The sequence below is a fragment of the Juglans regia genome, chromosome 13 (genome assembly GCF_001411555.2).
Source record: "Juglans regia cultivar Chandler chromosome 13, Walnut 2.0, whole genome shotgun sequence".
Taxonomy (NCBI): domain Eukaryota; kingdom Viridiplantae; phylum Streptophyta; class Magnoliopsida; order Fagales; family Juglandaceae; genus Juglans; species Juglans regia.
Genome location: NC_049913.1, coordinates 4,768,667 through 4,907,861, shown reverse-complemented (window position 1 = coordinate 4,907,861; position 139,195 = coordinate 4,768,667). Strand labels below are relative to the sequence as shown.

The following is a 139,195-nucleotide window of genomic DNA, read 5'->3' as shown; positions in this document are numbered from 1 at the left end:
CTAGCTCCTATGTTGTCCTCTGCAAATTTGTTTTTATGTACACCTGTTCGTCGGTTGCCTTGTCCCACCGCAGAGTTCAGTACTCCAAAGATGTCAAAGCCTGCTGCCGGAGTTTCAGACCATCCTCGAGCTTCGCTTGGGAGTCGAACAATATCATTTCTATTTGAAGATTTTGAGGTTTTCATTAATGGGTAGGCTCGGACTGAATGAGTAAGTGCAGCGTGTGCCTTCATGGCTAGTGCGCCCAAGTCTTGCAGAGAAAGGGGTACATGGGATTTAGAGAGTGGCATCAGGAAATAAAGTTGGCCCAGTTGTAGGTCTTCATTTTTGGGGATGAGTGGCAGCTGGGAGTTGATGTACATGGAATCTGAACAGCAGAGGAAGCAGGTTGGGTTCTGGGAGAGGATGTTTCTGGCCTTGATTGGGTGTCTGAACTCTTGGAGCGTTCCATCCAAGTGAATCAGCTTGGCAGTGGATGCCCAGTTTAGGGCTAACTCACCATCCCTTGCGTATCGGCCAGAAGATGAACAGATACCCAGGTGTAATTTTCTGTACGAGAGAGAGCGAGAGCGAGAGAGAGAGAGAGGGAGAGCGCTTAATTTGGGATGATGTAGGGATGAGCCATGAGCGGGTGAATCTGTGATATATATGGGAAAGGGAGAACAGTATCTGAACGGGATGGGCATGGACTTATGATTGACCGTCTAATATACAGTGTATTATTGAGTATACAATAATAATTACCGGATAATATAAATGAGTAATGATGCATAATATTTTTTATAATATTTTTTACAATACATAATATAAAATGAGGATATTTTTATAAACTAATGTTATTTGTATGGGGTATTTTATAATAATACCTCTCATTTTAAAATATATTTGTGAAATATGTCGTAAATAGTATCATTTTTCAATATAAATTTGTCTATACGATAACTAATGATCTGCTCGCAATGAACCTGTGTGCATGAATTCACATCACTACAACAAAATTGGCCTTTTCCAACGTTTTTAAATTTGTCTCAAAATAAAACGACGCAAATAATACTTTTTTGCAACAAATTCGAAGTTGTTGTTGAATAATAGCATGTATACATGAACATAGCATAAGTGAATAGTGAATTACATTAGTTGAGACTAGGACTATTCATTCGGGCTGGGTTTTTTCCTGGCCCGGTCCGGAACCCGAAAAACTGGGTTTCGGCCCGGATCAAACTCGGGCCGAAACCCGAGTTTGAAAACCCGAACCAACCTGGTCCGGATACCGAGTTTCAAACCCGGTACCCGGATCTTTATTTTTTTTTAATAAAAATCGGAATGCCGTTTTGATACCGGTTATATTCATTCCCCCCCCCCCCGGCGTCTCTCTCGCTCTCTCGTTACGCTGCGAAAACCAAACACAAAAACCCTAAGCCCGTGACCCCGTGAGTCGTGACCCCATAACCGTCCGCCGCTCGTCCTCGTCGCATCTCGGTCGCCGTCGGCCTTTCCCTCTAGGGCATTGTTCACTTGTTTGGGTACTCTCTCTATAACTATAATTCTATGCGTGAGGAATGGATGGGATAATCACTTGGTTGAGTAGATTACTGGACCTCCATTAGATTTCTGGATTTGGTTTTAATTGTTAGGGGAATACCCAACTTGATTTTATTTGTTGGGTTTGCTTGTTCTAACTTGCTTGTAACTATGATTCTGTTGCATTGTTTTGTTGCCTCTGTTTCTTTATAAAATGAGGTACCAGAGATTCAAGAGGGATTGGATTTTAAAAAAATAGATATAAATATCCTTTTCAGTATGTCGTATACCAAATTTATTGAAATTAAGTTTATAAATTCATACAATAACAATAAATATTATAAATGTATTTTCCTACTAAATATTTGATTGATGAGTTCGAAAAAAAGAAAGACAAATTTCAACAAAATTAATCATTGTAGATAACTAAGGATTTGCATAGCTAATATGATCTCTTGTTGTATGGCCTGTATATTGGGTTCCGGCCCGGGTCTAACCCGGACCAACCCGGTTTGGGTTCCGGCCCGGATTCAAGACCCGGGTCTCCGGTCCGGGTACACCCGGGTTTCCGGGTTGAAACCCGGATGAACACCCTTAGTTGCGACAACATTTGTAGTTATTATGGCAATTTTTTCATTGCAAGGGATTGACATCTATACCGTCGGCCATTTTCTTTGTGAAAGATGATTTATTATGGTAATTTTTGAAGAAACGCCGCAAAAAATCTTGCATATATTTTTTTCCCTTGCGGTTTCTCGTACTGCTCATTCTCTCGTTGCTTCCCACTATCATCTTTCTTCCTCTGTTATTTTCCTTTCAATGTTCCCTTCCCAAATCTAAGATGCCTTCTACCAAGAAGGGTCTTGAAGGTTTGTTTCCCGAATCATAAGGTAGGCATAAGAAAATCTCGAGCCCAATCTCATTCCTTCCATTGTCTTCAGTTTGTAAAAAATTCTTAGGATTTATGGGTTATTTTCTCGAAATTGTTCTTGTTATCTTAATTACACTCTATTTGGCACAGTTATCCTTCAAATATTGTGAGAATTCTGACTTAGATGAAGGATCCCACCATTAGCCAACAACTCGATTTGTGGGAGGAGCAAGAAAGCCAAATATGACAGTTAGATCCTGTATTAAAGTCTTTTTTTCCCAAAAATTCAACATTGAATATTTAGATCCTATATATTGCTAATACTCTTAATGCATCCACAAATTGTTTCTTGCATGGAGTTAATCATCAAACTATAACGTCATCAGAGACCTGTTGTGAAATTCTTGTGATGTAATGAGGAAGGGATGGGTTTGTAGAGTTGGGTTTGTAATCAGTAGATCACAAACGGACAAGTCTAACAAAGCAACCTAGTCTGTATTTAGAGAAAAAACAAACAAATTATTAATTCACACAACCCTGGCCCTCCATTTTCACAAATTATTAACACTACTTAGAAAAACTAATATAAATTTAATCATAAAACGTATTTCTATGTGCATAACCAATATATTTTATGAATATGAATAAGATTTTTAAGATTAGGTGATCGTGAAGCTATATGTTCAGGGAAGTACTAGGGATCGAACAAAATGTTACGAGCTTAAATCAATGTTGTTTTTTGTTAATTGTATTAAGAGTACAAATGATCTAATCATACTTTTCGTGACGACCTAATTGATTTGGTCTATTCAAAAATAATAAGAAACCTTAATAAATGGTAATATTAACAACAACGGCAACATTAACTAGTTCAAGGATCTGGGAAAAGCTGTAGGGTTTACTAAAATGGAGATCTTCCCAATGCCTCATTGGTCGATTCATGTCATAGAATTTCTTAAGTAATTAAGAATACTCATGTGTGAGTTCCAATCTGCCAGAATAAAACGAAATGGTTGAGAATAAAATTTAAAGCAATTGCAGAGCAAACAAAAACAAAAGGAAGACCTAGTGTACATTCATTTTGTGTTTTAACTTCTTTATAAGTAATAATATAACTTTCCATTGCTTTGTATGTTTCTTCTTAGTTTAATTTATAACATATTTCTCTTTTTCTTTTATATATTAAATTTATCGTAAGATGTCGATCCATCTAGAATAACAAGACATTACGCAAGATATGTTTACGATAGTATAGGTATAGTGTTGCCCACAGTATATTTAAAAAAGAAAAATGATTTAGCCATTAACAAATTTTACAATAGTAAATTCATAAACTGAGGTGCCTTGATGTGGTACGTTACATTGTATAACTACTTATATTACAAAATATATCTAGGCTATCCAAGTTACTCTACAACAAAACAGGCCTTTTACAGTGATTTCAAAAACGCCCCAAAACAATTCACAAATCATTAAGACTACTCATAAAAACTAATATAATTTGTCATTATTCACCTCTGCACTTTTTTCTTCTTCTGCACAAAATCCCCATCCGATTAATAGTAAGTACCCTTGCAATTACATGGTTGTTTGAACTCGATAATTACTATGTTCCCTCCTCCATAGAACTCCCTGAATCGAATAGTCCTACACTGGACGTGCCATCGCCGACTCTAAACAAGTCAGTCTCCTCATCTTCCCTTCAATTTCCTATCCATCTTCTACCATTTTTAAAACTATAGACGCACTGTTTGAGTATGTTTTCCTCTATTGACAGAGCAAACAGTTCCCAAAACTACATAGTTACGCAGCAAACCTCCTCCCCCTTATTGCAAAACTCTCCATTCCCGATTCAAAAGAAATCCATTGGGGTTTTCCTATCCTAATCCGAATGGCAACTTGCAAGCAGGCAGTCCAGAACAGATCCTCAATCGACCTAATGTTGACTCTCTTTCGTACACACAGGTACCTCTGCATTTCTATTACTAGTCTCCCCTTTCACCTTTGCCGTTGTTTTCCAATAGTAGTTAGGCTTATAATGTACATGTCTATTAGAATCGTGAATCTTTGGCATGTCCTTTATGGGTATATATCCCAAGGGGTATTATTTTGTATACTTTTTCCTGCCAATATGATAGTTTAATGACTGTTGCAACATAATTTGTGTTTAACTTGTAGTTATCCCAAGTTTATATATATGTATATAAACTCTTAAGTAAAAAGTGATAAGAGTATTTTAGCATACATTATTCAATTACCTTCTTTATATTCCAATCATGTATACCTCCAATGATATTATGATAATTATTGGAATGCAGGTGGTTGGAGTTAATGTGACAGATTGTTTTATGAACTGGGCTACAATGCTAGGATATTTTGGTTGGAGGGCTATAAATGTTTTTGTAAGACATTTCACCCACTCCTACCAAAAATGTGTTTGGCTATGCTGCGTAGCAAAATGACATAGTGAAAGGATATGGACCAATTTATTGAGTACCTGGCAAGTCTATATATCGGTTAGTGGATAATCATGAGTAAGAAATCAGTCTCTCCTCTCTTTTTACATGTGAATTACATGAATGCACCAATATATATAGTGTGTTGTAGTTTAAATACATGTGGCCTTTGTGGGGATGGATCTTAATTAGTAGACTAGGCAGTTGCTGAATGCCCAAAAATTATGCATCCAGCATGTAATTATTGTTTGTACATGAATATATACAAGAAAAAAATAGTAGCACAAAAAAATGTAGGCAAATTTATGTTTCCAGTAAATTAGAGGAGTTTGTGCGGCGAAATATAGTACAAAAATGTATACTAAAATATGGTATAGCGGCGAAATGGCCTAGATGCAAGGAAAAATATGCAATCATACTGCAATTGTGTCAGAAAGAATTTCCCTTGGAAAAGGCATAATAGATTGAAAATAATTAGATGCAACAGTACTGCGATATAAGTGATGTGCCTGGCCTCGATATTTCGACAGAAAAAAGATTTTGTTGGGAATGATCATTTGTATTCAGGATAGTGGCGATATATGGACGAAGGGAAAAAGGCACGTCTGCAAACAAGCTCATTTGTATTCATTTCGGTGAGAAAGGCCAGTTTGCGGCGATTTTCAAAAAAAAAAAAAAAAAAAATCTACCAAACTCCAACGCATTGAGAGAGACAGAGCTTGCTTACAAGCGTATGTAGAGGTCCTATATATCGTAGTCATGATATGTGTGTTCAATCACAGTACGTACCATCAGTCAATGGCAAAGCAAAATACAACGTGATTAACGTACGTTTAGAGGGCAAAAATGGTAAATTAAAAGGAAAATTAAACAAATTAATCCGAGAACGAAACGGATGATCAGATGATCTGGAAGGTGGCTGGGTTCCTTTGCGAGGAAACGGCGGCCTCCAGCACTTGCTATTTGCTAAAGAGTAAAGAGGATATATGATCAGAGCAAAAGCATGCGTGATAAACGTAATTACTTTCTTCTTTCACACCTCGGTCTTTTTATTGCAATTATTAATTAATTAATAGATAAGCTGGCTGCCGGGTGATTGCATGCTTAATTTCACGATCCATATTTAACTGATGATCACATCACATGCTATATAATTAATATCGTGTAACACGTACGTAATACCGACAAATTAAAAAGTAATTGACATCTTGATCTTGACTATGATGATCTATTATCTCATGCATCTTCCAACTAGATACTCTTCTTTCTTTTCTTTATTTGATCTGCATACATTGTCACGGCCTACCTTAATTTGAACAGAGAGATACATTCCGGCTTCCCTGTCGTACTCGCCTATATACCTTCCATTAATGAAGTTTCGGGTGCTGGTTCCATGTGAAAAGTTCTCTAAATCATCATATATAGTCGAAATATTTAAAGTTGTTTCCTTTCTCACGGTTATGAAATCACTGTCAGAAAATTATTTATTTGTGATTAATTATTTTTCATTAAAATAAATTTATTTTCATCGTAAATAATCATTATTATCACAAATAATTCGTTATAAATATTCATTTTTCTTATAATATTTTTCATGAATAATTGGGCCGAATTTAATTATATGAAAAAAAGACAAATTATTTATTATATTTTAGCTAGCTATCTAGCTAGGGTGCTGAATACATCCATCCCATGCAGCTTAACAGATTAATTAAACACAAATTATTCTAGTCATAAGATAACCCCAATCCGAAATCCTATATTATAAATAAAGCCAAGGAGAATCTGTAATATACCTCTTTTTTTTTTTTTTTCTTCTTCTTCTTCTTCTTTTCTTCCTTCTGTTTTTTTTTTTTTAAATATAAGAGATGGAGGATTTTGAATCTAGATTTTTCATTTGAAGAATTGGATTGATAAAAATATGCCCTCCTATCTTGAGTGTACTGTACAAGAAAGTAGTTCAGCCCCACGCGCGCAACTTATAATGTCAGTCATTATACGTCACCCTGTGAGCATCACTATATAAATGCCAAATCGAGCATCAATTAAAATATATTAAATAATAATAATAAGTCCGAGCTGCCTGCCATGCCGAAATTCTAGATATCGTCGACCTTTAAATTGTTGTCTCTCCTACTCCTAGTCCTTTTATAGAGGAAAAGGACGACTCGGACGTAATTGGTTTCCACACGATGTGCAATGTTGCTTTCGAGCTTTCTGAGTTCGTGGTCTTTCGGCCCAAATTCATGTTGATCTTTGAAAACAGTGATTATCTCTGGGCTTCTTATAAATTCGGGCTTATATTGGGCCTAAAAGTGGGAAGGGAAGGTAACTCTGGGTCGGGGGATAATACCTATTACCTGCCATTCTTATTGCATGCACGGATGGGACTCACTTGGAATTAGAAGAAAAGCACTGATTTTTTATCAATTTTTTATTACTATTTATTATTATTTAATATTTTATTATTAAATTTTTATTATTTTTTCACTATTATTCACAAAATTCTTAAAAATATCTCACTATCCAAACGCAACTTAAGTATAGTAACTGATCTTGATTTGTTGGTTTACATACTGCATGCCTACCAGCTGATGAGTTATTGATTTTAACTTGATGATTTGATTAATTCTGGCCTGTGTAATTGTCCAAAATGTTTACGTTATACGTACATGAAAACATGCACAGCCCCTGAATTTCTGATCAAGAAAATATCATATTAATATTCATAAATTAATCAAAACAGAATCACCAGTAGTACGTACTACTCACAAACACATTTTGATAAACTAATTGGATATCACACTGCATGGAGAATTTATTCATTTTAGGCATTTGGACCAGTAGTAGTACTGTCCACTCCTCACGATATATATTCAACATCAACAAACACATGCATGCACCGGACATCACGAAACCCCGACGACCATGCCGATTCAGCCACGCGTATATATATATATATGTGTGTATTCATGCTCGAGACATCATGGACCCTATAACTCCGGCAATCAGAGTCGTCGGGTCCCCTAGCACCGCCGATATAACAAACTGCACCGCCAGCCCAGCCATCTCACAACACTTTTTCACCTTACCTTTGCTCCGATGGTGATGGGTCTGAAGCGTATTCTTTAAGCTAGGAATTCTGGTCTCCAAGTTCCTGCTTTTCCCACGTCCAACATATATATCCGGCCAACTTTCCATGAGCATCTCCCTCACACATGCCACATGCAAATTGTACTTCTTGCATGTAGACCTATAGCTCCAGCTCCGCCCTTTCCGCCCACACTTGTGGCACGATGCGCATACTTTCTTATACAGATAGAGCTTAACTTCCCCATCATCGAGCACCATGGGGAGCTTGGCGCAACATGGGTGGAGATCAAACCCGCAGGTCTTGCAGTGGTACACAAAACCCTTGACGTCCTTTTCGCATGCATTGCAGTAGCGGGGGGTGTTGCCCGGCGGGTGCGAGAGGAACTGGAACGAGCATTTGGTGTAGAAAGGGTGGTAGATAGTAGGGGAAGGCACTGCACAGTGCATGTGGAGGTCGAAGTCGCATATGCAACATTTATAGCGTGAGCCTATGCCCACCTCCTTGCAGCCATCACATTTGAATGGGAATTCTGTGTACTCAAATTTGAGAGTATGTTGGGGGTGACTGAAGTGGGATATTTCATTGTATCTCATTGTCTTTGCAGGGGTCTCTGCAGGTTAGTTGAAAAGCACACTAATTGTGGCCTGCTATATATAAAGGGAGTGCTTGGTTATTGAGCTGAGAGAGGGGTGAAAATTAACTAGAAAAAGTGTTGATAGATGCCCATGCCAACAGGGTTATGTTTTGGCTTGTGGCTGAAGCAATCACGGGGAATTATATACTTTGGGAGCTGATTGTGATGGTGCTGGACTACTGCACGGGCATCTCCACGTCAAGAAGGAAAAGAAAGCATATTGGGTCATGACTCATGTCCCATCGAAGAATAATTTTCACTTTACATGATATGCATGCAATATTATGGTTTCCTAACCTACTAATTATATATAAACGTACGGTTACACCAACTATATATATTATATAAATGCGGCCAAATGCGGCATGAAGTCTTGATGTATGCAGATCAGATGGTTAAGATTCATCCTTAATTTCATATATAACGCCTATTGTTAATTAGATATAAAATAAATAATAAAATATATATTTTTTTATTAATTTAAATTTTTAAAATTAGTAGTGATTTTACATGAGGTATGTCGTAATTAGAGTCAACTTGATAAAGTAAACAGTACTAAACGAATGATTGTTGAAAATGGAACAATATTAAATATATATAATTGATCTTGAGATATAGTCCACAAATATAGTATATATTAATGCTTCGAATGTTTAAGGAATAGTACTATTAATGGGGCCCTAACTAATAATTAACATTTCCTTTACATGCATCCATGCTAGCTCGATCAAGAAGTTAGCTATCTAGCTAGCTAAGGATGATGAAGAATATATATATATATATATATATATATATATAACACAGTAGCCCATGCCATTTGGGTGCAGATCAAGATCAGGAACAAATTCCTGGTCTTGAAATGATCACATTTCAATGGTTTGTGTGATGCAAATGCTTGGCGTAGTTGACAAAGTTATCCGATTTGTATACTATCTACCATATCTATATGTCATGATCCATATATTACACGTATTGGAACTGATTCTTCAATATTATTAATAATATATTTGGTTTTAATATACATGATGAATTGGATAATACTAATTTTTATATTATATTATATTGATATTTTTAAGCCTTTAAAATATTAATATATCTCCAATCACGTATGTTAACTTGCAACAAATCCCATCAGTAGTACGAGTACCGCTTTTCTTTTCTTTCCTTTTTCTTTTTCTTTCATTTTCTTTTTCAAATTTTTGGGTAGGACCCATAATGAGGACCCCACTTGTTTATGACCAAGCCAGCAGCATTTCGTCCACCCAAAGTGACAAAGAAGATACTTATAACCAAAAATAAAGGAGATAAAGCATGAGTCCGTCATATATGGATTATATAAATATATAAATATATATATATATATATCTTTGGGGTTGTAGCTAGCTAGCAATATTTCTTTAATTTGATGATCAACGTACGACTCCTCAGGAATTGTTGAACAAATTTTGACCAGAATTTGAAAATATGGTTATAGTCAGAATTTAATTCGTTTGTAACTAAAATTCATTTCAACTTATTATTATAATTTTTTTAAATCTTAACATAAAATATAATAAATAATTTAATTTTTTTAAATTCTAAAATAATAATAATATGAAAAATTAATATTTTAAGAATATTTTATCATCTCAACTTAACTGAATTCAATTCAGTTCAACATCTAAAATTAATTCACATTAAACTAGTCATTTCAAAGTGAAAATAGTAATATTATATTATATATTTTAATAATATTTTTTAAAAAACTAATATTTTGTAAATACATTTGTATTAATATTAAAATTTAATATTTTCTAAATACATTTGTATTTAATATTTAAAATTGGTTATTAATATTAAAATATATTGTACGATTTTGCAAACATCAAATTACAAACAAAGTTCGGATGAAACAATACTTGAGTTGAGGTGAAACGTACCAGGATGGAAAAACTGGATGAAAGCAGAGAGAGATAGAGAGACGAGCGAGGAAAATAGAGAGATAGTTGGATGTAAAAATCACAAAATATTGATATTTTTTTCTACAGTGACTCTCCAAATATGACTAGAGATCCTAAATTACTATAGTTTAAAATTCTACAAATATACCTTTAGCTAGTCCAATGCAAGAGTTTTAATTAAAAAAAACTAAAATTTAGATTTGACTGATATTTGACTAATTCAATACCAGTACTCTTAATTAGATTGTACGCAAGAATTATGTTAGAGTGTGTTTGGATGTTGAAGTGAATTGAGTTGAGTTGAGATAATAAAATATTATTAGAATATTATTATTTAATATTATTATTATTTTAGGATTTGAAAAAGTTGAATTATTTATTATATTTTATGTTAAAATTTAAAAAAATTATAATGATAAGTTGAGATGAATTTAGAATCTAAACTCATCTTAGAGTACAAAACACTGATTATTTTGCTTTAATTCATTTTTAATTAGACTTTATTTTATATATATATATATGTATGGGCGCGCTTCAGTCAATAGTCCGTACGTAGTACTCAAAATTGAAGGAGGAAGAAGATTGCAGGAATCAAATCATTCTGGGTGACCATATATTAACGTCAGGGTCTTTAATTTTGTTGCCTCTTTTTCTCTTTTGTTTTCTTTTTCGTACAAAGAAACATTCGGAATATTCCATAAGGGCTATTGATTACTGAGGTATTCTCCAAGACGTTGGAAGCAATGTTGTACTTGCAAGTGTGTTAAAGCCAAAAAAAAAAATGAATACGATTCTCATTAGTTGCGCTTCATCCTGACTCAATTCCCTCTTCTCCCTTGAAATTTCTTTTTCTCCCATGTTTGTGTAGTTGTTTAATGTTCTTTGTCTTCAACCAAAGACTCTCAACAACCTAAAGTGTAATTCTAATAAAGTAAGGATAACGATAGATTTACTATTTTTTTACTATTTATTTATTTATTTATTTAATAGTTAAGAAAATAACTATTAGTAAAATTATATATATATTTTTAATTTCTTCTTAATAATTAAGGATATTAAAAAAGTACTTAAAAGAAAATAATAAAAAATAAAAATATCAAATACACTATAGAATAGTAAAATGGTTGTAAGAAACCGGTAGTAAAGTTATGGCTTATTACTTCCTACTACCTATTTATTACTTTTATTTTTTTATTATTTAATGGTTGAAGAAGTGACTATTAGTGAAGTTATATATTTTTTTAATTTTTTTTAATGATTAAATATTTATGTTAAAAAAATACTTTAAAAAAAACAATGAATAGATTTTACTACTTCTTTAAAAGATTTTTCAGAGAAAGAAAAACCAAAAACAATAAGATTAATACAGCTAAAATGGCAATGTCCTGTCTGTCGTAATCACAATCATGAATAGATTATGCATTGTAGAAGTTAATGGGGGAGATTTATGCAAAAGGCAGAACAAGGGGTGAGAATTTAGGAGACATCCGACACTCATGTTGGATAAACACACAAGTAATTATCTCCAACTTTTCATTGATTAACATCAAGTTTCAAGCCCACGAGACATGATGAATCATCACAAACTATTAGTATGACATAATCTCTTTGTCAACAGAGGCTGTGCCACAAAACCAGAGGGCAGAGAGCGATGTGCTATTTTCATGTCTTGAGATAAAGATCTTGAGAAGCAAAGGAAGAGACATGAAATAACGACAACGACAGCATAGGAAAAAAGCAATGAAGTGGAGAATCGATCTGTCAACTTCTAGCCCAATTGCTGCCCCTCATGGCAAAATGGTTGCAGCTGCACAATGACACTCCCCAAAGTCGAGAGTTTGAGTTGGGCTTTTTAATTGTTGTACATTGAAATGTCTTAGGCCCAACTCACCAAGTCTCCTTTTCTTACTTCTCTCACCAGTGCAAAAGGTAAATGCTACATGTCGTTGGTCTCTCTCTCTCAACCGTGTTTTCGATGGCCATTTCAGTACTGAAACGCATTCTCTTCTTAACCCCCAAACACAAATCCCTCTCCTTCGGCTCCTCGTCCTCCCCCTCATTACCCTCCGATCAGTCCAAATCTCTAATAGAAACCGTTGTTTCGATTCTCACCCAGCAGCGCTCGAAGTCCCGGTGGAGCCACCTCTACTCTCTCTACCCCGACGGCTTCCATCCAAATGACTTTTCCCAAATAACGCTCCTCCTCAAGAACAATCCCCACCTTGCCCTCCGCTTCTTCCTCTGGACCCAGCACAAGTCCCTCTGCAACCACAATCTCCTCACCTATTCCACCATCATCCACATCCTTGCCCGGGGCCGCCTCAAATCGCGAGCCCAAGCCCTCATTCGGACCGCCATTCGTCTGTCCGCAGAAGATAACCTGGTACCGAATCCACTGAAGGTGTTTGAGAGCCTTGTTAAGACATATACATCGTGTGGGTCTGCTCCGTTTGTGTTCGATTTGTTGGTTCAAGCTTGTTTGGAGACGAAAAAGATCGACCCGGCCACTGAGATTGTGAGGATGTTAAGGTCTCGTGGGATAAACCCGAAAGTTATTACCTTGAATTTCTTGATTTCGCGGGTCTCGAGGTGTCGAGGAGGAAACGCCGGGTACGAGGTTTATAGGGAGGTTTTTGGGTTAGGGGGCGAAGAAAATGAGGTAAAGGCGAAAAGGACTTTTAGAGTTAGGCCAAATGTTCATACTTTTAATGCGTTAATGGTGGGTTTTTATCAGGATGGTTTGATTGAGATGGTGGAGATGATTTGGAACGAAATGGCGAGATATGACTGTGTTCCAAATGGTTATAGTTATGGCCTTTTGATCGCAGCCTATTGCGACGAAGGGAGGATGGGAAAGGCTGAGGAGTTGTGGGAGGAGATGAAAGTTAAGGAAGTGGAGGCTGATGTTGTCGGTTATAATACTATGATTGGTGGGTTTTGCAAGATTGGAGAGATTGAGAAAGCTGAGGAGATTTTTAAAGAGATGGGATTGAATGGGGTGGATAGTAGCTGTGCAACTTATGAGCATCTTGTCAATGGGTATTGTAGTGTTGGGGATGTCGATTCAGCACTGCTTGTCTATGAGGATATGTGTAGAAAGGGTTTTAGGCCTGAGGCTTCAACGCTTGATGTGATGATTGGAGGACTTTGTGTTAATGGAAGGGTTGATGAGGCTTTGGAGATTCTGAGGGATGGAGTGGAGCATTTTGGTTTGGTGGCAAAGGGGAAGAGTTATGAGACTTTGATAAAGGGGTTGTGCGAGGATGGGAAGATGGAGGAAGCATTCAAGCTTCAGGCGGAGATGGTGGGTAAAGGGTTTCAACCGAATTTGGAGGTATATGGTGCTTTTACTTACGGGTATATTAAATCAGGGAATGAGGGTATGGCAGAAGTGTTGAGGAAGGAAATGTTGGAAATGCAGATGCATGAGAAAGAGATTTGAATCTTCGATGGTGTTAGTTTGTTGAAGCCTGGCCAAATTCCAAAGTGGAACATTCATTGCAATTTCCCTAATTAGGATGGGAAGGTTGTAGCATATTATGCTAGATTTCTTTTTTAAAAAATTACACTCCGAATGGAGTAAATTGAAAAATATAAGTAATTTTAGATACAAGATGAAATTTTTTGTAATTCATGGATAGGAAAGTTGTGAGTGATAGCATATGGGTGAAAAAGTGTAATAATTTATTTTATTTTATTTTTAATAATTAAACCTATTTTTGGGGGCAAAAATCAGATAGTTTTCTCTTGAAAATGTCATCTAATATGGTGACCCTGATACATAAACAAAGTAAATTGAGTGGTGTTTGCATGTGTGGATGTTACGGGTAGGCAAGTGTTGTGATAGACTCAACAGTGTGTGGATGTGGCATTCTGTCGAACATACTGTACAAGCTGTTGATATCTTGTTAGATTCCCTTCGTGGACAACTGTATCTTTTCCAGAGAGCCGTCATGAATTACACAAGTGCTTACTGGATGAAAATTGTTTTTGAGGATAGAATCATAGAATACTTGATTTGGTGACCTCGCTCAGCAATTTACCCCGGGGGTGGGGGGATGAAGAAAGATTTGCAACTCTGTAATTGAAAAACCTTCATCTGTTAAGATTCAAGGCTATTTATGTACACGAGTATGTGTTAAAATAATCACGAGAATATAGGTTCTGGCCATAAAATCACAAGGAGGGGAGTAACCATAGATTGAATAGAGCTGAAGCCAAAGACATAAACCATGACAAGAAAGCCATGGCAGCTGATATCTGATATCTGCTGCATAACTTGGGAGGGCAATATGACCCATTAAAGTGGAGCAGAAGGTCCACAACACTAACTGTTGAGCAAGCTGCAGCCAGTGTGAGAATGGATAACACCTATTATGAAACAGACTGAATTAGTAACAAATAGTTGCCGGTAACTATATTATGTCATTGCAAGTAACTCGAATGCTATGTACCCAATCTCCGAAGACAATGATCAGCAGTATTCCTGGTTGCCGAACGGGGCATTTAACCAGAACAGAGTAGCCATCCACCAGGGCCAGAGTCAAACTCCAAGGTATAACCAAACTCATTATTGTCACCAGGTAGCTGTAACATTTGTATATTCAGAAGATTAAAATCACGGAAGAAACAGCAAGAAATTGGTAGTTAAACTGCCCCAAAATGTGTGAAGTATGCTGCCTATAGATTGATCCGTCCAGGAATGTTCAATAACAGAGTTGCATTCCTGGTGTGCACTGTTTGCCCACGTTCTTGGTCATCATTCGGAGCTGGGAAATATACTGCTATCTGCCTCCCTGTCATTTTATTGTCGGCTAGTTTTGAAAATGCATAACAGATTGTCAAGTGCCTGTAATTTATAAATTACTTTTCTTAGTTTTTAGACCTGCTCTTTGTTTGGACAAAAAAGGTTAAAAGGCTAGGCCATTCAAGATTATTTCACCCATTTGTCTTCTAGATTTATGATAATGGGACTGAAAACATGAAACTAGAAGCAGAGACTGAGAATTGAACTATAGGACGATGTAATCAGGAAAAAAACTGAACAATTTAATCAATTATGTTTGAAGAGCAAGGAAGGAGATGGAAGACATTGAATCTAGAAAACCCAGAGGCAATAATCTCCAACCATAGGATCTAATTCAATGGAAGATTTATCAACAAGGTTGGTTTTCAAATGTAAAAAGGCTATGCCAACAGTGGGTGCTCACAAAAGGATCCAACAGAAGCGAATGAAAGCATAATCCAAGTAAGTCCAATTTAGAGGTCATTAGAATTTTCTTAAAAGTGAGAGGATGCAAGAAGAACCAATCCATATAAAGATCTTCCTGCCTAAGGGTTCCAAACCTCTGGTGGAAAAACCATGTCTTTTCGCAATGGTCGTAGGGTTGATCAAGACCACTATGAATGTTGAACTTACCAGAGCCCTAATTTAAGTAGTAGTAAGACCTGGATATGGACTTGTGCCCAGATAATTGCAAAACATTAAAAATCTCATGTAGAAAGTTGCTTAAAATTTTGGGTAAGATTGATCAATCTTAAAACTAGGATGAGAAAGAAGAAGATGAAGTCTCGTACGCTTTTGGATTATGATTTTATTATCAGTAGTACTCATCTGTTGAAGTTTGAAATTAAAATTCAGCAACGCCATAAATCTAAGGAATATTGTTCATCGTTTTTGAATTGAAATGTGAAACGAAGAAAATAAAAAAAGCATGGGTAGTGCAGAATGAGATGAAAATAGGACAGAAAAACATAACATAAATAAAGAGGCACCTATCAAAGAAGCAAAAGAGAAGAAAATGAAGAAATACCAGAAAGCAGTGTAGCTGTAGAAATCAACACCCAAAGACATGAAAAGAAGAGACGCAGAGGCAAAGAGGGTCTGGCCCAATCTCAAAGAGAAGCTGGCGCTGGTCCCCAGTGAGCCAGGTACCTCATCCATGGCCTATATCTGATTTTGCCTCTTCCCTTGTACAGGCTCATCACCACCCTCTTTCAACTCTCAACCATAGCCGCCCCATGCTTGTCACTCGGTTTCAAAGTGGACTTTGATGATAACCAGTATATGATCAATGATGAATCTGATCCCACAATTCCCAAGATATGCACAACATGCTTGGCCTTTACTCTCTCTTTCTCCTCAGTGTTACTATGAGAATTGCCAAGAAAGCAGAAAGAAAAAATGTGGAAGGTGTGAGAAAACGTCTGCTTTACTGCAGGGCGACAAAAAGACCTTTTCTCTCTTACCGACGCACACTTAATAGCAGTTTTCCAGCAAAGTCTTCCAGTGGGAGTATCGACTCGAATAAAAAGCTTGGTGTCTATGCTGATTGAATAACGATGATGCTTCGATCATGTCAGATTTGACTCTTTCTATGAAAGTGGGTGGCACGTTCCAAGTGCGTAAAGTCTGGTTGTGCGGCTTGGATTCAGGAATGACTTGGCTTTATGAAATTCAGTTTGCAATCTTGGGTACTGTAATTGTGCCATTGTAGATCCTTCAATTATGCTGGGGTGAACGCAGTTTTATTTTTGCACCCATCTATTTACTTATTATCTAATTCCACCTACCTATCAGGCAATCAATCTACTTTTATCCCCATGGACTAACAAAGACATCATCACCTTGGCCTGTGAAATTGTAATAACCGACCAAATAAAAAGGCATACAGAGAGATAAAGGTCGGATCAAGTTGTGTGTATGACATGTATTAGACTGAATGGATTTTCTATAATTGTACACTGATGTTATAATAACAATTAAGATGCTTAAGAAAATATGAAAAATATCATTTTACGTCCTAGATTTCGTCATTACCCATTACACTTAATATATATGACATATTTTAAGAGCCGGTTTGATTACACAAAACTAAATTATATCATTACATCTCATATAATATCTCATATGCTGATATATTTTAAGTATTAGTTATTTAAATAAATGACATATAGGACCACTTAAAATGAATCATGACTATCGATGACAAAAGGAAGAATAAAGAATAGAATATACCTTGATAACAATTTCTTTGAATCAAACTTTGGGAATATTTTACCCGTTCCTTTATTTCTATTAATTTTCTATTTGACGATTGGTATGAAATGGGAGCATCATGGGTATGGTGCCGGCAGGGACCGGCATTATTAATGCCAAACGCTCTTTTTAATGGTTAATACATGAACAAGCATAATCTCAGTCAAATTAATGTATAATTGACCAGAAGAAACAGACAACCATAGGCCAATCCTTTTAAATGGTCCCACGTGTCAACTCTCAAAGACTCCGATAATAGATTTTGGGACCCTCCTCTGAGATTATGAATTCTTCCGTTATTATCTATAGATAATGAATTTTATTTATTCTACAATCATAGCCTTTTATTATTTCACCCAATAAAGAAAAGAAAAATCCACATGGATATACCATGAAAAACAACAATCTACCATGGATATCACAAATGTCACGCGCATTGAACTGTTAAGTGAAATAATTCAAAGAAATGCCCCCACAATTTCTGCTTCTACAGATTTGATGAGAGAAAATAGTTCTGGTGTTATCTCGATTGGATGGAAAATGAAAAGAACAGATCAGAACAAATAGAAGGAAGCTAAATAGCTGGCCCCAGGTGGGGCGGAAGCCTGTTTTAAGCATTGATTAAACAGTACAGTATAGCATACCTTTTGGCAAGTCCAATTTAATATGCTGCGACAACCGAATAATAAGTACATCCGATGAAATATTATCCCTCAAATAACATGAACCGAGTTTTAGCCTTAAATGATAGATAGATAGGCCTAAAGACATGATCTAATGGGAGGACACGCTGGCCTCACAGTATTCCCGGATAAAAAGATAGAAGAAACGAAAACAAGATAGTAGCTCACAAATTGCTTTCCATCCCAAGCCTATTCCTCTCCTTCAAACACACTGCAAACCAGAAAAGGAGCGGAAAAATATTAAATGACCAACTGCTGATAAATTAGACAAAAAATGTGATTTTTTAATAAGTGACAAAAAATGTGATTTACAGGTGATAGAAACAAAATATCAAATGTCGAAGTAGCTTAATTACATATGTTTTTCAAGCTCCATCTTATCGCACAAGCTCTGTAAACTTTTTTTTTTTTTTTTTTTAATGTCGGGAAATCTCTCCAAGGCAAGGCCCTTCAGACCAATCCCTACAGAGTAAATTCCGGTCCCGTTCACCGCACTATCAAAAATTTTTCTACACGAAACTAGTTAAATCACTGACTTTTCATTGGGGAGTGTGGCCCCAAAGGATTGTTTGCACCCATGAGATGTTGAACCTTGGACCTTGAGGGAAGTGATATCCCAAGACCAAGACTTTCACCACTTGGGCCAACCCCTTGGGGTTAGCAAAAGCTCTGAAAACTTAGTTAGCCATGGTTAATTAAGGTCTGGTTTGGATAGTGAGATCAAATGAGATTATCTATGAATAGTAGTGAAATGTTTTGTGAATAATAATGAAATGGTTTAAGTTTATATATTTTATAGAGTTTTGGGAAAAAAAGAAAAAAAATTGAATAAAAATATTATCAAGTTAAATTATTATTAAAATTTAATTTTTTAATATCTTTTTTGTTTTGAAATTTGAAGAAGTTGAATTGTTTTTTGTGATACACCCATATGATAAGGATAAAGATAGATGGTGTGTGAGAAGCTTTTGCTCTTTATAAGGTTCCAATAGTTGAATTGAATTGCTTGGGAAGTTTTTGTGATACCCCCATATAATAGTTGAATTGCTTGGGAATGAGAAGTTCTTGCTCTTTATAAGGTTCCAATGGAGCTCCAATTGTATCATTGATTAGTCTTTTTGGAGTATAAGGGTAGGTTTGAGAGGTGAGATGAGAATTTTGTGTTTTATTTTAGTATTTAAAATATTATGTTTTAGTATTATTATTGTATTGAGATTTGAAAAAGTTGAATTGGAATTTGAAAAAATTGAATTGTTTATTATATTTTGTATGAAGATTTGAAAAATGTATAATGATAAGATGATATGAGAATTTTGTGTCTCATCCCACCCCCCAAACCTGTCCTAAGTCATGTGGTTTGAGTATTTCATTAGGGCGTTACAAATGGTATCAGAGTCTATCCCAACCAGAAATGTGGGGATTTGAGCCGTGTCACCTACGATGGACTGACCCGATGAGAAAGTCGAGAATTTAAGGAGGGGAGATTGTGATGCCCCCCATATGATAAGGATTAGGATAGGTGGTGCATGAGATTCCACATTGCTTAGGAATAAGAAGTTCTTGCTCTTTATAAGGTTTCAATTGGACTCCAATTGCATCACTGACTAGTCTTTTTAGAGTATAGACCATGTGGTTTGGATCTTATTACATTTTTCTGTATTTTGCTTGGAAGTTTGAAAAAGTTGTAATGATTAGGTAATGATTAGATAAAAAAATTGAAGATTTGAAATTGGAAGTGTTTGCGGTGTTTGGATATTGAGATGGGATGGGATGTGATGAGTTAGGAGGACTTTACTATCCAAACCAGGACTAAGTTTCAGTGGACTAATAACCGGCGAGATGGTGTACCTCAGCTAAAGATTGAGACCATCACAACCAAATAACTTCCCACATCTCACCCAAACTATTTAGTTAATGGCCATTCTTCAAGAAAGCCATGACTCCCGTATGTGATCAGCAACTATCAATTGTAAATCAGGCATCAACCGACCACAACTCACCTCTGAACAAGCTTAGGACCACTTATTTGAGATAGGAAATTCAAGAATCAAAATGAGAAACAAAAGCTATATTATAACCTTCATATAGATAGGCGTTCAGATCTTTATATCTCCTTATATTTAAAAGTGTGTATCGTCTGATTAATAGTAAGATAAACAGTAATGAACAATGATAAACAGTATTCTTATTTTATGCTTCCCTTCTTCGTCCATCTCTACATCCTCACAGCAATCCTCTTTACAAAATCACCACAAAATATTACAAAAATTATTACAAGAGAACTGCTACCTAAAAAGTAGTCCGAAAATATGTCTTAAATGTGTATTTCACTTTTTTATTTTTATTTTTTTTTCATGTATTTTTTTAATCATCATAAACATTTTTAAAAAAAAAATAAAAAATTCACAACATCATTAAAAAACAATTCCTTAATCACTAGGTTAAAAAAAAAAAATGTGAGAGAGGGAAAAAGAGAAAGCGAGACAAAAATGAAATTTTTTAGAATTTAAATCTAACCCTTCACCATAACTCTCCAAATTTGATTAAATAGTAAAAATTTAAATACTGATTTAAATTAATTTAAAATAGATAATTAACATATAAATATCATATCATAAATAAATTATCAAATTTAATTTATAAAATACTAATATTTCATCATTAAATAAATGATGAAATTTTGTTAAATATTTAAAAAAAAGTATAACTATATAAATAATTAGAGTTTTAACATAGTTTAAATATGATAATATTCGTAATTAACTAAAGAGAACTGCTATAACTAACGAAAAAGTAATCCGAAAATATGTCCTGAATGTGTATTTCATTTTTTTATTTTTCTATTCTTTTTTTTCATGTATTTTTTTAATCATCATAAACATTTTTAAAAAAATAAAAAATTTACAACATCATTAAAAAAATACTTCATCAATCACTAGATAAAAAAATATTTTGCTTATGATTATGTTTTTTTTTTTTTAACACAAAACATGTTTATATTTTACAAAATAACTTATTTTTCATTCAACCGGGCAAATGTGCTTCGCACATTGCCCAACCGCTAGTATATATATATATATAAGTAATAACAAGATAGGCATTCAGATATGTCAGTTTTTCCCTAGAAGGGTGAACCATGCAGTAGTTTGAAAATCATAAACTTTTTTTTTGATAAGTAAAAAATTATATATATCAAAAGGAGGAACCAAATATACTGAATTTATACAAGAAAACACCTTGCCCAAAATGACCCAAAAAGCCCGTGGAAAAACAACCCAAAATACACCAGACCCTACCCCAACCCCTTGTTTCCCGTAGAACTAAAACTCTACCTGAATACCTAACCCCAACCCCTTGATTCCCCGTCTTCACAATGCCCTCCCATTAGTTTGAAAATCATAAACTTGAGCAATGAGAAGCTTTGGAAGGTTCAAAAGAAGAGATAAGAGAAGAGGCGACTTCAAAGGTAAGTTTAGAAGTAAATAGATTTCATAACAGTACACATTGGATCGAGCTCTTGACTAGTGTATACTTGGGCTATGCCTATCTTTCAACCTTACACATTAATAAGATTTTCTTTTATCTATAAAAAAAAAAAGGGAGAAGTCAATCTTGCTAAATAGACTTGCAAATCATCAACCTGAGAAACACAAACTGCCCTTTCATATGATGTGCAGAATAGCTTCTTTCTTATATGTCAAGGGAAGGCTGTCTAGCAAGCCAAATCCAATATTGACATGGAGACTTTCTAATAAAACTTTTACATTCCTCGTATTCTTTTTGTTAGGCCTCCAGAAAAAAATGCATTTTTAACAAACCAACCACATAATTCATATTCGATTATGTGATGAATCAAGGCATGATCTTCTTTTGTAAACTTGTGTATATTCATACAGCTCAAAACACCGTAGCCCCTATGAAATCAAGCAATCGATTTGCGTTCCTTGCATTAAAAACAAAACAAAAAGCAATGCTATTTTTTTGTTGAAATTGATCAATAACATGTATATACCCCAATAGTCAAACCTTTATTTGCACAAAAATCTTGTAATTACCACACACGTCAGGATTTAGATAGGGAAAAAGAAGGAAGAACAAGGACTCACGTAAAACTGATAAACTTCTTAATTGTAACCAGAGAGAGAATAAACATTTCCCATTATGATCTAAAAGTCATGATATTAGAACAACGACCACGAATTTCCCACCAGAACTAAAAAAGACAAATAAATATAGATAAGATTAAAAAAATCACTAATTACCTAGCGATAAGACAATTGGGAGAGGAAGCGGATCTAGAGCTCGAGCTTGAGTTCCTCTTTCTCACCGGCGAGGTAGTGAAGAATATAGGGGGCGACTCGGATCACGGCAACCCAAGCCCCGAACATCGCCACGTGGCTCCGAAGCTGCTTCAGAGCCGCCGCCTTGTCCGGCTTCCGCATAAACATTCCAGGAAACATGATTTATCTCTGTATTTCTCGCTCGAAAATCAGAAAGTTCACAAAAGCTAAAACCCTAGATATTGTTTCTCCACCTATGATACTGCTCAGACTTTGATTTTTATTTCGGGGGTTTTTAGAGGGTTTGGGGGAAAATGAAAATGAAATTACTCGCCCTTGCGGCTAGGTTAACGTTTACTATACACGTGTGTGGTCCATGGGGTTAACGAAGTTTGCCACAAGACGATACACCGTACAGCATTCTCCAAATGGGCCCTGCGTAATTAGGCCCAACAGGCTCCTCTTTCTCCCCTCTCTCGGCGTACAATTTTGTTCTCTGCTTGAAACTTGAAAGGCCCAATGAAATTTATTAGACCCTGATCACCAACTTCATTTCTTCGCCATTATGCATGTAAACAAGGAGGTAATTTGATTAGGGTATGCTTCTACATGGGGATTCGGTTGTTGTTCATAGTGTAATCGAATGTAAATTGGCTTTGAAAAAGATGGATTTTTCTTATCTTGTCAATATTCAAAGGACCTATGGCACCTTGTGATGTGTGAATTTTGGTCTACTGGATGAGTAAATAATAAGAGTACTGCTACATCCACAAATAAATTATATAAAAGTAATCTTACAAATTGATGTGTGTTCATTCTATCAGTTATATCTATTTTATAATAAAAATAACTTTATAATCTGATGAACAAAATCAAACCACACTAGTTTGTGAAATTATTTTTAAATAATTCATTTGTGACTAGAATATTTTCCAAATAATAATAATTAGTTTTACAATCAAAATATCCCATGTTTATTTTAAATAAATACCTATTCCCAAAATACTTAAATTTTAGAATGGTAATAAGGGTGCTACTACCGCAAGTGCACCTGTAGGAATTCAAGCATGTCGCCCAATGAGGATGAAAGAACATAAAAATTATGCCAGCCTTTTATACATTCAAACAGAATGAAACACACAGTTTCTATTCAAATATCTGAGCCACATATCAATGCAAATGAAATGAGTTTTTTGATCTTCGAGAACAAATGATACAAAGAAGATGGTTCACAAAATATGCTGCCAAGAGTGCGCCTTATATGAAGTCAAGTACAAGTGCCCAGACCGGATAGACCAACAGAAGGATTATCCCCACCGTGTTTGAGATGCCATGGGCTTTTGTGAAAGAATTTCTGAAACCACCCGATGCGCGGATGTGTTCTTGCAGCAAATAACATGCTATTGCAAGACATATCACCACCCCAATCCAGTCGTCCCTTATGGTGTCTGCAATTAAACTTGGAGCCACGACGATCAAAAGAATCAAAGCCCCTGGCAGTTCCAGCCAATCTGCAGTTGCCAAAAAAACATTAGACTGCACTGATTAATTATTCGGTTGCATATCATAGCAATCAGCAGAAGAGTCTTGCAAGCAGTGATTGCAGATTGACCCATTGTAAATGATGTGTGAATGAACTAATGTGCACAACAGGGAAAATTGAAAGTGACCTCTAATTCGTTCTATATTGCAATTTATAAATGAAAAGTTTGCAGGTTAGGTTTTCAGTCTGCAAACCCCAAACAATATCTACATATATTTTACTATTTATTTAGCAAAATTACATGAATGTGATTATGTGATCAATCAACACTGTGACTAAAGCTTATATTATACCTGGGCAACGGCGTGGGAAGAAAAGGCGCAACACAACAGCAATGAAAGCAATCCATTTACCAATCTCTCCCCTGCATCAAGCAGACAAGCACCATACAATTTTGTGGCACATAAGTACCATTAAGTTTGAGGTCAATGAGAAAAAAATACAAAAAGAAGAAGCTACCATAGCACGATTAATCACCTGAAGATGTTGAACAGCAGTGAAGGAAGACTCAAAAAGATGTACGGGATTAGCAGAGATGTAAGGATGTTTGTTTTCCAATTTGTTCGATCCAGAATCAACAAGTAACTGCAGTGATGCTCATGAAATTAATCAATCAGTCCATGCAGAATTCTCAGACCAGAAAAAGTAATGACAAACAAAGTATGTACTATATAACAGCTTTATTACATAAAAACAAAAGCACTCAAAAGAGGGAAAAAAAAAAAACAGAAACAAAAACACGATAGACTAGGAAAGTATAATGGAATATAGCAGGACAAAGGAAGGCTTTGCATGCATTGAATGAGCAAGGCTAGTATACCTATTTGATCGAACTCATTGTTTTCAAAAGCTTTTCATTTCTCAACTACAAGTAATCTTACAGCTTGATTTTCTATCATGGTGATGATATGGCCAAGGTAGAATATAATTTGAAAATCTCAATGGAAAGAATAATCTATATGTTTTTGTAAAATATAGTGATGGCATGTATAGGGTCTGGCCCTGTTAATGATATAGCATCCTCAATATTGTTCTTGGTCCAGACCCAAGATTGTCCTCTCTAATTGTGTAATTCACTGTGATCTCGCAGCATTGGCTTCATTATTTGTCAGTAAACTTGTTGATGGTACAGGCTGATAACAGGATTAAAGCAAGTACATAGAACAGCTATGCAGAAGATGCACCAATATAGATCTTTACATCAAGGGCGCCGCAATTGCAAAGTTAATCATTATCACGCTAAAAGTTCGACAATAAATCCATCGACAAAACTTCTGCACATTTTTTACAGTCATTAACCGGAATTGTGATCTAGTGGAGACTACGTTTGTAACAAATATTCAACCTCAAAGGACAGAAAGTTTATTTTTCTAGCAACATTGAACGCCATGGCAGGCAATAGAACGTGTTAGGCCTCCTATAACGATGACAAACATTAATTGCTCTTGATTAATCAAAAGTGGAATAAAAACAGGGAAAAATGAACATGGTTAATTAAATTCTTGAATCTTGGAACATAGAATGTATGAAACGGTACTGATTCGGCAAAACCTGCAGAAGAACTATAACGAAGAGAAGGTGCCCAATCAGATTTAAGCCCAGAAGAAAAAACAAAACCATTTGAGCTGCTAAAAGGGAAGTAGAGTGAAGAACAGGGAGATTCTTTAGGAATCCAAGTAAGAATCCCCAAATTTAAATCCCGTTAGCTTCAGAATTCAACAGGGGCACACCCTCGTTAAACTATAACAGTAATTTAAAGCCAGCATGTTCGAATTCCATAAAATAAGTTGCAACTCCCAAACATTTAAGCAAGGTAGATTAAATAATTTGTATTATATTTTTAATACTCCCCCTCATATTTGGACCAGAAGGTCTAGACTTCCCTTTAAAGAGTGGATCCAACATGTAGAATATTTAATTAAATGTAATATAGTGTTGAGTGAAGGTTCGAATCCAGAACCTCTTATACCATGTAAAATTACACTTGTTCTGATAAGAATAATTAAATTAAATTATTTGTATTATGTTATTAACTAATATATTAAATGAATGATCCGTTCAATACATCTCATAAATAAGTGACAGTAAACCATAAAATGAACCGTAAACTAATTAAAATCAAGCCAACAATTAAAACAATTGTATACTGAATCAACCATAGATCGAAATGGCACAAGCAGGCGGCGCACTTGCCAAAAAGAATATCTCATATATAATACACATGAAGATCCAAATAAAGCAAGTAGCATGCTTGCTTACAGAACATATTCACGAAGGCAGAGAGAGAGAGAGAGAGAGAGAGAGAGAGAGAGATACATTGCAGAGAAAGAAGCAACCCATTCGAGGAAGGTGGTGCCGAAGCCTAGGCTGCCGAGCTTGATGGCATCGGTAGCGAACTTTTTGGCGGTGTATCCAAGCTGTTTCAGATCAGACCTTATCAGCTCACTCGCGTCTACTCGATCCGTTTTCATTCTTATGAAGCCCTTTTTCCCCATTAATGGATTAAAAACCTTGCCTTCTTTCTGCGTTTGTGTATGCGCGAGCGCGCGATCGCCGGATGTATCGAAGAGGGACGGAGACAGCAGGGCGCGTTTCTTGTTGTAAAGCCCTCTGACCTTTTGAGTATGAACTGCGAGGATCATGCGTCGGTAGCCTCTGCTGATGGGGTGCCATGTTGATCCAATCATTTTTGGGCAGGCGCTTGATTAGTTTTGGACCCATCCTCCACAGTCGGCTGCCACTTGGATCTAATAAATTAATAATTCCGTTAGGTATTTTTCTTTCTTTAATTGGACAGATGTTACAATTACGCATACCTTACGCTCGAATTCAAACTTTATTATTATATCTTAAAACGATAAATATTAAAATAATTTCCATAAAAAATTATATGATTCATTTATGCGTCTCTATCCTAATTTTATTTAAGACATGATTTTTGAGAATTTTAAAAACCAGAAAAAAGTTGAAAAATATATTATATAGTGTAGTGTCGGTGCTTATTTCCGATACTGAATGTTTGGAAATATTTGTTTGATCTCGTTTATGAGATGAGTTGAGAATAAAATTAAAAAATTAAATAAAATATTATTATGATATATTTTTTAATATTATTTTAATTTAAAAATAAGTTAAATTATTTATTTTATTTTATATACAAATTTTAAAAAATTATAATAATAAGGTGAAAATTTTTTAAAAAATTTTAAAAATTTAAGTTTTAATTTTGAAAGCAAACAGTCGTATTTTTATTTTTATTTTTATTTTTTGGATAATTACTCAACTTGGGATATGTTATATGTTAGGAAAAGAATATCAAATCAATGCATGCCACGTGCTTGTGTGGTGCCATTATCATCCGACACCAATATGGTCAACCGACTGTTTCCAATCTAATCAGTGCCAACTAACTTCCAATTATTTATTTATATCTTGTTCTTCATTTATCATCATGGCCCTCTTTTTTAAATCATTAATTCCTATACTGAAGATAGATAGAGGTATGTAATCCCATACCGAGTAAATCAATCCATCAAGAAAGCATGTACTCCATTCAGAAGGGTTAGGGGGAAGACTTCATGAGGGCATTGTATACAAAAGTTTGCTTTTACAGTATTTCACCTCGATTATAAAATACGAATGTTCCGATTATTCTATTAATAATTATTCTCATCTTAAAGGTCAATACAATATAATCGAAATCTTATAATGTTATCCCTCATTGATGTATATAGAGCATAAACTTGTTTTGAATTCTCTAATTTCTTCAAAAGAACAACACTAGAGGCACAACCAGGCCAATTAAGATCAAAACACATCATCGATAAAAAAAAAAAAAAAAAAAAAAAGACGTGTAGATCGATGCACACTAAGGGTGGAGAAAAAAAAAAACTCATGAAAAAATTATCAATTTCATTTAGATAAATGAGATAAATGATATTTGCAGTCATGAATGTGTAAGCATCGTATAATTGTTTTAAAAAAAGTAAATAAATACGGGACCTATATGAAAATAAATTAATTTTTTAATAGTAGACCATATTTTTTTTTTAAAACAACTGCACGGCGTTTGCCCATTTCACGACTGTATGTAGCATTACTTATTTCATTTAGAGAAATGCATATTTCGCCATAAATTGCAAGCTTTTTAATGGTCTAAAAATATGGGTGAAGAATGAAGATAAGTTTTAGTTATTGAACAGAAATTGGAAGTCTTATTCGAGGATATCTATGTACAATTAGCATATATCGTTGCCCTCACCCAATTCTCTGGGTCAAGAGTCTCATTTACGTTAGAGAAATTCTATTTACAGTCTCTTAATATGCAATCACTTTATTAAATGAGAAAAAAATATTATTTTAATAAAAATATTATTATAATTTTAAAAAAAATTAAAGATAAAATTAACTAAATTTATAATTCAATCTCTATTTAGAGACTGTACATATCATTACTGTTAAATTTCCTCCTCTTTTTTTTTTTTTTTCTTTCTGGCTTCTTCCTTTCGTAGTCCGTTTGAAGTGGTAGAGCACGGTCGATATTGCAGAGGGTCAAAACTTGAAGATGGGCTACAATCAATCCCCAGGAGCCTCAATGGATTCAAAAGCCCAATGATAAGGCCCTGCCTCTCAGGAAAAAGGGAGGTCAAGTCATCGGGATGGGCTTGCATAGTTATGTGGCAGACGATATTTTTAGATCGTAATTGGTTTATCAGGTGACTACTATGCATTAATTATTATTTATTTTTATATTTTATATTTACAGTTTTTTTTATAAGATGTGAAAATATTTTTCACAGAATGTGAGATAATAAATAATGACTAATGAAAAAATATTTTCTTTATCAAATAGTTCAATTTTTCTTTTATCACGAGTAACATTATTCATTATCTTTTTTAAGATTTAAAAATTTTTTGAGTCCGATATATAACGCATTATTAAGTTATTATAAGACTCATTATTTTTATAAAAAAGGTAATTATTATAACACATAAGTTATTATCATCTGTAACATTCATAATATTTCACACGTGGATGGAAGATCCTGGCCACCATGTTCATACGCTAAAACGATGGTGACCAGAAAACTTATTTAAAAAAAAAAGGTGGTACCAATATTATTGCCCACCCACTGACCCACCCACCGATTAATTAAGAGTCATTAAGAGTAATTAAGGGTGGTACATTTCTTTCGTTTTGAAATAAAGACTGGCAAGAAAAAATACATAGTACTACTACTCAATTGATTTTGTAGCCATCGTGAAGATCATGTTTTAAATTTTTTACTTATTATAGTTACTTAATATATACTGCGTGATCGTGCGTATAGTTAATTAATATATACTGCATGATCGTGCGTATATTAGTAAAAGAGATTGAAACTAATGTTTGTATTTTCTTCTTCAATGAATATTGTAGAGAATATGTGGTGACAAATATATACAAATGTAAGCCAACCAACCATGATCCCAAAATTAAAGAAGGGAATCTGTCAATATAAACATAAATGGTAGGTGGCTCATGTGATACACATGGTAGGAAAAAATTGCAATATACAGAACCCTTCTTAATCGGATCATTTTTATCTTTAATATGCAAAGACAAAACTTTTGTGACATTTTATCGAGTACTTGGTGCTCAAAAAATCTACAACAAAACTCAACAATGATATTTACAGGCTAGTACCATGCAATTTTAGTACTGCAAAATTGCAATGCCTTGTGTAAGACGCATGGTGATATTTATAGGCCGGAAAATTTGGTTGTAAGTGGATTTGTGCATCAATACGCGCATTAATGTTAAGGCTGTGGATGAATTAATACATATTATTGAAATGTTGATGAATTCAATAATATATATATATATATGGATAATACTATTTAAAAATCTTTACATTATATAATAATATTTATAAAATATAATTTAATTTATAAATTTAAATTTTATCTTTTAAATTAAATTATTTTTCATGAATTATATGTGACGTAAATACTTTCAAATGAAATTATTATTATTATTATTATTATTATTATTAATTTGTGAACCACGCCAATTAAAAGCTAAACTTGACTTTTAAGGAAACGTGAGTAACAGGGTGTACGAACGTGCGGTTTTACTACAGAACCAACCTCGTACAATCACTTTATATAATTTCTAATTTGTCAGAATAGTACTGTACTGCTATAATATAATTTGGACCTTTCTAGAGTCACCGCAGGGGCTCCCGCTGGGAGCTCCCGCTAGTGTATTTGAATTTTTTTTTTTTTACATATATTTTTTTAATATTTTTAAATATTTTAAAAAAATTAAAAAAAAATCCCATCATTATTAAAAAACATTTTTTAATAAAAAAATTAAAATTAAATAAAAATAAAATAAAAAAAAATCCCAGCGGGAGCTCCAAGCGGGAGCTCCCATCGGGAAAATTAGCATTTTCCATATAATTTTATTAACGTACTAATAAAATAATAGTAATTAAAATGGTGATGAATATTATCTTTTTTAAATCAATAAGTATTTTATACTTATACATCAAATTAATAATAATTTTAGAATTAGAAAAATTAATATTTTTTGTTTATTATCCGATTATCGAGATTATTATACTATATCATGATCTATAACTAAATTAATCATAAGGATCAAAGAAGAATATAAAATTTTACTTTTTTTATAACTTGAAGATTTAATGTATCAATTTTAATAATCTAAAATGATCGTCGAACTACTGATCTATTTGCAAGTCAATATTTTGGCATTATAATACATATATAGTAGCTAGTGATGTGAAGGATATTGACATATATAAAAAGTTCAAGAGTATAAAGTATAATATTTACTTTCATTAAAAATAATAAATCAATTTACATGTTTTTTTAATTGACACACCAGATCGATCATAAAAAATATTGACATATATATTGATATACTTAAATAAAAAATATTTGTATTTAATTTGAATTTTTTATTAATATAATAAATCCCTAGCTAGCTTAATTGATAAAAATGGGGGTGGTAGATGCATGCCAGATTTGTAAATAAGATAATGAAAAGAAAAATGATAAACATATAATACTTTACACAATAATATTTTAAAAGGGGGATATTTTTGTAAATATTTTATAAAACTACAAAAATATAATTATTTTATAACAAGTGTTGTAAAAAATATTGTGTAAATTAAGTGTTGTGTGTTTATAACTACTTTTATTAAAAAAGAGCCCCGGCTGCTTCCTATCAGGTGTAGCCCCACCATATCACGTTTCTAAAGCCATGCATTAACAAAAAGTACTTTGGAGACAAGACAGGAGGCCAAGGAATTGAAAACGTTGGTGAAAATAAGGTTTGAAAATTGAAATTAACTTGGAAACAACGTTGTCGAGCAATTGAATGCTCCTTTGCTTTTGATTTAAGTATAAAAACTTCTAAAGAAAAAAAAATAACCAGATATGTAAAAGCATTTATCTCATGCAATGCATGCATGTTTCATTTAAAAAATATGTTATATATAGATATAGCAATATTTTTTAAAAAAATGGAATTATTATGTGATCTGTTGCAATATATATATATATATATATAAATACATTTAAAAAATAGGACATCAACCAAGTCCATGAATGCAAGCTGGCCTCTAGTTTGTTAGCAATGTTTAGCAACTTGATCTATATAAACTTAATTTAATTGCTAATTAATTAATAATCGATGTTGAATTATTGCACTACGTACTTACCCTTCCCTTCAATCTTTTCTAGCTAGCTATTAATATATGTTTTTGTGATAAATATCAATTAATTGATTTGTTTCATTATTACGGGATGTTTGGAAACTTTTTTCATCACATCTCATTTCATCTGATCTCATCTGATCATCTGATCTCATCTCATCTCACCATATCTCATTTATTTTTCAAACATCATTCAAACACAAATATTTTCAAATTAATCATTATAACTTTATCAACTTTTCAAATAAAAAACAAAAAACAATTCAACTTTTCTAAATCTCAAAACAAAAATAATATTAAAATTAATATTCTAACAATATTTTAATTTTATAATATTTTATATTCAACTTTTTTTCTCTTATTTTTTAAAATCCAATAAATACTTATATCAAACTGCTTGCCTTGGTCAACGACGTGAACGTCACCGATGAACCCAGAAGCAACGTTCCGGCCTCGATCGTGAACGTGTCGTAACGAATGAAAAGTTCCACCAGCATTACCCTAGACATTAGCACCACCAGATCCTTCCCCGGGCACTGCTTGTTCTCCGCCGTTGGATCATCAATCTCACGCCCGTTTGACCAGTAAACGTACTTCAATAGCTTCTCTCCATCACCTAAAAACCTTTGGCCCACAAACTCCTCGGGATCATAAAAAATCTTGGGATCTTTTGTGGCGAATGGCTGGTATCCGAAGATCATCTCGCCCTTCTTGATCTCAAAAGAAGCATCGTGGTTGTGGACCACCATATCCTCCTTTGCCTTACCGTATTGGAATGGAACCGGAGGTTCAATCCTCAATGCTTCGTAGACCACTGACTTGGTCAGAGTCATCTTTTCCAAAGCCGATAAAGTGACCCCACCTTCGTCCCTAACAATGGTCCTGATTTCATCAGCCAACTGGCGGTGCAAATTCTCTCCTGCCAATCCGACCCACTTGATCAATGCTGGGAACAAGGTCTTCGATCCACCGTAAGCATTGAAACCAGCCATGAAAACTAGGTTATGGCAAGCTTCATCTTTGCTTATCCCAAAACCCTTTACTGCTTCATCCAAAATCGGCCCAGTCGACTCATAGAAAGCATCGTACAGCTTCTTGTAGCTGGATTTAACGAGAAATGCCGGTAGCGGAATCGTATGCAACAATAAATCTTCGAGGAAGTTAAACCATTTTGGAAACCCTAGTGTGATCAATGGTGCAAGTTGGAAAAACAACCATAAATTAAACAGTTTGGGTCCGTCGTTTGGTCCGAGCTTTGTATCTGAAGGGCTTCGATCACAGAAGAGCCTAAACACGAAGTTGAAAGACATGGCGTCACTAAGAGTGTTGAAGTCCGCCTTGCCGCCAGCTGCTTTGTCGGATACTTGTTCTTCAAGGTTGATGAAAAGCTCGGACAAGCAGTGTCGAAAAAGAGGGATGAATTTATTGTGGCGCGCGGCTAGAAGGGAGAAAAACCAACGCTTGATAACAGGGTGGCCGGGTTCGGAGGGGTCGAGATAAGCACAAACACGGTAGCCGCCAGTGTAGGAGATGGAAGGCATGTAAGTTCCGTCAAGAACGTTCAGCTTTTCAACTTTGGAGGTGTCAAAGAGGACAGGAAAGCTAATGGCATCAAGGAGAGCTATGACTTTAGGGTTGGAAGCAATGAAGGGTCCGGGAGGCATGTTGGTTCGAAACACTGTGGATTTGAGTTTTTGCATTCGGGTTCGGAAGAAGTTGTCCCGGCCTTGGCTGTAAAAGTAGTCATAGCGGTCCCTGATCGCTCCAAGAATGGGAAGGCCATAGTGGCCGGGGATTGGCTTTAACGGGAGTATTTGTGTTGTGGGAGAATCTGCATCAAGCTGATGATCAGAATTAATGGCGGGAGATGTTGAAGAAATGCTTGAAGCCATATTATATATGGTTATGAATTTTTGGGAATGAACTGCGGTCTTGGTGTGGGGGGTAGGGAAAAGATCAGTGCTGGTTCTAATAAAATGGCGACGTTGAATGATGGGAAGACTAGTACGATGCAATTTTAGCACTACTGCAAATTTGCGATGCCTTGTGTAAAGAGACATGGGGATATTTATAGGTAAGGAAAATGCTTGGCCTCCCAAGACATCTTTTCGATTCTTTTTTTGTTTAGTGATTAAAAATTTATTTTTTAATAATGTTATGAATTTTTTTAAAATATTTAAAAGTATAAAAAAATACATTAAAATAAAATAAAATCACCCAATGGCCTTATCCGGAGAATTTTACAATCAACACCCTCGATAGATGTAGCACGATCCTTATAAGTAAACATAACTAGGTTTGCAGGTCTTTAATTAACATATAGAATTATCTAATTCAAATATAGTATTAAAATTCTCTTTCTCATTCTACCAATATGACTTGTCAATGGGACAAACTATTTAGCGCGCGTATATATATATATATATATATTTCAAATATAGTATTAAAATTCTCTTTCTCATTCTACCAATATGACTTGTCAATGGGACAAACTATTTAGCGCGCGTATATATATATATATCTCCCTATTATTTAAAAGAGCTTATAATCGTTACTGTTCATCATGAACAGTAAATATAAATCAACTGATTTTTTTTTTTAATTTTTTTCATATCTTATTACTGTTCATCGACAGTATGATGAATTTTTTTTTTTTTTTTCGTGTGAATGTCAATATGCGACGTAATACCGCAATCGTGCGTAGGAAATGAGAGAGAGAAAGAAAGAAAAAGTGAAAAAAATATTAATTTTTGAGTTTTAAATGATTAATAAAGAAGCTATTTTTTTTTCTTCGCATGTTTTTTTCGCATATCCTATTACTGTTTATTATATCATACACTAAAAATAAACTTTAATTTATAAAATACTAATTTTTTATCATTAAATAAATGATAAAATTTTACTGTACATTTTTAAGAGAAAAAAACTATCTAATTAATTTGAATTTTTAATATAATTTAAATTTCATAATAAATGATGAACATAAATAAATAATAATTTTATTCTTATACATTAGACTATTTTAATATTTGAAATTACACTTTATTTTTTTCTTCAATTTGACAGATGTGGCAAACGTGCTTTTTTTTTATCAATTAGAAAATCTAAAAAGTATAACTATATAAATAATTAAAGTTTTAACATAATTTAAATATGATAATATTCTTAATTAACTAAAGAGAACTGCTACAACTAATAAAAAAGTAACCTGAAAATATGTCATGAATGTGTATTTCATTTTTTTATTTTTTTGTCTTTTTTTTCATGTATTTTTTTAATCATCATAAAAAATTTTAAAAAAATAAAAAATTTACAACATCATTGGGTCAGGAGGGAATTGACAATCTATTTCTTCCCAAACAAAATTATTGAGTTCGAGGAAGAGATTAATAGATTCTTAGGTTTTTAGAAACTTTTATATATTTTTTAAAATATTATTTAAATATAAAATATTTTTTAATTTGTTAATCTAATCATTACAATTTTCTTAAATATAAATTTTTTAAATTTTAAAACAAAAACTACATTAAAAAATTATATTCCAATAATATTTTAACTTTTTTTCTCTCATTTTCTAAAATCAAATAAAACATCTTAATCCAAATAATTTTATATATTACTATTCACAAACCATATCACTACTATTAATACATCAATCTAAATCATATCTAAAGATATGATGTCTACGTGTGTTATTTTTTGAAGGACGAGGCTGCTGCTGGTACATTAAAATTTTTAAGATTTAAATCCAACCCTTCATTTTACCACTTCTCATTTTTTTTTCTTCGGTTGGATTGCTTCGATTTATGCAGTGAAGTACTATCACTATCACAAAAATTCCTCACATCTCTTTTGGCTTGTTAGGTGCAGAAATTGAGTTCATAAAAAATTCTCTATATACTATTTATTTTACTTATGATTACGTTTTTTTTTTTTTACCCAAAACATATTTATATTTTACAAAATAAGTTATTTTTCAACCGGATAAATGTGCCTTGCACATTGCTCAACCGCTAGTAAATATATATATATATGTACTATAAAGGAAAATGATGGTATGAATTTTAAATATGCCCACCAAATATGCACATTTATATATTTTAATATTTTAATATTTTTTTAAACTTTTTCTTAATGATTAAGAATTTTAAAAAAATTCTTAAAATAAAAAGAAAAAAAAATATTTGTATTGGTGTGAGTACACATTGAGTACTGTGCACCCTAGCGTTGACCATATAGAAAATGATCATCGTGAGCATACGTATAACTATTTATATAACTATGTTTTAAGTGATGAGCATTCCTATAAAGTAACTTATAAAAACAACATCAATTTATATAAATACTTTTATTTTAAAATATAATTATGTAAAAGGTTAATGTACCGCGTGTATCATTTCTAAATAGATATATTGAATTTTCTTATCGTTGGTGATTGTTTAACAAGAGTTCTCACGACGTTGTCACGTTGAATTACACATTATTGAAATGTGGATGAATTCAATAGTATAAGAGTAGTACTATTTGAAAGTTTTTATATTATATAGTACTATTATTTATAAAATATAATTTGATTTATAAGATTTAAAATTTAAAATTTATCTTTTGAATTAAATCATGATGCATGAATTATATCCATGTGATGTAAATGTTTTCAAGTAAAATTATTATTATTATTATTATTATAAATCTTTTTGTCTGTGAACCACGACTGGAAAAAGCTAACTTGACTTTTAACGAAACGTGACTAACAGGGTGTGCGAACGTGCGGTTTTACTACAGAACCAACGTAGTACAATTACTTTATACAAGAGAAATAATTTTTACAAGTTTTAAATTGATAAATTTTATCAAAGTCTTTATAAAAAGTGGATCTTACTTTTAAAATATATAAAAAAATTATTATTTATTAATAAGATTTATTTTTTTACAAAAAATTTATATAAGACTTCTCTATTTAAGACTTGTATCTAACATTACTCCTTTATATAATTCTTAATTTGTAAATCGGAATAGTACTGCTATAATATAATAATATTACATCAATCTTCTTATTATAATTATTTATTAATATACTAATAAAATAATAATTATTAAAAGGGTGATGAATATTATCTTTTTAAAATCAATAAATATTTTATACTTATACATCAAATTAATAATAATTTTAGAATTATAAAAATTAATATTTTTTGTTTATTACCCGATTATCGAGATTATTATACGATATCATCTATAGCTAAATTAATCATAAGGATCAAAGAAGAATATAAAATTTTACTTTTTTTTATAACTTGAAGATTTAATGTATGAATTTTAATAATCTAAAATGATCGTCGAACTACTGATCTATTTGAAAGTCAATATTTTGGCATTATAATACAATTCCTTGGCCTCCTATCATGTATATGTAGCCCCATGCATCACGTTTCTCGAACCATGCAGACTGCAGTGACAAAAAGTACTTTGGAGACAAGACGGGAGGCCAAGGAATTGAAAACGTTGGTGAAAATAAGGGTTGAAAATTGAAATTAATTACTTGGAAACGACATTGTCGGGCAATTGAATGTTCCTTTAAAAAATAACCAGATATGTAAAAGCATTTATCCCATGCAATGCATGCATGTCTCATTTAAAAAATATGTTATATATATATATATATATATATATATATATATATAGAGTAAAGTTAGCGTGCCGCTTGCAGCTTACCACTGTAAGTGACTGCTAATGCAAAGTTAATATTTTTTTTATTCATATTTTTTTATTATTTTTAAATATTTTTAAAAAATATTTAAAAGATATCAATACATTAAAAATCACTTTTTTAATTAATAAATAAAAAAATTATTAATTTTGTTTCACAGAGCTATCAAATAGAGCGATAAACTTTGTGCAGCAAAATAAATTTTTCCATATATATATATATATACATTTAAAAAATAGGACATGAACCAAGTCCATGAATGCAAGGCCTCCAGTTTGCTAGTAATGTTTAGCAACTCGATCTAATATAAACTTAATTTAATTGCTAATTAATAATCGATGTTGAATTATTGCAGTACTACGTACCTACCCTTCCCTTCAATCTTTCCTGGCTATGAATGCAAGGCCTCCAGTTTGCTAGAAATATTTTTCATCATATCACATCTCATTTCATTTCATCTTATCTCATCTTACTATATTATCTTATTTATTTTTCAAATATCATTCAAATACAAATACTTTCAGACTAATCATTATAATTTTCTCAACTTTTCAAATAAAAAGTGAAAAGTAATTCAATTTTTTTAAATTTAAAAACAAAAATAATATTTTAACTTTATAATATTTTTTATTCAACTTTTTCTCTCTTATTTTTCAAAATCTAATAAATATTTATATCAAACTGTTTCATTACTATTTACAAATTATTTTATTATTATTTATAAAATTTTTATCTGATCTCATTCTTCGAGCATCCTCAGATTGGAAACTCCAAGTTTCACGGCTTAGTTTTGAACTATGTATGGTTAACGCGGGATGGGCTATGGAAGGGTGTGGAGTCTTCTAAATGAAGCTCAAAACGAAAAATAAGAAAAAAATTAACAATTTTAATTATTAGATCACTAATTAAATACATTATATCGTGTAAAAGTCCATTACTAATTCCTACATTAAGATTTCTATAATTTTTGTCGAGTTTGTATTTTAGAGAGAAATATAATATATATATATATATATCATATAAATATTAATTTAAAAATATTTATTATTGTCCATGTAATTTTCATAACATCATGTCATCATTAAATACTCGGTACGTAAACGTTATATAATGGGCATCTATCTCTGAAATCTATACCTTCAAATTAGAAGTGCGTGAGTCATACTCTAATTTTAGACGCAAACCGTATATTCAAAGGCTCTTTATCCAACAATCTGTGGATCAGTACAAGTTCATAAAAAATATCACGTAAAATCCTCGTTTATTTGAAAAGTTTAATCTAATATAAAGAAGTTGACTTTATCTCAAGTGAGTATAACATGTAAAATATTTAATTAAATAGAATAAAATATAAAGTTAAAATTCAAATTCAAGCTAAAATTTACGCTATGATATTATATGAAATTTTCATATGTATAAAAAAGTTAAACTAAAAACAAAAGAAATTAATTAATTATATTATATTCTTAATAAAATTTAATCATTGATTAATGCTGCTTAGCAATGATCAAAGCAGATGTTCCTCTCTCACCATTTTCTGTCGTAATTATGCAAGCGAAATATATCCGGGCCATAAAAACACAAAGAATAATGATATATCTATAACTATTTTATAATTTATTTTAAATCAATCAATACAATTGTGACACTTCATTTGAAGATAATTTTAATTTTACTTAACTTCCATTCATTTTAAATAGATTAATAATAAATTAGTTGTAGATTAATTGTAAGTTTATAATTTTCCAAACAAACAAAGAAGAAGAAGATATATTCCGTTATCCAACTGTTTTATATTTTCATGGCAAAATCATTTTTAAACTTTATTCCTTTTTTGAAAAGTCATCTTCCACAGTACAACATAACGAAAGAGGATGATCGTAATTTGTACTAAACATTAATGACATGGCGATTGGATAAAGTTTAAACTGTATGAGACTTATATAAAAAAAAATTAACATTTTAATAATAAATTTTATTTTATTTTTAAATAATTATACAGTATTTATATATTCTACAACTATACGTAATATAACTATTTTTAAAAGAAAAATGCTAGAATCATTGGCAAAACTGTTAACGTAAGAGTGCCGTGTAAAACATGTGGTTGTCTCTGACTCTGTACCGTTCCCTCCCTTTTCACGAGCAGCCAGGAGAAGTTGATTTGCCACCTTTTTTATTTTTTATTTTTCGTTGTCTGAATCAAAGTTTTCATATCATTGAAAAGAGAAGCCTCGCCAAACTTCCCTATTTGCCACCTAGAAATGTGTGCAACTCCATGCTTATCATATGCAAGTAAACTTGTGATGCATTTGATGTGGCCATTCAGAAACTTTTCAACAGCATTTGATGTCAGCGATCAGAAAATAGGGTTCCATTCTAGCATCCATATGCCGAAAAGACAATGGAGAAATATTATTTGTAAAAAATGATCTCATCAGCCGTATAAATCCAAATTTAGGAGAAGCAACAACCGCCTTAATGGCCATCAAAAAGCGCAGAGACTGAGCCTGGAAAAAATAATTCTTGAAAGGTCATTTTATATAGGTTTTAAATCCATTTTAAAACTAAATAGACTTTCAAACTAAACTACTACAAATTAATCTAAATAAAGTTTCAAACTAAAACTACTAAAATTATCAAAATTTTCAAATGTTCAAAACAACTACACAAATTTTCAATAACAAAACCTAAGATTATGAAAGAGGGAACACCTGCAGAATTGTAGATGTTGATCATTCAAAGTGACTAAGACTAGTAAGCCCATTTCAGCCGCCATCATCCCCCCCCCCTCGGGGGCGAAACTCAAGCAGCCTCTCTGTTTGGGATTTAGATCCTTATATTCATAATAATAACTAATAACAATTTTAGTTTAATTCTAGCTTTCAAATTTATTGTTTAGATGGAGTCAGCTAAATTAGAACCATGGAATTTTATTTCTCATGTAATACCCAGAAGGCCGAAACCACGCAAAAAATAAAACAAAAGAAAAGAAAATAAAAACAAAAAAGAAGAAATCAAACCCACTTGCAAAAATCAATCAATCACCCAAACATTGGGGTTGACGATTGCATCCACACGGACCATGTCTACTATTAGAAGTTTTAAAAGAAGAAGAAGAAAAGTTAGTAGGAGAAGGAGAAGAATCAGTGACTTTCAAGAATGCTATGTTTTGGGGGACAATACTAAAAAATAAATAGAGAAAGAAGATTAGAATCTCACCTTGGGGGGTTTAACCGTATGGGTTGCTAAACTTCGTCGTCGACTCGACCAAGAACAGCGACCACGCTATCGTTGTCGAGTGCCGTCTGTGTGAGAGAGAGAGAGAGAGAGAGAGAGAGGCTAGGTCTTTTTTCGATGAAGAAGGGAGCGGGTTATCGGGTGATTTTGTGTTTCGCCCGCTAAACACAAATTGCGACCCGCTTCTGATTTTAACTCGACAGTATCGGATTGGCGAGGTCGGGTCAGTCGGGTGGATCGGTTTATGTATTTACCTGCACAGGCCTACCTCTTACATCCAAAAATGGATCATGAGCCTCATCATCAATGACATCAAACACATTTTAAATTCATTCAAGGAATGGACAGTGAGGAAAATTCATCGATCTCAAAATTGATACACGCATAATCTAGCACAATGGACAACGGCGACGCAAGCATTTGGTAACATCTATTTAATCCAAATTCTACCATCTTTGTTGCAATTTCATAGTGGAAAAAATCCACCTTATATATTTGTATAATTTCTTTACTTCTAAACTTTTGAACTCTGTATTTATTAGCTATGGTCTAATATATATAAATATCAACTCGCGAAGAAAAAAAAAAAAAAGAGTAAACTTGTGATGCATAGGGATTTTCAGAAAAGTAATACTACATGCAGTCATGGAGTACATAAGTACTGTGCAGTCGCTTTGAAAAAAGGTAGGGTCTACTATTAATTTTTTTTTTTTTTTTTTCATGTGAGTCTCATATTTATTCAATTTTTTCAAAATGATTGCGTGTCACTTGCGTACTCACGACTGCAACTATCATTTTTCTTTTTAGAAACATCTTGGCCATATTTTCAACTCTCATTACCTATAGTTTCCATTTATTTATTTATTCAGAAAAATAATTATATTCCAATTTTATTAGTAATCTTGCTTACAACGGATAAATAATTTTTACATATAAAAAGCTTTAGCATTTAAAATTGGGTAATGTTTTATTTATAGGGCTAAATAGAAATTGACGCAACAGACTGCCACCGACACGAATCAACCGGTCGTGTCAGGAACCAGCTTGAATCGATGGAGAACCGATCGGCATGCGGTGGTTATTTTCTCAAATCAAAGTTGATCAGTTCGGTCCCGATTTGAACTACTGTCAAACTACCAAACTGGTCGATGGTATATTAGTTTGTCTTAATATATATGAAACGACACCGTTTGGTATTAAATCAACGGCGTCGTTTTAGCCTTAACATATGAAAGAGAAAATAAGTGAAACGATATCGTTTCAATATCATATCGTCTTCAACCTCTCTTCTTCTTCCCCAATCGATTTCTAGTTTCTCTCATCCTCTCTCTCTTTCTCCTCTGCAACTCTCTCAGACCACCATCGCCATTAGCTCAAATCGAGAAATTGACCGTGAACCACCAGAGTCGATACAACTGGTTTTCTCCTCTCCATCGATCGGTTACGGCCAGTTGATCCTCCATATTTCCTCTCATCGGTCGGCATTGGCGTTGGTCTTGCCCAAAAATAGCATTGAAGGCATCGATTTTCACCCCTAGTTATTTATGTAGTTTAGGAGGGTGGAGATTTTACCTTATATATATATACACACACTTAACTAGGGGGAGGAGGGAATAAGAAGAGAAGAAAAAATGTCCAACAAATGAAAAAACGATATCCAAATCTTTAATTCCCAACATAATAAGTTACTGTTTACATGCATGCAAAAGCACCGCCAGATTTCCACAACCCATCGGGGAATAAGGATGGAGATCCAATCTCCGGTCTTTCGGTTAGTACAGCCTAAAAGATGGACATATCTGGGGGCGGTCCATACACAGTATTCCAAGAAAATGGTACGAGCCATTTACCACCTTCATTGCCTAAACAGAACCAAGAGTACAAAGTGAGAAAAATTAGTGCGGTTGCTTGACAACCAAACTCAATTCACATCATATTGCTCGAAGCAACCACATCCAAAAAAATAATTATCCCTAAAGAAAATCTCTCTCTCTCTCTCTCTCTCTCATAAACAAAGTATCTTCCAGAAAATCAATTCTACGTGAAACCAAAATAAATCCTCATAAAAGGAGTGAAAAACAAAGAGAGAATCAACTAGTAAGAAATTTTTTCAGCTTAGAGATGTAAATGTAGACGTCCGCAAAAGAACCCATGGCAAATATTTGGGTAAAGAAGATAGAATTAAACAGCTTAAACTTCCAAAGACTTGCAATTTATTTTTAAAGCTATGCTAAATTGAAAAGTGAATGGTGGAGGTGGCTGAGTGAATGCAAGGATGGATACATGATCCCTAAGCTTCAAAGTGTTTTAAAGTGTGTGCTGGTCTGAACATTCATAAGATGCAAAACATATGCTCCACATTCTCAAAATTGGCAGTTACAGAAAGGCCATGATGATTACACCAAGAAGAAAGCTCCAAATGGGATATCAAATTTTTTACAGTATCCATATGGCTATGATGCAAAGATTAAGGGTATGTTTGGGTACTGAGGTGATCTCAGATGATCTGTAAATAGTAGTGAAAAAGTAGTGATAAAATATTGAATAGTAGTGAAAAGTAGTAAAAAAGTAATAATAAAGTATCGAATAGCCACTACTGGGGAAGCATACCATGGAAATTACTGGGACTCAGCCCAAGAAGTTTGCTTGCAGCCTCAGCCAAATGAAAAGCATCTGGTATGTTGTCTCCTTCTGAGCAGTAACATAATAAGCAGGTGACTTTCAAACCTCTGGCCTGATTAACAAAGCAACACATTTTGTACATCAAACTCACCTTGTTCAGAAAAACTGTTCCTGCTATGCATGCTAACACAATTTAATTTTGATATCATACCATATATGTTATTCAGCAGGAAGGGGAGGGAGACAATCAGAGTGAGAGAGACAGACAGAGACAGAGGATGAGAGATAATAGACCGTAAAATGTGGACTCAAATCAAAAGTGTTCAGAACAGAGATGGGATGTCAGCCATGACAGATCCCCTGATTGGCATTTATATCCGTCTGCTGTGTTACACATATACACATATGCATTGTAAGTGTATTTTCTTGGCATCCTAGATGACAAGCTTATGGAAAGTAGAATATTGAAGTAGTAACCTTTTTTCATCTTGCTTTCTTTACGTTTTGTAGTTCATATAAGCAAGTATGAACTCTACTGGAATATAAACCGGCGGCTGGCTTATTCATTACTTCACACCAATAATGTGTGAGAAAGTACATTCAATATAAACTAACATTATGTTCCCGTCTCACCTTAGGGGGAGCTTCCTAGCAAAAGATGTAATGTACATTTTTTCGTTGTCATAATCATAATAGAACGAACAATACCTTAAAACAAGAAAAGAGTGCAGCGAAGGGCAAGCTTGGGTAGTAATCTTCTTCTTCTAGCTCATCTTCAAAAGGAAAGTTGTCTTCCTGCGTGGCATTTCCTTCAGCTAAAGTGCTGAGATATTTCCAACCCCTCTGGTCAGGGTTGTATTCCTGCAGTCTTTTCCAATTGAGTTGCTCACAGTGATCATCTGTTCCATCAGTATTGGTACTAGACAAGTAGTACATCTGCAAACCACTGATGTGATAAAGGATAAATCAGTCGTGAAAAAAATGCCATAGGCAACAGGAAAGTCATAATAGTAATAATTGCTAGTTTCAAAAAAATGATAATGAGATGATAATTGCAGGCTTGCAGCAAAGCAGAAAGCCTGGACATTCTGCCAAAATATAGTGGTTGCCACAAAGAAAGCAAAGGTGTAGCTGAAAACAATTTTCAGAAAGAAGATAAGAGCTGCATGATGGTTGGGAGAGAGAGTCAGAAATCGAGGCAGTACTCACACTTCATATGAATTCAATACTGTACACAACAGCTCAAGAGATACCGAAATTGCAGGACTTCCTTTTTTTTCAATTACTAAATAGTGAGATATCAGATCACTAGTTTTACTAGTAGAAGCAAGATTCAAATGCTCAAGTCCAAAAGCTCATTCCTAGTACTTGCAACTTCAAAGACTCTAGTGTTTACTTGAACATCCTTTTTTTTTTATAAGAATTTATTTATTTTTATTGGCATCGGGTGTCCAAGAACAAAGTCTCGACTAATCCCGGGGGTGCACAAGCCTTCGGCAAAGAGTTTCCTGCAAGTGCACCTTGGGTAATTCAAGAGGAAGTTCCCTCAGTCTGATGGCCCCTATAAATTGTTTACATCCAAGAAGATTTTAACCTTAGACTTAGAAGGAGTATACTACCAAGACCAAGGCCTTTACCAATTGAGCCAACCCCTAGAGGTAGGGGTGAGCACTGACAAAGTCAAAGTCGGAATCCCCTAAATCCGACTATGACTCCGACTTTGTCTGAGTTCGAATCCGAACTTCGACTTGTATAGTCTCCAATCCGACTTGTCGAATTTGAGATTTTATTGGGATTTTTTGTTTAGCTTCATATTTAGCCCATTTTTTAAAAACTAATTTTTTGTGGGCTTTCAAATTTCAATTTTTCCAAAAATTAAAAACTAAAACTAAATCATTCACTGCTGCTTTACGTCAATTTTACTAAAAACATAACCAAAACTACAAAACTAAATCTTTCACTGTTGATTTACTACAAGTTAAAAAAAATTATCAAAACTAATTATTCACTGCTGATTTACTACAACTTACAAGCCAAAACTAAAATATAAAAAAAATAAATAAATCATTCATTGCTAATTTAATAGAAGCCAAAACTAAAACAAAAGTTACATAACCAAAACTGCTGAAACACAGCCAGCCACCAAATATTGTTACTTGTTCCCAACCACAACCAACAACACAAATTAAAATTAATTACATGTTCTCATTCCAACAACAAACAAAACCAAATATTAGACTTATTTATAGTGTCTAATGACATGTTATTATACTGTAGTAAATTAGTATTATGTGATATTAATTTATTATCCTAGACTTATTAGTTATTTTAATAATAGTGTTTAAGTTATTTATATACTAGACTTATACTAAAGTGCCCAATAACATGTAATATTTATTTAAGAAGAATTTATTAATCTACACAATTAAGCAAAGCCCAAGTACACAGGGAGATGTTACTTGAATATCCTGGAATGCTTAGTTGCCTTGGCATCCAGGTGATTGAATCACAATGGGATGACCAGTACAGAATCCCATAGCTTATACTGATCCATACCTTGACATATCAATATTTTGCCACCTTGCAAAGTCTAAGCTTGAGAGCACAACAACATCCTTCTTTCCACTAGCAGCAGCAAAATCAGCCAAATTTTTTGCGAATTCAACCATCTTCCCCTGTTTGATGATCAATTATACTTCAGCACTGTCCTTTTAAGATAGGTAACTAGACGTACTATACATAACATAGAACCACCAAGAGCACAGCCATGACAAAGTACCAAGCAAAAAGAATAAACCATTTTCTCAAATTTCCAAATATAATTGCACTAGGTACACAAAGATAACAGATCAAGCAGAACGACCAACGAACAAAGCATTAGGTGCTCATTAACTGATCCTAACAGGCGAGCACTACTCCAAGAAAAGTTGACTTGTTTAATTGTCACAAAAGACACATTCTTAACAGGCCTGATATCTAATTATCTAAACATCTCATTGAACTCGTAATATCACCAAAAAAACTTCTACACCGTTACATTAGTAGCCCATTCTGAAACATTGAAAAATATGCAGAGATAAAACATAAATATGAAAAAAAGAAAAAAGAGCAAAAGAGCAAAAGCCGTAACCTTAACAACGGGGGATCTTTGTTGGAGAAGAGTCAACCCATTAGATGATAAATCATAAGCTGAAAACCCATACTGAAAATGTTAACCTATACATTCAATACTTGGCCAATGTTTTTTTAAACCAAAAAGTCCATAACGAGCAAGAGAGCAACAGCACCTTCAAGAGGAAGAGCGAGCTCGCCTTGGGGAACCGGCCCATACGCGTCGTTCCCTACACAGGGAAGAACGTTAGGATCATCCAAGAACCCAATTCTCTCCGCTCTCGTTGATGATACCATAAGATCCACTGCCAGCTGCCCCACATTTCCAATCGACAACGCGGGCTTAACAGAAACAATAAACAAATGAAGCAAATAAGTTAAAAACATCCATACTATTTCCAATCCTCCTTTTGGTTTCTGAGAAAACAAAGCAAAAGGAAAAAAAAAAAAAAAAAACTGAAGTTTCACTAACAGCTTAATTACTTCAACCTAACAAAATCATATCATATATAATAGTTAAAATACGAACCAAGACAATAGTGGAGCACTCCTCGTGAAGATGCTTGCCCTCTTCAACAATAAATTCCATTTTAGAGCGGTAAACAGTGAGTATGGAGATTGGGAATCGCTCTTCACGGATCAGTGCATTTAGGCGAGACAGATCATAAGCTTGGAGAAGAAGATAAGTTTCGGGCCACAATCCAGTTCAACTTTTGGGCCGACATTGGGCCTAAGATTAAAGGCTCGATTGACGGATTGATAAAACTGGACCAGATTGAGAGAATGCACGGTCTGTTGCCCTGGACTCCCATAAAAGCATAGCATAGCAGCGCTATCTATCATCATAATAATTAAAATAACGATTTTTTTTCTTATAAATTATATTTCTTATATATATATAATTATAATTTTACTCATCATCCTCACACTACATATTACACATAATTTTTTTTATTTTAAAAAATTATATTCATCATCCCAACACAACACACCCTATATTTATTTTTTTATTTTTTTTTCTCTTACTAAATGTGTGGTATGGATGATGAGGAAAAGATTTTAATTAGTTTAAGAATAATAAAATAAAAAATAAATAACAAAAACTAAAAATAAATAAAATAAATGTGGTGTATGGTGTGTGGAGATGATGAGTAGCAAACCTCTTTTATTTATTTTTTTTCTCTTATCAAATGTGTGGTGTGTGGATGAAAAGTAGAATAAATCAATTAATTTAGGAAGAATAAAGCCAAAAAAAAATTCAAAAAAAAAGTATAGTGTGTGGTGCATGTGTGGAGATGATCATGAGTAACAAAACTATATATATATATATATATTTCAAATTTGGCAGGTTGGTTTGTTGTGTGGTAGAGGAGATGGAGAGTGAGGTGATTGATGAGAACCAGAGGATGTGCGACCTTGGCCACGACCACGGTAACCACCTCGAGAGTTGGAACCACGATTGGAGCCTCGAGAATGAGTGGAGGAGTTGGAGGTAAAATTGGCCGAGAAGTTTGTTGGGGTGGGAAGGTGACTGGAGTGAGAGAGACGATTTTCATGAGTGAGTAGGAGGCTGTATAGTTCTTCTGAAGAGAGAGGTTCGACACGAGCTGTGACAGAGGTCACAAAGGCATCGTAATCACTGTTTAAGCCAGCGAGAAGGTAAGAGATGAACTTAGGGGGAGAAAGAGGAGAACCAGCAGCACTCATTGTATCGGATAGATGTTTTACTTTGCCAAAATAGTCTGAAACAGAGGAGGAACCTTTGGAAATTGTGGCTAATTGATAACGCAACTGGATGATGCGAGAATGAGATTGAGAGGCAAAAAGTCTTTCAAGGGCGGCCCAAGCATCGCGGGCAGTTTGGTGACCAACGACTTGAGCGATGAGGGAATCGGAGAGGGAGGAGATTAGTGCGCTGAGGATGAGCTGATCTGTTTGAAGCCAGGTGAGATAATCTGGGTTGATGGTGATGTTGTCTGCAAGAAGACGAGGAGGGGGCTGGACAGAGCCGTCCACATAGTGAAAGAGCCTCTGTCCTTTGAGATAAGATATCATTTGAGTGCGCCATAGCAGAAAATTGTCATTGGTAAGTTTCACAGAAACGAGGTGGGAAAGATGAGGAAGAAGGGAGGGAGTGGGTGGGTTAGAGAAAGAGGATTTTGGGGGAGGAGGAGAAGGAGGGGGAGGAGGAGGAGCTTCAGCCATATGAGACGCTAGTCTTCGAATAGCTCTGGTACCATGTTAGAGTTTATATTTCTGAAATGTTCATCACTCTTGTATATCTATAAGGTTTATACAGTGCTCTATTTATAGAGCTGAGGGTGCCGAGTAGTCTGGCAATTTAACAAACATGAGATGTGCATGATCCCTTTTGCTAGCTGTACAGAATCTCAATAACAGAAAATATTCCTATTGTACAAACAGAGTCACACGAGTATTCTAGAAGAAATGTACAACAGAAAATTCATGAAGTAATGTTGCGAGAGGGCTCTTGCAGTTGAGGTTGGTTATCGTGTGCAGTTGAGGTGGATCCGTGAGTCATGGATGAGTTGGAAAATATGTGTTTGCTGTCAAGTAGCAAACCTCTTTTATTTATTTTTTTTCTCTTATCAAATGTGTGGTGTGTGGATGAAAAGTAGAATAAATCAATTAATTTAGGAAGAATAAAGCCAAAAAAAAATTCAAAAAAAAAGTATAATGTGTGGTGCATGTGTGGAGATGATCATGAGTAACAAAACTATATATATATATATATGATATATATATATATATATATATATATATATATTTCAAATTTCGGCTCTTAAAGTCAATATCCAGCACTAATTAGCTAGTTGACAACAAAACTAACTACTGATCATGGTCGTATCTCTCTTTCATTTTAATAAAATGATCCGTACATATATATATATATATATATGTATGATCATTAATTAATTGTCTTCAATATTTCGAAAAGAAATTGCTCATTTTGTTCATTTAAATTCGAAATAAGCTTTTAGACATATCATATATAACTTATCCCCATATCGTATACATGCAATATGCATGTGATGATGATCTACTCATGACTTAATTTCATGATGTAAAAGTATTAATGAAATCTTTGATTAAAATGCATGTATGCAATAGAACATTAATTAATTAATATCGATATTTCTTATAAAAGTCATTATCTCTAGCTATATATGATAATTAATAACCCGGCCGGAATCAATGGATTTGGTCATTGTGCGTGGAATTATAGATATAAGACGATGGAGGCTGGCCTAGCTAACGCGATTAAATCCAAAATATTTGAATAAAAGTCAGAATATTGACCTTTAACATACGTATAGATGCTGTACTCTTAAACGTACGCTAGACAGCTAGTCGTCCAAAACTGAAAGGATGTATGTGTTGATGGAAATATTGGAGGCTAGCTATCGAACACGTACGTGATATATATTAACGAACTGCATGGCTTAATGCAACAAATTAATTAACTGACTTTAATAAATAACCCAAAATTCAATATCTATAAATATGTCAAAGTCAATTAAACCCTTCGATCGGTACCCGACGACGTTCATTTAAATAAAATTAGAAAGTGATGATATTTTACCATCCACATATATCTAGCTAGGTTATATATACGTAGCTATATTCTTTGGAGATCGAAAGTGGTTTTGAGATATATATTAACCGAAATGATTTGTATAAATTTTAAATATATAAATTTCATATAATTCTTGGAAAAAAATTGATTCTACTTAAATAAGTATAAAAAATAATAAATTTTTTATTAGTGAGACTTATTTTTTTAAAAAAGATTTGTATGAAACTTATCGATTTAAGATTTGTACCATATATTAATGTACGTCAGGAAATAATTAAGATCTTCTCATTTTTCATATATATATATATATATATAATTCCATTTTATCATGATTCCCTCTTATAAACGATAAAATCTGTGTTGGACCCGACATACCAAAGTCAACATAATTACAAGGAAAAGAGTAAGCATTTTCTCTCTAGAAAAAGCTAGCTGGAATGCTCTGATTCCTGTTTTTTAATTTCTTTGTTAAGCATTAAGAAATGCATTTATTAATGTTTAAGAAAAAAAAAGACTCCTAATGTTTAAGATGGAAAAAATAAGGATTGAACCGGTGCGCGCATTCCATCGGTAGATCACCACCGGTCTTCGTACGTAGACGGTAGAAGCATCCTTTCTTTCTTTCTAGATGGCTGGTCGAGACCGGACCTGATATGGTACACTACTCAAGACATTTAAAATATACATCAAATTATATCAATTTATATATGTATCTATTATTATAAGATCTATTTATGATTAAAATATTTTTAATATTTAATACATAAGAGATGTTACTAATAAGTTATTTTTTGTCTTCTTTCAATGTATTTGCAGCCACTTCAAATAATTGGGTCTAAATTAATTAACCAGCTTGCTTGGACGATGGTACGTACGTACTAGTCCAGTTTGATTAAGGTTTTGTTTGGTTGTTGTATTGATGGAATCTATTTTTTTTATAAAAAAATTAAATTTATTTTAACTTATTTCATATATTTTAACTTAAAAAATTAAATACATATCAATTTAAAAAAGTTAATCTCATCTCAATGAAACTCATAAAATATTATTATTATTTATAATTTAAAATAACTCATCTCAAAATACAAGCCTACTAATCATTTTATTTTTTGTTTAATTATTTAATCTTTTTATCTTATAACAAGATATTATATATGTAGTAACAGCTAGCAAGCTAGATAGATATTGTACTGGTCGACACGACTTGATCATGCCTAGCTACATATAATATAATACATCTATTTTGAATTATTGATCAGCCTCCATATTAATTGATACGTACGTGTTAATTTGCGACATAATATTTCAAGATTTAGAAGTATCTGCAGAAGATTTTTGTTTGGTTGCCTACGTAAATTAAACGTGTTTTATGGGCATACTTCATATATAGTTCCAAAAAGTGAAATCAATTGCAATAAACAATCCGTTTCTTTTTTGTGAACAATTCTTTGCTTATGTTATAAATATATATAATACGTTTAATTAATTAGCGTACGTAAAATTATGTTTGCTGGCATGGGAACGTGACTGCTAATTAGTGGACAAACTCCAAACTAACTATTACGTACATCTATAAAAAAAAAATTATATAAAATAATCTTATAAATTGATATGACTTTATTTAATCTATTAGATTAATTTTATAATAAAAATAATTTTATATTTTAATAAATTACATTAAATTATATCATTTTATAAAATTATTTTTATGTAATCTCTTTACCTTAAATAATGCATGCGTAAAGTTTCTTCGATAAAGACTACTCTTCGCCAGGGTCACGCTTGTCAGAATTCTATTGATGCACAATTCTGATTTTCCAAATCTTCAAGCTTATCGATCTATTATAGGTACAAGATCATGATCATCATGCATACAGGAGTGTACGTCGTGCGAATGTGTTTCTTGATCAGCCGGACAAACCATGCACCAAGTAGCTATCTAGATTTATAGATTAATTAATAAGGCGATGCTGCGAATTTTATAACATGATGATCATATCCTGAATTAATTTATAATATTGTTGATCAGGGGCGCATCAACATTAATTTACCCTAATTCTGGTTCCTTTTGCTAACTTTAATATTGATTTTTTTTTATTTATTCCCGATGATCTCTTCTTTTGTAGCTCCATTTAATTACTTATAAGTGCTTGGCCATACACAAATATTAGTACTCGCTATAGAAGAGTTTTGTTATGTACAAATAAATTTGTGTATCAATCTGCATATTAATATTATTGCCTTCATATTCTAAATTTAAATTAGTATTATTTTCAATAAAATCTACTTTCTGATCAATTATATTGAATAGATAGACGTATTAGTATGCAGAATCGCTTACAATTAGATTTTTCCGCTATAGAATCAAAGAAGGAAACTATATAACTTTTATAAGCTCTCTCTCACTACAAAAAAATTATTTATTTATATTTAGTTATTCATTATAAAAATAATTATTTTTTATTAAAATAAATTTATCTTCATTATAAATAATTAGTATCGTCATTGGTGATCCATCACATATCTTCAATTTTTTTTAGTGGATATTAGTCTCACTAACAGCAGTCGTTATTTCCCAATCTCATGACGAATGTGATTGAGAGAACAAAAGGCAGATCTGGCAGTTGGACCAAGTCAACTTCTCTAATAAAAAAGATGGTTCAAATGCTTCTTAACTTATTATTATTATTTATTTTCTGAGCACTTAATACTCCTTACCTACTGTTGACATGCTGATCAGTTGTACGTACAACGCTTTAATGAACATTAAAAAAAAAAAAAAAAAAGTCAAAGCTATAATTTGGCTATTTTCCCACCATAGCAAACTCGATCCGCGTGTTCACCAAATAATAATAATAATATAACTAAGATATTGGTGACGCATGGAGTATGTTATGCTTTCATCATCAGCTAATCGAGCGACCAAACTCATATGTTAAAAAAACTCATTAAGATAATATGATCTGCGAACAAACAGATTATTTGTATGATATTATATTATGGGAAGAAGTCATTCAATGAAAGAACACTCCCCACCTATTTCATTTGATCCCTTTGATATTATGCATTTTCCATAGAAGTGTTGAGCATATGATTGCCCAATGGAGAAAGCTAACGTACATTATTGTAACCCATGCAGTGGGTGCCACAAAAGCAATGTGGGGGCCCATAGAGACAGCCAAGTGTCAGTTTCCTCGATAAACATTGTCAAATTTCAGGGAATTGCTCGACCCGCACAGCATTTGGCTTCGGCTTAACTTATGGGGTTTGTACTCGTGTCAGATAACAATTGGTGGACATGAATACTTGTCGAGAGGAAAACATTTGGGTGTTTAATTGGGGGCAATTAGGGAGGGAAAACTATGTTACGTGGCAGTTGGACTTCATAGGCCGTGAAGGTCGCTCTCAGGGAGTCTAATGTCTCACCAACCTGTTACCGTAGGTGGCGGCCACTGCGATTGACATTTGGGCACGAGCGAATGCATCTCGGTTTTGGCGCGCCACGACGCCCAAGACTTTTGTGCTGCATTTTAAAAGAAGGAAAGCAAGCATGCATGGTTCAAGGAATTTAGCCGAACAGTGACTGGGCATGCATGATGAGGTTCACCAGCTGGACGTTGCTTACGGACAAATAATGTTTTCCTGTCGTGTGAAAAAAGGAGGAAACGTTGGATAAGGAGATCAGAAAGTGAATTCCTTATGGAAAGTTGTTATTGCAAAACAAGATCATGACAAGCTTCACACTGCAAAATCGTCAAAAAATTCAAAAGCTTTTTACGATTATTATCATGGAACAATAATGGAGCTAGCTAGATTGATGCATGTTATTATATTATATTATATTATAATCTGCTGTGATGCATGAGAATGATCATGCCCCTTCAGAATAAGATTGCACCAATAATGACATGATGATTAAGGCTGGCCTGATCATGACAGTCTTCAAAAGCTGCTATATAGATTCAATCATATCTGGATATACATGAACTACTTTTTCTGCAATTATGTTTTTTCTAAAGTCAAATACATGATTAATGTCAATGGAAGGCTAAAGCCATGACAACGTCCTGCCTTATATTTATTTGTTATCAATAATTTATTTTATTTTAAATAATTATTTTCATCGTAAATAATCTGTTTCAAATATATATATATATATTTTTTGTAGTGTGACCTAATGAAACATTACACGATAGCATTCACGGCTTTTTACTTATAATAAGTACTAAAGTAGAGATTAATGGCGTCCAATATTCATTACTAGGTATGGGTCATGTATAACTAGCTAGGGGATTAGAATTTCGATCGTCATGCATGTTCTGTTTTCATTAATTTGATTTCTTCCTAATTCCCCACTATCGTACGTAAAGTATAAATATTCAGTGCTACTCATATATAGCTCATGAGTCATGGCCTACTGCTGATCTTGGTGTATTTCATGTCAGCATGGTAATTAATTAACATTGAAATAATTAACTTTTTAGCCAAACTAATTAAAAGGACTGCAGGTTGTATATTTTCTGCATATTAACTAGCCGCTTGGGTCACCTTTTGACTACATTTAACTACAAAATGATTTTAGAGAAATGCTTCAAAAAATGTCCCGAATGGGATTTTTTTTTTTTTTTTTACCGAATGATTAAAAAAATATTTTTAAATGATGTTGTGAATTTTTTATTTTTTTTAAAAATGTTTATGATGATTAAAAAAATACATGAAAAAAATGAAAAAAAGAAAAAAAAAGTTAACTCTTTTCGAGACAATTTTTGGATCCCAAATTCGGGACCCGTAGCATGACTCATGATTTTAATATGGACCGATGCATTATATTATTACACTACAACAAATTTGAGATTTTGGGACGAAATTATTTAGGGACGAAATTTTTTTCGTCCCTAAAAGTCATTTTTTGGGACGAAATTTAAATTTCGTCCCAAAAAATCGATGAATTTAGAAAACCGTTCGAACGTCAAAATAACCGATCGAACAGTTTTTTCTGTGACGAATTAAATCGTCCCAAAAAATTTTTACCGTTCGAACGTGAAAAATTACGTTCGAACAGTAAAATTTGGCGGATAATTACTTTATTATGGCGGGAAAAGTTCAAAAACGTTCGAACGATAATTTGTTGTGTTCGAACGGAACATATTTGGTGGCAAATCCTGGCAGGAAGCTTTCTAAACCGTTCGAACGGAATATATTTAGTTAGAACATATTCAAGCACCACATTTATACATTCGAAGGTATAATTTTAATCTCGGTACGAAACTCAAAATATAAAAAATATCTATCATATATACAAATTCATTAATTAATTTTATGTAATTAATTTTAAAATATTTTAATGATTTCTTTTACGTTAAATAAGATATTTAGTAAATAAATATTATCAATCACATACATATTAATCAACCAAATAAAGCAAATATTATCAATCAAAATGTCATATATATTGTTCATAATTACAACAAAAGAAAATATAAATAAAAGATAAAAACTATGATGCGAGGTCTCTACACACATCCTCGACTGCAGCTAATTGTGTCTCTACTTGTGTCAGTCGAGTACTAACTGTGACCTGAGTTGCATTATTGGCATTAATCGCTGTACGTAACTCATCAACCTCTGTACGTAACCCAGAGACGGTAGCCATAATCTCTGTACGCAACTCAGACATGGCAGTATGCACTGCATCAATCACTGCTGATGTGTGTACACCGATCTCAGCACGCAATATGTCAGCCAGCTCCTCGCGAATATATGTGCGTGATGTCTCAGGCTGTGTAGATGTCTCACCGGCCGATACTCCAGTATCTCCTGGCTGCCCATCTCTCTGAATCTCAGCCCTATCTGGAACAGCTCCACGAAAACGAAATCTAGAGTGTCCCGTGCTCCGTGATAGGGTGGTGCTGTTGATCGGTGCCATCGGAAATCGAGAACGCTCGGCAGATTCGGGCACAACCCCGGCATGTAGCAAAAATCGAGTGAGGAGGATCCCAAACGGCAGTATATCTGTCGTAATAAACCGTGCCTCTGATCGGATCCTCTCAAATATATAACCAACGAGGTCGATCGGGATGCCACGAGCGACCCGTATCATAAATCTCGCTCGATCCATGCCGACCTCGGTCTTGTGCTGCCGTGGGTCAATATTGTTGGCAATGATCAAATTCATAATCTTGAAGAAAGAAGATAAATCTGCCTGCCTAATACTCTTGGAGCCATCATACACTGGAGCATCTGGACCAACAATCAAGTCCCTGACCTCGTGATCAGCAAGTGTATCTATCTCATCTGTGTAATCTAGTCCCTCGTCCTGAGACTGAGCTGCATCACCTGAGGGACCAGACTCCCGTACTGGTAGGTTTGGATAGGCATCAAGAAGCCTAGGAATACCCAAATATGCAGCGAGTCCATCCGCTGAAAATATAACAGGAGCTCCTCGGACAGAGATCCTATATGCCCCTCCATCGTCTGGGCTAGCAGCACCGAGCTCTTTATAGAACTCAGTAACGATCTCAATGAAGGAAAGGAGCTCCATTCCTTCTTCTCGCTGATCTAAGATCGGTGCCCAACCACGATCATTAAATACTGATGGGAGGGATTGACCCTCCCATATAAGAGCGACAAAATCAGACAGTTTTACCTGTCGCTCAAGTAAAACGGTCCGCTCTCGAACTGTTTGGATGGAAGATTCTCCTGATCTACCACGTTTACGGCCCCGAGAAGACATTATTATGATCCCGCAATTAAAACAATAAAATATACATTCAAGATTAGTGATAAAATCTAATTACGACTAAAAGATTTACAAAATTATATACTAATAGCAATTTAATAAATTAATTGATAGAACATATAATCAATTAAACGATGAAAACAATTTAATAAGCTAATAAAATGTTAATGGATTTAACTTAATAATTACCGTTCGAACGTATAAATATATGTTCGAACGGAAAATTAATAACGTTCGAACGTGTCTATAAAGTTCGAACGTACAGGTTTACCGTTCGAACGTACTGGTTAATACCGTTCGAACGTAAAACAGATCTAACTCGGCCATGGCTGAGTCAACTCAGCAGCCATGAAAATACTCAAAAATGTTTCGATTCCGTGGTTTCTTCGACTCAAAAACAAAGTATTCTTCATTCCTAAACATCCTACGATAGATTTATGATGTTCTACGGTAATTATTAATGAGAAAATATAATTTTAAGGAAAAAAACCAAATAAAACCATAAAATTATAAAATAAACGGTAAAATGAGTTTGAAAGTACATACCTTTAGTTGGGAGGACAAATGTTGTACGTATGTGTTGATCACGACGGCAGACGGCGGTGAAGAGCGTGCGTTCAAACGTTTTCTCACTTTTTCAAACGGTGGAGACGGCGGCGTGAGAGGAAGGAAGCCCGCGATAAACTTATACCTGTAGAACCGTTCGAACGTTAATATTAAACGTTCGAACGTTAATGTAAAACCGTTCGCCCGTTACTGTTTCACGTTCGAACGGAAGTTTTACAATATTATTAAAAAATATATTAAATGTTAATACATCAATTTATATTCATATAAATTATTATAATATATATACTATTATAGTAGATTATATATATTGTAATCTACTATGTAATATTATAATATATATTATAATAGTAGAATATTTTAATTGAAAGCATAATATCTTATAAAATATTTTCTTATAGTATAATAGTAATATATCATAATACTTTACTATCAAAGTATTATATATGAGATATAACTCATATATAACGTACTATATAATAGCATGTAGTACTATATGGTATGAGTTTATACTTAACTAATATATGTCATATTACATATTCCATTATACTTTACCTACTAAAGTTATATATGATATTATACAACATATATACATAGAGTATAGACAACGACTAATATACTATCATCTTATTAATTTCTACATACTTTATTATGTGACCTTAGTATATTTGGGGCTATATATATGTGAGTATATATTACTAATACATATGATCTTAATAATATATATGATAGTATAGGTCACTATATATATGATAATATATATTACTATATATACTATATAATTAGTATAGATTACCATATATATGATAGTATATATTACATTATATATGATAGTATATATAACTAATACATATGATGTTATAGTACTTTTCATTTAATGATGAAAAAAGTTATATTTAATCATAAAGGATATGTGTTCGAACGGTACTCATAAACAGTTCGAACACATATGTTAATGTTTGAACGTAAAATAAGACATTCGAACGGACAAGGGAAATGGCGGGAAAACATCCCGCCAATTAAAGACAGCTGGATTACCGTTCGAACGTAATTTTTTATAGTTCGAACGGATTATTGCAGTGGTGGGAAAATATCCCGCCAATTAAAATATAGTATCATCTAATATGTCTACATATATTAATGTTGTTCTTTTATTCAACATTATAATGAAAAATAAATAAATAAAACTTTGTAATACCGTTTGAACAGTTAGAAATTAACGTTCGAACGATAAATTCTCGAGCGGGAATAATTCAATAACGTTCGAACATACTTTTTATACGTTCGAACGTGAAAATTAGGAGGGAATTGTCTCCCGCTTAATATTTTCACATTCGAACGGTTAGTAAATAACCGTTCGAACATGAAATGTTCTTCAAAAACACGACAGAACCTCACAATTTCCTTTCTCTCCGCGCTGTCGCTCCGTGCTCTGAAGATTACCCTTCGCATATTAGAGGTATTCTTTCTCAAACTAGCCCTTAAGCTCAAAAAAATTGTTATCTCACTCCATTATTCTCGGATTAATATGTGTAGGATAGTTTGTGATTATTTTCAGATTATTCTCGGATTATTTCATTTTCATCTTCAATTTGTCAGGTATTTCTTTTAAAATAGAAATGTATGATTTGAACTTAATATTTTGCAATGTTAGAAAGTTGTATGCTTTGAAATTGGTGTTTGTGTTTGTTAGAGTTTGTAATTAATGGAGTTTTCGGCGTTGTTGAAGACGACTGGAATCTGGAACGAATACGTTCGAACGGATTAGGATTACCGTTCGAACGTATTAATTTTGTTCGAACATAGGGCATCATCGTTCGAACGGGTAATGACATTTCATATACATAATACAAATAGTTTGGGATAGTTGTGTAAATTATATGTACTACTACCATTTAATATTGTTAATTCTAGATAAATAAAATTATTATTCAAATTAAAATACTACTAAAATTTTAAAATAAAATATAAATTTTGGTAGATTTAATAATACTTAAATAGTTAAGATTTAATAATACTTAAATACTTCAAGATAAATTAATAAAATTAATATTCAAATTAAAATACTACTAAATCTTTAAATTAAAATAGAAATAGTTAAGATTTAATAATACTTAAATACTTCAAGATAAATTAATAAAATTAATATTCAAATTAAAATACTACTAAATCTTTAAATTAAAATAGAAATAGTTAAGATTTAATAATACTTAAATACTTCAAGATAAATTAATAAAATTAATATTCAAATTAAAATACTACTAAATCTTTAAATTAAAATAGAAATAGTTAAGATTTAATAATACTTAAATACTTCAAGATAAATTAATAAAATTAATATTCAAATTAAAATACTACTAAATCTTTAAATTAAAATAGAAATAGTTAAGATTTAATAATACTTAAATACTTCAAGATAAATTAATAAAATTAATATTCAAATTAAATTTTAATATTCAAATTAAGATACTACTAAATCTTTAAATTAAAATACTTAATTATAAACATGTAAAACTAATATTTAAATTAAAATCTGGAATAAATATTGAAATAATACCTACTAATTATGTTTTTGTTGTATTGTTGTGTAAATAATATGTTGTTATTGTTTGACATATATTACCATATTTTGTATTTTTTGTTCATCAAAATAAACCTTAGACCCGTTCGAGAGTTATCAATTCGGATGAATGCTTGATTGATAACTCTTGAATTGTCCAGAGTGGACAGTTTGGGATTGTAAGATCATTCTCGCAAACTATAGAACTATATCTGTTGTCGTCCAACATTATGAGGTTGACATTTCATCCATTGTTCTCTGGATATGCAGTTTCGTTGATGGTGCAACGATGTGTTAATCGTCAGTGCACACAACGAAACGAGCATATTTGGAGAACTATGGGGAGATGCTGCCGAAATTTTGTTGGACGTGACAGATAATAGATCATAGGTTGGCGACTATGATCTTACAATCCCGAACGGGATAGGACCAACTACCCGGTGAAAGGTGGCATACTCATTAATTGGTACATGATATATGGATGTTTGCTGATGCATTACAATATTGTTTGTAATGAATATAGTCGGCATGGATAAGAGTTGGATGAGAGTTACCGATCGATTGGGTCAGAATTACAATGTATATGCTGAAGGTGTTAAGAAATTCTTGGAGTTTGCATTGGGTACATGTGATAGTGATGGGCGTATCAGATGCCCATGCAGAGAATGCAGGAATTTGCGTTCTCATAAGATAGACTTGGTGAGAGAACATCTGTTTGTCAAAGGTATTGATAAGGGTTATACTGATTGGGTCTTACACGGCGAACCATATCCAACTTCATTTGAGGCTCCACATGAAGAAGAAGAGATCGATGAAGATGTACAACCAGAGATTGTTGGAGATGATTACGATGAGGATATGGAGGAAATGTTAGGTGACATCGGTGCGGGAATGTTTGTGGATGAAGGTGACACGGACACATTAAGCTCAAATGATGGGGGCCATAACACTTTTGCACGCTTGTGGAATGATTCACAGCGTGAGCTATATCCAGGATGCAGAAGACATAGTAAGTTGTCGTTTACCGTAAGATTGCTTCACATAAAATCAATGTGTCGATTATCTATTAAGGCAGTCAATATGTTACTTGAGCTGTTTAAAGAGGCACTGCCGACAGACAATACTTTACCTCGTAACTTCTATGAAGCAAAAAAGTTGAAACGAGGACTCGGATTTGATTACAACGTAATACATGCATGTACGAATGACTGCATATTATTTTGGCGAGAGAATGAGCAGTTGAACGAGTGTCCTATATGCCACGAGTCAAGATGGACATCGGACAAGGCAAATGTTCCGCAAAAGGTCGTCCGCCACTTTCCATTGATACCTAGATTACAACGATTATTTATGTCACGCGCAACGGCTGTAGATATGACATGGCACTCATCAGATAGAGTAAGGAACGAGAATATTTTGTCACATCCTGCTGACTCCCAGGTGTGGAAGGAATTTGATCAGGAACACCCATGGTTTGCTGAAGAACCGCGTAACGTAAGACTTGGGTTGGCAACAGATGGATTTAATCCTTTTGGGAACATGAGTACTAGTCATAGTACTTGGCCAGTTGTACTTATGCCGTATAATTTACCACCTTGGAAGTGTATGAAAGATCCATATTTCATGATGAGTTTGCTCATCCCAGGTCCGAGGTCACCGGGAAATGATATAGACATACACTTACAGCCATTGATTGCAGAATTGAAAGATTTGTGGGAGAATGGGGTTGTCACATTTGATTCGTCAACAGGCAAGTCGTTCAAGATGCATGCTGCGGTGTTGTGGACAATAAATGATTTTCCAGCTTATGGGAATTTGTCAGGTTGGAGTACTAAGGGGAAAATGGCATGTCCAACTTGTAACAAATATACCAAATCTGAATGGCTTACGTACGGGAGGAAATTATGTTTCATGGGTCATCGTCGATTTTTACCTGGTGACCATAGATGGCGTGGAAATTCTAGAATGTTTGATGGAACTGTTGAATGGGGCCAACCTCCACCATATTTGTCTGGCGAAGATGTACTTGCACAATTTATAGATGTTGGTTGTAATGAATTTGGTAAAAAACAACGAAAGAGAAAACGAGCTACGAATGAGTTGAATTGGACAAAGAAGAGTATATTTTTCGAACTCCCGTACTGGTCGAAGTTAAAATTGCGACATAGCCTTGATGTTATGCATATTGAAAAAAATATTTGCGAATCCGTATTGGGAACATTGATGTCAATTGAAGGAAAAACAAAGGATACAATAAACTCAAGGAAGGATTTGAAGCGGTTGGGAATAAGACGGGAAATGCAGTTGCAAGAAAATGGTTCGTCTGTCTACATGCCGATTGGGTGGTATACATTGTCAAGGAATGAAAGGGTTACATTTTGTGAGTGGCTAATGAAGATCAAATTACCGGACGGTTATGCCTCGAATCTAACAAGGTGTGTGAGAACAAATGATTGGAAAATAACTGGATTAAAAAGTCATGATTGTCATGTTTTCTTACAGCGTATCTTGCCTATTGGTATCCGTGGGTACTTGACCAGAGATGTGCGTGTGGCTTTGACTGAGTTGGGTGCATTTTTTAAAGACTTATGTGCGAGGACGTTGAATGTAGAAGCTTTGGATCGAATGGAACGAGAAATTGTCATAATATTGTGTAAGCTAGAAAGTATTTACCCACCGTCATTCTTCGATGTCATGGTTCACCTAGCCGTTCATTTGCCACGTGAGGCTCGACTTGCAGGACCAGTTCAATATAGATGGATGTATCCCATTGAACGATTTCTTGGAAAGTTGAAACGTACAGTGGGTAACAAGGCCCGTCCAGAAGGATCAATTGCAGAAGCATATATTGACGATGAGTGGCATACCTTCTGTTCCAAATATTTCCACGGAGTTGACACTCGGTTTGATCGGCCAGAAAGAAACTTTGACGTTGACCGAGCAAGACAACGGACTATATATTCTGTGTTTTCCCAACAAGTTCGTCCAATTGGTGCAGTGCGTGGTTATGACTTGTGTGGAAGAGAGTTCGAGAAAGCTCAGTGGTACGTGCTGAACAATTGCCCTGAGATAGAGAACTACTTGAAGTAAGTTATAACTTTTTCTTAATTTAAATTGCCTCATTACGTCAGGAAAAAAATACAAAATATAATATATTTGTGGTAATCATCAATTTCAGTGATCATATTAACGTGCTCAAGGAACTAGGAGTAAATGATATAAACCAGAAACATGAAGAGGAGTTCCCGAGATGGTTTGAAGAACGGGTAATGAAATTACATATGCGTTACTCAATAACAAATGAAAAAATATTAATTTCAACTTTGATATAGTATATGCTTTACTCAATATGTAGGTTGTACAATTGCATGCGAATAATCCAAATGATATATCTGATGAACTGTATGCATTGGCGCGTGGCCCATCGAGACGCGCTGCTCGATATTCTGCATGTATTTCTCGGGGAAGTAGGTATCACACACTGGATCGAGATTGTTATAGGAAAACCCAAAATAGTGGTGTCCTAGTCGAAGGAAGTCATGATGGAGAAAATATTGATTTCTATGGGGTTATTGTCGATATAATTGGAATGAAATATTTGGGAGAGCTTGCGGTGTATCTGTTTAAGTGTGATTGGTGGGATTTAAGCAATCCTCGTACTGGAGTCCGTGATGATGAATATTTTTTGAGTGTTAATACATCAAAAAAATGGTATGAAGATGATCCTTTTATTTTGGCTTCTCAAGCATCTCAAATATTCTACTTAGATGACCCGAAGTTAGGAAATCAATGGCGAGTAGTTCAAAAATATTCTCCAAGAAATATATATGATGTTATCCCTCAGGTGGAAGGACAAGATGAAGAAGAAGATGACTCTTCTACTCAAGAAGCATACCAAGAGAGTCAACCCGCGATAAATTTGTTTGTGGATTTGAGCCAGTATGAGATGATTCCATTAAATAGAGAAGATATTGAGGCTGAAATTGTTGATGCGACAGTTGAGGAAAATGTTGAATCATCTGAAGTATCTACAGATGATGAGAGCGAATTGTCAAATGAAACTGATACAGATTCTGATTGACCAATTAAGTGTTAACATTCCACTTGATGACAAATATTTTACTTATTGAATGTATCAGTAGTTTAAAATTATGCCGCCAAAGAGGAAGGAAGTTCGCAACCCATCTCCACCTGTTCCTAGCTCTCCTTCAGACTCACCATTAGAGATTGATTCTACAGAACAAGGTAAAAATTTAATACTCATAAAAGTTATTAATTAAGGTCCTGTAATAGAAATATAAATGCAATTGATTACAATGTTATATTTTATAGAATCTACAGTACAATCTCGTCAAGGTCGAGGCACCACTAGAGGGGTGACGTTGGAAAAATATCGGAAGGTGGGTAAGATCAAGGTTAACATTCCTGACGAACATACTGGGGGCGAAGGACAACCAGCAGCTTGGCTTGCATCACATGTGGGTGCTCTTACACGAACTTACGCACCTTTGGCAACGACTTCATGGAAGAAAGTCCCCCAAGATGTTAAAGAGCTTATCAAGAAGCGTTGTTTGGTAATGTTTAAAATATTGATTTAGTAGAATAAATTCCTATACTTTACTTAAATTTAGAATATTATAAATGATAATGTGTTTGTGACTATTTTTTTAAGGATGATTTCGAATTAAATTTTGGTCGGAGAGAGGAGCGTAAGACTGTGGAAGAGCTTATGGGTAATGCATTCCGCAAATATAAGGCGAGGTGTCATGAGCATTATAATAAGTTTGAGAAGAAGGAAGATGCACGCCAACATCCTTTCCAGGATGTCCGACCTTCTGAGTGGGAAAAACTTTGTGACATGTTTGAGGATCCATCATATCAGGTATAATGAAATTTAATTATTTTACTTGTCATATCTGTCATTTCGCTTCATAATATTTTCAATTTCTTTGCAGGAGCGAAGTTCTATAAACAAAACAAATAGATCAAAATTGAAGATTAATCATCATGCAGGCTCAAGATCTTTCCATCGTCTTTCTCAGAAATTGGTATTGCTATTTTTTTTATTGGATATAGTTAATTATTTGGACTCATCATAATGACTTTATATCTTTAACACATTTATTGTAGCAAGATTCAGATACTAATTATGATCTGACAAAATTATATGCTGCATCGCACACTGATCGTAATGGAGAGTGGACTCATCCTGATGCCCGTGAAAATTATGTAAGTTTTATAACCTGTTTGAATTAAATATATTAGAATATTTATGACGATATTAATTCTTTATCTTATATATGGCTAGGATAAAATGGTTGCCCTACGTGCTGAATCTGCGTCAGATCAAAATTCCTCAACAAGTGATATTGAGATTTTTACACAAGTCCTGGGTCAACGTTCAGGATATTTGAGGGGTTTGGGTCGTTGTGTAAAGCCTGGTCCCTCTTCCTCTTCTTCTGGGAATGCATCTATGACTTCTATAGCGCTAGAGAATGCGAATTCCAGAATCGAAGAATTGACTGCAAGACAGCATGAGTTAGAGGCTCAATTGGCAAAACAAGCAGATATGGAGATGCGCCTCAAACAACATGAAGAACAACAAGAAGAGTTCAGAAGACAGATGCAACTCCAAATGCAGCAGCTTATGCAACAGTACAGGCCTCCAAACAACTGATGGATTTTGGGATTATCTATTTATGTACGAACAATACCTGTCTCGATGTTATTTATTTACTTTGCGCTTATTTTCACACTTTTGTGAGTGTTAAACAGTTTCTAATGTATTGTGGCAAATAGTATGAATGTCTATTTGGTTTTCTATTATTGATTTAAATTAAAGAGATATCGTTCGAACGAACGTAAAACGTTCGAACTCTATGTAACGACAATAGCGTTCGAACGTAGATAATACGTTCGAACGATCACACAACGTTCGAACGTAAATAATTTCAGTCTGTTCGAACATATCCTATACCGTTCGAATTTATATAGCGCGTTCGACCTGACCATTTAACGTTCGAACACAAAGACAATTCATAACGTTCGAACGAATTCATGTGTGTTCGAACATATTTCGAACTCGTTCAAACAGGGTACTACTGTTCGAACTTAAAAATTTTCCCGTTCGAACTATTTTCTGGGACGAATTTAAACCGTGACGAAAAATTTTTTTCGTTCGAACGTGTTCGAACGGTTTCCTTCAATTTCGTCCCAAAAGAAATTTTTTGGGACGAAATGGTGATTTTCGTCCCAAAATACCTTTTGGCACAGTGATATTGGAACGACTTTGGGACGAATTTTTCTCGTCCCAAAAATTTTTACGGGACGAAATTTGGGTCTTTTGGGACGAAAATTTTCGTCCCAAAATACCCTTTCTGTTGTAGTGTTATTTAGTTAATTAATAATTTTTTGTTACTAATAACTTAAAATATATCATATCAACTTAAAAGACTGAAAAGAAACAGACTTACTACTAAGAATAGTACTTTAGGTATTTTCAGAATATTTTAATATTATTTTTTATTTATTTTTTATTATTATTTAATGTTTTATCATTATTTTTTTACTATTATTCACAGAATATATATCTAAAAATATCTTATTACCCAAACACAACTAGATGACGAAGTTTTAACAATACTCCTTTTACTATATTATATGTATACCCAATAATTAAGATAAATACATGCATGAGTAAACAAACGCAAAGAAAGGGAACAACTTAACGTATTATAATAAAGGATACTCACAGGTTAAATCGGTTGTAGTAATTGAATACACATATGAGATCAATATGAACAGATCAATCAAATATTTCAAACTTGCCCGAACTCTACCAACAAAAACTTTGAAAATCTAAAACTCAATCGAGAAAGTCAAACAAAAATAAAGGAGTACCCATAAATTTCTCATCAAACTCTTTACCCTTGATCTATATATGATCAAACATATATATCCACTCCCAAGGTCACAAAAACAAATCCAAAGAGAACAAGCAAATTAGATCAAAAGCAAGCACTGCATGCGTGTTTCATTTAAAAAAAAAAAAACACATGAATAACAGTACTACGTCGTCGTGGCAGTCAAAGCTACGTTTTGATTGACCAAACTCATGGGGTCAACCTTCTGATCATCTTCATAATCTGAAAACGCTTCGACGACACGTTCTACGAAACCTCCAAATAAAATCTGTTTCCAGAAATAGCGTGTGGAGTTCAAACGCCGCCATTAAGGAAACCAAATAAAATGCCTTTCCACTCTCCACACAAAATTCTACACAACTTTTCCATTTTTAGCTTCCTTGCTCCCTGGTACAACCGGTTCGTAATGATCACGTCTCCTTCCACCACGTGTCACCAACGCACACCCACCATTGTTTTTTCTATCCCCTTCTTGTTTACGTACACACACGTGTATAATATATATATATATAGCTACGTACCTCCGAACCCTTCTCCTAACCTCTGCAATTTACTTATTTTTCCTTCACTTTGTTATTTCCGTCCAAATATACGTACAATTCACAAACACTGACGATTAATTAGTTTCTCATCAATTTTTCCTGCACTTCTTCCCTTCTTGTTCCATTCGGATCGAATATTACCTCCGTCAACCTAGCTACCATGACAAACGATGTTGGGGGAGGTACGGTGGTCATGCCGGAGAGGACCGGAACACTCCGCCGACCTAAATTCGGGGCGCTATTGCAGTCCGATCCCAGTATCACCGCGAAAAACGAGCATCATGATGAGGAGAGCTACCCCAACAGTCGCCACAATAGCAACGACTACGAGTATTCTTTCCGCCAGAGCAACGCTTCGGCAACCACGAGCCCCGGAAAGTACGACACTGGTAGCAGCGCGTCCTCTCCGTACGCCATGTCTCCCTGGATGCAACCTTCGCCCTACAGTAAATCTCCGTGGATTACATCCTCGCTGTTTAATCCATTCGACGAAAGTACTCCTCGGAACGGCCTCATCGGCTCGCTCGTACGCGAAGAGGGTCACATATATTCTCTAGCGGTTTCCAGGGATTTGTTATACACGGGTTCGGATAGTAAAAATATACGAGTTTGGAAGAATCTGAAGGATTTTTCCGGGTTTAAATCCAGCAGTGGCTTAGTTAAAACCATTGTTATATGTGGCGAAAGGATTTTCACCGGTCACCAAGACGGCAAAATTCGGGTCTGGAAGTTTTCCCTTAAAAGACCTAGCAATTTCAATCGTATCGGAAGCTTGCCCACGTTCAAGGACTTCCTCAAGAGCTCCCTTAATCCGAAGAACTACGTAGAAGTCCGACGCCATCGCAACGTCGTTCGCATCAGACACTTCGACGCGGTGTCGTGCATGAGCTTGAACGAAGAACTGGGCCTGTTATATTCGGGTTCTTGGGACAAGACCTTAAAGGTTTGGCGCGTCGCAAACTCTAAATGCTTGGAGTCCATCAACGCCCATGAAGATGCCGTAAACGCCGTCGTCGCGGGCTTCGATGCCTTTGTGTTCACAGGCTCGGCGGATGGAACTGTCAAGGTATGGCGGAGGGAGCTACAAGATAAGAGAACCGAGCACTTCCTGGTTCAGGTTTTGTTGACACAGGAAAACGCGGTGACAGCGTTAGCCGTAAACCAATCGTCGGCCGTTGTATATTGCGGATCCTCAGATGGGCTGGTGAACTTCTGGGAACGCGAGAAGCATTTGTCTCACGGTGGGGTTCTCCGGGGCCACAAGTTAGCGGTGCTGTGCCTTGCCACGGCGGGAAATCTGGTGTTCAGTGGGTCGGCGGATAAGAATATTTGCGTGTGGAGGAGGGAGGAGCAGAACGGGGCCCACGTTTGCCTCTCTATTCTGACTGGTCACACAGGGCCAGTCAAGTGCCTCACCGTCGACGAAGATCACGAGTCGGGAAAGGTCGATCAACGGTGGATAGTGTATAGCGGGAGCTTGGACAAGTCGGTGAAGGTGTGGCGTGTGCTTGGGAAGGCGCCGGAATTGAGGCAGATGAGGGCGGCGGAGCAGCTGTTCCCGAGCAATGGGTACACATCGAGCTTGCATTCGCCTGCAGCTGGGAGAATAAGCCAAAACGGGAGGCACGGTCAAAGTTAAATGAGCTAGCTTGGTAGGGAGAGAGATGAAAACAGAGTACTGAAAGCTATTCTCGGTTCACATCAGCGTCAGGTTCATCGGAGCAGCGTGTTAGAATAGTGGTGAATCGTGGACCAACTGATTTCGCATGGCAATTACATAGGTTTTGAAACGAGCCAAAAAAACAAGAAAGAAATGAATGGTTCTGGATCATTGTACGTGCTCCAAACAGATAAGTTGTCGTGGTTATACAGAAGCTAGCATTATTGTTTTCAAGATGTGTATATGAAAGAAACGTGATCAGGGCTAGCTTTCACTTTGTGACGAGAAAACTTGCCTTGCTAGATGGGTCATCATGTTACTTTGCACAAACTTGTTCTTTAAGGAATGAATAAATAGGCCAAACAAGTGATCATAAAGCACCTAGCGTTATAGGAAAGCAATAAATATTGCATGCGTCTTTTTCTGCACTTTTTGTTTTGGATCATACGGTTGCAACGATTGAGTCAATGTATGTAAATTGTAAATAGTGCATGTAGTCTGTGCACTAATTTTCCTGCGGATTTCATCAAGTTTGATGAGAACTTTATCATGATGTCACAATTCCATCATGTGTCTGTGTGTATATCATGTGTTTGATCATGATCAGTTCTCATATATATATATATATATATATATTATGTATGCTTCGTGAAAATATTTGTCTTTTATATATGTTTGTTTGTTTTTCTGTTCCTGATATATAGTAACTTAATTTCATATTCATGATGGGTGTTGGGTACACGAGAAAAGAATTAGTACTGATGATATCTAGCCGTCATGAAGAACTAGCAGAGATTTGTGAGCTTATAAATTGAATCTCATTTTGCTTAGTTAATTGTCTGTTTCTTGAAAAGAAGCCATTAGTTCATGATATATCTGCTTAATTTGATTGATCATTCTATACACTCCATTTGCAAATACGTACGTACGTACGTACTGAAGCAAATATTAAATTAACAACGGAGTGATCGTGGAATATGCATGCCATAATGATGAGCCAATCGATCGATCTACTATATATATTCCTAATCCTCATGACGTGATTACATATATATATATATATATATATAGTAGCTAATATTAAACTAATTATATTTATTAACATCCTAATTTCAAGGTACTCAATTATTTTTTCGTAGTGCTATTGAGTACTCTATATATTGTATATATTATATGGCATTGGCATAACCACACATGTACAGTGGTTAGGACCATCTTGGTCGAGCTAGCTCTAAATACTGTACTGCTCGCATGTTGACGAATATGCCCCGTGGTTCCCTTGCAATTGATCGTATCCTCTAGATAGGGGTGCCAGAGGATGGTTGGGGGGTGCCCCCGAATCCGCCACCATATCTCAGGGGTGGGGCCCTCGTTCGTGTGCCGGAGTGCGGGAAGGACCCCTGGTTCTTCCGCCCACCCGCAACTGTCACAACCAGAAAAAATTCAGAGAAAAAATAAAATTCACAAAATAGTAAACAAATCTACAACACAATACATAACAAATCAGAACAAGAAAAAAAAAAAAAAATCTAAACTAGTAAAAATGAGGGGTGTAAATCAATCTGGTCTAGGGGTGATGTACCAAAATTTTCGATCCATCATTTTCTCCGGACTGGACCGGTAGCTATCGGTCCGTTCAGTCTGGCCCAATTATTATTATTTTTTTTAATAAATTAATAAAATTTCTTATTTAAATTACAAAATTAAAATTGAATGAATTATTAATATGGATTATGTAACTAACTCATTAAAAAAAATATTTTATATGGTCAATAATAATAAATTAGATAAAAATTACAGCATTAACTTATATAATTACTATATAAAAATAAGATATTAAATTATTAAAAATATATATAGGAGTTCGTGGTCCGGTCCAAAATTTATAGACCTTGGGATCGGATCAAATTTTTTCGGTCCACAATTTATGGGACTGAGACCAACCGATGTGGAGTTTGGCCTAGTCGATTTTTCCGGTCCTGACCGAACTTCTTAAACCCACAACAATTGCGAACGTGAGAGAGGGTCTATGAAGAAGAGGATGAGGAGTCGAGGAAGAGGATGAGGAGAAGAAGAGGATGTGGCCACGCTACTGCTACGATTGCAAGAGGGAGAGAAGGTCTGAGAGGGCTTTTGAGTTGGACTTAAGCCCAGGCACAGGGTGCGGAGCTGGGCCCAAATCGTCCCCCACATGGGGCAGGTGGGGCCGGAGTGGCAGGGGCGATGCCCCGCCCGCCCCACCTCTAGTTGCTTAAAAGATCAATTACATGAAAAGTTGCTTTGGGCCTTGGCTATTGTTTTCAACGTCTTTGAAGTAAATCTACCTAATACTTCAAAAGCATTCGAAGAGATCTTGTGTAAGTACTCTGCGGAAAATAAATAAAACAAAGGAAATCAAGCAACCAAAAAGAAAAATGGAGAGTGAATAGTTTCCTTAATCTCATCTGATCTATCCATGCAGTCATTGCAGTGACTTTTCCGATCTGAACCCTAATATCAACTATTAATGCATGCATGCATAAGGTCCCGTTTGTATATAGAAATGATTTCATCTCATTTCGTCATTATAATTTTTTTAAATTTTTACACAAAATATTTTAAACAATTCAATTTGTTCAAATTTTAAAACAATAATAATATTAAAAAATAATATTATAATAATATTTTATTTAACTTTCAACTTTCATCTAAAATTAATTCATTTTATCTCGATATCTAAATGAGTCGTGTTGCAAATTTTGAGGTGCTCTTTCGGTGTTGCAGATAGAATCATAGAGACTTTTTCTTGGTCCGGCCGAAAAAACAAAAAAGAAAAACTTTCTTAGAATGGTAGATGTAGTTATAAACGTGTGTAGAAGTACTTACGCCTTGAAGAGCAGACGTTGAAAACTCGATCGATAAAGCACACAAAAAAGTTGTGGTCGGTTGGTTCAAACCAGAGTACTACATGCAAGATATATATATATATATATATATATATTTATTTATTTATATGCTTTAGGAGTAAGATCTTGATCAACAATACTTAAAAGAGAAACACTACTTTACCTCCCCAAAGTGACACCTTCATTTGACCGCTGGTCAAAATTCTTTTTTTTTTTTTTACTTAATGATTAAGAAAATGATTTTAAATGTATTGGTGTATTTTTTTTATTTTTTACACGGCGGTCAAAATGGGGCGGCATTGTAGCCGCACCCATACTTAAAATGGGTAAAATTATATTCTATAGATTCAATACGTAGGGCTAGCTAGCTCGTACGTATAATAACCATCACAATATCGAATATGGCATAATTTACACATGTTGGGTTTCATGACTCTCCGGATTTCATTATACGTACAATTCAAACAATAATAGATCTATAGAGTCTCAATCCAATGTTTTATTAATTCAACACTAGTTATATATATATGCTATATATTACATACATATTCACTCTCATCCAATCAACTCATTGATCAGCTTGTTTCAAATCATCATCTTTCTCATCACAAATATTATTTAGATGCAAATAATTTTTTTTCTTGTAGTATTAATTTGTTGACGTGATTTTGTCCGGTAACTGTTGATCGAGTTTTCTTTCTATTAAAAGATGATAGATTATTCACACCTACATGTTAAAATAGAAATAAATTAAGAATCTAAGAGCATTTGCAGTGGACTCAATAAAGTTTGGACAAAATTTAACTAGAGATCATTTACTTTTATAAATTTAGCTAGTCACTTTTCAATAATACCAAATAACAGTCTGATCTCCAAATTTATCACTATTATATTAAAATATTGATTTTGACATTTTTATTTATTTTAATTATAATTGTAATTTAAATATTTATTTGTTATTAAAAAAGTACATATTAATTTTCTAACGTTCATATTATTCCTAACGTTCATATAATTTTCAAACGGTATTTTTTTACAACGGTCATATTCTTTCAATCGATATATTTTTTCAACGGTTATATATTTACAATCGACATATTTTTTCTGCAGTAATTTTGTTCGGGAGGAACAACAGGCAATAAGAAGAGAATTTTTTATCAGTCCCTTAAATAAATCTTGGGCTAAAATTATAGTTCATTTATTAAGTCCATTATAATAGATTTTTTGTGTAATCTAACTAAACTTTGACCAAAATTTAACTAATTGAATACACTACTAATGCTCAAATATATATAGAACTTTCCTACTCGGCATTGTATAAGCTCACCATTACATGAACATATATGATCGGGAAGATCCGGGTTTTATTAGTCCCCTTAAGAAGGGCCGACTCTATAAAGTGGGCTTGAGCTGGATATCACTGGTGAATCGATTTTTTGGGCCTTCTATGGGCCTAGGTCCGCTTAGATTATGAGTGGGAGAGTCGTAAGTTTTACGAGGCCGAAGGTGAATATTCGCAGGAGATTTTGTTATTGAAGTGCCCCAACATGTGTTAAACGAGTCCAATATCATCTTTAACCGACAAAGCCGCCGAAGTCAACTTCCCGGCCGGCCATCATTACCACCAACTGATGTCATTCATCCCCATGCGCTACGGAATGGGGTTTTGTTCCTCTGTTTTGTGTGTTCAGCAAAGAGCATTTCCTTTTTATTGCCTTCGACGCATGTTTTGGACCGCACTAGAGCATTGATGTACCAGATAGACATCTCACTCCTTCCTTGTACAACTCGGACAAGCAACATTACTGTTTCCGTATTTTGCTACGTTGAGTCGCAGAGACTATAGTCTATAGCAAGCCAACTATGACTTGGTCTTCTGAAATTTTTCTGAGGCTAGAAATTTCCTCCCATCAATTCCTGGCATTTTCTCTCAACGCGTTGATGCGAAGCGGTCAATTTTTCTTAGGCTAAAAATTTCCTCCCATCAGTCTTCTCTTCTGTTCTATCTCGTCTCCTTCTTTGCTCTGTCACTTCCATCGTCTTCACTTCCATTTTTGTCAACTGAAGATTCCATTTCAAACTCAAACTGTATTGTCTGATTCCATTTTTGGCCCGTCGTTTTAGCTCGGTTTCATGCTTTTGCTTCATGGTTTGTGAAGTTGATGGTTATGCTTCCTGGGTACTTGAAATAGTCTTGTTGCTTTGTGAAATTGGCACTAGCCGTTTCGTCTTGTACCTTAACTTGGAGCAACAACTATGGCTGCGCTGCTGAGAAAGTTGCGGCCGGCTGTGTCTGCAATCCCTGAAAATGATGATGACGAGTACAGCCGCAGCGATTACTCGATTGCCTTGGTGTACAATGGCCCTCCCGTCTCCTACGATATCCCCCAAGTAATCCCAGTCGACATCAGCCAAATCCCTGTTGCCGCTCCAGTTTCTTCCGCATCTCTGATTAACAATCTCGCACTCCCAGTGATCCAACCTATTGTAAAATCCAGACCTTTAAACCAGAAATCTCCAACATTAGATAGTTCCGGTGTATTAGCTTGTGGTAATGGTTATGAGCCCAAGCCCACGTTGTCGGATGAAATTGAAAGTTCCGGCGCATTGAGATATTCTGGAATTGTTGATGGTTCGCTCGAATTATCGACGGGTTCTGGCGAGTTCGAAGTTGACAATGATAAGGAGGGTGAAGGTGCTCATGACTATATGAATCCAACCAATTCGGAATCAACGGAGTCTGGTTTAAGCTCGCCGGGGCGTTCCTCTGAGATTTTCTCTTGTAGAGAGGATGACGGTGACAATGAAGCTCCTCACCACGTCAAAAGGCCATCGATTGTGACATTTCGTGATCCTGAATCGAGAGACGTGATAGCTGATGTAGAACTCTATCATTCTGAGGATGAAAGTATTGATGTGAGCCCAAAGGTCGCGATAAATGTGAAGAAAGGGGTATGCTATCGATGCCTTAAGGGAAACCGGTTCACGGAGAAGGAGGTTTGCATTGTTTGTGGGGCAAAGTATTGTTATGATTGCCTTATTAGAGCAATGGGGTCAATGCCAGAAGGAAGGAAATGCGTTACTTGCATTGGTTATAGTATTGACGAGGCGAGGCGAGGGAAGCTGGGAAAGGGTTCCAGGCTGCTCAAGCGGCTGCTCACTGATCGGGAAGTTAAACGGATAATGGAAGCTGAGATTTTTTGTGAAGCGAATCAGGTGCAAGCACAGGTTGTTTTTGTGAATGGTGAGCCTCTTACTCAGGAAGAGCTCGTTCAGTTGCAGAGCTGCAAAAACCCACCAAGGAAGCTAAGACCAGGATGCTATTGGTATGATAAAGTATCCGGTTTATGGGGAAGGGTGAGCATCAAAATCTACTTGTTCAGTTTTGTTTTTGTTCTTTAAACGAATTAAGTTCATCCTAGCGAACTGCGATGCAATAACTGTTGTCCCTTGAATGAACAGGAAGGAGAAAAGCCTTCCCAGATTATTAGTGCCCAGCTGAATGTCGGGGGCCAAATCAAGCTAAATGCTAGCAACGGAAACACAAATGTATTGATAAACAATAGGGAGATTACTAAAGAAGAGCTCTGGATGCTCAAGGTGTGTGCTCCATGCAATCTGGTTCTTTTAAATTGTGCAGAGTTTTGTAAAGATGCAGAGTCAAAGCTATTCTGTTAAATGTTTAACAGGCGGCTGGGGTGCCATGTGAAGGGAGCCCTCACTTTTGGGTGAGTGATGATGGGTCATACCAAGAAGAGGGGCAGAATAATATAAAGGGTAAAATATGGGACAAGGTATGTTTGTACTTTGATGTACACTGCCATGATTATTTAACCTATTACATCTTACTGAACTTGTAATAACTGTGGAACTTCACTCTTTGCAGACTAGAACCAAGTTGGTTTGCACGGTCTTGTCCCTGCCAGTTCCTCCTAATTCTCAAAATTCTTCTGGGGAAGAAGTGGGTGGATTTATACCAGCCAGCGTCATCCAGAAATCGATTCATAAACTATTTTTAGTTGGTTATAACAAATCTGGCTCGGGTACTATATATAAACAGGTAAAATTTTATGGAGGGAACTACTTCAACTTTGAACTCGTGCTATAATTATGTTCATATATGATGAATCGGACTTTCTTGAACACCTCATAACTTAGTTGTTCACCGTTTGCACTCAACCTATATAATGATTATATTAATAGTCTCCTGAATTGTGATGGGAAAAAAAGTTAGATTAGAGGTTGCGACAGTAATTCAATTCTCTTTATTAGATGACTATATGTTCCAATGTACTAATATTAAGGTCGAGTATTTTCATGATTTTCTGTCATTGTCAATTAACTGGTGTAGGATAGACATGTGGCTTTGATACAATTTAGCCCTGAAAACGCTTTTCCTCTGTTGTATGGTGCCACCAAAAATTCCTTAATTTTTGGTGACACTATGAACCCTGTTCACTTGCTTATTGTTAAGCCAAGCTTCTGTATGATGTTCCTTTCTCTGAAAGATGAGCGCCAAGCTTAATTTTTGGTAACTGTAGAACCCCGTTTACTTGCTTATTGTCAGGCCAAGCTTCTCTACGATGTTCCTTTCTCTGAAGATGAGCGCCAAGCTATCAAGTTTGTGATCCAAAGAAATTTGTACATGTATCTCAGTTTTATTCTTGAGGGGCGTGAACGATTTGAAAAACAAAGTTTGCTTGAAAAGAAGAAAGGACGTGTTATTAATAAGTCAGGACCTTCAGGTACCTTGAGGGTTATTTCTATCAAGTTTTCTTTTCTATAATGCTTGCATGCTATTCCCAATTGATTCATGTAAACTATGTTGAGGATATGTAGATGATGCATCGAGTATACTTTTTCATAATTCAATTTGAAGTTTTAGAAAAAAAAAAAAAACCTAGTGATAGTAAATGAGAACAAGAGAACAAATATCCTGCATGGTTTCTTTCAATATAAAAACAGGGTTTAAGAAGGTAAAGGACATATCCTAGGTTTAAGAACAAGTATTCAATTGAAAACAGTGTTTTATGGTATGCAACCATTCACCCGATGCTCACATACTCTCATACATCTTGAAACTTTTTTCCCTGCCTTTGCAAATTTCTCTAATTGTAGAGTGTAGGGACAGCAGGATCTCTGCAATCAATTGTTAACAGTTGGGATATGGTTTTGGATGATGGTGGTGGCAGGGATGATTGAGAAACATTTACTCTATAGTATATCAAGATCCAGCCTTAGAATCTCTACAAAAGTTTCAGTTGTGAGATTCTGTTTAATTTCTTCCTACACCGAGAGCAATATGTTCGACTAGTTTATGAAACTCAGACATAATTGCAGGAGCTTCATTTATGTCCATTTTGCTTTAAGTCCTTCCATCTGTAGTTGCACAGTTTTCCATGTAATGAATTTTAAAATAAATCAATGAGAAAAACTAATTAATTAATTGATGAAAAGGAAATTGCCTTTTTTTTGTTACTATTGTTGATTACTGGTACTTGGGATACTTGTTTCCTCGTTTTGGTTCTCTTATGATTTCTTCATTTAACAACATGGCCATTGGGAACTTTTGGCATGGCTACATGAGTTGGATTCTTCGAGTCCCCAGTAGAACAGAATGGCAGCTTGACCATCATGTAATGAAGAAGCCAAGTGGGTTATCACTTAACTGCAGTCTGCTGCTGCTGCTGCTCACCATTCAAAGAATAATAATTTTACTCTTTGTTTTCTTTTTATTTGACTTTCAGCAAGTACATAGGGTACTTGTCAATGAATCCTTTACTATTTTGTCATTTAAAGTTATGCTTTACAATGTTGTTGCTTAAATTACACTAATATTTTTTTGATAATTAAGAAGGAAGACTAATATTTAACAGTTAAGATGATTACCTTTAACCTTAACATGTTGGTGCCAGTAATTTCCTTATCTGGAATATAATATATATATTTTTTGTTTGCAATAGATAATACAAGCCTGACAGTTGATAACACAATCTATGCCATTGGGCCAAGGGTGAAAGCTTTCTCAGATCGGCTCCTCCAAGTTATGGCGTTGGGTACTTTGGAACCAGCTACCTTTAGTGAATATGCACCACGTGTTCAGGAATTGTGGGAGGAGGCAGCCATAAAAGCCACATACAACCGGAGGAATGAATTAGAAATGCTACCCAGAGAAGCTACTTATTTCCTAGATCGGGTGAGATAATGCTCTGCGGTCCCTGTCTCTAAACAGAAATAAAAAACACAAAGAAACCTATTCAATCTCCTATGATGAAATCTGGATGATCGTTAGTTGTATTTGCATATTTTTGCATCAATAGCTTGTTCCACAGTGAAAAGTAGAATAATATTAGGAATTCTGCTAAATATTCGTTTCTAACATATATCTTCCAAATGCAGGCTGTAGAGATTGTTAGGACAGATTATGAACCCTCTGAAATGGACATCTTGTATGCCGAGGGGATTACCTTATGCAATAGCCTTGCTTGCTTAGAATTTTCATTTCCTAAGTCAATACGAGATGACTCAGTAGACCCTGCTTATCAGCATGATCCTTCACTAAGGTCGGTTATTCTATTCTATTTATTGATTGTTTTTATATATAAACGTGAATGCCTTCATTATCACTGATCACATTTTCTGCTAACTTGTTTTGAGCAATGCGGTATTAGTCAGTTTCAATCAAGACCTAGTCATCATCAATAGAATCTAAGACATAGTCAAGGTTGAAACTTGTGAAATATTGGCAGCCATGTTTTGTCTTTGATCATCTGTTCTGCCAATGCAAAGGAAACCATAACAACGAAAATTATTTTTTCTTGCTTTTATGAATGTAGATCTTCTCACTAAACTATGTAATATTTATTGAGTTCCTTAGACAATAGGATACATGGTGCTTTATTTATTTGTTTAAGTATACATTTCGTCCATTGTGAAATGTAATGAATAGGTTTTGACATATATTTGCATTCTTTTCTTTAAATATATATATATATATATTTATCTCACCATATTTTCGCTTAGCATTTGCAGGTATAAACTCATTCGAGTACATCCAAGAAGCCTGGGAGCAAACTGCAAGTGGTTGGACATGTTTGAAGACGCTGATATTCTCCTGTTTTGTGTTGCTTTGACCGACTATGATGAATTCTACGAAGACTTTAATGGAGTCTCAACAAACAAGATGATGGCGAGCAAGCAGCTTTTTGAAAGCATAGTCACTCACCCGACATTTGAGAACAAGAACTTCTTGCTAATTCTCACCAAGTTCGATCTGCTCGAGGAAAAGATCGATCAGGTCCCTCTCACAAGGTGTGAATGGTTTCATGACTTCCATCCCGTTACCACCAAGAATCGTCACAACACCACTAACCCTTCCTTGGCTCATCGAGCTTTCCACTATATAGCAATTAAGTTCAAGACACTTTTCCGTTCTCTAGCAGATGGGAAGTTATTTGTTTCCTCAGTAACTGGGTTGGAAAATGATACTGTCGACGAAGCTCTCAGATATGCAAGAGAGATTGTGTTGTGGGAAGAAGAGAAGCCCTGCTTCATTAACGACTTATCCTCCACTGACATTGAGGCAAGCTCCTCATGACTTCTCCTTTTTTTTTTTTTTTTTTTTTGCATTAAATCGATTTGCAAGTCCTTGTTGATCAATCAGCTTTGCTTGGCAAAATTTTGTGTATATACGCAAGCGCACACAAACATGTATATGACAAATAGGAACAGAGAATCTGTACTTCGGTTTTAGTTGCTGATTAGTAAAAGAAATTGTTCTTTTTTCTGTCTCTGGGTGGGAATATTCTACACCTATGTCATGTCTTGCCTGTGGTGATTGGTAAAAGAATGTTCTTTTTGAATTTCGTACGACGAACTAATAAGAAAAACATATATTGACGAAGGAAATGTTTAAATGCGTAATTAATTGAGGGAACAACATACCCTGAGACACGAAGGAATTCAACCCATGAATTGAAACAAGTCTGCGGTACCACGAGTTTTAAGGATTCATGGAAAGGCATAAATTCAATACAACAACTAATTATAATTATTACTACATAAACCAAAACATGATCATTACATTTATAAGTTCATCAAAGAAATTGAAGTATATATATATATATATTATATATATATATATACATGATGATGCAGATGCAATTCCAATATTATTGCATGCATGTTCGTTGATGATTATCTGTTTTGTTTTCCCTCATCACTCGGGAGCAGCAAACCGGTCCATAAGTTCATCCCAAAAGTTCAAAAGGATTGTGGAGACATTTGTTAATAAACAAAGGAAAAAAGTTGGTGATATTTCTTATACTCTCAAGGAAAGTAAAAATGCATTAACATAAACGGTTCAAGAGCGACATCTTTTTGAGCCCACGTACATGGAATATCATTTCACACGGGAATTAGGGACCAAGACAGAAGACAGAAAAGGAAACAAAATTTAAAGACGGACTGTGGCGCGCTTAAAATATATATTCAAGCACTTAAATAGTCAACAATCATAGAAACTGAAGCTTCAGAATACAGCACCACAGACGAGTTGACTCGGTTGAACCGGCTAAAAGCTTGACTCAACCAGGTTGAGCTCTCCTTCATGGGTTGAAGTTGAACCTTGGGGCTGGGTTCAGTATTAGCAGGGTTGGAGATGGCTTGACTGGCCTTTTCTCGCAGCTTGGCAAGCTCACTAGTCCAGATATCCACCAGTGCAGACATGACTAAAAAAAGTCGTAAAAGGATGTTTTTTTTTTGGAGATATTTGAAGCTTTTGGATGGTTGATATTTTGAGGAGGGGGTGAAAGAAAGTCGGGTTTATATAGGAAGGTTGATAAGTGGTAAATTAGAAGCTTGATATACACAGGCGCACACGTTCTTGTAAATTTTTTTGTGTGCGCCTTAAAACAAACAGATTATATACAGTGGGAGAGCCACTTTTGTCGGGTCTTCAGTCATTTCCTTGTCCCCACACCCACAGTGTCTCGAAACCACAGGTCCACAGCAAGCTGTTGGTATCTTAATTTATTTTGTAAAAAAAAAAAAAAAAAAGAAAAAAAAAAAAGTCAAGAGTCATAGACAGTGGCGCCCGATGATTCGTATAAAATATATATTTTTTTATTTTATATTTTTTTCAAGTATTTTTTAAATCTTTTTAAATGCCTTTTTTAAAAAAATTCATAAAGTCACTTAAAAATACTTACTTAACACTAAGAATTAATTTGTTTTCAGAGAAGAGATGAGATGAGATGAGATGAATTAAGATTAAAGTTAAAAAATTAAATAAAATATTATTAGAATATATTTTTTAATATTATTTTTATTTTAAAATTTAAAAAAATTAAATTATTTATTTTATTTTATATAAAAATTTAAAAAAATTATAATAATAAAGTGAGATAATATGAGATATTTCTTGAAAACCAACAAGATCTAAATAAAAAATATATAAAAATAAAAAATCAATCAGGAACTTTTCTCATGCTGCATCCTCGGTTCTATGCATATCCAGTAAGGTGTTGTAACACAATAACAGCAGGAGCACCGAGCCACGTCCCTCGGTTTTAGTCCAAGTGGGTATTCTGGTCCAGTCAATGTTAAGGCTCGATTGAAAATCATTTTAATTTATCTCATTTTTTTATTATAATTTTTTTGAATTTTTATATAAAATATAATAAACAGTTTAATTTTTTTATATTTTAAAATAATAATAATATTAAAAAATAAAATTTTAACAATATTTTATTTAACTTTTAATTTTTATTTAAAATTATTTTATTTTACTATCAAACGGAAGCTAAAGGTAAAAAAAAAAATGATAGTCGGTCCCTAATTGACAACCATTAGACCCATTTTTTTATTAGTTTTTTGCATTCCCATGAATAAATAAAGATTTTTTTAACTTTTTTTTTTTTTCAAAAAATGGAAAATTAAAAAAAAAAAAAAAAAATTTCGGTCACTAGTCCTGTCAATAGGAGCCCGAGTAGGACCGTCCAAAAAAGAAAGAAAAAAGGTAGCAAGAAGACTCGATAACTAATGGCAGTGTACGCAAGATATGTAGCCTCCGCCCAAGGCCATATTGAATCAAACTGCCTATTATTGAACAAGTAAATATCACAACAAGTGATTATCGATATGTAAATGATGTTGGCAAATGCACTTCAACTGCCTTTACAGATACTGTTGATCTACCAAACACGCGAGCGACTACAATTTATCATGACAGAATGGTGCCCGGAGCTAACATCCTTCCGAAAGCACATCCCATTCTCTCCTGCCATTAACAGAATAGGTTTTGAACTCGTCGACAGTGTTTCCTGCATGGGCAGCAGGCAAGAAGACTTACCATGTCAGGCATGAAGGCGATGAATGCATGGAATGCGGCAGAGAAAGCCCTAGTAATGTCACAAAAGCAAATCTTCCAAGGGAATTCATGTTAACATGAGATGTGTCTTGGACGGGCTTGAAGTATGTCCTCTGTCTGAACAACTGTTGACCACATGAAGCAAGGCATGGGCCAAACCAAACATGCTTGGATAGCACCGTCCAATGCAGCTCTTTGTAACTCGTGGCAAATATCTCACTTGAGATGCCCATGGTTCATTCTATGGGAGAAATCAGGACGTTGTGAAGCCAAATATGGGGTTTGCAAGGCTAACAGCTCAGAGCGAAGCAAGAAATTTTAATGCCAAATATGTGGGGGGCTTGCAGAGGCATATAGCTTCTATTGCTTCCTTGTAGGCAGGCATATGTTACGGATCAAGTCTGTCATTTAGCTTAATAAGTGAATGAAACACCCCTGACAATGTATCTTGCACGGAGTAATTTGACATCACAGCTTGTATAAAACGCAGGAAGGCTTCACAATCTCAAATCCATGGAGTCCAACCTTCATACATGTTGCAAAGATTATCTATGCTTGTGGCTTGCTTAAGTAGATAATCCACCTGCTCTGCAACACTGATATCCCTGGATGTCCAACAACGGTCTACTGTTAATAAGAAATTAATTTATATCCTACCATAGAGTTCCAAAGAATAAAGGTACCTGTTGCCACCGATGTCTCCACCCTCTAGTTTCATCTCAACTCGCCTCAAAACTGACATTGCATAAGCATTTTTACCTAGTGATGACAAAGTACAAACAAGAAAGTGACAACTAGGTCAACACCCAACAATCACGAGACTCAAATTTCAGTAATCCTTGGGGGTAGAAGGTCAATTATGAAATGTGTGCTCAAGTTGCAAGAACTAATCTAGAGCGACTAAAATCTCATCAAAATTCTTTATTATTGTTTAAGGGTTATTAATTTGACGCATAGGAAGGAATGAGCCTCATTTGCTTTTGCAGATGAGATGAGATGAGATGTGTTGATATAAAAGTTGAAAGTTGAATAAAATATTGTTAGAATATATTTTTTTAATATTATTTTTGCTTTGGAATTTAAAAAAGTTGAATTGTTTATTTTATTTTGTATAGGAATTTGTGAAAATTGTAATGATGAAATGAGATGAGTTGAGAAGTTTCCTGAAAAGAAATGAGGCCTTAAGGTCCGTTTGAGAACACAACTATTGTCAGGTATTTTTAGAAATTCTCAAATTCAACTTTCTCTCTCATTTCCTAAAACCTAATAAAACATCTTAACTCAAACTATTTCACTATTATTCATAGATATTCAGAGATATTCTTATAATCCAAATGAGCCCTTATAGTTTCAATGGCAGAACTGGTTTAGTTTCCCATATTAATTAAATTATTTAGAAAGATAAGCCGAAAGGGAAAGTAAACAATTGACATAGAAAATCTGATAGGATACACGGAATACTTACCCCTGCCTACTCGACTACTACTATGCATATTAGGTAGAGGAGCTTCACGATCTTCATCTTCAATCTTAGCTTTCCTTGATGAAAAAATATTATCATTGCCCTCAAACTTCTCTTCTGAGTCCTTATTCGGTGCTGTCACAGCTTTGAGATACTCATTTGGTTCATTCATTGCTGACTTGACAGAGCCTGTATCAAGCACATTATCCTCCATATAACTGGATCCTGACTTCTTAAAATCTGAGATTCCTTGAAAATCAGTTTGAGAAAATGGAGTGGAGTTTTGATAACCTGTGGCACTGGACCCACATGAAAGCTGCCCCATCTCATCTGTCAGGTCATTTAAGCAATCTGGAACGTTTTCTTCAGCAAGGCTGAAGCCAAATTCTGAGATGCTACTGCAGATGCTATCTGGTGGAGATATCCACCCTTTATCTTCCAAAGAAAGTTCATTAACACCAAGAAATTTTTCGGTGCTTCCACTGTCGGATATGGAGAGGGTTCCTCCCTCCTTGTCCACAAATTCAGCAGCATCACCAGCAAGATCTGCCCTAGAGGCACTAATTCCCTGCGATTTTACTTCCTGGCTTTCTCCTAGTCCTTCAAGGGCCTGTCAAAGAGAAAGCATTCATGTTCAGGCACCTTGAGATTCTCAAAATATAATGGTATTAAAATAAAATCAACACAATCCATCTCAGAATGGTAAAAAGTACCTTATGAAGATTGCCAGCATGTAGACTTGCAGTGCGTGCAAGCCTGGTCAACATGGAATAGAGGCCCTTCACAGAAAATGTGAGTGATGGTACCAAGGGCTTAAAGCTCTGACAGGCCTCCCTGATTCTTAGACAATAAGACTGGTATATGGCTTGTCCATGAATGGGAGATATCTCTGTACTGCGCTCCCTCTCCCTAGCCATAGCATCAGTCATCGCAGCAACATCTTTAGACAACATTGATTCAAGTGGAAGAAGCATAGCATTTGCCTGCACATACATGAGAAAATCATAATATATTGTTGCGACTTCAGGGCAGACCTGGACAAGCAAATCTTTAAAAAAAAAAAAAAAGTTCTATTTGTGATATCTGGATAGTGAGTCCCCACTTATAAACACTTATTTACTTTGGATGAGCAAGCTATGAGTGACAGTATAAAAAAATTTGGATCGTAACGATTAATTTGAGAGACAATGAGAACCTTTGAAAGATCATCCATAAGAGAATGGTGTACTGCAGCGGCCTCATTTCCTAGACTGTGAACATCATGTAGGTCTTCTGTTATTGCCAGAACCTACAAAAAGTACAAAAACATTAATGGCAGACAAAAACCAAGAAAAGAATACGTTAGAATCCCTTGAATTACAATTCATCAGTAGCTCTGAAAAATTATGAACTGCAAAAGGAAAGAAACAGAAAAAAGCAGCTAAATGGGTGGCCAGCATGAAGAATGGCCTAGTACCAATTAGCCAATCAGTATTATGGACTACCGAGACAAATTTATCAATTATCATAAGGGATGTAGAAGCTAAATCATTTTCCGCATTAGCATCAACTCACAAGAAATCTGATTAGCATCAATTATTGTAAAGGCCACACCTCTTCAAGCATGGAACCACATTCAGAAGTCAAGGCAGTATGGCTCCTTGAAACACGACTGAATGTTGATAACGCAACACTGGCTTCATATGCACAATCTCTCATAGCAAGAACAGTTCTTTGTAAGTCACCTATAAATGAAAAAATAGAATATTAACCTAGCAATGAACATGTCTATGCTTAGCACGACAAGTGCATAAGCATGTTGTTTGTAAGGATGCAGTGATGAATGCTAATAAAATACATGTAACCTGAAGCTGACTTTGCTTTGAGAGAGGCAATGCAGAGTTCATTAGTTGCAGAATATAAGCCATTGGAAGCAGCCTCCATGGTGCTTTGTGCAAGTTTCCATTCTTGTTCAGTACCTAAGATGAACATGAAAAATACACTCACTACTCGCATAAAACTGCAATTAATGGACAAATATAAGTGAACTCTCAGGAACTCACGTGTAAAAGAATGATAGGTAACGTCCAATCTTGTTAGAGCATTCATGTAAACTTGCTGCCAAGCTCTGCCATCACTGCCATTCCTGTAAGGATGAATATCTCCTGGAAACTGGAAAATGCCAACTCTTGATGCTTCAAAATCCAATAATGATGCGCAAATTTGCATTATATCTGATGCCTTCTCTTTAGTTTCCCGCAGCAACTGTCGTCGCCTCATCAAATGGTCATGGAATTCAGTAGGAATTCCTGAACTCTTGATAGAAGCATTTCCTGTTGCATTAGAATTTGCGCCACCACAAGCCCACCCCATTGCTCTCTCAAGCTTCCCTTCTGCTGTAGCAGAAGTTTGGTCACAAGCCTGAAGGCAGTCAAGTGATCTAGCTATCTTTGACACAGCAGATTGTATATTCTCCAGCAATTTGGCTCTGCTGAGGCTTAAAATAATTGGATATGAGCTATCATCACTGGCAAAAAATTTCTCAAGTGTGACCTTGTTACCATGGGAGGGTGTCAAGGTATCATGCATCCATTCTATTTGAGCAATCTCTAGGCTAGTCTTGTGAAGAGACTCTCTGAGCTCATTTACCTGCCTTCTCATAAGGGAAGCTGCTGACCTTGCCGCTCTAGCCGTTTCATGAACATTGCAGTATTCCTCAAGCATAAGTTGAACCTTTTTCACAGCCCCACCATCCTTTTTCACTTGATCAAGACCAACATCCTTTGTTGCCTCTGTTAGTTGCTTCAGATGCTCATTTTCTCTATCTAACAAAGCCACAAAAGCAGGAACAACTCTTTCCTTCAGGTACTGACCAATATGTTCTTGAAGCTGGAACTCTAGCTTTTTCTTTACAACATTAAAGAGCTGGTCGAATCCTAAATTTTGATCCACAGATGAAGCTACATCATGTATGCATGAATCAAGAAAAGAATCCACAAGGAATATTTTCCAAATAAAAAAAGAATGTCTGTCCAACAATCCTCCAAACTTCCAGATATATTCAGATATTGGGTTTCCAGAACTCATCAAATCCACTAAATCCGAGATATCATTTGAGTGAGAGGTACTAGAAACAGCAAATGGAGACAAGGATTTATCCATCGATTCCAATTCAGAGAAGGGCTTAACTAAGGTGGATATTATCATTTTGCTTTTATGCAGCTCCCTCTCCTCGTCAGCATAAATTAGAGACTGGAAATGGCGTTCTGAAGAAACCAAGGAGTTTTTTATGTCAGCTTCTCTTTTTATGAGTGAAGAGCTACGTACATCCCTCTGGTTCCAAGTTCGATGTAGTTGGTCCAGCTGTGCCCTACAAGCTTCTTCCTGGGAAGCAAGCTCCTCTGCCTCCTCCCAAGAGAGATGATCCCTACCTTTCAGAGCAGCTTCTTCAAGAGCCAACTGCTGCTCAGTAATGAGACCAACTTTAATAAAATAGTTCTGTTCCAGTTCAACCAAAGATGCCCTTTCCATTTCAACCTCAAGAAGCTGCTCCAGTGTCATATCAATAGAACCCCTGATTTGTGAGATTAATCCGAAAGCATCCATGACTTCTGAAGGGAAAGAAATTGCAGATCTTATCACATCTGGTAGAACAACTTCTGTCATTTGCCCAAGCAAACTCTTACAGGAAAGTAAACCACTTTTAAAAATAAAGACCCACTCCCCTTCAGAAAGATATTTTGAATGGTCTTTATCTGTATCGATGCTAGTTATCTCCCTACTGACCAATTTTTGAAGTTCATTAACAAACCCTGCCAAGAGAATACATTTCTCAACTTGTTCTTCGAACTTACAGAAAATAGTTCCAAAATCGAACTGCAATCTATTGTTTCCACTTCTTACTCTCGTAGAATTGCTAAACATGTCTAGTAACTTACTCTTAACCTCATTATACAGAGAACTAAGAGCTACATTCAAAACAGATAACACCTTCTCCTTCTTCTCTTCCAGCTCCCTTTGCAATCTTGCATCCCTTGTCCCCTCATATTTAGAGTGTGTGGACTGAATGGAAGAAAGGGCGTCTTCTTTCCTTACAAGACCAGCAGACTGCATATATCTTATAAAAGCAGACAGAACACTATCCTTGGCTCTTAATTCAGTCTCTGAACCAATAGCATTGGCAAGCTCAGCACACTCTTCTTCAACTTTCTCTATCTCTACTGCGTACTTCTCCACTTTAAGACAGAGATCACCATGCCTGCGTTTGACAGAATCGAGATTATCACCATGTATTTTTGCCATAAGATCTGTAGCCTGTCTTCGGGCAACAGAGAGGATGTCAGAGGATGCTGCATTCACAGAAAGTTGCAAAACTTGTGTCCAGCCATGCACTGCACTGGTTGAAAGGTAATTTAGAGGTAGGATTCTTTGCAAAGCCAAAGAGTATGCTTGGAGGGCAGTTTGGGCAGAAGAGAGCCCCTCATCTAACTCAGCAATGAGCTGAGAAACTTCCCTATCAATATCATGGCATTGTACTTGTGTGGGCTCAGGAACAATAGTTAATGGAACCCCCGCCACCAGAACAGCAGATGTAAGTGAAAAGGATTCTTCCATGCCACTCAGATTTAAACGAGAATTAATTTCAGGAATCAAATTGCTTTGTAAAGCATCAAGGATCCTTCCATGCTGCTCCATCCAAGTTGTTGCCTCTTGAGCTTTCTCAGAAACCACAGCCTTCGCTTGAGCGAATTCTTGAGCCTGAATTTCAAATGATGCACGAGTTTTCTCTGAATTGCTAGTTGCTTCAGAAACAAATGACTTTGCCGATGTCTCGTGTAGAATAAGGTTAGACCTCTCTTGATCAGCTCGAAAAAAAAGAGCAGAGGCAAGTTCATATTGACTTAGGATATCAGCAAATCTCTGGTACATAAATTCTCAAAGTCAGCTAAATTTGAAAATAAAAAGACAATTAACAAAGGATAAAAAATTGTAAGTAGCCACAAACTGGTAGGCAGTACTCCCTCACACCTGAAGAGAAGATTCAATGGCCAGTAGATTAGCCAATAAAAGATCATGATGTTCCTGCAATTAAGGGCAAGCGAATTTTTAGGTTCTAGAATACTAAAGATGTTGTTATGTGCAAAGTGATAAATAAAGACTGGCTACAGTACCAGATAGATACAGACTCAAACTACAAGATGATGCACAAAATACGAGTAATTCAGTACAATCCCATCACAGAGACATTGCAATGCATGTGCAAGATTTGCCAGGAACCACATATTCTCCATTTTCTTCAAACAGAGAGATATACAAGCTCCAGTTTTGAAATGGACAGGTACCTGCAAGGGAACACGAATTTCCTGAACTCGTGATGCAAATAAACTCAAACTAACAGCCAATTCCATGCCCTTTCTTTCTTCACCACCAATTGCTGCATCATCATGAAAGTCTCCACGTGTCCATTCTACCAGTGGATCCCAAACAAACACTTCTAGTAACATCAAGAGTATGTCTTTGTTCTTTCTCAGAACACCAACAACTGCTTCACAGTTTGATCTAAAGGTGCCTTCTATTCCGGTCAGCCCCAAAGCTGCTTCAATTGTCTGTGTAAGACGGAAGGGAACAATTTCTGGAACTTTTAGTTTTTGCCCTTTATCGAAACAAACATTATAATCTATATGTAAAATATCTCCTTTACAGAAATCTATAAGAATATTATCCAAATGTCTATCCCCCAGGCCCAGAATGTGGCCCACCATGCTCATGGCCGCTACAGTTCCAGAATACCTGCAAGTCAAAACCAAAATTGATAGTTGAAGTATTTGACATTTTGTTGTGCATAATCTAATAAACAAAATATTTTCTAATTGCACAACATGGAAGACTCGTGTACCATTCTAAATAATGAGAAATTAGAAAGAAAATTCACAGGTCATACTGGGTTCTCTTTTGCCAATTAACCTATTTAAACCATGTATTTAGATGAAAGAAACTAGCTTAGTAGCTGGGGGCACATGGATGTCTGTGGTAAGGTTGAAGAGATTGTAGACTTCAACATTAAATTCCCTTCTCTATAATTCTTCATGTCCTTATTTTATTGAAAAAGAGAGAGCGAGACATTGCAGCCATGGTTTACCTTGTAATGGCAGCTAACTACCCGAAAGTTAAGCAGTGAGTAGCAGGCACCTTATTTACCTCTATATTAAAATATATGGCCGCAAGTATAATTTCAAGTATCTAACAGAAGTATTATGGTCAGTTCAATTAACTACCCACAGTAAGATCATTTAATTCTATCCTATTTTTAATTTAGTTTATAACTTGATTGTGTGGAATTATTTAAACGTGATTTTCTTTGCTTACCAATTTTAATGAAATACATATAAATCAAATGATCAACAAAATTAAATCATGACCTTTAAAATTATTTTAAATTTATGGTCATTTAACACGCGAATGGATGATGTGGTTCAACCAAACGAAGACAAAATGTTATGAATGAAAGAAGACGAGTGTTTCTGGCCTCTAAAATTCCGTGTCCTCTAACATTATTTAAATTTATGATTGGCTATTTTGGAAAGTAAAAACTGAAGGGTCTTTCGTGTATTGAAGGTTTATTCAAATAAAAATTAAATGAGAAATAAAAATGCTTGCAAAAAATTAAAATTATTTGGATGATTATGATAAAGTTAATTATAAAAATGTTGAGGTGGCACAATAGAAACAAAAGACATTGTTTTGAAAATTATATAGGTAATATATATGCAACCATTAGCACAAAGTAATGTGCCTAAAAATTGGTATAATATCACAGTACCACTCATATAAATGACATCGGATACTTTACTGATCTACCATCCCAATAAATTATGATTTGGAAGTGGAATAATCTCCATATTTGGTCAACAATCTTGATGATTAGATAAGTAGTGCTCATAGGTTGTTCATTCAAGTGACATGATGAAAAAAGAATGATTGAGGAAAACAATCATTTGGGCATCTATTGGATTGTGCAAAATCAGAGCCAGACACAAATGAGTTTCCTCTTCTCAAAGAGTTGGATGCAACAGCATTTATATAAGTACAGTAACTGCAAAATTATTTCTCCAGTAAAAAACAATTTTTTTTATAAGTAAAAAAAAAAATTAAAGAGAAATTATTTTTCGATATTTGTTTAGCTCTCATATATATACAAACCAAGGATAAGAATTGCAGAGAGCTATGCTTCATTGTTACTATGTTTTTTTTAGTTAGTATCGTTTTAAGGATAATATTTTGTTACTTATAAAAAAAAAAGGATAATATTTTGTTATAATTAAAAGTTGACGATTGATTATCAGTTCTTTGGCTTTTAAGTTTTGTCAAGGGGAAAAAAGTAGGGGTGATACCCGCATGGTGCGGGGAGAGGGGTACCCTCCCCTGCACCCCGCCCCGCACCATGTGGGGGGTTTTTGGAAAAACCACATCCGCCCCGCCCCGCCCCCCGCCTAGGTCAACACATTTGTGTTTAAAAACAAATATTTTTGGTCCAAAAATATTTTTTTAGACCCAAATTATAATATAATTTAAATAATAAATTAAAATTTATAAATATAAAAAGAACTTAAACTCATTATAGTTAGATTTTGGATTGCCTTGGCCTCCTAGGCTAACCTTTATATAGAAAGCCAAGGCAATACAATAGTCATCCTTAAGCAATGTGAGACTTAGTAGGGGCAGGGGACCCCGCCCCCACATGGGTGGAGCGGGGTAGCTTGCCCGCCCATGCGGGGCGGGGCAGGGCCCTAGAAAAAAGTTTTGTTAAGGTCTCTAAGGGTTTTTTTCAACACTAAAGAATAGAGTTTGCCTTTTACACCTCAAAACCTTAAATCCTTCATTGACCGCATCATAGATGTTAACTATTTCATACACCTTCAGAAATAGTTCAAACGTTTGATTTAGGAATATGAAATGAGAATCACTCTATACACCAGCACAAAAGAGTTGATTGATTTAAGTTCACAATGCCAAAGGCAAAAGATGAGGCCAACTGAACATTTGACTCAAGGCAAAGAAGAAAGACATGTGACCATGGCTTTTAGGCCTCATTTGGTTACACATATGAGATGAGATAAAAGTTGAATAAAATATTTTAGAATATAATTTTTTAATATTATTTTTGTTATGAGATTTGAAAAAGTTGAATTGTTTATTATATTTAGTTTGGAAAAGTTGTAATGATTAGATGAGATGAGATAAGATAGTTTGTGAAAACAAACCAGGCCTTAGAGTATATTGCACTTATTAAAACTTCATGGAAAAAAGTTGTACAATTTAGGGACCACGGGTAATTGGATTAAAATTTTTAGTACAGTTGGGTCAAGAATATAGATTAAAAGGTACCTTTTCAATTTTGAGCTGAAGGCTTTGAATCCTTCACTGGCACACCATAGTTCTTGATGAAGAAGCTGTCTAGGAACCTCTTTCATTAGATCCAGAAGAACTTTGCGCTTGACTTCATGAGGCCAGTCTCTTCTTGAAATTACTCTCCTAATGCCTTTCTCTTTGAGTGCTGGTATGATTTTACCATAGAACATATCACTTGGTCGGGGAACAGGTGGAGGAGCTGAATCTTTTGCATTGCCAGAACCCAATGCTGAGAGCTGTGCCAGTTGGACACGGTTTTGCCAAGACTTAAAGACACTGTAGATACTTATCACATTGTCAACCCACTGAATCAGACCAGCTCGACCACTGATTGGTGTCACAGAATAATATCGAATACCAAGAGAATGACTACAGGTTGCAGGAGATGAATGCAGAAACCCATTAATAGCTTGCAAGAGCTGCATGATTCTTGCATCAAGGCGCAAATCTTCTCCCCCTTTCAAAAGATATGTGTACTTCTGACCATCTGAACCCAATATTACAAGTTTCTTAGGTTTAGTCTTGGTTGATAGAATAGCCACTTGCTCAGAGAAAGAAGCAATTGTGACAATTTCTTGGAGACCAGTAGTGACTCTTGCATCGGATTCAGATACTGTGACATGCTTCTCAAGACCAGGCATTGGCACATCAGAAGATGATAAAAGGGCTAGTTGTGGTGCAACTTCCTTCAATGAAACCATTGACTTTCTCTGATAAGATGCCAAGGATGCCGCGATATTGTCAAACGGACGCCACACATCTCCAAGTGCTGCTACAGATGCTGGGGGTGTCTTAAAATTTAAGATGGCTGACTTCAATTGTTCCCTATATTCCTCATGGAACCATACTTCATGAGGTGTTTCGGGTTTTTGGGAAGTTGTAGCTAGACGACGTTCCAATGCCACAACAATGGGGGCCATCATGGCCGAGTATTTAGCAGCATTTATCTTGTTCTTCTCACTCTGGCTTAGAGTGACATTCTCTGCAATCCGAACAGCCTCTTCTTTCAACAAATTAATGCGCCTCATTACATCTGAAAGTATATTTAGTCAGACAGTTCAATATGCTGTGTGATTAGAGAAAAATAGAAAAGTAGCAGTATGTATGAGGGAAACCCACAAGAATGTGTGCTAGCACCATTTGCAATTAAAAAGTTGTGATTTTTCAACAATTTCTAATTTTAAGAATATACCATGTGACAATTGATGAGTCAAATATCCCAGAACATCAAAACCCTAAGGAAATTGATGAGACAAAAATAGCCCAGACAACAACCCTAAATAAAGTTGCGTCGAAAAAACCTTCATTCTTATCTGTAAAAAAAAAGGTCAAGTTGAAAAAACCTATGTACACTGCCACATTTGCCTGGTGTCCACACCTTCAGATTTCAACATGCACATAACAGTTCATTTTGGGTTGACTTAATATTTTAGACACGTAATCTAATGTTCATAGTCAAAGTTGCATGATGCATACTTATAGTAAATTTACCATCTGGAGACCTTACAATATAATGAGATGATGAAATGCGCATGAATTAAATGACATCATGACAGCAAAAGCCTCATATAAGTGACACGATGGTACCTGTGTGAAGATCCTGAAGTGTGCTGAGCCATAATTCCTCCCAAAGAACAGTCATGTTTCCCAGCTCATTTATCATCAGCTGAACATCTTGAATCAACCTTGGATAGAGCTCTCTCTGCACGTAACAAGATTATGCTATAATCTTCTACTAACCCAGTTCAACCAGGAAACAAAAAATTCAAGATGATTAAGCATCATATTTACAAAAATTCTTCAGCACAAAACATAAAGCAAGATCAAATTAAGGGAATGCTACGCAAAGAGGAATTCCTATGATAAAAGCCAAGACCTGGGAGGCGAGGATCTTGCACTGGTTGAGCCAATTTTTCTTTTGAAAAGTAAGTAACTTTATTGATACAAATGACATAGACATAGCCCGTGTACACAGGAAGGTTGAGGCCAATTAGGGAATGCTTCAAACTGAATGCGGATGGGTGTAGTCTAGGGAATTCGTGACCAAGTGGTGAGGGTGCGGTTATTAGAGATGATAAGGGACATATGGTAGCAGCCTTCTCTAAAACATATGGAGAGGGAACAAACACAAAAGCAGAAGTACAGGGGGTCCTTGATGGACTGAAACTGTGCAATAGACTAGGTTTGGAGAAAGTTGAAGTGGAGTCAGATTCAAAAGTGGGTGTTGAATGTTTGTGGCTGAGGTACCATTCCATGGTTTCTAACTCATTTCTGAGATCAAGTTTTTGAGCAGTGAAACTGTGTCTATGCTATTGGGAATGTGTTCTGAGAGGTTAACCCAGTGGCGGACAGGCTCTTGAAGCTAGGAGCGACAGGGACCAATAAGGATTTTTCTCAATGGAGTGAGCTGCCAAGATAGGTCAGAGGAAATCTGTCATTAGATAGAGCCATGTTATCTTATATCTGTAAGAAATATAGTGCTTACACTTTGGTTAAAACAGAAACGAAAAAATTATTGCTTACACTTTGGTTAAAACAGGAGAAGTATAATTTTTAAACATCTTGGTTTTGGGATTTGATGATAATTTGTAACCCCCAAGATGTTTTGGATGTAACCACAATTTTTCCTCCGCCATAAGTGATAGTTTTTTAATAAAATTATGGGTTATTGTCCTCTTTAAAACAAATATCAAATTAAGGGAAGGATGCTTAAGTTCTTAACTATAATATAGTATTGGTAAACGTGATGTTTCGTGAAGCATTAACTACTAAGCAGAAAATTGTACGGTAATGATTCGGTATTTCAAATCACAAAAATATTATGCCCATTTTTTTGACAAGTATGAAAATATTTTTTTTTTGATAAGTAATAGGTTATTTTATTGATATGAAAGAGGCATAGCCCAGGTACACTAGAAGTATACATGTGAATACACCAATTAGTGACTCGAAACAGTTACAAGGAAATCATGAAAACTAAGACCATTCAAATCAAGAGCAATGGCCCACACAAACAAGGTCTTCCAGAAAAAGTTCCTAAACTCTTCCAAAGAGCGTTCATGATCCTCAAAAAGTCTCTCATTACGTTCGTTCCAAATACACCAGAAAATACATATAGGAACCATCTTCCACACTGCTGCAATTTGTGCTGTTCCTGAGATCCCATTCCAGCTTGCTAACAAGTCAACCACCCTACCCGGCATCCCCCATGTTAATCCCATTCTACTGAAAAAATTAGTCCATATATCTCGAGCAAACTCACAATGAAGAAGTAAATGGTCCACCGTTTCCCCACTTTTTCTGCACAAACAGCACCAGTCCATAATAATAAGGCCACGTCTTCTAAGATTATCAAAGGTCAGAATCTTCCCTAGAGCTGCCGTCCACACAAAAAATGCAGCCTTTGTCGGTGCTTTAGTCCTCCAGATATTCTTCCAAGAGAAAATATGCCTTTGGTGCATATTAATGGATTCATAAAAAGAGCTTACCGAAAATTTCCCTTTCCTAGAGGGGCACCAAACCATCGTATCTTCCAAAGTGGCAGCAGTGGTAATGTTGTACAGCATGCTCAGAAATCCCACCAGCTCATTCACTTCCCAATCGTGTGCATCCCGAGTGAGGTTGATAGTCCACTCCTGTGTGCCTTGGTTAAGAACCCGCAAGTCAGCCACCATAGCTTCTTTTTCCCGTGCAATTCTGAAAATCATAGGATAAGCATCCTTCAAGGCCGTGTTTCCCAACCACACATCTTGCCAAAAGCTGATCCTACTACCATCCCCCAACCGCAAACGAGTGTTACTAGCAAAAGAGCCCCATCCTTTTCGAATAAACTTCCATAGCCCCACTCCATATGTCCCCCTACCCTCTTTAGAACACCAACCCCCTCTTTCACTTCCATACTTCATATCCACCACCCCTTTCCATAAAGCCCCCCTCTCATGGTTATAACGCCATAACCATTTCCCTAATAGGGTCTTATTGAACGCCCTCATATTCCGGACCCCCAACCCACCGTCTCTCAAAGGGGAACATACCTTTTCCCACCCTACTAGATGGAACTTACGCTCATCTCCTAACCCACTCCACAAAAAATCCCGTTGAAGTTTCTCTATTCGAGAAGCAATACTTGCGGGGAGGGGAAATAAAGATAAGTAATAAGTGGGGAGATTGGATAAGATACTCTTCATAAGTGTGATTCGCCCCCCTTTAGAGAGATACAACCTTTTCCACCCGGCCAACCTACGCTCAAATTTTTCCAGCACCCCTTCCCAAATTGTCTTTGCTTTGAAAGAAGCCCCCAACGGTAACCCAAGGTACTTCAATGGCAACGAAACAACCCCACATCCCAAAATATTCGCCAACCCTCTAATATTTCTGACTTCTCCAACCGCAACCATCTCCTTCTTTGCAAGATTAATCTTCAACCCGGATACCGCTTCAAAACATAGTAAGATGGCCTTCAAAGATTGTATATGCCCTTCATTTGCCTCACAAAAAAGCAAAGTGTCATCTGCAAACAATAGATGAGAAATAATAGTGGAACCATGGGTATCTCCCACTGAGAAACCTGAAAAAAATTCTCCTTCTACTGCCGCCGACACCATACGACTTAGAGCCTCCATAACTAAGACAAATAAGAGAGGTGATAGAGGGTCACCTTGTCGCAGCCCCCTCGAACTATGAAAAAAACCCACGGGATCACCGTTTATCAGAACCGAGAAGTGAACCGATGACACACAGTATCTCATCCACTTCCTCCATTTTTCCCCAAACCCACATCTCCTCAGCATGTACATCAAAAAATCCCAATTTACATGATCATAAGCCTTCTCCATATCGAGTTTGCATAAGATACCTGGATCTCCCGACTTGAGCCTGCTGTCCAAACATTCATTAGCTATAAGAACCGAGTCCAAAATTTGTCTCCCCCTCACAAAAGCATTTTGAGACTTAGAGATAATCTTCTCCATGACCGTGCTCATCCTGTTAGCAAGAGTTTTGGCAAGTATCTTATACACACTGCCCACAAGACTAATCGGTCTAAAATCTTGTACCTCTCTTGCACCGGCCTTTTTAGGGACTAGTGCAATAAAAGTAACATTTAAGCTTTTCTCAAATCTTCCATGACTGAAAAATTCCTGAAAAACCAGCATTACGTCCTCTCGCACCACCTCCCAACAAACCTGGAAAAAAGCCATTGTGAATCCATCCGGGCCTGGAGCTTTATCTTTGTTCATATTCCTGATTACTTGTTTTACCTCTTCCTCCTCAAATGGTCTCTCCACCCAATCCATGCTATATTGGTCAATTACCTCAAAAGCTAAACCATCTATTGTGGGCCTCCATGGATAAGGTTCCTCTAACAAAAGTTCAAAATGCCCTACCACATGTTCTTTTATCTCACCCTGATCTGAAGATACATCTCCATCTATGCTCAAAGACTCAATGTAGTTAAACCTCCTATGTGCATTGGCCATGCGATGAAAGAACTTTGTGTTTTTATCCCCCTCCCGAAGCCACAAGGCCCTTGACTTTTGTCTCCATGAAATTTCCTCCATTAAAGTCAATCTTTCCAATTCAGCAACTACCTGACCTTTTCTGATATTTTCTTCCCCTACACCCTCCAGACCTTGTAACTCCTGAAACAAACTCTTCTTTTGTAAAGTTACATCACCAACGGGCACTTTAAGGCCTTATCAGCATGTGAACCCCATATAGCCTAGTTACCTCGTTCATCTAATGATCCTCACCTTTCTTAAGTAGCAATCCCACAACCATAGGAGAATTTGCAGGAAAATATACTTCCAATAGGAAACAAAAGGGAAATACTGGCAATGCTTTAGTATAAAGAAAATAAACAATGATCACGCCACAAAGTGAAGCAGAAAATGCTTATCATGTCCCCACCAAAACAAATGAGATTGGTTGGTGAGCTCTCACAAAAAAAAAAAAAAAAAAAAATTAAAATTAAAATATTTCAATCATAAAAGTGATCATACAGTCATTATAATGACTAAAGGAAGCCCCAGCCACATCTAGGCCTATAGTCCAAAAGTGCTGATCAATGTTAAATTTGAAGCCCCTTGGAATCATTATAAACAGTAAGAACGAACTTCTTCCCCCCAAGCAATATGGGATCCCACTTCTTCCAATACTCAATCAAGGGTGCTACAATTTCCCTCTTAAGTCTCTAACATTCTCGTCAAGTCATTCCATCATAGGTGGCAAGATTCAAATCCCACACTTTTGTTTATGATCGTCTTTGATACCATTTCAAACAATCCAAGGGAGGCCCAAGCGGCATCTGGGCCTGACTTGAGCCCCTTGGAATTATTACAAAGGGCAAAAACTTCTCCCAGCCAAGTAATATAGGATCCCGTTCACCAGCTCCTTATACTTATCCAGGGTGTTACAGTTATAACAAATATATGGATGAACGAGTTACAAAATCCAAGTAGCAGCAAACACACATGAGACCATATTATAACTTCTAAAGAAGGCACACAACTAATGTCAACCATGTGAATGAAAAGAGGGTCATTGGAATTAGTATAGACTTATAAACATGAGGGCATTATGAAATGCTTGTATGCCCAATTTTCAAATGATGGGTATAAAGAGATTCTATATTAGACATATTATAATGTACACAAGTGTCGAGCAAAGAAATAGAAGCAATTTCCATTACCAAACAACCCAGTACGTGCTGAAGCTCCTCCAACTAATGTCAACCATGTGAATGAAAAGAGGGTCGTTGGAATTAGTATAGATTTATCAACATGAGGGTATTCTGAAATGCTTGTATGCCCAATTTTCAAATGATGGGTGTAAAGAGATTTTATATTAGACATATTATAATGTACACAAGTGTCAAACAAAGAAATAGAAGCAATTTCCCTTACCAAACAGCCCAGTATGTGCTGAAGCTCCTCTGAAGGGTTCTCTTCATAAGCATTTACATCAGCCAATGTTGGGTACACTATGGACCACGGAGATTGCTTGGCCAACATCATCAATAAGCTCTCCAACTGCTTCCGGACCACTTGCTCAGGATGAGAACTTACTCGAGCAAACAGTTGGGGCGTTACTTCCTACAGAATAAGATTGCGATCTGAAGTCACTTGATAATTATTGCGAAAAACATAGGGAAAAAAAACACAGCAGTAGTATCTCACCTGCCATGGCAACAAAGGAACCGTCAAAAGGGCAGGGCCCAGAATATCTTTTAACTCCACTCCATAATTGAGAATAATATGTAGGACATACAATGTAGCCCTCAGGGTATAACTGCCAGTTTTTTGTTTTAAAGACTTGCAATCAAAGCCAGTCAACTGACCATGGCAAAGCTTGGCAGATGAATACGATAGATACCGTATGAAACTAAGACCTGCATGCCCAAAGAGGGACACTCTTCTCCTCCTCAAAGACCACCAAACATCAAGTAAATCACCAACTACAGATAATACATCAACTTCGTCCAGGCCAATGTTTGCACTTAGGAAGAAAATCTTCAACTGAGAAGCTATTGTAGCAGAAAGGCATTCACCACTGGAATTTTCTGCCCCTGGCGCCCCAGCTGCAGCTTCAATAATATTTACTACTTGCTGCGCCAGAGCCCTAACAGCATTGTCCTCACTCAAATTAAGTTCTGAAGAATCAATCAAAAAGTTATGTTCTCTCTGTTCATCCATAAAACCATTTGGATCACCCTTGTTCTGGAAAAGCTGTAAAATCAAAGATTTCACTCTCGCAATCTCAACTTCATTTAACTTGAATCTCTCAGGCAGAATTTCTGTAACAAGCACAGGAGAAAACGAGCAAGAGCGAAGGACTGATTCATGTTGGTTAGAGAGAGAGTCTCTGGCTTGATTAAAACACCAAGAGGCATATGAAATCCATGACTTAGCCATACTGGGGCAAAGATGAGTGGACAATTTGGTAGCTGTACCCACAATTTCTTCAATAATATGACCCACAATTGGTCTAGAGCTTTGGTTTTCACTGCTAAAGGAGGGTCCACCTCGGCCATAAAAAGAGCTATAATCCTTCTTAAAGTCTGCTTGCATATCTAGAACAATGATATCCAGACTCAAATCTGAATAATCCCGTCTAAGCCAATCTGAGAGCTTCAAGCAAGCCTTGGCCTTCAGAATATTTTTTTCAGCATTAGAAACTACAGATTCCGAATAAACCATGCAAGGCCGCACAAACGACCAAAGATTAGTAAAAGCATCTTCGTACTTATGTTCAGCATGCATTAGCAGGATGTCCTCGTACTGCAAATTCAAGATGAGAAAATCACGGTGCCTCTCATCAAGACAATTTGACACATGATCTCTCAGATAGCTGTTTAGACGGTTAGCCAACATTAGGTTTCCTTGTTTACGGGCCAAATTCAACATATTCAAACATGTTTTAAGAGTAACAAGAGAAGTAGGGAGAAGGTTTTGATAAACCCGGAGAATTTTTAACCATGGGTTACAATCCTGATGAAATCTACTAATTGGAGACTGTAATGATTGGATGTATGAACTTAATATTGACTGAAGTTGTATGGATTTGTCTTGGCTGCCTTTGAGCTTGTAACCTTCTTCATAGGCAAAGATGCAGTGCAATTGGGTAGCAAACGCTGCTGCCTCTGCTAATTCATCAAGTGGCAAAACAGTCAATGTTTCATCCAGCATTGACTTGGCCTTCTGTAATTCATGGGAAATCAGGTCTACCTTTCCTTCATTTTGGAAAAGCATTGCCTGTAAAAGCATTTGCTCACTCCTTTGCAAGGCCAGTTTGGGGTCAAGTGTGAGCTCACTGCTACTTTTAGGTGTCAAGTCAAGGCAAGCCCATGCTGCCTGAAAATCACCCTCATCAAAGCGTGCCAAGGCATGGAATGAATTAATTTCATTGCCCGCTGTAGTCAGAGCACCAGAATAAACTTTCCCAGCATATTTAGCACGGAGTGTTTGTAATTCTAACAGCCAGGACTCTAGAGACTTCCAATCAGATACAGCAGTATAGCACTCAATGATACGTGCAATAACAAACTGTACGCCACCAGAACCCATTGTACTGAGCGATTCCTCAGTCTGAAGCAAGTGAGTAAGGTGAGCAGCAGCCTTTTCATACTGGCCTTCAGCCTGATATACAAGCCCAGTTATCCAGATAAAAGGTCCCATTTCCCCACTTTGACCGAGAGACTTGTTTTCCTCCATAAACAAGGAAGAAAATGAAATTGAAACCCATTTTTGCAGGCCACTCAAAGCATCAGGTTCACGAATCTTACACAAAGCTAACGCCATATGCCGTACAACCCGCAATATGTCTCCATAAAATCTATCCCTGATAGTATTTAGGTTCTCCGCCAACTGGGACCTAGATTTCTCCTTCAAAGCTGAAGTCACAAGATTCTTGAGCTCCTGTAAACGTAGAGAACAATACTGAATTATAGCATCATTACATTGTAGTGCCAACCCAGCATTCATCATGGGTTCACATATACGAGAAAACCACTCCTCACAGACTTTTTTGTTTGCCCGAAAAAACAAGGAACTCTGTCGAGTAGCTGAGGGCAACACGACAGAGCCCTCATATGCATTATATACATTTTTCTTTAGGGCCTCAACAAAATCCAACAATAACCTCATTGGCAACAAGTGAGCACCAGAAGATCCTATCATACTTAAGTTCCCATCATTTTGCTCACCATCAAGCTGAAGCAAGTGTGCGATGTCTAAAAGCATTCGCTCTAAAGCTGCAAAAGTCTGGGTGGGCCCACCAAGATTAGTCCGAAGGCGCATAGCAATACAAAACCTAGCTGCTTCATGTACAGCCCACAAGGCACCAGCCAGATTATTGACGGAGCAACTTCTTAAAAGAATATCTTCATCCACTTTGATGTCCAACCATACACCAGAGGAGCCAAAGTCTCCTGCTTCCTCAGTTTGACTAAAAGCAAGGTCCTTTGACCTCTGACAGGTATGAATCAGCCGTTGGATCCAAGAAGAAAGAGGCACCTTCCATCTTTGAGAAATGTAACTCAAAATAGAAACAAGTTGTTGTGAGTGAAGCTGCTGACGCAGCTGCTTCAAGGCAAACACTTGCTTCCAGTGCAAGTTTGAATTATTGCCTAACCTAAGCATAACAGGACTGGATGTGATAGATATTCCATAGTCATATAGGCCACATGCATACATTGTAGTAGGAAGGACATTGGCAAGCAGCCTCACAAATGCGTATTTTACATCAATATCTGGATCGCCAAGCTTTTCTAAGACCACTTCAGCAATAGGATACAAGTACATGGGGTCAAGAAGTCTTGCTTGTAGAAGCAGCTCCAAAACTAATGCAACATGCAACCTCACTTTTGGTTCCCTGTCTGATGCAGCATCTAAAACTGAGAAAAGGAGATTCCCAAGAATCCCAACATAACCAGATGCTTCATAAAAATAAGTACTTGTATTTGACTTCTCATAAATAGCAATAATACTCTCACATAATCTTTGGACCCAATCTAGGGCTGCTTCTTTAACTGCGAGAGGAGAAGAAACATGAAGAACTTTGACAAGGAACACACTATACTTCCTCAGATGCCCAATGATAACAGCTGAAAGCCCATCCCTGAAATTGTCATCGTCGGGGACTTTTTCAGCAGCAACGTCCAAGGAAGCTTTTTCATTAGTCTGATATCTTAAAGAATGCTTGCTTAAAAATTCAACTGCAGTTAGCCTTTCCAATGTCTTGATAACATTGACTTGCAACTCCACAGAGGCCTGAATAGGTAATTCAAAAGGATTCAGTTTCTCGATAATAAAAGTCACCAACTTCTCTGACCTATTAAGATACAAGGTGGCAATGTCTGGTTGGCCAACCAAACTGCTACGCCCACCTAAGGAAACACAGGTCAAAAGAACTTTCAAGTCAAAGTTAATCAGTGCAAATAACTCAAATTTTGAATAGGATTTAGCATCTGAAATGCTATCAACCCCATCTCCATAACCTAAAGTCTTTCCCAGCATGGCCTTTAACAATTCCAGCTCTTCAATCACTAAGGTCAATGCTTGTTGAACAACTTCATTATTCCCATGTTGAAGCAAGAAAATATAAGTGGCAGCAGAACTTCCAGTAACTAAGTGATTTGGATGCAGCCGCAGGTGAGATACCTGACCATCAAATTGCAGTATTTTTTGCACAGATGATGGAAGGAGACCAAGCTTTTGCAGAGATAATAACTGAAGATTGGTTTTTAGAACCCCATGAACTTGAAAAGAAGTAATCTTCCCTGCTCCCATTGGTTTCTTAGCATGATTCATTTCCAGGATTTGAAATAAAATATCAACTGCAAGAGGATAAAAGGTGGAAAATCGTTCACACAATATTTCTGCCAAGAGAGTCAAGCACTTCCATGAATCCCCAATCCATTCCGACCATCCAAATTTGTGCCCAACTATTGATAAGCATACCAATAACCGCGGTACCATTCTGGTCAGAGGTTCAATTATTTGTTGGAGTAGATTTATTTCCAGCAATCCAGATGCAGTGGACTGCAAAACTGTTGAGAAACAAGAAAGCAGCGCAAGCAACCTCCGAAATTGTTGCGGTGTTCCAGGACTCCCATCCTGAAGCAATACTTCCATGTCACCCAAGAATTTTGACAAAAGCCCCAAAGAGAACTGCAAACTACCCACCCAGTGTTTCTGAAATTGCAAGAAACTGTCCATCATAACACGTCTATCTGATTCAGAAAGGTCAGGTACCAATGCCCACCCAAGAAGCAAATCAATAATGTCGAGAAAATGAGGTTGAAAGAATCTACTGAACTTCAAAGAAATCAAGGTTAATACACCCAGAAGCCGGTGTAACAAACGCAAGGAGGTTCTCTCATCCTCAAGAAGAACTTGGCATGCTTTGAGGATCGGCAAAGCAAATCTCTCAACTCCACCAACATCTCCAACATTAAGAAACTCCCGCAGGCCTTCCAATGCTAACTCCGCGGTCCCATCACCAGGGCCTACATTGCTAAGCAATGGCAACGCCCAACCAATGAACCGGTCAACCATACTTCCGAGCATGACATGATTTTGTCTTCCATTCGAAGTGATCGGAATTGAACACACCACGGCACAAAGAGCTCCATATGCCATGGCTGCTGACTGTCGCACCGAATACAATCTGACCCACAACCCACGTAAAAGTTACACAATACCATATAATGTAACCAAAATAAGTAAGTAGAAGATATTTTTAGATTTCCAGGTACCTTTACTAAAGGGAGATGTCTTGTAGGATTACTATGCAAATTTCAAAACCAAGGGGAATACAGTAATCCAAAAGTGAACTTCAATGCAATGCTTTCGGAAAACGAAAATCTCTGTTCAACTAAAACGAATAGTTTTATTAGATAAATAGATTGGACAGTATTGCCTTCTTTAATTACGCGCCAAAAAACCCAAAAAAAGGCTTAACAATTTTCGATTTCTTTGGATTTCCTACATTTTCTTGGCAACCAAACAGAGCACGAAACGAAATTCAAGCGAACCCTGGTGACTAGCCCCAACTAAAACTACTTTACACCTAAAACTACCACCATAGTTCGCACAGAACCGAACCCTACAACCACGCAAATTATGTAAAGCAAATATCAAATTGAAGAAGGGCAACAGAGAGAGAGAGAGAGGCTTTACTTGTCGGAAAGGAGCTGAGAGAAGCCCTGGGCGAGGAAAGTGGCCGAGTGGGCGACGAGGAGCGAGTTGGCCGGGTAGAGGATCGCGCGGTGGAGCGAGTTGATGGCTCCGAGTCGACCCGAGTCGTCGCCACCTTCTGAAGCGGCGGCGGTTGTGGCGGTGGTGGCGGCAGCCGAGGAAGTGGAATCTTCCTTGGGTAGAGCGACGGAGAGTAGAGCAGCCAGTTGCTGCTGCTGCTGGTGGAGCCCCTGCATCATGGCGGTCTATTTGTGTATGTATAAGCGTTTATCGCCGTGACTTGGCATCTCTTGCTAGTTTTTTCCTTTTCTCTTGCATTTGCATTGGGTCGAAGGTTTCCCACTGCTTCTTGTTCGTGTGTGTGTGCCCGGAAAATCAACAACAACAAGCAATTTCTCGAGTCCAACGAACCTTCTCTATACAACCAGACGGACGTTGCGTCGAGAAAGAGCGACGATCAGTCCTATTAAGACGAAACGAGGGTACAGATAGAATGAAGTACGAGAAGCGGTCCATCAAAATGAATTACGAAAAAAAATGTATAGATAGAGTGAATTACACAAATTACACCCTGACGATCAGTTCTATTACGACGAACAGACATGTCCCGTTGCGTCAAGAATGAATGACGAAAAGTTAAGTTACTTTCGAAGCGCAGACGATTGGTTATTTATAGTGACGATAAAAGTCTACTTGATATGTCGGAATAGTAGTCGCGAGAAACCAGACGCTCTTCCCTACTTTCAACGTCCCACCCCTACGTTATTCTATAATTATTCTCTCCCCCCACATTCGGAGAAGAGAGTGAGAGATGGTAATTGTAAAGTGTATAAATAGTTTTTTTTTCTTCTTTATTTTTATTTTTTAAATAAAGTGTATAGTGTTGAGAAATAAGAATTATAATCTATCACACCGTCTTCTTCTTAAAAAAAAAAAAATTAATAATCTATCACACCGTCAACAGAATGTGATGGGAAATAACTTATATTATATAAATTAAGAATTTTGTTACACATAAATCATGTTTTAACGTCTATTTATAGTGGGATAGATTATAATTTTTAAAAAATAAAATACCAATCATGTTTTTTTTATTGTAAAACACCAATCAAGTTTTAATACAGTGGATGTAGAGATTTTCCACGTCATCGAAGTGTTGAGTGCGTAAAAAATAAGATTTATAAATAGATTTTTTCATAAATTAATATAATTTAATGTAATCCATTAATTTTAATTTATAATAATAATTTTTTAAAATATATTTGTATAGATTTATCATTTATTTTGTTGACAATTAATTAAAATAAAATATAGATAGTTGTTCCAAACTACTAAGTACTATCCCATTTACGTTTCCTTCGAACAATTAAGAAATTACAACTACAAAAATATTATATAAAAATAATCTCATAAACTAACGTGACTTTATGTGATCCATCAAATATGTTTTATAATAAAAATAATTTTTTAATCTGACAAGCCACATCAAATCACGTTAGTTTGTGAGATTATTTTTTTATGAAATCATTGTGCTTAGAGTATTTCTCTTAAAAAGTTACAAAATACTTTTTTTATAGGTAAAAATATTTACAAAGAGAGACCCTATTGTAGGTTTGTTTTTCATTTTTTTTTTTTTGTTTGGTGATATTTGTAGCAGCTTTTATATATAAGAATACTACAAATTAACTTTTAGTCTGTCTTAAAAAAAAAAAAAAACTATTAGGCCTCATTTGAACCTAGAAAATATTTCATCTTATCTCATTATTATAAATTTTTTAAATTTTCACATAAAATATAATAAACAATTCAATTTTTAAATCTCAATTCAATTGTTTCAAATCTCAAAATAATAATAATATTTTTTTAATTTTTATATTTTATCTAAAATCATTATATCTCATCTCTAAATTCAAACTAGACCTTAGTCTCTAATTATGTTTTATTTAATGACATTCTTATTTCATTTTAGAGGAAGAGTTGTGAATTAGTAAATAAATAATGTTCCTTCAACGCGAAGTATTATTATTAAAAAAAATTCCAAAACAAATCACTTTTCCCTAAAATACGAAAAGACAAAAAACGGAACAACGCATAAATGATCCAAACATAAGGCACCAGATTGCAAATTCTCGACCCAATTATACATTCAGCCCAGATCGATTCAACTCACAGAGAAAAACAGAGGTACAAGAAGGAAGGAGAAGGAAACGATGTCGTACGACGACGTGGAGATCGAGGACATGGAGTGGAACGAGGAGCTGCAGGCGTACACGTATCCGTGCCCGTGCGGGGACCTCTTCCAGATTACCGAGGACGAGCTCCGCCTCGGCGAAGAGATCGCTCGCTGCCCTAGCTGCTCCCTCTACATCACCGTCGTCTACAACATCGAAGATTTTCTTGGAGATTCCGATCAGAAAAACAAGAATCTTGACCCGCCGAAGCAACAACCCGTCGCCGTTGCTTAAAGAAATCAGGTCATTACTTTTTATTATTGTTATTTTAATCATTGAAGAGATGGGGTTATTGTATGAAAAAAAAAAAAGCCCTTTTTTTCATATGCTCATATTGCGTTGCTATTCAGGATGATTTTTTTGTTGTTGGCCAGGCAATTTAAGAGAGGAAAAAAAATATAATTTTGGATATGAATATCGATGTATCTAGGGTTTTTGGTTTTCGGTAAGTGTAATAAAAGCTCATGTAAATCGACAAGAATGTTTCTGTGGATGCTTTTGGTTATTGGGGTTATTAAAAATTTGGGAGTTGAAATATCTGGTAGAAGGCTAGACGCGCGATGTACATTTTTTGTTTGGAACCGTGATACCTATTGCAGATTAAAGAAGAACCTTTCAGCCTTCTGGGTATGGAAGTTCGGACCTATGAGAACAAAAACAAAAACAAAATTATACTCAGATCACTTGAAAACAGAATGTATTGCTCGCCTTGCGAATTAGTTTTAGTGGCTTGGATCAAGCAAAATTCAAGACCTAATAAGCCCTGTGCGTGTGTTGCGTTTATGACTCGCATTTTTAGTTCAATTCAATGTCACCGCCCAGCCCTGAAGATTGCTTTTGTACACCTAGATTTTAGTTCTGGTCTCAGTCGGTATTTGTGTTTATGTACACCTAGATTATTGTTCGCTAGTTTATTTACAGCTCCGATTTAGTTATTTTACACGTAAATGATTTGAATGCTTTTGTTTTGCAGATTGCCTGAGCTGTGAAGGAAAAGTGGTCGATGCTTTTCTCTTCAAGTTTCAAATCAAGTTTTGTTAGGTGCGACGCGTCATAATGCTTGCAACTTGCAACAGATGAGTGAGGAACTTCTTGAATTCTACCTAAAAGTAATTTTGATTGAGAAATTGTAATACATCTATATAGAAAAGATTGTTATAGTCATTAGGGCAAAGTTCTTTAGATTTATCATGTCGCTTTCTGGTTAGAATCAACACTTATGTTAATCAATACACTTAATTTGAATGATGAAAGTGCACTTATCAAAAAAAAATTTGAATGATGAAAGTGCTTTTAGCTTCATAAGAAATACATACAATTTGCATTTTGGTCACTGAGTTGATGTGTAAGACTCTTGAGCGGAGGAAATGATGTTTATGTATGTGGTTTAGGGCCTTGAGCTCCGCGGGACTTTCAAGCTTTAGTTACAAAGAGGAGTCTTGCTTGAGTATCATCATTCCAAATCGAGGAAGCTAGGATGGGTGAAGCAGATGATACGGTAAAGAAAGTGGGGAAGAAGGGAATGGCTTCTGATGCCACTGTTTATAACAGCTTGATTAATGGGTATTGCAGATGTGGGGATGCCAAAAAAGCCTGATCGCATTAGTTGCAACACTCTTACTAGTGGTCATAGTAGAAAAGGGGATATGCATTAGTTACAACATTCTTACTAGTGGTCATTGTAGAAAAGAGGATACGAAGGAGCAGCTAGAGTTCGAGATTGGATGTTGAGTATATATTTCAAGAGTTTAACTTCAAACCGGATGGGTGAACAAGCAGGATTTACACCTTCCAATAAAATATTGACACGTCTGCATTCTAAGTAGGAAATAATGAACCGCACACCAAATAAGCAAGTCCCACACAATCACCCACATCTCTCTCTCTGCTTGTTCGTGCTCTTTTATCTCTTCTCACTTTTTCTCACCTCTCAGCACTCTCCCCGCAACGAATATTATTGCTTCGTCATCGATTGCTCTGTATTATTTGTTTTGTTGATTACAGAGTGCATGCCATGGCATTGTAGTGATTTTATTGTTTGGGTGTGTGAAGAATCCCTATGCAGGCACTAGGGGCTTAATTCCTGATTTGAATATTTCGCCGAGGAACTGGGTAGGTATTAATTGAAGGCTTTTGTGCTTGTTGCAGATGAGTTAGTTGCACTTTGTTTGGTTATTGCCATGGCAGTCACTCTCAAGCTCTCTCTCCCCCTCAGTCGATCTCAAGCTCTCTCTCTCTCTATCCTCAAGCTCTCTCTCTCCTCTCAATCTCTCAAGCTCTCTCTCCTGTCAAGAATCTCCAAAGCTTGTTGTAGCTTTCCATCTTTACAGAGTCATGAATTAAGGTGGGTCGGTATCATACAAAATCTTGCTTCTTAGATTGTTTATTATCCAGAAAGGTCATAGATTTGAGCTTTATGAGAGTTGTATAATTATGAAAGGGAGAGAGAAGAAAGAGCCAAAGCGACTGGGGGATTTGTTTGTGTGAGATTTGTTCAACTGATGTGCGGTTTCATTGTTTCCTTCTTAGAATGTAAACGTGTCAAAATTTCATTGCGAGGGTATAAATCCCACTTTTTCACCTGACCGGCCCCTAGCCTCACTCATATTTCAATCCCACTCTCCTCGCTTAAAATTCCCTTCTACGAGGCTGATCAAGCAAAAACCAAGAAGGTGACCATGCTGAAGAATCCCTCAAAGGAATGGTATTGGCAAGTGAAAGTACAACCACCCATTATAGCACCCGTCTTTAATTGAGGGGATCGGCAAAGTCGATAACTTCGTGGGAAATTGTGATTCATTATCGTTTTATTTATTCGCATTCTTCTGAACTTTTTGTAGCCAATCAATAATTGCTGTGACAAAATGAGTATCTTTCTTTCGCTCTAGAATCTATAGAAATTATAAGAGACCCAGATCCTAAAAATAATATATGTTCTGTTCTTTGGGAGAGAACAATGTTGTAGAGCCAAAATGATCTCTCAAAAAGTTGTCATTCTCTGTGTAACTATCCTTGAGAAAATGCTATACAACTAGATGATGAACGTGCTTAAGCAAATTCCATTTTTTTCTGTTCACTCCTTCGTTTTGTACTCTCTCTGCCGCTCTGGTTTCTAGTCTTCGTACACTCGGTTCAATTGTATCCGTGCCCAAAAAAAAAAAGCAGTCTCTGCCCTAAATAAGAATGGTGCCATCAAGAGGAAGTCCTGCTTAAAATTAAAGTAGCTCCATCAACCAAGTACATATAGTTTTTAAAGTGTTTGGTTTAAAGCCTGGATTGGCGTTCTTTTGGTTGTTTTTAGACTCAGCATGACCCCCACCTTTATGTCTTCCTATAATCAAGTAATGCTAGTGGAGTTGGACCCGCAATACAAAGTAGGATATTCTGCTCATCGTGGTAATTGCTAGGTAATACACCTGGAATATTATAGCTTTACTGTCATTAATTCAATTATTTAGTTGAAAAGGATGCGCCTGATAGGTTTTTAACAAGTGGGAAAATGTTATTTGCCACAATATTATTGGAGACACTGCACTCCCCACTACATGCAGATATGGTTTCACGTTGGCCGCGCAATCTCAAGGAGTTACGCCTTCCATACTTTTTCTGCATGGGTTTGCTTCCATCGTTTAGTGGAAAACCCACCCTAGAGAGAGAAAAAGATAAAGAGAGAAGTGTTACAGCTACAAAGAGTAGTTTTACAATTTAATGTACCAAATCAGTCCATATCAGTTTAGGAGTTTAATTTTGTAGGGATTAAAACATTTCTCAAAGAGAAATAAAATTGACCATTCCCCGTGATTTGATGTACTTCTATTGATACCATCGAGTCTCCAATTTTTCTAGTAAATAACTTGCTACGTTCTAACTACTTTGGTACATTTTCTGTTAAAATCAGTAATGAAAATCAATGGCATGAACATAATTGGATACGACGGAGGATGCGATTAGAGAGAGAGAATGGACTGACAAAGGACAAGGTGACTTTGAAAACTTTAAGCACATAATGGGTGTCGTTTTATTCTGTTTCGTTTGTGGAAACCCATGCAGCATGCACCAAAAGTTTGATTAGATTAACACAATAAACTTTTGTCAGCTTCAAGAATTGTATAATGCAAGATATCTGCAATCACTTTATGTATTAAAGGTCCGTGGAGGGGAATGCAGTAGAGGCAAAGCTCCAATCTCTGAAAAAGAAAAGCTTCCATGGGTACATTTTTAGGGCACTTAGTACCTGGTTTGGCACTCACTCTCCTCGGGCTATGGCACACCATCAACACCATCAGAGCCTACTTTCTCAAAGGCCCTTCTAATTTCACAGTGAGGTTTTGGTACCCATTTGATGGCCCCTTTTCCAAACTCAAACACTTGGAGCTCATTTTCATCTTATCTTTCTCAGTTTTTGCAATTTTTATGCAAGTTTTAGACTACCCCTTCTTTCGTTTCGCTTTCAGGCTTGACAACTTTGAGCATGCAACCATGTTCCTGCACCTTGTTATTTTTGCAGGTTTTACTCTTTCTGCGGACTTTACTCATTCAACTGAGATCCTCTCTGGGGTTGTTGGAATCCTTGCTGCCTCTGTATTTGGTCAAGAGCTTTTTCTACTTCATTTCCACTCGGCTGATCATGTTGGACTGGAAGGCCACTATCATTGGCTATTGCAGCTCATAGTGTTGGTTTCTTTCATCGCAGCTCTGGCAGTGACTTGTTTACCGACCAATTTTCCCGCTGCTCTTGTACTTTCGATTGCAGTTGTATTACAAGGCTGCTGGTTTATGATTATGGGGTTTATGCTATGGACTCCTCAATTTATCCCAAAAGGTTGCGCTATGGTTTTGGCTGAAGCTGGCAGTAAGGACATGGTTGGAGCGGTCACATGTGAGTCTAATGAGGCTGATTTGAGAGCTAAAGCACTGGCTAATTTGCAATTCAGTTGGATACTTTCTGGAATTTTGGTATTCACAGGATGTATGTGCTTGAAATTAGCCGGAAAATGCACCCCAAGGTTGCAGTCAACTGAATATGAGCAACTTCACAGTAGAGTTGCGGATCTCCCTATAGCCACTAATGTCTTCAAGCAAGCTCACCCATAAGAATTCTAATATGCTAAACCTGGCAAAGCATTTCCTTCCCAGGGCACAAAGAGCACCTAAAACCCGCTATGCACCAATAAAAGTATTGTAAATTAAGAGTAAATTAAACTTTAGCCACTTCTGCTATCGGGTAGAGCTCAGTTTGCCAAACGTGTTTCTTCAAGTGACTGTTTGCCCACTGAGGTTCATTCTATCTCCGTCCATTACACTTGGTCATAAAATATTTGATGCAATCAAGTGTCCAACATCCAGTTCCCGAAGGAGGAGAGTATAAAGTGTGTGCGTCTGAAAAGAAGACGCGGCTCTTCCCCTCCAACTTTAACTCGTACCTCGCTCATAGAATAAAAGAGACCTCAGACAGACAACTTGTAATGCTATAAACCACAAGTTGGCAAATTGAACTTGTCTGATATCCACAGGTGGACAAAGTATAGTTTTTGCTTTTAAAGTTTGCAAATTTCCAAGGATTACAAGTGCCCCATGAATAAGTCTACCGGCAGAAGGAAGTGTATCAGGATGATGGCGATATTGTAATGTGTGAAGTTACTTATTATGAAGTGGTTTTGTGCAAAAATTTAAATGGTAAAACTTCTTTTACAATTCATTTATTTCTCTGAAATATAATATGATAGAAGTCCTTGCAGAGTGAATTCTGGTTTGCTGCGATCAAGTTCCGTTTAACAATCCATTGCGAACTGGGGTTACATCATACGTACATACATACACGCATACATGCATATATCAACCACATGGAGAAAGCAAGTTGAAACTCATGCCAGTAAGGCCTGATAGAACTCTTGCTTTGGCGTCCCTCATACCAATTTATTAAACCAAAACGAGAACTCGTTTCTTTTATCATTCTTCTCTTTGATCCAATTTATAGGAGGAAGGACAATTTACTAATTTGTTTTATATATAAAAAACAATACAGTTGTACATCAATTGAAGAATTCAGGAGATACAAATCTTGATGAACAAAAAAGCATAAAACAACCAAAGTTCTAAAATTCTCACTCTGCCTCTGCCTCTTCAACAGACGCTTCGATTCGAAGAAGGATGAACCCCACTGCAACTCCAACAAGAACCAGCCCATTCATGATGACTGCAATGCTGAAAATCTCACCAGCTGCATTACAGGTAGAAGATAGAGCTCCTCCACCTCTGCCTTTGCCTTGTGACGGAAGTTTCAGGGAGCTCACCACTTTTGCAAAGGACTGCTCGGTGCATGCAGGAAGGCCTAGTGAGGCCACACTGTTGTGAGCCTTGAGCCCACCAAAAGAGTTGAGCCCTGTTAAGTGGTGCACATTGTTCTTCCTCCTCCTAGAGTTGGCAATGGTGGTTGTGGTAGCAGTAATGGTGGCTGAAGATAGAGTAGCCATTATTGTCTGCAAAAGAGTAAAGAAAAAATGCTAAATTTATTACACAATACCTGATAAAAAAAAACAGAAGTGGGTTGGTTAATTAATTGAAACAAGTGAACAATAAAGAAGTGTACAGAGAGATAGAGGAATTATATGAATTACCTTCTGTGATGGTACCTGAGGAGTGATAGAGAAATTATATGAATTACCTTCTGTGATGGTATCTGAGGAGTGGTTTGCTAATTTGAAGAAGCACAAAGATAAGTGGGAGGGAAGTAAATGGGATTTTGTATGGGAAAGGATGGGAGGAAATGGATAAGGTGGGGGTGGAGATGGTTGGTTGAGAAAGCAATGCAGATGGGCTTATTTTGTAGAGAGAGAGAGAGAGAGAGGATTGTGCACCTCTAAAATGCTGGCCAAGAGAAAAAGTAGGAGCGAATTGGTTTGCCAATAAAGATAGACCTCTTATCCGAGCCATCTTTGGGGTTCATCCTTGGTGAATCAATTTGGATATTGACATCAACCAGTATGGTGGACGGTTCATCCAAATACAGCTCTACGCCACACGGGAATAGGTTTGGGAGAATTGAGGATGAGACCGTAACTTCAGAAAAGAAAAATGCGCCAAGTTTTTATGTTGGACAATGATATATTTATACTTTCTTTACTATTGTTTTACTAATCATCATTTTTTTTTTTATTTGAATATAGATTAAAAATTCAAGAACACGACATTCTTGCATAATTTTTAAAAAAATAAATTCAATCAATCAACGTAATTTTGATAAAAAATAAATTTAATTTTATAAAAATTGACTTTTGAGTCCATTTTTATAAAATTAAATTTATTTTTAATTAAATTATATAATTAAGTTGATTAATTGAATTTATTTATTTTTAAATTATACAAAAAGTTCATGTTCTTAATCCAAATTTAAATTAAAAAAAAAAGGAAAAAAATAGTTAAAGTAATAAATTAATAATAAATGAGATGTAAGGAATTTTACGTTTGTACCAATAAGACTTCACCCCAGTCGAAGACCCCACCATGGTATGCGCCAATAATACCACCAAAAACCTGTGTGGCACTAGTGGTACACAGAAGTCATGGTTGAACATTGGTCCGATACTTCGGGCGAAACCTATTCCCAGGGTGTGATGGGCGGTGTGTACACATTCACCGCGGCATTGAGCCGCGATTACTAGCGATTCCAACTTCGTAAGAATCCGAGCTGAGGCAATCTTTCCGGATTTGCTCGAGCCTTGCTTTCCTTCATTTAACTTAATAACAAAGCAAAAGAGCACACAAGTCGTTGTAGTATAGTGGTAAGTATTCCCGCCTGTCACGCGGGTGACCCGGGTTCGATCCCCGGCAACGGCGAGTTTTGGTTCTCTTTTTTTTTTTTGTTCGGAACAGTAATCATTTTACTATGTTACTGCCATCTGTCTGAGCAAAAGTTCAGAACTTTCTATGCTTCGAGAGCTCACAATAACTTTTTTCCCGTTTCGCGAGTTAATTTCCTTATACGTATGGCTTTGTTCTGATTAATCAAAGGGTCACATTAGATGCCTCACTTGTTATCTACGTTTGCTCTTGTTCATGAAGAAGTACAAACGTAACTGATCTAAGAGCATAGGAAAGCAACATCAATCATTTATCTAAATTTTAACTGGGTTACTCAGTCAAAATAGAATCAGGGCAATAAAATTCCTGGTATGTAAGATATATGATCTAATATTATCATCATATGCTTTGGATATTCCACACTGGTTTTCTGATCTTGTGGATTTTCCAGCAATATAAACATTTTATCGTGTTTGGACTTTGGCCTCAGCTCCTCCCCATGATGCTGAAGAAGGGAGGAGGTATAATATGAAAATAATTACAACTACATGTTTTACTTTCTGTAATTTGTTGGATGCACCATCAGTAATGAGTATGTAACTGTAGCAATAAAACAAAACTTGGAGCTGAAAATAGCAAATCAATAGCGGGGAAAAGAGGGAATGACTAGGATGAACTGGTCTGGTCCAGTTTGATTTGAAAAAAAAAAACCTAGATTGCACAATCTATTTACAACCCTAGTTTGATAAAATTTGTGTTCAAATTCCTAAAACAAAAAAATTACCACCAAGTCATCCTGGGAAGTTTATAGACACTAAACAGCAACTAAACTCCACATGAACAAAAAAGATCAGTGCTCGATCACCACCCAAAAGATCATTTTTCTTTATACAGCTCAGAAATCTGGAGATTACCCAGCAACTAAACTCTAATTAGTTTTGTTGGGCCGACATTCAGCTGTGATGGCCGGTTCACCACCAATCCTGTATCTTCAAGGACACGAAATATGGTAACTTTCAGCACAACATCCCTCATCTTTAACAGCTCAAAGACACAAACATCTCCTTCACCCATATTATTCTCCTGCGAAAACTCATACCATCCCAAGCTTAACTTAGCTCTACCTCCCCTGTAGAGGCATCGGACAGGCCACTGTCTCCCATCAGGACCCTGAAGTTTGATAAATTCTGAAACCCCACTCAGATGCTTAGCAAAGCAGGATGGCAGATACTGTACATGGAAAAAGAGTAGATACACACTAAGCAGACGGTTACTATGATATTGTAAAGCCATGTTTAAGCACATCAATTTCAACATCTCACCAATATACATCCCCTATACATATAGGATGGTCGAAGGACAACCCTGCAGAAAGGATTAGTCGGCTTAAATACTTTGGCTGCATTAATAGCCCTTTCACGTTCCTCCGCTATCACTGTTCTCTTTCTTGCAGAAGAACTTTCATAAAATCTAAACTGCATTCCTGCATCTTCATGTTGAGCGGATGACACCTGCTCATCTGCATATTAATAGAGTTACTGATGAGAAAATTAGGATCGTTTAACAGTACAAGACTAAAAGAGATTAGGATTTTAAATGTCTTACCAGGATCAGGTTTCTGCTTTTTTCTCATGGTTTTTTTATTTCTCAGAGTTACTTGATCTAGACTTTGCAATTTCACTTCATCCAAAGACTTCTTAAGCTCACTTGTGTTAAAATGAATCCTCATTTCCCGGGTGGCTTGAATTTCAGCAGGTGATTTTTTAACACCCTTGGATACATGCAGGTTCCCATCACCAGCCTGATTTAAACAGTTCTTAAGTTGAGACCCATTGAACAAATTCCGCAGTGAGGGAGGAGTGTAACTTGGTTCCATTTGTTCTCCACATTCATCAAGAAGCTTGTTTTTCAAATGCCCACCAGCAAGGCATGGAAGTGCGGAACCCATAATTTCAGCAGAATCATCGTCTTCCATTTCTTCAAATACATTATACTGATTGCGATAATTGAGCCCTTGAATGCTACCGAATGCATTGGATTGATAGTTTATCTCAGAAGTCGTCAAATTAAATATATGAACAAAGAAACCTGAATTCCCCTCATATCTGAATATTAGAAAGTACCCAACACGGATGTAGTAGTGTTCAACAAATTCCTGCCAACCATTGTGAAACCAAACACTGTTCCCGATCTTTTTCAATCCTACTCGCCATATGCGACCATCCAGAACAGTGATTGTAGCAACAGTTGAAAGCTCTCCCCTGAATTTGTTGGCAAAATTTTCTGGTATCCTCTGCATGTATGGAATCATATTAGGCTCTGTACGTTGCAATGGAATGCATGATTGAAGTGTGTGTATTGGTGGAAAGATATATTGTGAATGGGGACATGACCCTAAAGAGGACCAAGTGGCACAAGCGGATCCATGTAACCAAGCCCATTTAGATAAGACCTTAAAAAAGGTTTAATTGAGTTGAGTTGAGTGTATCACTGCAACTTCTCAAAACATGGTATGAATGGAACTAGTTCATCCTAAGTCCTTAAACGGTAGCATTTAAAAGAAAAAAAAAATAGAATCATCTGGGAGAAGCCCAGAAACATCCCAGCAATAATGATATTGTGCCATAGGCATAATAATAATGAGAAAAATCCAGAGTATCTACTTTTTCAAAAAGCATATATAAAACTTGAATTTTATAAATCTGTGTCATTTACTAGCCTCATGTCATCTTATATGTGATCAATGCCTACATGATGAAACCCAGTGTCAGTAACAAAAAATGTCAAAATTACCCAGAATAGTTTAATTTTAACATCAGCATCATAATCGTGGTATGGAAAATCAAGATTCCAGTCCACAGTATAAAGTATAGCAACAATCGCATTGACTTACAATATAGTGAAAATGTAAAACATACTTTATCTTGCAAGATGTTTTCTGATAACATTTCTTTTAAGATCAAATGTGCCTCCAATACTAACAGTAAATAATTTTGATAAGTAATACTAACAGTAAATAATAAAGTGTAGCAATTCCTCAACGCTCAATGAGTGCAATGTCAAAAAATCAAAGACAAAAACTCTAACTCTAAAATGTATAGGGTTCGAAGTCACCATCATAAAATTTCAAAAGTTCTATTCCTGGTGAATGTTACTATAAAGGGAGAATTTGAGAATTCAGACCAATTGGTTGCTAAAAATGGTGAAAAAGAAAAAAGGAAATATATATGTAAGTATTCAATCACAACACCGACTTTGTTCCAAGGCTCCTTTCATCAGATTATATAGGAATCTTTACACTGAAACGTATTTTGTTTTCAAGGCTCCTTTCATCTTTGAGGGTTTCCCATTACACAGAAAACTCCACCAGCTTCAATTAGTTCAGGCACTCAAACTTTTTACTCTAAATGAGAATCCTAAGAAAACACCTTTCCATAGAAATTTATAATAGAAAGACAGATGGACAAAACTACACTAAAAGCCTTACTTATTTCAGCATATCGGATCTTAAAAATATAAATGTGATCAATCCGCTCAAGTCTTCCCCCACAATTTTGATGACCTAAGAATTATAATAATTAGTCTTAAAATTTAAAAATCAAATAATCAATTTTTCCTTCTACTATGCCAAGTTTTTCTCTGGAGCCAAACAAATTCATGGATTTTTATCAGATTATCATAAGACAAGCCTACCAACCAAACAGAGTTTTAATTCGTTTGGAATCAAAAATCCTCTCAACTCATCTCAACTCATCATTACAACTTTTTCAAATCTCAATACAAAATATAATAAACAATTCAACTTTTTCAAATCCCAAAATAATAATAATAATAAAAAATAATATTCTAACAATATTTTATTATCTCAACTCAACTCATTTCAACATCCAAACGCAACCTTAATCCCTCAAAGAGAAATGGTTTTTCTAAGTGCAAAACGACACGGAGAAAGCAAATCTTTCCAAACTTCGTCTTCAATCGCTCAATTCTCGGAAACCAAACAGAAAACCACATCTCTACTTGAAAGACTATCGACTACAGATATAAACAAGGACGTACAACAAAACCCAAAAACCGAGAGCTAAAGAGAGAGGTTTTGGTACCAGTTCTTCGGCTCTGATTGTGGAAGAGAGAATCAGCTTTTGGAAATAAGGGCGTGGCATTATAGCAATATTTATGGCCTTTTTCCTCCCTCTCGGGCTTTTGTTTTTTTTTAGTTATGGGTTTTTGGTGGGGAAGCTCAGAAAATCAGAAGTCAGAAACAACAAAGCATTGAAGTCTGATTGAAACCTGGAGACGGCTGTCCTTTACCCTAAACCAAATCTCCCAGGCTCTTCTTTGAGATATAAGTTTCCTTCTTCACTTCACTGCGTCACAGTCAAAACATTTAAAACAAAACCCAACTTGACCTAAAAAGCTGAACGAGTTGCTGTGCTTTTGACTCGCCGAGTCTTCTCCAGATCATGCCGTCGAGACTTCTTACCGTAGCTGACGAGATGGTTTTTACTTTTTTCAATACGAAGTTATTCGCTTGTATTATCCTGACGAGTCAACTCGTGTGTTTGGATCGGAGGAGTGAGGTTAACTCGGTACTAAAAATTGGGATCTAGGCACAGAGACAACCACCAGGAGAAGACAGTGACAGGCGAGGGGAACCTTTTTATGGCTTTATTCCATTCTTTTATTACTTTATTTATAGGCCCGGGTTTTTCTTCTCCCTTTCTTTTTTTCCCCTAAAATCAAGCAAAAATTGGGACAAATATTTTGTACAGGATGAGACGGGCTAGGGAACCACATCCACCAAGATACCGTGTCACAGCAACTCAGTTCATAGCCCAATTCATCTCGAGTCCGGCTACTCTGCTATTCAGATTATCCCGTTCAATTTGACCGATAAAGAAAAATATGTTTTTTTCTTTTTTTATTTTATATTTTTTTAATATTCTTAAAAAATATATTTATCAATATATTTAAAATCACTTAAATTATTATTATTAATAAATAGTCATTTAATGTACAATATATCACTTGATGTGAATAGAATAATAAATCTTAAAATAAACAATATTATTATTTTTTCTCAATGGATGTGAAAGGCAAACTATATAACCTTCAATCTTCCTAATAAAGGCCACCTTTGTAATGATATCCAAAAAGAAAATCTTGTCCAATGTGAAACACCAACTTCCATAACCGTCGAGGGACAAGATCCAACTGGCCTGCCGATGCAACCGTTTCGCGCGTCTTCTGTTTGTTTCATTGAATAGTTCCAAGGGATATGAAAACAATAGCACGCAAATATATTGTACTAAACCTTGAAACATTAATTTTTTCATCTTGGGGTTCTTGAAAATTTCCTACTTTTTACATTTAATCGCAGAATCGCTGATGAAAATTCACTTAGAAGCCATAGAAACTGGCTACAAGGTAACTTGTTGAGCTTTGATAGAAGGTTAATTCAGGAGATTATTTACGACTTAGAAGGCTCCTTTGTCTCCCATTTTTGGTTTGTTCTTGGGTCGAAATTATTGCGCATGCGTTTCAGAAAGTGGGTTTTGTCGCTTGCCTTGTGTTCCTTTTTGTTTCATTGGATTGCAAAGTTTTGATCATATGCTATATCATTTTTTCCTGTTGACATATAGGCATCATTTCACATATCAATTTGTTTATGAGGATGCAAATGGTATACATAAGTGCTGCCATTAGCCTTGTTTTCATCTCCTGCGAAGTTCTGCAGTAATTCTGTTCATTGCTTAGAAATTGCAGAAATGTAAGCGAGTTTTCTTTCCTTAGGTGAAGATGGGTGAAGGCGGGACACCTAACATGAGGTCAATCGCATTGGTAACACATATGATGGTTGCGATGACGATGATCGTGATGATGTTTGTAGCAGAAGGAGCTGATACAAACAATGTTTTCAGTCCCTGCGCTGATGCACAAATTCAAAAATTCGACGGTTTTACCTTTGGTCTTGCATTTTCAGCCAGAGATTCGTTCTTCTTCAATCAGACTCAACTTTCTCCTTGCGATCTGCGTCTCTCCCTCTCAGGCATTGGTGCTCAACTTGCTCTATTCAGGCCCAAAGTCGATGAGATCTCTTATCTTACCATTAACAGCACCACCTTCAATTCGGTATGTAGTTCATGTGCATGTCGCTTATTTTTCCAGAAGCTTTCCAAGTTATTCTTTTGCTACGAGACTCTTTGAAACACACGGAAATTACTGTTTCTTTGATGTATGCATAAGAGATCTCAGTGTTAGTTGTCAGAAAGTCACTAGCTAGATCTTTGATTCTTTATGGTCTTGCTCCTCTTTTTTTCCCTTCTTCATGACTAGTATTTCCTCTCTTGGGGATTGCTTAAGAACATGTTTGATATCAAGCATCACGAGCATTCATTTTTTCAAGAGTTCGAGTTTGATGGATATATGTAAAATGCAAAAGAACCACGCCTTGAAACAAAAAGTTTCGCATGTGCCACAAAAGAAATTTCATACATGCAACCGTAATAACATCATTGAAGATCCTAAATCGTAATCAAAGTCATTTAGAATCGAACACTCTTCAAGCCATCACCAAACATAACCCCCTGTACCATTTGCAGCTCTTTACTTGGGATGCTTTCTGCATGTTGGATTGATTACGAATTTATGTGAAGCATTACATAAGTATCATGAGAATATATATATAAATCAACAATTGATCAGCAGTGTGATTTTATGAATTTCCCAAATCCCCAGGTGTTGTCTGGTGGGCATATGGTAGCGTTTGCTGGACAGAAGTATGCAGCAAGATCTCTACCAATATTGGTTGCTGATACAAGTCACACCATAATTAGTTTCACTTTGGTAAACTCCATTTCACATTTGCTTGTTTTTTCCTCTCTCCCCCCTCTCTCCGGGAATAGCATTGAACTTTGGTTTAAATTGAATGCAGGTTCTTGAATTCCAAAAAGGCACTCTTCAAAATCTGTACTGGAAGAACTTTGGGTGTGATGCATGCTCTGGGGACTCTATTTGCCTGAACAATCAAAGCTGTGCAGTGCCAACCTCTAAATGCTTAAGCAGTGGTGGGCCTACTGATTGCAGTTTGAGCATACAATTGACATTTTCTGGAACAGATAAGAATCTTGATACACTAAATTCATGGTATGAGGTGGAAAATCTTCGACAGTACTCCCTTTATGGTCTGTTCTCTGATATTCGTGATACTATCACCGGCCAAAATGGCATGCCTTTTTGAGCCTGCATTGCCGGGGTAATAGTAGTGTTTATGGTGAGTTCTAAATTGGCTGAAGTATTCCATGTAACAGTAAAAATTACTCACTTCCTCCTAGAAGCACGATGCTTTTGGCTCTTTTTTCTTAATAAAATTCTTTTGAAAGTTCCCCATGTGAGATTGCTTCAAATATTAGTAAGATACTTGGCCTATGACTCTATACCGATTCTCTGGCCCCATGCCTTCCTAGTTTTGTACAAGTTTTAAGCAGCTGGGTCTCATGGCATTAAATGAGACAGCCAACCTTTCTTGGCAAAAGGTTGTATATAAAACGAAAGAGGACATCATTTCACCAGACACCTTCTATATTATTTAGTTAAACACGAGACGAGGTAAATGTACCCTGTAAAATATGTTTCCCTATAGGTTCGTATGTGTTTGCAGGTTTGCCCGAAGTACTTCAAACTTCAAACTGTATTAATTGAACTTGCTTTTGAAATTCCATACTACAAGAAATGAGATTGTTTGTCGTGCCGTTGGCGGTTGCCACAAACCAGACCAAACACTTCTTATGATAATTCTACAAGAAACTCATCCCAAATCTCAAAGCCTCACAACCCACGTGAAAATCCCATATCTTTAACCACACACATCCACTTGATAAGTAATTATACAACTAACAATCTGGACACAAACTTGCTCACGTCTCCCTGCTTAAATCAGTCAGTTTCATGGTCAGGGGCGGGGGAATACCATGCAGGGGACCGACCTTTGGTTCTAAGCAGCCGGGTGAACGGCGAATCAGGCATTCTAGCTCGCTCTTCTTCCTCGACCTCGTGGAGTGATTTCGGCAATCCATCTGGGATTGGACAGAGTCTCTCTCCTCCTTTCTCCTCATTCAACGGCTTGGCTATGTTGGACCCGGCATTCTTGTTGTTTTTTAGCATTGCTGCAATGCCGTGTAAGCACCCGATTAAGGATTTAACGCCCCCTGTTTGAAGAATCAGCTTCTCCACGTCTTCTTTTGGCGACTCCCTCTGATGAACATCATGATCAAGAAAAAATCATCAGTTTTTTTTTTTTTTTTGTATTGATTTTTTGGAACTCGTATTCTATTTCTTCACTTTCTTTTCCAGCAACACGCCCACTCATATGAGACGCATGCCTGGAGGTGTTTTCTCATCTTCTGTTTCCCTCCGTTTTCACGGCAATCAAACAGAACGTTTATGAAACTAAAATAATATATAATATAGCAGGAGGCTCTGGGTATTATCTGTGCGTTTCCTCTGTTTCTCAAGCATTAAAACAGGGTTTGCTTAATTTCTTATTCATAGAAGAAGCTTACTTCAAGATCTTTGAGTTCGAAATACGCCCTCCAACAGCTATAAGAATCATCTCCTTCTAGCGTCGAACAATAATCTGAAAGAAGAACCAAAAGCCATGGAAATGGACTACCCAAAATAACCAACATCCAAAATCAAGTAAAGAAGAAACCAACCAAGTAAACAAAGACTTTCACATGGGTCAAACACAAAACCAAGAAATAAAAAACCTCCATTCAAATCTACAAAAAAAAAAAAAAAAAAAAAAAAAAAAACAAAAAAAAAAACAAAACCTTATAAAACTCGGAAACAAATTACAGCTTGAGAGATAGAAGAATACCTGAAAGCTCATTTTCGGACTTCTCGATCAAGGGGGGATCTTTGACGACCCGTTCGAACTTGGATCGGCTAAAGGGCTGGAGTTTCGGAATATAAGCATGGTCTCTGGAAGAGCAAGTTACAGTGGAAGCAAATCTTGCAGAGGATGGTTGTGTACGGTGAAGATCCTTGGCTTCCAATTGCAGAGGATAAGGGCAAGAACGAAGCAGGGCTGATTTTATCATCGTATCCAAACAGAAACAAACACAAAAAGCAATGTGCCAGTATCTCACGGATCACACCCACGGATAAAAGATTAGATCGAGGAAGTACTGGGGAAAGATACAGTTTTAATACCAGGGTAATCAGCGGCGCGCTGCAGACAGGATAAGGATCAGATTAAGATATTTGCGTGGAAATTTTAGATTTTTTTAATATGGGGGTAGTGTTACTTATATACCCCGCTTCGTGACTCAAAAAACGACGGGCGGATCGTGGTCGTTAGAAAACTGCGGTTTGAGCGGACAGTCCTGCTAGGTACAGGCAAAAATTTGTGCCTGTTTGCGTACTTCCTTTGACGTGGCAGTTCTTATTTTATTTAGAGCATTTTTAGGGTTGGTTTGGTTAATGAACATCTCTCAATTTATCTCAATTCATCATTATAATTTTTTAAATTTTAATATAAAATATAATAAACAATTCAACTTTTTCAAATCTTAAAATAATAATAATATTAAAAAATAATATTCTAATAATATCTTATCATCTCAACTCAACTCAATTCACTTCAACATCTAAACGCAATCTTATTAGATTAATTAAAAATTAAATTCAATAAGAATTTAACTATTAAATCATAAAATAACTCATATTAAAATAGTTATATTTCAAATATTTGAAATATAACTACAATAATATCTAAAATAATTTATAAATTTGAATGGAACTATTCATTTATCAAATCTATTTTATATTCTTTTTTTCTCTCTCTTTTTAATATCAATTATTTCTCTCTTCATTTTAAATGACAATTGAAAAAATATAATTAGAATACAATTACTAATTAATATATAATATTATGAACAGTAAAATATGATAAAATAAAATAAATTCATAATTAAAAAAATTAAAAAAATTTCAAAATTATTAATTACTCATTACTATATAATAAATAAATGGATAATCTAATGTGGAGATTTAATGTGAATACTCAAAATTAAATTTATCTTATATTATTTTATTGTCATATAATGAAAAAATAGTTATTTTAATATAAAATTTTATGTGAATATAATAGTTAAATGCTAAATTTATCTTATATTTATTAAAAATATACTTTAACTTTAACTAATCCAACGAGAGTGCTCTTAGAAAAGAAAAAAAAAAAAAACAAAACAAAACCCCCCTCTCTTGTTTTCATCTCTTTTGATTTCGAAAAAGTTGAGTTTTCGACTGGTTTCTTTCTTGCTTTCATTTCTTTTACAGTTTCATTCATCATCTCTTCGTTTCATTTCTTTTGCAATTTTGTCCATCATCTATTCGATTGGTTGCTCTCTTGATTTCGTTTCTTTTACACTTTCGTCTATCTTGATTTCGAAAAAGCTTTGGTTTTGTTTCTCTCCCGCTCATATCGTAGCAAAGTCTCAGATCTGTGTCGCTTACCGTCATTGTTGATCAGTTGCAGCAACCCACGCCATCCTCGGCTGCTACCCACATTTCGGCATCGAACTTGGTAAGAGGCTTAAAAGCCCTTTTTTTTTCTGTTTATATTTTGTCTGACTTTGGAACTGTGTGAGTGTGAGTTTTGAATTTTTTCAAACAATTTATGCTTTTCTCTGTTTATCTGGTAAGCATTTAGAATTTTTTCTACTGAAAGAAAGACTTTTTGCTACATGGATAATTTCCCAACAATATTAAATGCACTGGGGAGGGGGGTTATAACTTATAATCAAAGAAAAAAGAACAAAGAGGATCATGGATGGGACACAAAAATATATATATATATTTTGCTGAAAAATTATGGAAGTCCAGGTTCAAATTTGGTTGAGGTTTGTCAACTACTTAGATCTAAATGGATCGTGCAAAATGTACAAGCTAGAGAAGATTGATAATACAAGATGCTGATGACTTTGAGAAGGTTGAGACAAAAGGGTGAAAAATTAGAGCTGTGTTTTCAAGAGGTAGAACTGCGATGAAAGCAAGGGATGCATACATATACATACAAAGATTATAGAGTGTGTTGGTAGCTTATATGGAAGTTATGCCATGGTAACTTGGGATGTTGTGTGTTGGTGGCATGGGATAATATATATAATTTGTGTGTTGGTTTGAGATGATGTGTGTTGGTATATATGCACTGCCCAAATCACATGTGAGCTTCAATATGCTCTACCCAGTCTCTAGTATCCGCTATAGGCATTGCACTTTGACATTTGTTCAGAACTTGACTATTAATCATCTCAATTTTTTTTTCCTCTTTTGTTCTGAGTGGCCTCAATTTTTTTAGCTACATTATGAGATTAGCAACGTTTCCAAAGATGCATGCAAACCTCTAGACAAGCTCGTGCACAGATATAAGTACGAGCTCTCCAACCTCACCTTTCCACTGCCCACTTGTGAACTAAAGATATTATAACGTGAGTTATGTTGTATGCCTTGTGGTTTTAGTTGTTGGTTATTGAAGTTATGGATTTGGCAATAATTGAATATGGAAACCTGAACCTTTAGAAACCAAGGGAAAAAGAACACAAATAAGATGAGAAAGTGTTTGAGCTTATCTTGAATACCTAAACTCAAGTATCAACTTGCAGAAAAAATATATATATATATTTTTCTCAACCATTATTGTGTTGCAAATTTGTCCCGACATTGGTTTACTTGTTAGGATTAGAATATTGTTCTCCTTTTACATCATTTTGGCATATCAGACATATGGTATCTGCTTACTTTAGGAAGTGGGATTACTTGCTGGTCCATTGTTGGATTTTGAAATATTGAGTATTTGAAACTACTTTGATTGTAGTGCAAACTTTTAAGCAAACTGTTAATTGATTGAGTTTGATTGTATTAGGTAAAGCAAAAAAGAATGCTAGTTGAGATGGTGCAACAACAACGTAAAGAAGAGCTGGGAATCTAAAAACGATGTTCTGTTGGGGTGATTTTGTATTACATTTTATATAAGCTGAAGATGCATTTCTTTTTGTATTTGGGAGTGATTGTAGGAAGGTGAAGTTGCATTTCTTTTATGTATTTGGGAGTGGGTTGACTAAAGAAACTTGTTGAACTCATGAACTCTGTCACTCTTGTTCAGAAAAATATCTTTATATATTTTAAGAAAAAATATCTGCACAATGGCGTGTTGTGGTGTGCTATTACTATATGTATTATGTATACATTAAAAAATAGAGCAAACACATCTAGAATAGACAAGTGGGGTCATTTTAATTCTTTTTATCTTCATACCAGCTCTAAAGTTTGTTTCCACAGAATAATTGATGGGGATAGAGATCAAATGCATGAATGTTATAGATATTTTCTGAACAGGATAGCACCATCCTATTTATTATAATCAACGAATTGAGTTATGTATTTGACTACTTGTTGGGTTGACTGCAGAAAATTACTTAGACATGATTTTGGTGGAAATGAATCCAATTTAATTAACATGAAAGTTTTTTAAAAAAAATAAAGTCACTAAAGTACTGTATTTGAAGATTTCTTCCAACAACAAAGTCACTAGCAATAGATTTCTCAATAATTTATCTCTATTACAAACACTAAGTCCCTAATAACAAAGTCATCAATTGGTTGGTCGATGTATCCCAATCAGTTGGGGTTTCACTTTGATATCAATACACATGAAACGCCGCATGTCTGCATCTTCCTTCGAAGCTCCACTTGATTGTTGTGGAATCCCAACTCCCTCTTCCAAATCTATTTCTCTCTTTTAAAACTCTTCCTCATTCTTTAACAATTCAGCTTCTGTTTACAAATACTCTCTTTATCTACAACTGTTCAAAATTATTAAGTGGAGTGATGACATAAGGTCCAAGCTAAACTCATGTCCAGACAACAAAAAAACAAAGAGGTTCTCACTTCTCATGGATTTTCTTTGATTTATAGCCTTTTCTTTCCTTCTTTTAATGAGTAAATAAGGGAAAAACAACTGCAGCCGCAGCTTAAACATTTTTTTTATAAGAACATCTTTCCATGAAACTCTATGGAACACAGAATCGTGCTTTTAGTCAGGGTTGATGGGATATTAGGATAATTAAAAACAAAAATCATATATACTAAAGTCAGTTTCACGAATGTCATGCAGTCATAGACAAGAAATAAACAACCAAATCGAGAAGAAACAAATTTTATAATCTCAATCAAAATTCAACCATTTCCAAAAGAAACCCATTCATGTATAAATTTGATTGGACTAATTTCATGTATTTATCTTACCACATTGATAAACCTCACTGATTCACTCATACCGGATTCAATCCATGGCCTCACTCAGCACCCCTTGTTTCTATTTTATACTCACCAAATGAACTACCTAGATTAGTAACTCGGCACATCCATACTTACATGATGAATTTATGTGCTAGAACTATCCATGTTGAAGGGCTTCAAGATATGTTTTGCAATGAATCTCATGACTAAGCAACAGAATAAAATTGATTGGTTGATTTGTGTTCTACCATAGAAAGGAAAGAGAAAAGGCAAAGTTGAGTACATAAAATTCCAGCTCCTAACCCATAATGAATTATAAACATAACATATTTCTCTACTTTAAAAAGACCAAGAAAAAAATCCAAAAAAAGCCAAACGTGGAAAACCCATAAAGTGCGAAACAGAACTTCTTCAAATAACAATCAGAAACCCATAGAAAATATAAAAAAAAAAAAACCTCTTCAAGCCGGCCAGTTTCCAGTTTCTTTAAATCCGATTTCAATATGTTCATCAATATTTTCATGATACCACCATGGATAAACCTTAAACAGACGAAACTAAAAAGGGGAAAAGAAAATTAGAAACTGAACTTTGAGTTACCTAGGACGGCGTCGAACTTTGAGCAAAATCCTCTAGTATAACGTAGCAAGTCTGTTGCGTTAGGGTTAGGGTTAGGGTTGGGAATAGGAGTCGCACAGAGGAGGGTAGGGGATGGAGAGAGTAGGGGGAGAGAACAATTTCAGTGAAAATGTGAAACGCAACGTTTCGAAAGTAGCTTTACCCAATTTCAAACCCAACTAAACACATCGTTTTATTTATTCTAAAATGGTACGCTTGTCTCCACGTAGGATGTCATCCGCGGATAGGCCCGAGCTATGCCTGGGTTTAGAGTTTTCCTTGAGCGGAATTTAAATCTTGAATGCCTAATTATTGGAGCAGTTAAACGCAACGTAGTCGGCTGGAAGAGGATCTGAAAAGTTTTGCAACAAACCCACAAAAATGACTTGATCCGTAGCACACATGACGTGTCTACTCTTCTTCTTCTTCTTCTTTTTAATGCAAAACGCATCACTCACTCACTCACTCACTCACTCTCTCTCTCTCTCTCTCTCTCTCTCACAGCCCAACCCACCTCCACCTGATTCTCCTTCAGCTTAACTCGGCGTCGTCGTGCGCTGCCCAGCCTCACCGCCACTACCAACAACTTCCCCTCACGCCGGTGACCAAGCTAGCCGCCACCGATCTCCTCCACGCACATCCCTCTCTCTCCCATACAGTAATCCAACTGAAATTTTCACCCATTTTTCTCCCCTTGCGCCGTCGTACGCTGCCACCCAGACCACCGCACCTCCATTACGTCACACCGGCGACCACCTCTCGCAAACCTAGCCACCACGAACCTCCATCTCCATTTCCGTCGCACACACACTAGCTACCCATAAATGGTGGGTTTCACACGAGCTCAGGGTCACCGACGGCCCTATTGCAGTCGTGCGTCGATTCTAGCCCCACCGATCACCTCCCCTAACCATCGCTGTGGCGCCCCCGACCCCCTTATATAAAAACACGGGGATCGAGATGCCAGGATGATGACAACATGGTCACGCATCCCAACGAAAGTGCCAAGTGTGTGTACAATAAAAACGCAGTGGATAATTAAGTCTACTAAGTACCAGAATTCAAAATACAATCTAAATATCAGTAGAAGTTTAAAAGCAGTTATACAGTCATCCCAAATATATTATAAAAGATAGATATATAAAAGACTAGGATAATAATATCGATGCACGAGAGCAATCCCAGATCGCTCTCACCATGGAGCCAAAGCCTAAGACTCATCATCCTCATCTGCATCAAAAGCTGCGATACCATAAAACGGTACCGCAGGTAAGTATACCATAAAACGGTACCGCAGGTAAGTACAACCCAAAATAACAACGTAATATAAAATGCATTAAATGCGACCAACATGCATGCATAAAAAGAATATACATTTCTCTCAAAACATCATTTTCCCCGAAAACGATTAATTTCAACACACGCCAAAATCCCATTTTTAGCCAAACATATAATCCAACATTTTCCCAGAAAATGATTTACACAAAACTCAACAATTTATCGGACACTGTAGGCAGGACTCACAGGCGGGACTCTACCACCATCCCTGCTTACCACCATCTCTACCGCGTGCACCGTAGGCGGGAATCACAGGCGGGACACAACTACCATCCCTGCTTACCATCATCCCTACCGCGTGCACCGTAGGCGAGAATCACAGGTGGGACTCTACCACCGTCCCTGCTTACCACCATCCCTACAGTCTCTTTCCTTTTTTTCTCAAATCAATCAGTCCAAACAAATCCAATTTCTCACACATGAAATCATAACTTTTCCAAATCACACATGCACATGAATGCAATACACGAAAACTCAGTTTTCTTTACAAACATGATCATGCATGAAATATTGATATGCACATGTACCAACACAAATCCACATTCCTCAATAACCAATAACCAATCCAATCAAACCAACCCAAACAACTCCAATCATAAATCCATCCGACCCCCGAACTCCTCGGATTCAGTCCGGCATGTCAAACAAATACAGTGTAATATGTTAGTGCAAAAATACATTTAAATTACAAAATTTCTTTGGAGAAATACTTACAGTGCAATATAGCAATTTACAAAGGATCACGAAGTTGAAAAAGGCGACGTCTGAGCAACACCACAGTGTAAAATACACTGTGGCCGTGGGTCACAATTACCAACTTTTCAACGGTGACAAACGAAGATCCAAATTTGATAGGGTAGGGCCTAGAGAGGTCGGTGAAGCCAATGGTGGTGGTGGTTTACCGTGGGTGGCGGCGCAAGGGGTGTTTTTAGGCCAAAAATGCCGAAATCGGAGATGGGCGTGGTTGTGCTTCACCGGTGACGGATCGGAGCCGGGGTTGGGTCCATTGGGTTGCCAAGAGGTCGGGGATGAAGTGATAGGAAGATGGTGGCCGGAGGTGGCGCGACGGCGGTGCAGTGGTGCATGGAACGCCGTGGCTTCAATGGGTTCGTGGTTGCTAACGGCGGCACAAGGGAGGCTGAGATTGGAAGGGTGAGGTCGCCGGCCGGTGGGGAGCACGATGGGGTGGGCGGTGTCGACCACGGCGGCTCGACGGCGGTGGGTTGGGTATGGGCGACGGACGCACCGGAGAGAAAGAGGGAGGGGCTAACGCTGGAAGGAAGGAGAAATAAGGAGGAAAAAAGGAAAGAAAGAAAAGAAAAGGAGAGGAAAGAAAAATAGGGGGAAAAGAAATTAGATCCAATCCTCATAATTTGGGTCATAAAAATGATCCAACGGAAACGATTTCAAAACCACAAGTTAAATAAAATAATTTAAACGTAATGGTAAAGTCAAATTGAAATAATTAAATCCCACAGTAATTAATTTAAATATTAAAAGTAATTTAAATGCATAACAATAAATAAATATTAAGAAAGCACATAAAAATAATTTTCACCAAATTAAAATCATAGAAATAAACTCACTAAAAATCCAACTAATTTAAAATAAGAGGATAAATTTTTTGAATAAATAAAAATAATCATTCAATAAAAATACACTAAAATACGGGGTGTTACATCCTCCCCCCCTTAAAATAAAATTTTGTCCTCGAAATTTGTAGGGCCAACCATCACTCTAAAGCAGGAAACCAAATACAACCAGAACACTCTTAAGAAAATCACACAACCTCCAACACCCAACGGGCATGGGTACAGCTTGCATAACTTTCCAAAACCCAAGAATAAACCACACATGGCATCCATTACGAAATGTAAGATTAGACCCATACCTGCCATAACTCCAGCGTCCTGAGTCTCTGGAATCTCGTCGCCAGCACTACCAGGAGTCACCGCATACACCCGAGCCTGAACTAGTTGCCTCTGATTAGTCCTACCACCGCGACGACCACCATGATTCCCTTGGGTCCGATTAGGGCACTCACGAGCAAAGTGCCCCGTCTGACCACACTCAAAGCACTGGTTCCAACCCTGACGACACTCGCCCTCGTGGGCTCTATTACATCTGCCACAAACTGGAGCTCGGCCCCCAATACGCATACGGGAAGCTGCCTGCGCTCAGGCCCCGATCATTTGCACAAACTTCTGTGGCGACCCGAAGCTGCTCCCTTCACCATCAACGTTCAGTCGCTTCTTACCCGGAAGGGAGCCTACCACAGCACCTCGCTCTCGCTCAGCAATAGAGGCCACATCGACCAACCTCTGAAAGTTCTGGATTTCCAGGCATGCGACCTGCCTGCGGATTTGAGGGCGCAACCCTTCTTGGAAACGTTCAACCCGCATCTCTTCAGTAGCAATAAGGTGAGGAGCGAACCGTCCAAGCTCCATAAATTTCCTTGCATATTGCTCGACCGTCATGCCTCCTTGAACCAAATTATTGAACTCCCGAGCCTTTTGCCGTCTCACCGAAACAGGGAAGTATCGATCATCAAATTCTTTCTTAAACCGCTGCCAAGACACAGCAACCAAGGATCCCAACTCCATTTCTAGGAGTGGCCGCTTGGTCTCCCACCAGTTTGCCGCTTCACCTTGCAGCATATAGCTTGCATATAAAACCATATGGGTCTCAGTGCACCCACAGACTTCAAAGGTTCTTTCCAGATCTAGAATCCACCTCCTAGCTCGCATTGGATCCTCCTCCCCAGAAAAGGCAGGAGTCCTATGCTCCAAGAAGCGCTCATAGGTGCACCCCACTTGGACCGCTCTATTTGGATCTCCTTGCGGCGGTCGGAAATTCTGCTGGAACAAGTCTGACATCCTATTCAACGCCCTCGCAATGGCATAATTTCCATCACCCCTGGGTAGCTCATCCTCGGGCACATCAGCTTGCCTTCTTGGTCTCACCATAGTCATGTCATAGAGCAACCTCCAACCCCGCTTAAATCCAGACAAAACCAAACTCAACCAAAAGCAACACAAAAATACAATAAGATAGAATTAAATTAAATAACATCAATTAACATAAAATAAAATAACAATAAACTCATAATATCTCATATTTATTTTTTAAAATAATCATTTAACTTACAACACTTTAAAAATTATTTTAAAACAATAAAATAATTTCTGGTACTATCATAGGGGACATGTGGTTTTACCCAGAGCCGAACTGCTCTGATACCACCTGAGGCGCCCCCGACTCCCATGTGAGGAAAACAAGGGGATCGAGACGCCAGGATGATGATAACACGGTCACGCATCCCAACAAAAGTGTCAAGTGTGTGTACAATAAAAACGCAGCGGATAATTAAGTCTACTAAGTACCAGAATTCAAAATACAATCTAAATATCAGTAGAAGTTTAAAAGCAGTTATACAGTCATCCCAAATATATTACAAAAGATAGATATATAAAAGACTAGGATAATAATATCGATGCACGAGAGCAATCCCAGATCGCTCTCACCATGGAGCCAAAGCCTAAGACTCATCATCCTCATCTGCATCAAAAGCTGCGATACCATAAAATGGTACCGCAGGTAAGTATAACCCAAAATAACAACGTAATATAAATGCATTAAATGCGACCAACATGTATGCATAAAAAGAATATACATTTCTCTCAAAACATCATTTTCCCCGAAAAAGATTAATTTCAACACACGCCAAAATCTCATTTTTAGCCAAACATATAATCCAACATTTTTCCAGAAAATGATTTACACAAAACTCAACAATTTATCGGACACTGTAGGCAGGACTCACAGGCGGGACTCTACCACCATCCCTGCTTACCACCATCTCTACCGAGTGCACCGTAGGTGGGAATCACAGGCGGAACACAACCACCATCCTTGCTTACCACCATCCCTACCGCGTGCACCGTAGGCGGGACTTTACCACCGTCCCTGCTTACCACCATCCCTACAGTCTCTTTCCTTTTTTTCTCAAATCAATCAGTCCAAACAAATCCAATTTCTCACACATGAAATCATAATTTTTTCAAATCACACATGCACATGAATGCAATACACGAAAACTCAGTTTTCTTTACAAACATGATCATGCATGAAATATTGATATGCACATGTACCAACACAAATCTACATTCCTCAATAACCAATAACCAATCCAATCAAACCAACCTAAACAACTCCAATCATAAATCCATCCGACCCCCGAACTCCTCGGATTTAGTCCGGCATGTCAAACAAATACAGTGTAATATGTTAGTGCAAAAATACATTTAAATTACGAAAGTTCTTTGGAGAAATACTTACAGTGCAATATAGCAATTTTTGAAGGATCACGAAGTTGAAAAAGGCGACGTCTGAGCAACACCACAGTGTAAAATACACTGTGGCCGTGGGTCACAATTACCAACTTTTCAACGGTGACAAACGAAGACCCAAATTTGATAGGGTAGGGCCTAGAGAGGTCGGTGAAGCCAATGGTGGTGGTGGTTTACCGTGGGTGGCGGCGCAAGGGGTGTTTTTAGGCCAAAAATGCCGAAATCGGAGATGGGAGTGGTTGTGCTTCACCGGTGACGGATCGGAGCCGGGGTTGGGTCCATTGAGTTGCCAAGAGGTCGGGGATGAAGTGGTAGGAAGATGGTGGCCGGAGGTGGCGCGACAGCGGCGCAGTGGTGCATGGAACGTCGCGGCTTCAATGGGTTCGTGGCTGCTAACGACGGCACAAGGGTGGCTGAGATTGGAAGGGTGAGGTCCCCGGCCGGTGGGGAGCACGATGGGGTGGGCGGTGTTGACCACGGCGGCTCGACGGCGGCGGGTTGGGTATGGGTGACGGACGCACGGGAGAGAAAGAGGGAGGGGCTCGCGCGGGAAGGAAGGAGAAATAAGGAGGAAAAAAGGAAAGAAAGAAAAGAAAAGGAGAGGAAAGAAAAATATGGGGAAAAGAAATGAGGTCCAATTCTCATAATTTGGGTCACAAAAATGATCCAACGGAAACGATTTCAAAACCACAAGTTAAATAAAATAATTTAAACGTAATGGTAAAGTCAAATTGAAATAATTAAATCCCACAGTAATTAATTTAAATATTAAAAGCAATTTAAATGCATAACAATAAATAAATATTAAGAAAGCACATAAAAATAATTTTTACCAAATTAAAATCATAGAAATAAACTCACTAAAAATCCAACCAATTTAAAATAAGAGGATAAATTTTTTGAATAAATAAAAATAATCATTCAATAAAAATACACTAAAATACGGGGTGTTACAATCGCGACTCCTTCCCGAGCTCCTCTGAGCCAGCCAAACCTTCCACCTCTCTCTCGCTCTCTCTGTCTCGCCCTCCATCGAATCATTCGAATTTGGGCAGTGGGGGTTGGGGGGGAGGACGGACGATTGGGAGGAGAGAGAGGAATTTCAAAAATGAAATGTGTGAAATGAGAGTGAAGTGGGTTTTGTTGTGAGTATTTTTGTCGTTTTACTATGGTATGTTTTGGATGATCTCAAAAAGGGGCTGATGCCAATATTATTTCATATGTTTTTATAGTTTTATAATCTAATTTACTCCAAGTCTCCATCTAACATATGTCATTTAGTAAATTTATAAATTTAATTTTACGAAATTATTTCTCTTTTTTTTTTAACTAAAAATGATTTTTTTTTAAAAATAAATAATTAAAAAATAAATATTCTAATAAAAAGAATTTTTTTTAATGAATAATGATTTATATAAATCTCAAATATATATATATATATATATATAGTATGCACAATTCGTTTGTAAAATAATAGATTCCATCATTAAAAAATATATATATAATTTTTTTTTAATTAGATCCACAATTTTTAAAAAAGACTGGAACAAAACTTACAGTGTTACACTAATTCTTTTTTTTGTAGTGCAGTGTTACACTTCATTTTTTCTTATAAGATATAAACTTCATTCATTTATGAAAGTAAAATTATAACTGTGACTGATACATATAGGAAAAAATCTATATTATAAACCAACTACTCACGGTTGGGACTCCACCAATACACATATTCTTTTATAAGAGCAGTCTCAACGGAATAGGCTAAGGTAAAAATAAAGTCTCATTTAGCTATTACAGATGAAAAACTGGTTGCAATGGATTAGGCAAAGTCACACTGGCTGACTTTTAGCTACAGTATTTCTAAAAATAAAGTCAAATTTGCTTATAACTGTTCAAGGAGCAAATGTTTATTTTATTATTTGTTTGGATCTCTCTCTCCTCTTTATATTTTCTCACGCAACCACCATCGGTTTCTTTTCCTCGAATTTGTTTTCCCACTTTTCACTTCTCTGCTTCCTTTCGTCATTTCACCTCGTGAAATTGTAAAAGGATCAAGGAGCTAGCGGAGAACATCACAGGGAAGTGAACCACAGGGACGCTACCACCCCACCCTCTCCTCTCTCTATCTCTGATCCCGTGTGGTCTCTTCCTCTCCCACTTTCAGGTATTTCATCTTCCTTCCACAAATAATTATCTCCCCATCTACTTCTCTCTCTCTCTTAAAATTTGTGTGCAGATTAACTTGATCTTGTTTATTAATTTATCATTTTATATGGAGAGAATGTTAGGATTGAGTAATTTGGGGCTTAACATCTATGAAGATCTTTTTGAAGTTTATAGGGGATTTTTAGGGTCTGATTTGGGGTTTACCATTTGCATGCACTGCATCCCACAAGATATATGCTCTGCAGTACTGCTCGGTCAGAGTTAGTATGTTTCTTCCAGAGTTTTTTTGTGGCTTGGTAATGTTCTAGCTCCTGGGGTTTGCCATGGTTATTGTTTTACTCTGTGTTTAGTTCTCAATGGATCTTTCTTGAGAGTTGCCATATAGAATATTACACGACAAGTTTGAAAAAGGATTTTCCCACACTATTCATTGACTATTCAAAATGTAATATATACAGAGGCATACAAACCTATTTTAGGAAATAATTGCAACGGTTACAAGAATTACAAAGATCACGACAATGAATATACAATCAGTTTTGATTTGCAGTGATAGCAGAGTATCGTTGACAGCTTGATTGTTGGCTTGATACTTGTTGTTTGACTTGTGAGTGATTATGGCAATCTTACTTAATAACCTCCATTTAGCCACAATCACCACATATTAGAGAATCAGCCCATATGAAAGGACAGGTATCCTAGAAACATGATTCCAAACTAACTTCAGCAAAAAGAAAGAAACCATTAAAACATGTCTTCGTGTACTTCAGTGAAAATGTCACTCTGATCAAATATCATATTAAATCATTATAACATGTCTTCGTGTACTCTTTGTATGGTCTTAACTTTTATAACTCTCTATAAACAGATTGTCTGAGAGACCTCACTTTGTCTAAAGTAGAAATTTCAAACTCCACCCTCTAAAAGAGGGGAGGACTTTCACTCTATGGACAAAATGTCCAAGCGACCATTTCTTTTTTATTATTAACCTAAAACAAAATAAATAACAAAAAACGTAGATGATACATGGAAAAATAGCAAAATACAGTTTGGAAAGTTATAGATCCACATTTTCAACCTCACCCTGGAAGTACAACCAACAATTGAGTCTGAATAAACTGATGGCCCTAGTCCCATAAATGTTGCGCGTAGCAGCAGTAGAGCTTCCCTTGCAGTGGCACGTGGATGTCACACACACACTTTGGACCGTGTGTGTGGCTCACGCTCTGCTCCGTTTGATGAGAATCTTCACCCGTCTGAATGATCAATGCCTTGGAAATCTTGTGGTGGGGTGCGTGGTGATCGCCGAACTCTAGAGAACAACATATTGGCATTTTGCCCTACTTGAAAAAAAGAAAAAGAAAAAAAAAGCCCTAGAGATAAGTGGGAAGAGGGAGGAGGGAGAGAGAAGTCGAACCTCTAATCCCCCTCCTCTGGTTTGGGTTTTTGAAGGGGAGCTGCTCTAGCTAGAAAAGGTAGAGAGCTAGAGGTGTGCTGATAGTCTTCCAACTTGTCTCCACCCAGATTTGTATTTGGGCATGGCCACCTTAAATTTGTTGGTTGACATTGTAATTTTTTCTTTTTGGCATCGATATATATATGAACAGGGTCTCCTTGTCTATCCACGTTCCTCAATAATAGAGGTGTACAAAAAAATTGACGAATCGGTGGGTTTGGTCTGGTATCGAGTTTGGTTCGGTTCGGTATCGATTTTATTTTCTTAAAATCGGTCAAAATCGGTCCGGTTCCGGTTTTTCTTTTTTTAAAACCGGACCGGTTCATATATATATTATAATTTTTTATATTTTATATAATTTTTATATATAATATATAATTATATATAAAATAGTTTTGTATTATATGATAAATTATTAATTAATATAATATTAAAATTTTACATCATTATAGTCTATTGTATTAATAATTATACTAATATTATATAGTGCGTATTAATAGTTATACTAATACTATATCACTATATATTATAATATACTATAATATATCACTACATTATATATTATAATATACTATTATATATATATATTATATAATATAGTATATTAAAATTGAAAATCGAACTGGATCGGAATTGGTAAGACCGGAAGTACTAATTTAGGAGATAACCGGTATGGAATCAGTTATTAAAAATACAAAACCAATACATACTGATTCGATCTCAATTTTATCCAAAACCAAATTAAACTGAACCATTTACACCAAACTCAACCCGTTTGTCAAAGTGGCACTGCTACTTATAAGGTAAACACAGCCAACTTTTTCTATTGTTTTGGGCAGACATTATTGCTTTAGACTATAGTGATTATTTAAACAGAATAATGTTATAAGAATATTTTCATTTTATTTTCATTCTATTAATTAAGATGTGATATATTTATTATTTATAGGTGATAAAAAATTATTAAATAACAAATCATGATAATAGTAAAATGAAAAGAACAATACTAATCTTTCCGTTGGGACTGTTGAGATTTGTTTTTTATTTTGTGATTAAATAATGTTATAATTTTTTTTAAA

General features: G+C 36.0%; 17 protein-coding genes, 1 long non-coding RNA gene and 1 other non-coding gene across 23 annotated transcripts; 7 read left to right on the top strand and 12 right to left on the bottom strand.

Annotated features, from left to right (window-relative positions):
• Positions 1 to 7,627: 7,627 nt before the first annotated feature.
• Positions 7,628 to 8,568, bottom strand: LOC109010705. The gene has a single exon (XM_018991602.2). The coding sequence runs from the start codon at positions 8,533 to 8,535 to the stop codon at positions 7,819 to 7,821; it is 717 nt and encodes a 238-aa protein (XP_018847147.1). The 5' UTR covers positions 8,536 to 8,568; the 3' UTR covers positions 7,628 to 7,818.
• A 3,473-nt stretch (positions 8,569 to 12,041) lies between these two features.
• LOC109010703 (pentatricopeptide repeat-containing protein At2g15980) lies at positions 12,042 to 14,181 on the top strand. The gene has a single exon (XM_018991600.2). It carries the CDS (start codon positions 12,450 to 12,452, stop codon positions 13,956 to 13,958), a length of 1,509 nt encoding a protein of 502 aa, XP_018847145.1. The 5' UTR covers positions 12,042 to 12,449; the 3' UTR covers positions 13,959 to 14,181.
• A 386-nt stretch (positions 14,182 to 14,567) lies between these two features.
• Positions 14,568 to 17,045, bottom strand: LOC109010704 (CASP-like protein 5C1). The gene is made up of 3 exons (XM_018991601.2): positions 16,330 to 17,045; positions 14,971 to 15,103; positions 14,568 to 14,887 (listed from the first exon to the last, which is right to left on the bottom strand). Exons 1-3 carry the CDS (start codon positions 16,458 to 16,460, stop codon positions 14,693 to 14,695), a joined length of 459 nt encoding a protein of 152 aa, XP_018847146.1. The 5' UTR covers positions 16,461 to 17,045; the 3' UTR covers positions 14,568 to 14,692.
• A 1,080-nt stretch (positions 17,046 to 18,125) lies between these two features.
• LOC109010701 (mitochondrial import receptor subunit TOM6 homolog) lies at positions 18,126 to 22,859 on the bottom strand. The gene is made up of 2 exons (XM_018991599.2): positions 22,501 to 22,859; positions 18,126 to 18,449 (listed from the first exon to the last, which is right to left on the bottom strand). The coding sequence occupies exon 1, from the start codon at positions 22,696 to 22,698 to the stop codon at positions 22,534 to 22,536; it is 165 nt and encodes a 54-aa protein (XP_018847144.1). The 5' UTR covers positions 22,699 to 22,859; the 3' UTR covers positions 18,126 to 18,449; positions 22,501 to 22,533.
• Positions 22,860 to 23,596: 737 nt separating this feature from the next.
• LOC109010700 (cold-regulated 413 plasma membrane protein 2-like) lies at positions 23,597 to 26,785 on the bottom strand. Its single transcript, XM_018991598.2, has 4 exons — positions 26,378 to 26,785; positions 24,539 to 24,646; positions 24,355 to 24,425; positions 23,597 to 24,029 (listed from the first exon to the last, which is right to left on the bottom strand). The coding sequence occupies exons 1-4, from the start codon at positions 26,746 to 26,748 to the stop codon at positions 23,776 to 23,778; spliced, it is 804 nt and encodes a 267-aa protein (XP_018847143.1). The 5' UTR covers positions 26,749 to 26,785; the 3' UTR covers positions 23,597 to 23,775.
• Positions 26,786 to 32,000: 5,215 nt separating this feature from the next.
• LOC109010713 (allene oxide synthase 3-like) lies at positions 32,001 to 33,823 on the bottom strand. The gene has a single exon (XM_018991613.2). It carries the CDS (start codon positions 33,678 to 33,680, stop codon positions 32,172 to 32,174), a length of 1,509 nt encoding a protein of 502 aa, XP_018847158.1. The 5' UTR covers positions 33,681 to 33,823; the 3' UTR covers positions 32,001 to 32,171.
• An 8,544-nt stretch (positions 33,824 to 42,367) lies between these two features.
• On the bottom strand, positions 42,368 to 47,140 carry LOC109010699 (proteasome assembly chaperone 2). Its single transcript, XM_035684892.1, has 7 exons — positions 46,998 to 47,140; positions 46,645 to 46,810; positions 46,488 to 46,546; positions 45,914 to 46,032; positions 44,066 to 44,303; positions 43,346 to 43,469; positions 42,368 to 42,597 (listed from the first exon to the last, which is right to left on the bottom strand). Exons 1-7 carry the CDS (start codon positions 47,055 to 47,057, stop codon positions 42,518 to 42,520), a joined length of 846 nt encoding a protein of 281 aa, XP_035540785.1. The 5' UTR covers positions 47,058 to 47,140; the 3' UTR covers positions 42,368 to 42,517.
• A 663-nt stretch (positions 47,141 to 47,803) lies between these two features.
• Positions 47,804 to 48,673, bottom strand: LOC109015434. Its single transcript, XM_018997903.2, has one exon. The coding sequence runs from the start codon at positions 48,671 to 48,673 to the stop codon at positions 47,804 to 47,806; it is 870 nt and encodes a 289-aa protein (XP_018853448.2).
• An 18,387-nt stretch (positions 48,674 to 67,060) lies between these two features.
• LOC109010225 (protein JINGUBANG-like) lies at positions 67,061 to 69,434 on the top strand. The gene has a single exon (XM_018990988.2). It carries the CDS (start codon positions 67,558 to 67,560, stop codon positions 69,034 to 69,036), a length of 1,479 nt encoding a protein of 492 aa, XP_018846533.1. The 5' UTR covers positions 67,061 to 67,557; the 3' UTR covers positions 69,037 to 69,434.
• A 4,347-nt stretch (positions 69,435 to 73,781) lies between these two features.
• On the top strand, positions 73,782 to 79,734 carry LOC109010226 (extra-large guanine nucleotide-binding protein 1-like). The gene is made up of 8 exons (XM_018990989.2): positions 73,782 to 75,299; positions 75,405 to 75,542; positions 75,632 to 75,736; positions 75,829 to 76,002; positions 76,510 to 76,687; positions 77,906 to 78,138; positions 78,342 to 78,505; positions 78,975 to 79,734. Exons 1-8 carry the CDS (start codon positions 74,199 to 74,201, stop codon positions 79,537 to 79,539), a joined length of 2,658 nt encoding a protein of 885 aa, XP_018846534.2. The 5' UTR covers positions 73,782 to 74,198; the 3' UTR covers positions 79,540 to 79,734.
• Positions 79,735 to 82,003: 2,269 nt separating this feature from the next.
• On the bottom strand, positions 82,004 to 105,327 carry LOC109010227. 3 transcript variants are annotated; one of them, XM_018990992.2, is made up of 16 exons: positions 104,839 to 105,327; positions 99,337 to 104,326; positions 99,064 to 99,252; positions 93,749 to 93,863; positions 92,138 to 93,194; positions 89,095 to 89,542; positions 88,781 to 88,834; positions 85,816 to 88,672; positions 85,618 to 85,731; positions 85,367 to 85,497; positions 84,969 to 85,061; positions 84,487 to 84,756; positions 84,065 to 84,383; positions 83,777 to 83,962; positions 82,995 to 83,070; positions 82,004 to 82,916 (listed from the first exon to the last, which is right to left on the bottom strand). In XM_018990992.2, exons 1-16 carry the CDS (start codon positions 105,093 to 105,095, stop codon positions 82,817 to 82,819), a joined length of 11,256 nt encoding a protein of 3,751 aa, XP_018846537.2. In that variant the 5' UTR covers positions 105,096 to 105,327; the 3' UTR covers positions 82,004 to 82,816. The 3 variants fall into 3 exon arrangements, with proteins under 3 accessions (XP_018846537.2, XP_018846536.2, XP_035540628.1); XM_018990991.2 differs by having other exon boundaries at positions 83,777 to 84,383; XM_035684735.1 differs by lacking the exons at positions 82,004 to 82,916; positions 82,995 to 83,070; positions 83,777 to 83,962; ... (1 more) ...; positions 84,487 to 84,756; positions 84,969 to 85,061 and having other exon boundaries at positions 85,433 to 85,497; positions 85,611 to 85,731.
• Positions 105,328 to 106,969: 1,642 nt separating this feature from the next.
• On the top strand, positions 106,970 to 108,497 carry LOC109010232 (diphthamide biosynthesis protein 3-like). Its single transcript, XM_018991002.2, has 2 exons — positions 106,970 to 107,330; positions 108,061 to 108,497. The coding sequence occupies exon 1, from the start codon at positions 107,067 to 107,069 to the stop codon at positions 107,319 to 107,321; it is 255 nt and encodes an 84-aa protein (XP_018846547.1). The 5' UTR covers positions 106,970 to 107,066; the 3' UTR covers positions 107,322 to 107,330; positions 108,061 to 108,497.
• Positions 108,498 to 111,164: 2,667 nt separating this feature from the next.
• On the top strand, positions 111,165 to 112,781 carry LOC109017525 (transmembrane protein 45B-like). Its single transcript, XM_018999770.2, has one exon. The coding sequence runs from the start codon at positions 111,294 to 111,296 to the stop codon at positions 112,179 to 112,181; it is 888 nt and encodes a 295-aa protein (XP_018855315.2). The 5' UTR covers positions 111,165 to 111,293; the 3' UTR covers positions 112,182 to 112,781.
• A 246-nt stretch (positions 112,782 to 113,027) lies between these two features.
• On the bottom strand, positions 113,028 to 113,946 carry LOC109010231. 3 transcript variants are annotated; one of them, XM_035683955.1, is made up of 2 exons: positions 113,752 to 113,946; positions 113,028 to 113,610 (listed from the first exon to the last, which is right to left on the bottom strand). In XM_035683955.1, the coding sequence occupies exon 2, from the start codon at positions 113,558 to 113,560 to the stop codon at positions 113,192 to 113,194; it is 369 nt and encodes a 122-aa protein (XP_035539848.1). In that variant the 5' UTR covers positions 113,561 to 113,610; positions 113,752 to 113,946; the 3' UTR covers positions 113,028 to 113,191. The 3 variants fall into 3 exon arrangements, with proteins under 3 accessions (XP_035539848.1, XP_018846546.1, XP_018846544.1); XM_018991001.2 differs by having other exon boundaries at positions 113,028 to 113,566; positions 113,752 to 113,943; XM_018990999.2 differs by having other exon boundaries at positions 113,062 to 113,566; positions 113,705 to 113,943.
• A 905-nt stretch (positions 113,947 to 114,851) lies between these two features.
• Positions 114,852 to 114,923, top strand: TRNAD-GUC. The gene has a single exon. It is a non-coding gene; the product is annotated as a tRNA-Asp (tRNA).
• A 615-nt stretch (positions 114,924 to 115,538) lies between these two features.
• On the bottom strand, positions 115,539 to 119,543 carry LOC109017528 (B3 domain-containing transcription factor VRN1-like). Its single transcript, XM_018999773.2, has 4 exons — positions 118,991 to 119,543; positions 116,493 to 117,180; positions 116,210 to 116,406; positions 115,539 to 116,117 (listed from the first exon to the last, which is right to left on the bottom strand). The coding sequence occupies exons 1-4, from the start codon at positions 119,048 to 119,050 to the stop codon at positions 115,809 to 115,811; spliced, it is 1,254 nt and encodes a 417-aa protein (XP_018855318.1). The 5' UTR covers positions 119,051 to 119,543; the 3' UTR covers positions 115,539 to 115,808.
• Positions 119,544 to 120,020: 477 nt separating this feature from the next.
• Positions 120,021 to 122,315, top strand: LOC109010229. Its single transcript, XM_018990995.2, has 4 exons — positions 120,021 to 120,314; positions 120,681 to 121,019; positions 121,626 to 121,733; positions 121,822 to 122,315. The coding sequence occupies exons 1-4, from the start codon at positions 120,276 to 120,278 to the stop codon at positions 122,125 to 122,127; spliced, it is 792 nt and encodes a 263-aa protein (XP_018846540.2). The 5' UTR covers positions 120,021 to 120,275; the 3' UTR covers positions 122,128 to 122,315.
• Positions 122,316 to 122,559: 244 nt separating this feature from the next.
• On the bottom strand, positions 122,560 to 124,170 carry LOC109010230 (CCG-binding protein 1). Its single transcript, XM_018990998.2, has 3 exons — positions 123,766 to 124,170; positions 123,449 to 123,522; positions 122,560 to 123,140 (listed from the first exon to the last, which is right to left on the bottom strand). The coding sequence occupies exons 1-3, from the start codon at positions 123,986 to 123,988 to the stop codon at positions 122,823 to 122,825; spliced, it is 615 nt and encodes a 204-aa protein (XP_018846543.1). The 5' UTR covers positions 123,989 to 124,170; the 3' UTR covers positions 122,560 to 122,822.
• A 3,192-nt stretch (positions 124,171 to 127,362) lies between these two features.
• Positions 127,363 to 128,986, bottom strand: LOC109010234. Its single transcript, XR_001999180.2, has 2 exons — positions 128,790 to 128,986; positions 127,363 to 127,753 (listed from the first exon to the last, which is right to left on the bottom strand). It is a non-coding gene; the product is annotated as an uncharacterized LOC109010234 (long non-coding RNA).
• Positions 128,987 to 139,195: the final 10,209 nt, after the last annotated feature.

What these genes read in the sequence shown, in the direction of transcription:
- LOC109010703 (XM_018991600.2), top strand. Translation starts at nt 12,450, where the DNA reads ATGCTACATGTCGTTGGTCTCTCTCTCTCAACCGTGTTTTCGATGGCC.
- LOC109017528 (XM_018999773.2), bottom strand. Translation starts at nt 119,050, where the DNA reads ATGCCACGCCCTTATTTCCAAAAGCTGATTCTCTCTTCCACAATCAGA. An exon ending in CAATCAGAGCCGAAGAACTG is followed by an intron (nt 117,181 to 118,990) that starts GTACCAAAACCT and finishes CCATACATGCAG; the next exon opens with AGGATACCAGAAAATTTTGC. An exon ending in AAAGCAGAAACCTGATCCTG is followed by an intron (nt 116,407 to 116,492) that starts GTAAGACATTTA and finishes ATTAATATGCAG; the next exon opens with ATGAGCAGGTGTCATCCGCT.
- LOC109010700 (XM_018991598.2), bottom strand. Translation starts at nt 26,748, where the DNA reads ATGATTGGATCAACATGGCACCCCATCAGCAGAGGCTACCGACGCATG. An exon ending in GTTGCTTCTTTCTCTGCAAT is followed by an intron (nt 24,647 to 26,377) that starts GTATCTCTCTCT and finishes GCATCACTGCAG; the next exon opens with TTACTTGTTGATTCTGGATC. An exon ending in CTGCTGTTCAACATCTTCAG is followed by an intron (nt 24,426 to 24,538) that starts GTGATTAATCGT and finishes TGCTTGATGCAG; the next exon opens with GGGAGAGATTGGTAAATGGA.
- LOC109010232 (XM_018991002.2), top strand. Translation starts at nt 107,067, where the DNA reads ATGTCGTACGACGACGTGGAGATCGAGGACATGGAGTGGAACGAGGAG.
- LOC109015434 (XM_018997903.2), bottom strand. Translation starts at nt 48,673, where the DNA reads ATGGCTGAAGCTCCTCCTCCTCCCCCTCCTTCTCCTCCTCCCCCAAAA.
- LOC109010704 (XM_018991601.2), bottom strand. Translation starts at nt 16,460, where the DNA reads ATGGATGAGGTACCTGGCTCACTGGGGACCAGCGCCAGCTTCTCTTTG. An exon ending in TACAGCTACACTGCTTTCTG is followed by an intron (nt 15,104 to 16,329) that starts GTATTTCTTCAT and finishes CAAATGTTACAG; the next exon opens with CTACCTGGTGACAATAATGA. An exon ending in TCATTGTCTTCGGAGATTGG is followed by an intron (nt 14,888 to 14,970) that starts GTACATAGCATT and finishes GTTTCATAATAG; the next exon opens with GTGTTATCCATTCTCACACT.
- LOC109010231 (XM_035683955.1), bottom strand. Translation starts at nt 113,560, where the DNA reads ATGGCTACTCTATCTTCAGCCACCATTACTGCTACCACAACCACCATT.
- LOC109010230 (XM_018990998.2), bottom strand. Translation starts at nt 123,988, where the DNA reads ATGATAAAATCAGCCCTGCTTCGTTCTTGCCCTTATCCTCTGCAATTG. An exon ending in GTCCGAAAATGAGCTTTCAG is followed by an intron (nt 123,523 to 123,765) that starts GTATTCTTCTAT and finishes TTCTTCTTTCAG; the next exon opens with ATTATTGTTCGACGCTAGAA. An exon ending in TCGAACTCAAAGATCTTGAA is followed by an intron (nt 123,141 to 123,448) that starts GTAAGCTTCTTC and finishes GATGTTCATCAG; the next exon opens with AGGGAGTCGCCAAAAGAAGA.
- LOC109010227 (XM_018990991.2), bottom strand. Translation starts at nt 105,095, where the DNA reads ATGATGCAGGGGCTCCACCAGCAGCAGCAGCAACTGGCTGCTCTACTC. An exon ending in TCTCAGCTCCTTTCCGACAA is followed by an intron (nt 104,327 to 104,838) that starts GTAAAGCCTCTC and finishes GTTGTGGGTCAG; the next exon opens with ATTGTATTCGGTGCGACAGT. An exon ending in TTCCTTTGTTGCCATGGCAG is followed by an intron (nt 99,253 to 99,336) that starts GTGAGATACTAC and finishes CTTATTCTGTAG; the next exon opens with GAAGTAACGCCCCAACTGTT.
- LOC109010225 (XM_018990988.2), top strand. Translation starts at nt 67,558, where the DNA reads ATGACAAACGATGTTGGGGGAGGTACGGTGGTCATGCCGGAGAGGACC.
- LOC109017525 (XM_018999770.2), top strand. Translation starts at nt 111,294, where the DNA reads ATGGGTACATTTTTAGGGCACTTAGTACCTGGTTTGGCACTCACTCTC.
- LOC109010699 (XM_035684892.1), bottom strand. Translation starts at nt 47,057, where the DNA reads ATGGAATTTATTGTTGAAGAGGGCAAGCATCTTCACGAGGAGTGCTCC. An exon ending in CACTCTTTTCTTGTTTTAAG is followed by an intron (nt 43,470 to 44,065) that starts GTATTGTTCGTT and finishes TTTGTTAATCAG; the next exon opens with GCCAGAGGTTTGAAAGTCAC. An exon ending in GAGTCCCAGTAATTTCCATG is followed by an intron (nt 42,598 to 43,345) that starts GTATGCTTCCCC and finishes GGTTCTGTTTAG; the next exon opens with GCAATGAAGGTGGTAAATGG.
- LOC109010701 (XM_018991599.2), bottom strand. Translation starts at nt 22,698, where the DNA reads ATGTTTCCTGGAATGTTTATGCGGAAGCCGGACAAGGCGGCGGCTCTG.
- LOC109010229 (XM_018990995.2), top strand. Translation starts at nt 120,276, where the DNA reads ATGAAAATTCACTTAGAAGCCATAGAAACTGGCTACAAG. An exon ending in CCATAGAAACTGGCTACAAG is followed by an intron (nt 120,315 to 120,680) that starts GTAACTTGTTGA and finishes TTCTTTCCTTAG; the next exon opens with GTGAAGATGGGTGAAGGCGG. An exon ending in CCATAATTAGTTTCACTTTG is followed by an intron (nt 121,734 to 121,821) that starts GTAAACTCCATT and finishes AATTGAATGCAG; the next exon opens with GTTCTTGAATTCCAAAAAGG.
- LOC109010226 (XM_018990989.2), top strand. Translation starts at nt 74,199, where the DNA reads ATGGCTGCGCTGCTGAGAAAGTTGCGGCCGGCTGTGTCTGCAATCCCT. An exon ending in AAGAGCTCTGGATGCTCAAG is followed by an intron (nt 75,543 to 75,631) that starts GTGTGTGCTCCA and finishes AATGTTTAACAG; the next exon opens with GCGGCTGGGGTGCCATGTGA. An exon ending in CTACTTATTTCCTAGATCGG is followed by an intron (nt 78,139 to 78,341) that starts GTGAGATAATGC and finishes TTCCAAATGCAG; the next exon opens with GCTGTAGAGATTGTTAGGAC.
- LOC109010713 (XM_018991613.2), bottom strand. Translation starts at nt 33,680, where the DNA reads ATGGCTTCAAGCATTTCTTCAACATCTCCCGCCATTAATTCTGATCAT.
- LOC109010705 (XM_018991602.2), bottom strand. Translation starts at nt 8,535, where the DNA reads ATGAGATACAATGAAATATCCCACTTCAGTCACCCCCAACATACTCTC.